The following is a 110853-nucleotide window of genomic DNA, read 5'->3' on the forward strand; positions in this document are numbered from 1 at the left end:
AAAGGGGAGGTCAGGGAGCCTACGATTAAGTCTTAGTCTCCCCCGACTCCAGTCGTTTTCATCATGGTTCACGGTAAATGTAGATAAGAAGGGGGAAAAAAAACAACATAATTAAGATTGTAATTCCACTGCTTAATGTCCAAGGCTAAGGGATCCCTAAACTTTCTGCAGGAATAAAACAATTTTTATTTCTCCAAAATCGTATGACCACGGATGGATTTATTTGGACTGAAAAGTTAGCCCTAGGGTCTTATGAAAGGACAAGTTATCGATGGGGAATGACGTAACTGCCATCCACAGTGCCCTTTAAGAAATTAATTCCAGTTACATGGACCCCAATTCAACAACACACGTTTACTATGCATCTGCTTTGTGCTAGGCCCTAGATCAGGTTCTGATGGTACAGAAAAGGTAAAGAGGACTGCCATGGGCAGTTGTTCACGTTGTACACTGACAACCCTAGGGGGCGTCATGTAAATCATAGTATAGATTTGTGGATCCATGAAGTCCTATTCCTGCAGATGGCAGGATGGTGACTCAAAGAAGATGGGCTCTATATTTAGTCTAACTGTGGTATCAGACATAGTCTCTGCCCTCAAGGGGCTCACTGTCCAGTAGACAGTAGGGGTCTAGGACCACCAGGAAATCGTAGGCTAGAAGCTGGGAGAGGTTTTCTCTTTCTGTTTTAAGAACAGGCTATGTAGGGTCAGATAATGATGGAAAACAAATCAGGGGCACTCTGGTCTTCTTGCTAATGTTGCTGGTTAATATCAGAAAATTCCCTTCTTTTGTTACTACTTCCTATCAACTCCCAGGATCCAAGAATCTTCTTCCACCAAGAGAGCATCTTCCCTTGGCCTTAGGCTCAATGGCTCCCCATCAGGACAAGGCTGTTTGTACTCATTATTCTTAGGAGGAAGAAAACAAAAACAAAAACAAAAAACCAAGCAGACTCTGAAAGACAATGTTTCTTCCCAATCTCAGGGTGGGGTGGGGGGGGTGCCCTGAGGCAAAGCAGGCTGTGCCCAGTAGACTCAGGGTGCCTGACCCTGGGCTTTACTATTTCAGGACCCCAGCCCCATTCCCCACCCAACAGCTTTCCTCGCCCGGCTGAGAACACTTCCCCACAGCACAATAACACACCCCATGCTCCAAGCAGTGCCAACATCATATATATTATTTTATTATTCGCTCGTTTGGGTTCCATGGCAAGTGAAAAAATAATTTAAACCAATTATATGTACAGAGGCTTGGTTCGTTTTTCCAAGAACTTCCAGAAAGATCCCCAGCCCCTCAGATGGCAAAGAAGGGCTTCCTTTAACATCTGCACAAAACTCCACCTATAAAAATCGCACATGTAGAAAGGTTTCTTTATTGTAAGCATCACATTTTTGGAACAGGAAGGGGTCGGGGTGGGAGGCAGAGGGACGTGTGCAGGGTGGGGGTCCACACACACCTGCCCAGGGGCGGTCCGGGGGGGGGGGCGGCTGCGCTGGGGGCATTCAGGTGATCTGCAGCGGGGTCTCCAGCATCTCCATGAGGAAGGTGTCGATGGGCGTGTCCCCGATGAGCTTGAAGAAGAACAGGTGCTCCAGGCACTTCAGGCCTATGGAGCGCAGGGCTGGGAGGCGCAGCAGCAGCTTGGCGAACCTGCGGGGAGGCGAGCGGGCGTCAGGGGCCAGACCGGCGGCTCCCGGGCAGCTGTCCCCCCGGCAGCTCGTTCGCTCTCCAGCCTGGGGTAGGACAGGGGGCCTGGAAGAGCACGGAGCACGCGGGACGAGCTCCAATCCTAGGAAGCTTCATCTCTCCCCTTCCCGGCGGACTGTGCAGGCCTCATGCCACACCTCCCGCCCCGGCCCACGGGCGCCTCAGTCACCAGCGCCGTGACCCACTGCACTAGCTGTTACCGCCATGCCGGCTCGGCTTCTCGGGCTTTCCGTTGGAGGAGGGGGCGATCCGATATGGGCGTCTCTGCCCCTGAGGGGCCTGGTCTGGGTGGGAGACAATACACACACACGTGTGCACGCACACTCACATACTTCCACATGTGTGTGCATGCGACAGAACCCACCACTGTCTCTCTCACACACACACGCCCATATGCACACCCACACGTGCCTGACACTCGTCAACACATACGCACACGTGTACAGTCACACGTACACACCCACACACATTCTCACACGGGTGTGTGTACACGCGCACACACAGCCCCACCACTGTCACACATACACACACACCTGCCTCACACGTGTCACACATACATACACACCTGCCTCACACGTGTCATACATACACACCCACAGACTCACAGAAACACACATGTGCACTCACAGTCTCACATGCACACCCTTATACACACCCATACACACCTGCCTCACGCATGTCACACATGCACATGGGCACAGTCACACACACTCACATTCTCATGGGTGCACACATACTCTTACACACCCTCACATACATCGCTTGTGCACACACGTACATACCTATATACACTCACACATTCTCCTGTGCTCTCAGCACCCTTATGCGTGTGCACACTCTCACACATGCACGTGTGCACACTCACACATGGCTCGCCCGCACCCCTCCACACTCCTGCTTAGTTAGGGACCTTGGCTGTGAGGTTCACCATGGGGAGGGAGGCCAGCGTGTGAAGAATTCATCTCACATCTGCTCAGGAGACCCCTCCATCGGCCATGTTTTCCATCCTGCTTCAGGGGTCCTTCGTCTCTCAAAATCCTTTTTGCCAAGGAAGCTTATTTTTTAATGTTATTAACAACAACTGGAAGTCAGTAAGTCATAACTTCCAATCAAAGGACAAGGACCAAAAGCACGTTCACCACGCTGGCCTTAAATCAGAGACTCTGGTCAGGATGGCTCCTTGCTGGGCATCACAACATTATTCCATGAGTGCATTTCAAGTTGGAATTTTAAGACTTCTTGAAAATGTGTATATTTCTATATTCGCACCCCATGAAGGCTTAAGGGACCGGGACAATATAAGATAAAATGGCACCATCTAAAAAAGGAGGCATTACTTCTTCACATGGAAAAATGAACGGTCTACACCAAGGCCCGCACAACCCTTCAGAGAGTGTCCATGATAAGCCTCTGAGCGCATTTGCAGGACGTCGCCGAGCAGGAAGAGGCAGGCAGATAGAAACGCTGAGCTCCTGGTCCTGCCTCGGCCACGAAAGAGTTTCATGGGATTAGGGGAAGGGAATGGCTTGTCTGCAAAGTCCAAAGTTAGGCTGAGCTGTAACTCTGAAAATGTATTTTATTTCCTCTAAAAATGCCAAAGTTTTAGAATACGTAAGATGCTAAATACACGAGGATACTGCTGTCTTTGCTGACGGCCCTTGATTTAGGAATCGAGACCAGAACCGTGGAAATAAGGACACCCATGAAGAGCCACAGCCCAGGGAGGGTGCCGCGTTCCGCGTGCACGCTGGCGGCCAGAGCTCCCCCGCCCCAGTGCGAGACAATGTGCACCCAGGCTCCCCGTCCTCCTCCTCCTCCTCCAGTTTGATCTCTGCTTTCAGGCTACAAAAGTGTAGCCCCGCAAAGTGTACTTCGGAAGAGTCTCCATGGAGTGGCAGCACTCCACCACTGAGCACTCTCCAGGACCCGGTGCCAGGCTCCCCTTCCACCGCGTTCTGCAAAGTGGAGGTGACCAGCTGTCTGCACACTCACCTACGTGGCTGAGCCACATGACACCCCCGACCCACCTGCTCAGCCTCGGGGTGAGCACCGTCTGTCCAGCTTGCACTGGGTGCGCCCAAGGAACATGCAGCGGGCCCAGCCTCTCCACCCCCTCCCCGCACCCCCAGGTTCTGCCATCGTCCAGCCAACCAGCAGGTAGGCCAGGCCCCTGGCTGGCCCGTTCCTAGGAGAACGGGAAAGTTCCAAAGTTTTGACAGTAATATTTGGTAGAAACAACCTTAATGTTCCACAGGACAACAGCCAAATACACGAGGATACAACCACTCAGTGAAATACTGACAAAATCACAGAAAAGGGTAATTTTCAGTATCTGATAAAGTACCTAAAACAGCTAAGAGAGGAAAACAATACACCAAGCTGTATGATTTCCTCTCTGTAAATACACACTTCTAGGTACACATGCATTGATATACACAGATACTGGAAAAAATGTACCCCCCAAAATTTATGATTCATTTATTACCTACTTTATTTCTTAAACACTTCCCTTATTCCTACAAAAGCATGCTCTGCTTTTATAATAAGGAAAAAGATTGGTTTAGGTTTTTTGGTTTTTTTTTTAAAGATTTTATTTATTTATTTGTCAGAGAGAGAGAGAGTGTGTGCACAAGTAGGGGGAGCAGCAGGCAGAGGGAGAAGGAGACTCCCCACAGAGCAAGGAGACTGATGTGGGGCTTGATCCCAGGACTCCGAGATCACGACCTGAGCCGAAGGCAGATGCTTTACCAACTGAGCCACCCAGGTGTCCCTAGGTTTTTTTTTTTAAGAGATAAATAATAGGACCTAGAGCCAATTTGAAGAAAAGGATGAGTATGAGCCTTCTTATTCCTAATGCCCTGCGTGCAATATGTGCTCAAAAAAAACATGCTTAGTACTACCTTCAAGCCAGGAGATTCAGTAGAAATCATCCAATACCGGGTTTTCAGGTCGCTCCCAACGGCCAGGGCTGGGCTACAGCTGGCAGCCAGCCCTGTCTGTTGGGTAGAGGTCTGTAACCTCACATCTTACAAGTATAGGGGAGACGGCCAGGTGTCCACCCAAATCCACTCTCCCCTTCTTCGCTGGCATACAGCTGCATCCATTCTCCAGACCCCTTGGTGACTCGCTGGGCCATGCAACTGAGTTTCAGCCAATGGCAGAGAGTGAAGAGATGGGGCCTCTCCAAGGCCAGGTCTGCCCAGATAGCCTCACCTCTGTGTCTCTCCCCCTCTTTCCCCTTCCATCATCTGGTTGCAGAGCGGGATGTGGCTCAGGGACACGGTGGAGCCCCAAGAAGGAAAGAGGAGATCCCTGAGTCGTGATGCAGAAGAGAGCCAGCTCTCCGAACGGACTGCCCCCCCCAGGACTGACATGGGAGCAAAACATACATTTCTATCGTGTTCAACTACTGACATTTGGGAGGTCTGTTACCCCAGCTTCGGCTCCCGACCCCTCAAGGTCTGCCTATACATGGTACAAAGGCCTCAAACCCACCCACTTGGAGTTAAATAAAAAACTCCAATAAGAACTGGAGCTCGACTTCTTCTGGACAATTGATACATACCGGCTTAGGATCAAGAAAAAACCGCTTAAACGGAAATTAGACTTCACAGAGGAATGAAAATGATGAGTGAGAATTCAGAGCATGTAATATTAATCCTAAAAACAGAACTATTGTCTTTAAGGCAGCTTTGTCAGTTTCTTTTTCCGGTTTCTGTGAGATTTGAGGATTGCATTCTCTCTACTTACCTAGAGTTAGCAGGGGAGGAAACCTTTGTTCAGCTGTGCTTTGGGGGAAACATTTGAGAAAAGCTTTTTTTTTTTTTAACGACTCAGGAACATCTAAATGGGGAGATGACCTCGGAGACCCTCTGACCAATGCTCTTTAGACAAGGAGCCCAGAGCCGGAGCACCACCTTGCCAGATGCCACACAGATGGCCCTGGGGGACAGTGGTCCTGTGTCCTGGCTGCCACGGTCTCTCTGGACCTTCTCACACAGGGGCTTCCAGAGGGCAGAGCAGAAAGCAAGGCAGTCAACCTGGAAAGCCCACGCTCTTTGAAATCGGACAGACGTGAGTTCACATCCCAGCCCCACTGCCCACCAGCCCCGTGATCTCGGCAAGGGCCTTACCCTTTCTGAGCCTCGGTGCCTCGTTAGAGACTAGAGATAATGACACCCACATTCATTTGTTCATTTGCTAGTTCACTCAGCCTTTAAAGCTGTATACTGGGGCACCTGGGTGGCTCAGTCGGTTGGGCTTCAGCTCAGGTCATGGTCTCAGGGTCCTGGGATCAAGCCCGCGTCTGGCTCCCTGCTCACCAGGGAGCCTACTTCTCCCTCTCCTCCCTGCTTGTGCTGTTACTATCGCTCTCTCTCAAATAAACAAATAAAATCTTTAAAACAAACAAACAAATAAATAAAGCTGTCTACTACGGACCAGGGATGGCTTCAGGCTCTGATCCCGGAGTGGGGAACGGCGAACAAGAGGAGACCTCTGGTTTCATGGAGCCAATGTTTTAGCAGCTTTCAGCTTGTCATAAAGATTACGTAACACGTGAAAAGTCTAGACAGTGCCCGCTGCGCGTCTCCGTGTATCCAGGGCAAGAAAGAACCATCGCTGCTGCCATAACCGTTGCAGCACTCCCTCACCTGCCGGGTTGTTCCGGATACTTCTGCTTCGTGTAGGCCTCAAGGGTAGCATAAACCTTCTCTCGCAGAGTCTCTACCTCCGAGGGGTTGGACAGCCCCTTGGCATCTGGAAAAGATGACTGATTTAGCCTCAGGTGACACAGGTCGGGTGGACCCCCATCCACTCAGGCCTCTGCCCCAAGAGTTACTACAGACACACTGGACGGGGAACAACAGTGAAAGAAAGAAAGAAAGTCTACCCAATAGACTCTTGGAACAAAGGTTTAAAAATCCCGTTTATAGCCAAAGGCACCCACTACTGACTCCAAGGAGGAGTTTTATTTTATCCGGTCATTCTAGAAATATGACATTCGCACATTTACTGAGTGCCTACTATGTGCTAAGCACGGACTGAATGACGAGATGGGGTACAAAAACCAGTTCCACTCACGTGTCGCCTCAAATCACTACCCGCCTAGTTCACGAGTGGAGGCATGGGCATGAATCACCATGTCATTCTGAGCAGTCACCTTTCTTGACCCACAGCAGTATCGAAGCTGATCACTTCCACCTTCTCGAAAAACATTTCTTCCCTGGGCCTCCAGGACACCCTCTTCTGCTTCTCTCCCTGCCTCTCCCTGCCCTGTCTCAGGCTCCCCTGATGGCTCTTCCTTTGCTCCCCAAACCCTACATAAGGGCACGCCCTAGTGCCCAGCCCCCAGCCCCCTTCTCTGCCCAACCTGTACTGACCCCCATGTGAGCTCACACCTGCTCAGAGCGCCCGAGTGCCAGGTAGAGGCTGACAGCTCTCAAACACACGTCTCCGGTCCTGACTTCTCCTCTGAACCCGAGACTCATAAACAAGACCTTCCAGGCCAGCTACTCTTGGATGTCTACTATCCACCTGAGATAGGAATGCACAAGACAAAGTCCTAAGTCTTAGGACCCCCATCTCAGCAAATAAAACTCCGTCTTTCCAATTACTCAGGAAAACGGCACAAAACACCCTGCGAATTACACTTAATACTTCTCTTTCACACACTATCTCTAATCCATCAGCAAATCCCACTGCCTTTGCCTCAACCTATATGCAGAATCTGACCGCTTTTTACCATCTCCTTCACCATGACCGTGGATGCTTCTCTCCTCTCTCGTCTCCCCCACCCGCCCCCAAACATGCACATTCCACGCCCATTCGAGACGCTTTCAAGATGGCACTAGGAGTAGAAATCACAAAGAATCGGCTCCCCGCCCTCGCCAAGGACAGGATCCTCAGCCCTGCCTTGTCTGTCTCAGCTGAGCCAAAGGACCGGGGAACGTGAGAGCCCGGAGGCCGAGCACAGAGGAGAGGGAAGCACTGCACAGTCACCTGGGTTAAACAGCACGATGGCTCGCAGGCACCCCAGCTCCGACTTGTCCATCTGCATGTCTTTCATTTTGGAGACCAGCTCAGTCAGGACCCTGTTCACAGGAAACAACAAGAGGCGATGAGAAAACCATGAGTCCCAGGCCAAGGGTTGAAACAATGAATGCAACCAAGACTTCTTACTACCCACCCCACTTCTCAGACGATGCGTCAGGTACTAGGGGCACAGAGATCAAAAGGCTGCAGTCCCTGATCTCCAAGAGCTCACAGTTTCAGAGAAGAAACAGACACGGAAACAACAGGTAGCAACATAAAGCCGACAACTGCCAGGGGCCAAGACCAAGGGAACACCCGGGGGGAAGCAGGGGGAGCACCAGACACTCTGCCGGGGAGGGCTGGGAAGGCAGCCTAGAGGACTTAGAAATGCAATAGGCAAAGCAGGGCAAGCGTGCGGCGTGTCTGGAGGAAGACGGCAGAGGGCAGACTCCAGAGACAGGGCGGAAATCTCCAGGGACCAGGAAGAGGGCTGAGTCAGCCAAAACCACATTGGTCTCTGTGTGGAATGTGCAGCGGGAAAGGGCAGAGAGGGAGTAGAGACATATTGCGTGGACATGCACGTGGCCTGGAAGATCATTTTTCATGGAAGTGGAAAGGGGCCATGGGGCCCTGGCGCTAGACAGAGAGGCTATTTTCAGCCCTAGCCTCCTCTTTACCAGCTCTCCATCCCTTCGTCCCAAGTCATTCACCCCTACTCTTTTCATTCATCTCTTTTAATCACATGCCTTCATTTTCCCTTCACACCGCTTAAGGCAGAGAATGACAGACAGAGGCTGCTGTTGTCTGACCCAGGTGGGTCTGCTGCTGCTGCAGACCTTCCCCAGAGCTCCTGCTACAGAGTCCAGCAAAAACCTCAGCTCATCTCTCCTGCCTGCTAAAGTCAGATCCCGGCTGCTTGTCTCCATCGAGGTCCCCCAGGATAAGCAGTTCAACCTCCCCACCCCGAACCTCCTAGGTAATGTGCGTGATCCAGTGTCTCCTTTGGAGACCTTCAGAGATAACAGGTTCTCCCTTCTGCCCAGCAGCTCTGCTGGTCCCTGACGGGCTCCATCGCGTCGTTTCAAACGTTCTTGTAATCCACCTGTCATTCCCCAGGGATCTGTTCTTGTGTGTGTCATGGTCTCTGCTTCTTGCCCTATGCGGCTGTTTGGGTGGTCCATCTTGCATCCCAGCACTACCCCCAGGCCCCACACTCACATGCACGCGTGCGCGCGCGCGCGCGCGCACACACACACACACACACACACACACACACGAGCACCAGAAGCAGAATAGAGCCACCTGTCGAAGATGGAGCCGACCCCGGCACTGTGGGCACTGCTCCGGTGGACGTGTAAGCCCGTGGCCAGGAGAATGCCATCCTGCACGGAGACGGAGCGGTGGGAGAAGGAGGCAATCAGCAGCTCATTCCACCCTGCAGGGAGAAGGAGGAGGCCGTGAGGGAAAACTGACCACATTCTTGCTTCACTGATGGTCATCCAAGGCATGTATTGTGACCCACAAGGAACAAAAGCAGAATCAGAAATGCAGGGAGTTTAAAAACCATCTCCCGACAACACAGCTGATTAGTGAAGAAACAGGGTAAGACAGGGGTCCCCTGACTCATGGCCCTGCACATCCCCCACCGTCTCCCTAGTACAGCTCAGAATGGCAGCTTGAAGATAAGGACTCTTTCCCTCCAGTCGACACCTATGGACTGAACATGTGACAGGTCACAGTCAACATGTTAGCTGCCATGGTGGATAAAGGGAAGGAGTATACCTTGCAGCCTCCGCCCCCAGGACCTGACAACCCAGCTTTATCTCTTTGGTGTTGTCTGGCAGCCCCCAGCGCAGCGCAGGGCTTTCAGTCAACACTCAGGGACTGCTCACTATCTAGTGGGGATGAAATGAGGGTCTGGCTCCCAACGCTTAGCCAGTCTTCACGAAATCTCCCTGCTGGTCTGGTGACTGAGAGGGGCTGTGGCACATGTCACCTGCACAATGTCCCAGAAATGGAAGCCAAGACAGAATACAGCACACAGAACCCTAGCGTAGGAAGGGACCCTGAAATGAACCTGAGCAAACAATCTTTGGAGGCGCCTGGGTGGCACAGCGGTTAAGCGCCTGCCTTCGGCTCAGGGCGTGATCCCGGCGTTATGGGATCGAGCCCCACATCAGACTCCTCTGCTATGAGCCTGCTTCTTCCTCTCCCACTCCCCCTGCTTGTGTCCCCTCTCTCGCTGGCTGTCTCTATCTCTGTCAAATAAATAAAATCTTAAAAAAAAAAAAAACAATCTTTGGCTTCTCTTATCTCATCTGTGAAATGGGCATCCCCCTATTTCCCAATAGCCTAATAATAAGGAGGCATTGCTTTAGACTGTCCTCCATCAAATTGACCTGTCTTTGAAAATTAAACACAAATTATAAAACCATGGTAAAATTTGCATGGAAAAAGAGTCTTGCCCTCCAATAACAATGTTTCATTTGGGAATAAAAGTTGTGGGAGGGGGCGCCTGGGTGGCAGAGCGGTTGGGCGTCTGCCTTCGGCTCAGGGCGTGATCCCAGCATTCTGGGATCGAGCCCCACATCAGGCTCCTCCGCTGGGAGCCTGCTTCTTCCTCTCCCACTACCCCTGCCTGTGTTCCTTCTCTCGCTGGCTGTCTCCATCTCTGTCGAATAAATAAAAAATTAAAAATTAAAAAAAAAAAAAGTGGGAGAGGACCACCCAAATGAAAGAGCCTGTAATTAATGTAAAAAGAATAACCCTGAATAGGGTTATCCTGTCATCACCGTGGCACACAGCTTAGATGGGTCACACTTGGCTGACTTGACTTAGGCTCCCAAGGGTAATTTCAAAATGGCAGCCCAAGTGATTGTCCCAAGAAAAAACAAACCCCGATATCCTTTACCTGCCCGGAGGAGAATGACCTGGTCCTCCAAGGTGAGGTCAGAGAAGTGGGGGATGCGCTTGGCCCATTCAACAAGAGTGAAAAGCTGCTTGTCAGCAGCATGGCATATGTTGGTGACAGGGTCATTCGTCTAAAAAAAAGGAACCAAATCACTGTGAGCAGCAGATTCCAGGACTCTAGTATGCCCCTTTCCCATCTTCAGCCCCGCCAAGAAGTGGGAGGTGGATGGAGGTCTAAGACCACATACCGAGTTCTCCATGTTCATATCACCATAGGATTCTGTCTTTGGTTCAACAGCAAGTTCAGCTTCTAGAATCCGCTCCACAGGCATATCTTCATGGCCGCTACTGGCGCATTCTGCCTCGCTCTCGGCCCGCTCCCGGCTCCTCTGCCTTTCTTCCTGCACAGCTGGTACACAGGAAGACGAGCGGATGTCACCACATGCCCAGGACAACTGTGGGAAAGCGAGTTACCTACCGGAGCTTGTGACACTTCATCTGTAAAATGGGCATCCTCACGGTCCTGGATCAGAGATGTCGTGATGTTGACCGACGAAACAAAGCGAGCAAAGTGATTTGGGTACGCACGCGTACAACTGTGGGTTCTTTAGTCCGCATCCTTCCCCGTTCATTGTGGTGACCAGTCTAAGAGGTTTCACTTCAAATTTTGATAACCTCCGATCCTGCCCTCTCTTTTAATGAGCACTTTCTCCTTGGTCTCTCCAGGGGGCTGTCCTGCGCTTTACCTCTAGCTTCTCCCTCTAATGGACTGTGGGCACGCGATGGTTAACAGCAAGCGCTTTACTTCGAGAACTCCCTCTGTCAGATCCTATGCATCACGCTTGGCATTCACGTCCCATTAGGTCTGCCCCGAGTGCACCAGCCTGAACACAACATCACCTGATCCGACTTGTCAGGGAAGATCTTCAGGGAGCCATGAGGGTATTTAGTAAGTGAAGAGGTGGAGGAATGTCACCTAGGTGACATTTCAGAGTCAGCGGCTGATTTTGGGGGTGGGGAAGGGTACCCAGGCAGAGGTGTGGGCTGGCATGATCGTTGCCTCCCCACACGTACGGTTTTCACCAAAGTTCATTCTAACCCTCAGAACCCTAAGGGTCTGTGCACAAGGATGTCAGGCAGACCCCCTTCCCAATTCTGTCCTCTCTGTTGACAAACATTCTCTGTTGGGTTAGTTTCCATCATCTAGAAAGCTGTGGTTTCCATCTTCTCATTCCCAGCATTGAGGAGCAAAATTCAATATTGGTGTATATATATATATATATATATATATATATAATATTTTAAATATATTTTATATATATAATATATATGCCTCCTTTATATATATAATATACATGGTATATAATATATAATATAATATATAATATACATAATATATAATATACATAATATATAATATATATATATATTAATCCCAAGAATCAAGAAAATGATCCTCTAAAGCAAGTGGCAAATCTGGAACTTGAGGGGATAACGAGGCACAAAGGCTGCCGAATGAACTGGAACCAGAGGCTGGGCATCCAGTTTGTCACACAGGTGATGTCAGTGACCTGTCAAGGTAGGTCAGAGAAGGGTATGCCTGCAAAAACACGACTCACATGCCAAGGTCTCCAGTAGAGACATCCGAAGACACCTCAAGATGAGAATGATACTCAGTGGTTGGGACGGAGGGAGAGAGGGTAGGAAGGAAGGAGTAGAAGGAGACGGGGAATAAAGAGAATAAAGCAGGGCAGTGACACAAAGAAGAAACAGAAGGGAGAGAGAATAGAGGAATTAGGGAAGAGGAGAGCAAAAGTCATGCACTTTGCAGTCCAAGAAGTCTTTTTCAAAATGGGCTCTACCACTTCCTAGCTAAAGGACATCGGACATATGACTCAGCCCGCTCAGCCTCAGTTTCCCTAATGTAAAGTGGGGATTACCACACTCGAGTGAGGTTGTTTGGGGAGGAGTAAGTGAAATAATTATGAAAAGTTCCCCAAAGGTAGTTTTCCCTTCCCTTTGTCTCTGTGCTCCTGGACTTCTGCCTGGTCCTCTCTCCATCCCCCCTTTGGACCTCTTCCTCCCTCTCCTTGTTTCTCTTCTTCCCTCATCCTTCCTTCCTGTCCACACTGTTAGTCTTCACCCCCTGACAGCATACAGACACTGCCATATGTATTTTTATTATCAGCTGGATTGACTGGTTAAAGTTGAGCGCTTCTTGTATTAATTGTTTTAACGTAGGTTAATAGGCTTCTATTTGTCTTGATTTTAAAAGATGGGAAAAAGCAAACCAAGTTAAGTTTCCTTTATGGTCCTCAATCGATTTCTTCTACAGATTTGTAACATGGAGGGAGAATAACCTTCAAGCTTCAAAGAAAATAACCTTGGCTTCTGGGAGTTAGTTTCTAATTCCAATCTTGCCATTAATCGAGTGATCCTTTGCTATTCCCCTCTCCTTTTTGTGCCATAAATCTTATTGCCATAGAAGAGGTGTCATATATCTGTTGCTGGGAGAAATCTTCTTTGTGGCAGACATTATCCAGGGGACCCTGGCTGATCTAAATTAGTACCAAACTCGGGGCCCCTGGGTGGCTCAATCAGTTAAGCGTCTGCCTTCGGCTCAAGTCATGATCTCTGGGTCCTGGGCTTGGGTCATGATCTCTGGGTCCTGGGATTGAGCCCCGTGTCGGACTCCCTGCTCAGCGGGGAGTCTGCTTCTTCCTCTCCTGTGCTCTCTCTCTTAAATAAATAAATAAATAAATAAATAAATAAATAAATAAATAAAATCATACCAAACTCCTGCCTTCTAACAGGATTTTATCCATTATCCCAACATACATTTATTGCACGTGCACTATAATAGCCAAAATTTATGGAGTGTTTTTTCTCTGTGTCAGGAATTATACTCAACACTTTACATAGATTGTACTTCGTTGACTCCCCACAATAACCCTCTCAAGTACTATGAGCCACAGAGTAGTTACGTAACCTGCCAGAGGTCACAGAGCTAAGAAAAAATGGAGCCAACATGTAGACCCAGGCTGACAGTCTTCTAAACCCACCCCTCAGCCCTCTGGACCGCCTTCCAGGTTCTGGGCTGGTCGTGCTAATAAAGGCCACACAGGGCTCAAGAGGGATGTCAAACACTTCCCGTGAATTACCTCAAAAATAGTCCAGTATCTAAATACCCAAACCTAGAAATCATGGAAATAGACTTCCCCAAGACCCCAGAGGGTTATTTGGTAGCCTGGAAGCCAGAAGGTCTCGGTCCTATATGAGCTCTGCCCTTAGCTTGCTAGGTAAGCTTAGTCAAGTCCCTAGGCTCTCAGGACCTTTGTTTCTTCGTTTAGGAAACGAATGTGTCACATCAGAGAACAGCAAATGTCCATTCCAGCTTCACCACTATGAAGGGTCCTGGCCCCTGGCTCCCGGCAGATACATTCTGAGCCCATCCCCACGTCCCCCCTTTTCTATCTGTTCAACTCTTCCAGAAATGTCAATTGAATAGTTTCTCTCAGTTAACTGTTCCCAAATTTTGTTATTCTTGTCCTCAAGGCAGTGTCCAACCTGAGCTCCCGATTCTGTAAATCGAGGTCAGAAATGAGAGCAGTGAAGGAAAGGCCGCCGAGCAGCCTTCTAAAAGTGGCCCTTCCTATAGTGAGACCGGGGCCCTATTTGTCCCTTTGCCTTCTCTTCGTCAGGGTAGATAGTACCAATTCCTTTCAAAATTTCTCTAAGAGGCCCTTTCCCTTCTGAATTTTTACTACTCAAATTTTCATCACTCCCATTTCTCCACATTCTTTTCAAAAAGGCAGAAGCCAAAACTAGACACTTCTCCATCAAAGAATCAGAACAGGGGCGCCTGGGTGGCTCAGTTGGTTAAGCGTCTGCCTTCGGCTCAGGTCCTGACCCCGGGGTCCTGGGATCGAGCCCTGCATCGGGCTCCCTGCTCAACGGGGAGTCTGCTTCTCTCTCTCCCTCTGCTGCTTCCCCTGCTTCTCTCTCCCTCTCCCCCTGCTCGTGCTCTCTCTCTCTCAAGCTCTCACTCTCTCTCAAATAAATACATAAAATCTTTAAAAAAAAAAAAAAGAATCAGAACAATGCCAACTTTCAAGGAAGGACTGCCCAGGCCCTTAGAATTCACATGCCTCTGCCTTTTTCTTTCACAAAAGAGCCACACTTCCCTCCCTTTCACTATACACCAACCACTCGGACTGTAACAGAGCTGAGGGCTGCTGGGCCTGAGTTTCAAGAGACAGATTGTGAGCAGCAAACATGGCCGCTTCTCTGACAGAAGCCTTTCACCTGCCTTTAGTTCAATCTCACCTGCAGAAGGAAAATGATTATTTTTCCATGTCATCCTGAAACTTATCTCATCTGTCCTGAGACACAAAGATGACCCCTACAGCCATCATGCTCTTGCTGATGGGAGACATTCTTTGGGGTCATTAATTTTACGTTTGACCATCATGGTGGCAGAAGCTCTACGGAGTACCAGCTCTATCTTGGAGAAGAGAAGACAGTCCCCACCAGCTGATTTTTCACATTACGTGTTCTGATCGATAAGGTCATTGATTCCTTGACAGCGAGAACGACATGAGCACGAAGCAGGCACTCCGTTACTACCTGCTGCATGAGGGAATGAGTCCTTCTAGGAGCTCCTGCGTGACTAAAGCTTTTGATTTCAATATTCAGTCTAAACCACTCACCCATTCACTTAGCAATTATGTATTAAATGTCTACTCTGTGCTAGTCACTGGTGATATAAGGGGGAAAGCAGAAAAAATCCTTGCCTTGGTGGAGACCAATAGTAAACAAAATCAGTAAGTATGTTAGCTATAGTGATACACCTTGTGGAAAAGAGACTAGGAAGTACCCGGGGTGGCTGATGCAATCCTAGATGGTGTAGACAAGCAAGGCTTTACCTAGAAGTTGACAACTGAGTAAAGGTCCGAAGGAAGAGAAGAAAGGAGGCATGCAGGCACCTGGGAAGAGGGCACTCCAAGCACAGAGACAGGAAGCGCAAAGCTCCTGGGGAAGGACCACCCCTGGTGGCCCAGCAGAGATAGGCAAGGCTGGACCAGAGACGTGGGACAGTCAGACCATGTGCAACCCTGAAGTCATAACCAGGGTTTTGCCTTTTCTCTAAGACGGGAAGGCGCTGGAGCATTCTGGTGCAGGAAGGGCTCGACCTGACCCACTTGTTCAAAGCCTCCCTGATTGCTCTGGCGAGTGTAGGAAGACAAACATGGAAGCAGGGGGAGTTCTTGGGAGCCTGTGTGGACTATACAGAAGGTAGCAGTGGCTTATGCTGGTAGCATGAAAGTCATGAGACATGGAAGAATTCTGGACATACTCTGAGGGAGAGAGAGGATTTCCTCACCCACTGGATGGTGTATATGAAAGAAAGAGGAGCCCAGTGGTTTTTCATCTGAGCGACTGAAAAAAGTGGCTATTTCCTAAAATGGGGAAGACGGGAAGACCACGTGATGAACAGCTCGGAGGGCGAATCATCAGGAGCCCGGGTTTGGATCCGCCAACTTGAGATTCCTGTCAGATAACAGAGGGAGGGCCATCCTTGTTCCAGAGCGCCTCCGCACCCTGGCAGGAGGGGAGGCTCCAGATGGGCTCTGATCTGGAAGGAAGAAGACCCACTCTCGGCTCACCACCTACCTGGGAAACTCACCTCACCAATCCACACAGGTTTCCTCCGCTGTAGAACAAGGAGTGCTATTAAATTATTCTGAAGGGCCACCTCCATCTACCTCAGACATGCTAAGAATGTCCATGTTTTCCTTCCTGGTAGCATCCCCTCCTAGGAGGGGCTCCAAGAACCTTTTTTTCATTGATCCTTTTAGTCAGCCTCCACTCTCCTCAGAGAAAAGGAAATCTTGAGAATGAGGAGTCCCCTGGGGCCGACTACACGCCTCGATTTCCTGGAGAGAGGCGGGACTTCCTCACTCTGACATCTAGTAAGACGCGCGATTTACGCTCTGTCCTTGCTTGAGTTCCCGAGTTAATTAACTGCCCGATTCGATTTCTTTGTGGTATTTAACAGAAAGACTTTTCGATTTTCTAAATGAACAGAAAGCACGTTCAGATTCTGTTTTCGCTCTACAACAAGCCATCGAAGCCCCACAGTAAACTAAAAGACGTAACGTTTTAAAAATGTACAGCGATGGTCTCTCTGAATGAGAAGGCCACGTCTGATGACTGGTAAAGCCAATAATCTTCCTCGCCCCCCACCCCAAAGACCACAGGACACACCAATCTCAGAAGATGGGTAGCAGCCCCGGGTGACAGAAGTCCAGAGAGATGACTCAAACCAGCAGGCTCCCCAGTGAGGACTAGAGGCGAGGGGTCTGCTCCGCCCAGAGAGGCAGTCGAATGATCCGCACGATCCCTTTGTGGGGTGGTACCCCAGGGCCCCGCCACCAGCTCTGAGACTTGCTGCCTGGCTCTCGGAAGAGCCAGGGAGAGGGTCCACTGTGCGGAGCATGACCCGAGCTCCAGGAGAGGATGGGGGAGCGGGGAGGAGGAAGGCGCTCCTGCTCGCTTCGCTCTGGGGTACCCGCTGCCTGGGGCCGGGGCACTCAACTACAGTCCTCGAGAGATCCTGAGGATTTCTACCATGATTTCTAGCAGTCTCCCCCGAGGGGGCGGGGCCTCACCTTCCCTCTTCATGCCCATCACCAGGCACTTCTGGTAACGGCAGTACTGACAGCGGTTCCTCTGGCGCTTGTCAATGAGGCAGTCCTTATTATCGCGACACGTGTACATGAGGTCTTTCCTTATGGTTCTCTTGAAGAACCCTTTGCAGCCTTCACAACTGTATACACCGTAGTGCTTTCCTGTTCACAAGAAGAAAAGTTAACACTGCAGAGACCGTCCTCGGGTTTATTCGGATCTTTCATTCACAAGAGCCCCTTGGCTCTCCCCCAGGGACCCCGGCACAACACCCGGGCACCGGGATGGGCAGCAAAGAGCAAGCAGCGGAGAAGGCAGGCTTGATCACAGGAACCAAACAAAGGCAGAGTAAATATGCCCTTCCTCGTGTCTCCCCTCTGGGAGCACCAGTTCCAGAGAGCATTACTAGAAAGGTCCTGACCCAAGATTTTGTTTACATTTATTTTATTAAGGCAACTCTTGTGTTTAGTTAAGCAGAATGTTCTGTCTCCATTCAAGACATTAGTATACATAATAAATAAAAATATTTATGCTTGTTATGTAGTATCTAGCAGGGGAAAAAAAACCCCTCAGCTTCACTAATATTGCCCCATAATTGAGGCCCAAGGACATGGGAGCCCCACTGAAAAGTATTCTCTTTCACCACAGACTAGGAACAGGAACCTGAATTACGGATTTTCTAGATGCTCTTGCCTGTTGGAGAAATAAGCTGGCATATGATCTTTAGAGCATAAAAGGACGTGCAGTCTTAGGACATAAAGATCTGATGGAAGGTGGTTTTGCTTGATCTAGAATACTCTGTTACATGCTTCATTGTCTTTATTATGTGTTCCACACGGTTTTCAATGACCCCAGCCAGGGATGGCTAGTTTATGTCAGGAGAGCCACCACACTCACCCAACACGGGCACCAAGAATCAATCACAACTTCCTTCTGAGCAGCCCTTCTCGAATCTACGCACCAGGCAGCTGTGCTCAACGGATTCGAATGTGGGACTTGGAAAATAGAAGGAGGCAGATCACCTAAAGTATATCTACCTCTAACTCGCAGTGTCATACGCGATGTTGCTTAGCTGTAGACCTGACGTTACTTTCTACTTCGGTTACATTTAGGCTGATATAAAAGTGAATGTGAAGAAGTCCTTGCGAACTAGTCAACATGCCTATTTGCATCCCAGGAGCTGACATGTCAGAGGAAGCCGCCCCGACATAAAATGAGGACTCGAGGTAGCCTGCCTGACGAAGCCAGTCTGGGCTTAATCAGTTGACCACACCAATCCACTGAAGGCAGAGCAATAATAAATACGGAATTTTACCTCGGGCTGAAAAATCCTAATGCTCTCGGCTCTGATGTATTTGTCTTTGAGAAACATGGTACTTCTGTGTCATTCCCATGACTCTCCCATATTTGAGTGAAACTCCCAGACTGTCAAACGAGTCATAGCAGAGGAAACTCTGCCGGGGTGTGGATGGCCTTCTGTCGCTATGGCAATGGCCAAGTCCGCACGATTTGGCAACCACTTTGTGAGAGCAAGCAAACATCGGCCACATAGCAAAGTCAGTTCCAGGCACCAGGAACTTTCGATGGAGTGAATTTTGCAGTGGCTTTGGTGACAACAGGAAGATGAGGAATCCTCTGTCCACCACCATGGACAGCCACAGAAAAGAACCTTTCCCATGTCTTCTCATTCATCCAAACAGAGATTCTCATGCCCTCAAAACTGGTGGGATCAGGGGTGGGGGAGAGGAAGGACAAGTCAGAAAAGAAATCATCTGGGCAAAAATGGAAGAGGATCAGAGGAGATGAAATCTGGGAAAACACATTTATTTCTATCCATGAAAACACGTTAAAAACCTAGAATGCTGTAGAAAGAAATATACTAAAATAGTAAAGTCTTTACCTTTGTCGGGAACATTAAAGATAATGTTTTTAGTTTTCTTTTATGCTTTTCTAGTTGTTCCTACAATGGGACATTTCCTACACTGGGACAGTATTTTTAGAATTATAAAAAAATTCTTTTTTAAAAAAATTAAAGAGATCCTTGCTAATTACGACAGCTTCACTATCCCACATACACCATGTGCAACACAGTAACTCCAAAAAGGTGTTTCTGAAATGCTTCCTATAAATCTAATCCTTAAAAATGAACTCGTACTTTAAATTCACCCAGATTTCAGACTATGAATCCAGTGACAGAAATTTACAACCTGGGCCCCATGCTGGACCGTCCTAAAAGGCCCTTTCTCTTCCACTGGGTACAAGCGGCCAGGTGAGCGATGGAACAGGCACCACCTCTGGGACCCTCCCTGGACGGGACCCCTGAGAGTAGCCTCTGCTTCTACACGTACCTGAGGACCTGTCCCCACAGATGGCACAGATGTGTTTCACCAGCGAACTGGGGCTGGTTGATGGATAGTTCATGTTTCCAATCCCAGGAAGCCCTGGTAAGGGCTTGATGTCCTCTGAAATGCTGACACTGTTGACCACATTTAGCTGCAAGGGAAAAAAATACAATCAAACATGGACCCAGAGTAGACCCAACAGCTGAGACGGAAAGCAATAAGGGTATCCTCGTAGAAAAAAACAAGTTCTATTTCAAGTAGTTTCTAAGTACAGAGTACCCAAAACTGCCTGTTGGGGGGATATGAATTTAAGGGAGGAAAAGAAAGTAGCAGAGAGGAACGAAATCATTTCTAGATATCAAAGCCTAAACTGAGCACCACAACACATTACCAGAATTATTATTTACTCATGTGTTTCATTAGAGCTGGAAATCCACCCGGACACGCTTAAGACCCACTTGGGACAAGTTAGCCGCGTGTTTTTAGATTTTGTAATAATGACTGATTGTCTATTCAGCAGAAGAGCTACGGCTCTTAGGCAAAAGACTTAGCCTACAAGAGAACCAAGCAAAAAGATGCAAATCCATTCATCGAGTCAATCAACACTCACTGAGTGCTCACCCCGCAGGCACTGTACCAGGCTCTGGGGGACGAACGTGAGGTCTAAAAATGCACATTCTTAAGGAGTTCACAGCAAAATGGAAGAGACGGTATGTGTCATGGTCGTCTCAACGAGCCCCCAGAGGGTGCTAAACCAGATGCCCAAATCATTGCAGTAGCACCAAAGTGGGGCAGAAACCCCAGATCATGGTTTTGAACTTGACTGTAAGGAATAGGCCATCTTCCTGTGAAGCTGGAAAGTCCGTACAGCCAGGGACGGTCTGCTTTGTCTTCCCCGCGTCCGACGTGGTCCCAGCACGCTGTGGGGAGTTGGTGTGCCCGAATGGCTAAAGAAATCAACGCGTGCATTCCTGTCCTCAGCTCTGTCACAAGTTCACGTTGGCTTCTCACCGCCACCACCTCCAGGTCTCCCAGCGCTTGGGGAGATTACCGAGAGTCACTGCTGAGTGCTCTGTATTCATCAAAGAAATCGTCGCGACATATGACTAAGTCGTCCAATTAGCAGAAATTGTGAGTGCCCAAGGGCACAGCTCCACCTTCTAGGCACTGCGAAGGGAGACAGGAAACCTAGATGATCTCTCCTTCCTCAAAAATTCACACTCTCATTGAAGAGTGGGGACGTGCACAAACATTAAGAACACTGACAAGGAAACTCACAGGTGGTACAGAGCACGCGTGAGTTTAAGTGTCCAGCAGAGGCACCTGGTAACTCTGGGGGCTTACGAGACGTTCCACGGACTTCTTTTTTTTTTTTTTTTTTTTTTTTATGATTTTTTATTATATTATGTTAGTCACCATACAGTACATCCCCGGTTTCCGATGTAAGGCTCGATGATTCATTAGTTGTGTATAACACCCAGTGCACCGTGCAATACGTGCCCTCCTTACTACCCATCACCAGTCTATCCCATTCCCCCACCCCCCTCCCCTCTGAAGTCCTCAGTTTGTTTCTCATAGTCCATAGTCTCTCATGTTTCATTCCCCCTTCTGATTACCCCCCCTTTCTTTATCCCTTTCTTCCCCTACTGATCATCCTAGTTCTTATGTTCCATAGATGAGAGAAATCATATGATAGTTGTCTTTCTCTGCTTGACTTATTTCACTTAGCATTATCTCCTCCAGTGCTGTCCATGTTGTAGCAAATGTTGAGAACTCGTTCTTTCTGATAGCTGAGTAATATTCCATTGTATATATGGACCACAACTTCTTAATCCAGTCATCTGTTGAAGGGCATCTCGGCTCCTTCCATGATTTAGCTATTGTGGACATTGCTGCTATGAACATTGGGGTGCATATGGCCCTTCTCTTCACTACGTCTGTATCTTTGGGGTAAATACCCAGTAGTGCAATGGCGTTCCACGGACTTCTGTATGGTCTGTGCGAATTTTCAATCATACTGTCTCCCCAAGGTGACTGCAATTCTCAACCTAAACCAAAGGTAGGATTTGTTTCTCTATTCAAGCCCTTTGGGACAGAAGCAATGATCAATAAAACATAAAACACAACACAGCCTGAGTTAGGTTCCTTCTAAATTTACCAGCTTTTCCATTCACTAAGCAAATGTGTATTGAGCACAGGAGGTGGGCAGAGGCTCGGGTCAAGGGCAATAAGGGTTGCAGAAAAGACAAGACAGCCTGCAGCTCCTTGCTTTGAAGTCAAGGTCATCAGGAATTTTTAAAAATTAATTTGTATGAAGGATAAAAACGCACACGGGATGGGAGAACTCTCTCTCCCTCTTCTTCTCCCCCACTTTTTATACAAGGCTAAGACAAGATATCTAGAACTTATACCCAGTACTTTGCTTTGTTTTGGGGTCACAGCATGGTTCTCAGCCCTGGATGTACATCTGGGAACTTTGGAGAAAAAAAAACAAACAAAAAACAGATGCCAGGGCTTCACACCCAGAAATTTTGAGTCAATGGGTCTGAGGGCCATTGGTCCTGCTATTTCTCTAGGTTTACCAGGGAACGCTAACATGCAGCCAGGGCTAAGATTCACCGGTTTGGCAGGAAAAACATCGCTTTGGAGTTGGGACCGACTCCCCGTCTGCCCTCACCAGAGGCATGACTTCAAAGAAGTTACTTGTCTTCATCCACCCTCAGTTTCTTTATCTGTAAAATGAGCCCAGTAAGACCTAGTTTACAGAGTCACTGGGAGGATTAGATGACATCATGCTGGAAAATCCCCATCACAGTGCCCCGCACACAGGAGGGGTTCCATAAATTCCGGCTCTTACCATTCCAATAAAATCTGGCTAATCAAGACAAGAATTCTGAGTGTTTCTTATCAGCCAACATTCTACTCTGTGCTAGGAATTCTGCAGTAAACGAGCCCACGTTCACCAAAGGGGTTAAATAAGATTCCATCTCTTGGGGGGGGGGTCAGAAAACTAACGTTGTCATAATACTAGGTCATCATTACTCCAGACGTGGGACATATTTAGACATGTACTGATTTTTAAGAAATAGGTTGAGGGGGTTTCTGTCGGTGTAAATTCTGGGTGAAAACCGTTCTCGCGTGCCTCAGTGAAACAGATGTCCCACTTAGATCCACCCATGAAATGGAAACATTTTAGGTCAGATGACCCCAGAGAAAGAACCCTCTGGCTGACCAAATCTGGCTCTGTCCCCAAATCCTCAGATGGACAAGAAAGGGTACAGGAATAAGGAGGCCACCACCACCTGAGGCTCAAGAGGCCATGTGGATGGCAAGGACTGTTAACGCTACTGTTAGCACTTCCCTCGACAGAACGCTTGCTTGGCGCTCCTAACAGCCCTATGAGGTCATTCCAGTTTCCAGATGAGGAAACTGCGCCCTCGAGCGGTTTATTCGTGTGTGGATTCAGAAATACATGCAGACGCAGAAAGGAGGAAGAGGGCAGCTATTGCCTCAAAGGGACTGGCCATCGATGAGATTAAAAGCCAGCCGGGATGGTTGAGGAAGGAAAGGCCCCAAACAACTGACATTAGGGAAGACTTCCTGAAGGAGGTGGCATCTGAGGGAGGACCTCACAGCCTTCAAAAGTGGGTAAGACTCAGAAGGGCCGGAAGGGCTGGTGACGCGCTAAAGGCTCTGAGAGCAAAGGACCCTGAGGGAAGCCCGGAAGGAGAAGGGCCTCGTGTGGGGTGTGGATGGGTGGGAGGCCAGGCTGGGGGGTGGGCTGTGACTGAGCCCAAGGCTTGATTGCCTGGCTAAGGAGAGTGGATTGAATCTCGAGAAGCAATTAAGAGCAGCCACTGGAGGTTTGGAGCTGAGGACTACAGCCCCTGAAACTCTGCCTCAGGGAAGGAGAAGAGGCAGCAGCTCGAGGAAAGCCTGGAGGAAGGAGACCTGGAGGCTGTCCATGTGCCCAGTGCCAGGTTAGGTGCCCTCCCAGGCTAACAGGCTGGGGCTAGAACACTGGGCTCCCAGCTCATCCCCCCTTTACCCCAAGTCCTGTCTTACTTGGCAGGAGACTCTCAGACCCCCTGCCCTAGCAGCTTCCTGGCCCACGTCCGTGGTGAGGAGCCCGCTGTCTCCCAGGTGGGAGCCAGCAGCCCCCCTCCACCCCTTCCCCTCGTGGGTCAGGGGCAGCAGCAGGACGGAGGGGCTCGGGCAGAACGCTTGGTACTCCCTTCTCTGTTGGCCTCTTGGCTGGCTTGGGGTTTGCGTGGGCTCCCTACAAAGGTAGATGGGATAGGAGGCAGCCACCAGAGCGCAAACCCATTAGCTGCGTGGCCCGGAGTCCCCCCGGCGGGCTGTCTTGTTCCATTAGCAGCAGCTCTGCAGAAGTGAGCACTTGCAGAGCGGGGATTCACCAGGCGGCTGGCCACTCCCTGAGAACAGGGTGAAAACACACTTGACCGGCCTGGCTTCCATTTGCAGCCTCTCAGCCAGGGACCAAATGCTTCTTGGATGCCCTGGAGCCATCATGGAACATCAGGTCCCGCATTTCTGAGCTGCTTTCTGCCAAAATCATTCCACTAAACGCAGATATGTGGCCAGCCTGCCAGGCCACAGGCAGGCACTCCTCTTCCAGGGAGTAGGCTCTGTGGAGTGGCGCTCCTTTAATCCAGTGAGCGTCCTTGTTGTGAGGAGTAAGGAGCCTGGACCTCCCAACCAGGGAGGAGAGAAGCCCCGGGTTCTGGTGGACACCTGCCGCTTCCTCACCGTGGGATCTTGACCAGGTCACTGTATTAGAGACCCCGCTTCCTCGTCTACCGACTTGATCAGTGGTTTTCCCAACTCAGAGTGTGCGTGTGGCTGGGCAGCGGGGAGGGCGAGCAAGAAGCCTTCGGATCTCCTGCCCCAAGTTCACCCAGACTTGTTTGTATCTGCCACACACATCAGCCTTCCAAACATGCTTGCTCTGGGAGGAAAGACTTTATGGCTTAAGCTTTTTAAGTCACTAAACAAGAGGATCTTTAAGGTCTGTTCCAGCTCTAACACTCATAATTTTTATTACTTAAGTATTCTCTATAAAAATCTGTAAGGATAGTAATTCGGTTATCTGTTACTAGCTGAGCAGGAATTATCAGGGACAGAACCCAGGTCGGGCAGCTGGGTTCAGGAGGGGAGAGAGAGGTGGGGGCAGTCCAAGGACATGCAGGGCTTGCTTCCAGAAGTCCAGACAACAGGCATCTCACACACACACACACACACACACACACACACACACACACACAGTCAGGAAAATGGGGCCTTGATCCTTTTGTCTGAAAGCCCCATAAATATCTTCCCAATTATATATTTGGTGTTTCTGGAAATTGCTCCCTCCACTGAGATACTCCCCAGAGCAGAGACTGATTCTTATACTTTTTTTTTTTTTTTTAATCTCTAGTGCCTGGTTCAATGAACGCTTATTGAAATGAACTTCTCTCAAACCTCTCAGCAAGAGTGCCCCAGAATCAACAATCGCATTGGGGTAGGGTATAAATCAACGACGTGTGTAATATCACTCAGGTGTAATAATAATAATATCACTGCCTTACTGCCGTGGAGTGCTTAAGAAGTGATTTTTCAAATCCAGAGCTCCTTTAAGATTCATAAATATCACTGTAGGGTAACCAGGGAAATGCATATTACCCCAAAATAGAGAACAAGGAACTGAGATACGCAGAAACCTCAGTGGTTTGCAAAAGGTTACACAGTCCCCGCCTCCATAGTATTGGGCTCAGTTCTCTTTACTCCTCGAGAATGAAAATCCAACAAGAGCAAAAAAGAGACACGCTCCAACACCAGCACGACAGAGCAGGGAATGGGAGTCACAGCCTGCTGCTGCCACAGCTCCCCCCCCTTCCCCCCACCCTGAAACTGTACTTACCCTAGACCCGGCTCACAGGAGGCGCCTGTTTCCCGCGCGAGTGCCCTTCGGACCCATCCCGGGTGAGGAAGACAGGATGCACAGAGACCTCGTATCCAGACGGGTTAGAGACCAGCTCACCGCAGCTAACACCCAGGGTACTAGATGCCCTGTGTCATCCGGTTAATCGGGCAAAATGTTTCTGCCGGGTGTTTCCAGAGCCCGAGCCCACAACACTGCTCCGTGTCCGGGGCTGCTGAGCTTCCCCAGAGCTTGGCAAGCTTAATATAGCTCCCAGAGTGAAACTTGGCCTCGGCCTCTGCACACAGCCCAGTTGGCCAGGACCAGGGCTTTCAGCTGACCTTTCAACCCCAATCCCTCTGTACAGACATATGGTCCAGGAATAGCGGCCCTGCCACTCGCACAGCTAGGAAACTGAATTTATTGGCTAGGTTTGGCTCGATCAGACCGGAGCATGGTTGCTAAAAGCAGCCTTGAAGGATGGTGCCTTGCCCACTCCCCACCCACAAGCCCTGTCACTGTCTCTCACCTCACCCCGTCTTATTGCCTCACAGATAGAATGATTGCTGTTCCAAACCATCTTGTCCCCTCCTTTGCTGTTCGTCCGTCTTGCCTGCGACAGTGTCGCTGCCATGAAAGTAAAGACTTCAGCCACCTTATTCAGTGCGTATCCCCAGAACCTCGGACAGCAGCAAGTACCCCCATTACATAGTAGGTCCTCCTAAACAGTTATATGAGGGAACGGGAGCACCCTGCAAGAGTTTACTTTCAGCCCAGAACGTCGACGTTTCCTTCTGTCCCTAGCCCGCTGGCTATGACCGGCCTTCCTGGAGTCCGTTCACACGAAAGAACGTGGAAAAACAAAAACCTCTCCAGGGTCTCACACTCTGAGGGGTACATGTCACCAGCCATGCTGATTACAGTAGGTGAGAGTGGCATAAACACGTGGCCGTCCCCACGGCCGTCTGGTCCCCACCGCTCTGAGCGGTCACACACTCTCGCGGAACACGCAGGTGGGACGCTCAGAGGTCCCTGTTCTCTGCTCCCTTCGGTTCTGCCCTCGTGCCCACCCAGCCCCCACCCGCGGCCTTGCCATTGACCTGCACGACATGCCAAGGCCCCCGCCAGACTCCCGAGGAGCACTGACTAGTCATGTTTTAATCCTTGGCAGCCAGCGGGAGAGCTTGGGGTCACGGACCGAGTCAGCATGCACCACGGCGGCATCACCAACAGGGTGGGGGTCAGGACGCCTGGGCTCAGACCCTGGCCCTGCAGCGACTGGCTGTGTGCGGTGGGACACGTCACCTGAGCTCACTGAGCCCTGCTACTTCATCCGTGGGATGAGAACAATGTGGACAGAACTAGTGGTTCTCCAGTGGGCTTTGACCAGCTCCACAAGGGCCAACACAAGGGTGGGGGAGAAATGTATGCTCTGGAGAAGATCCTACGGGTGAAACCATCAGACTACAAACTGGGGTTAACAGGGCCGGCCAAATGTGACCCGTGTGCTTGGCCTGCGCGTGCCCCAAATCTTTACATCTGAATGGCTTCAAGGGAAGGGGGCAGCTCCCTGCTCCCCACCAGCACTGCTGGTATATGTCCGCCTCACTCCCCCATCTCTGCTGCCCGCCTGGTCCCAGCTCCCGCCATCCCACACTTGATGACCCCCCTGCCAAGGTCGTCTCCAGATTCTCCGATCCCTCGACCCATAGATTTCTGAATCCCTTACTGGCTCTAAAGTTCTGTGACTCCACACGGCTTTGCTTTCAGAACCTGTGCGCGTGAAGCCTCTTGAAAGGGATGGTCTAGGGATGGTCTCAGAAGTTCTCCCTGTAGTAGGAAGAAATATTGGCACAATGGGAGTCCTGGCTCTTCTCTAAAACTGTAAATTCCCAGGAAGCTTCAGAACCTACTCATTCCGCCTCCAGATGTGCTGGTGGTTGGGGCAGGATGGCGCCGGCCCAAAAGTGAGGCGCCCGTGAGAGAGGAGAACGTGGTAGATGGGGTTCTTGTTCCTAATTCCTCACATGCTCTGCCCTAGGTCTCCGCAGTGCTTCCCGCTAAAACGGGCCCCGCCAATCCCTGCCCTGCCAGTGCTGGGGTGAGCCACGCAGCTCGCTTAGGCCAATGGGATACTGGTGGGCATGCCGTGAGCGGGGCCTCCACCGTACCCAACTGAGTTGGTTTTGATTTTGCTCTCCTGTGAGACACCCCGAGAAAGCTGCCCTGAGCAGCTGTGGCTCCTTCAGTGTGGGACCCAAGGAGCTGACCTGCACCCCGCCTGCAGCCTCGCCCAGCTCCCCTGCCATCTGAAGCAGAGCCATCCCAGCCAACAGAAATTTTTGAGTGAGGGGGGAAAAGGTGTGTTTTTGTAAACCATGACAACTGTTACGCAGCATCACGACAGCAAGGGCTGGCCACCACGGGAAAGGAAGGCGGACGGCCTCACTGCAGCGTTGCTTGAAGGAAGTGGCAAGCGGCCCCCTAGGGTCCCCCGGAGCAGCAGCGCAGTGTGCCCCCCCCCCCTGCACACACACCTCCTCCCCTCTGCTGCAGCAGAAGCACTAGGAATTAGGGAAGGTTTGAGGTTTCCTTCCTGAGTTTCCAGTCTCGCCCTCTATCTCAGAGACAATGGGCCATGTTCTAGATCTATCAATGCGCCATCCCTGCGCATTTCCGCTCTCAGCCATAAGCTCCCGCAGGGCGGAGACCGAGTTCTGATCGTTCCGATCGCGTCCGTCTCGCCCTCAGCTCGCGGTGGAGCAGCAGGCACGTCACTGACTTAATACCCCCGATTGTTGAACTGAGAGGAACAGAGGGGGTCTGTCCCCAGGATGACAAACAGCCCGAGAAGCACTGCGCTCACTGCCAGGGCCGAACCGCAGGGGTGGCCTCTGGGCCCCCGTGCCCTGGCCCACGAGGCGTGGTCAGTCCTCTGGGGCTGCCGGGCTGCGGACACACGTCGTTTAGGCCCTGCAGGAGGCGCGTGCCGTCAGCGAGAACACGTGAAGCCCCTGCGGGTGCTGGCTCGGCCCCAGGAGCAGCCTGGGAGAACCTGCGAGGTGGCCAGGAAGCCGCGCGACAGGAAGGGCACCTACCTGGGAGCTGGGCGGGGCGACCAGATTGAGTCCTGGAGGCGCAGCCAGCGCTCCCGAGGGTGGGCCCATGGCAGACGTGATGACTCGGTATGGAGAACCCAGGGCATTGAGGGGGGGCCCCACCGCACTCAGGGTCCGGGGGGCACTCACTGGGGTGTCCGTGTAGCTGGGGTGGCTGTCCATTGGCTTCCCTGTGGACAAGGCTGCCGATGGGCTCATGGACGTGGAGCCGGAGTGGCCGGGGGAGCCTGTAAAGAGAAGAGCATAGATGAGGGGAGACTGGGGGGGCACGGAGATGGCCTCTGTGAGGACAGAGGCCCCCCCGCTTGTGTCCTGCACCCCTCCCTTGGTGCTCACGCCCCACACCGAGCTGGCTGAGTAAAGGCAAGTGCAGAACAGACAGGGAGAGGGCGTGCCCTCGGACAGAACACGCACCGATGTTTCAGCTGTGTGCCGGCGCTGGGTCACGTCAACAGCCAGGGCCACGAGGGGCACAGCCCATGAGCCCCCGGGCCTAGGGGACTGTGGCCCGGGCCAGCCAGCCGGGGAGGGGAGTCGAGTCCAAACCCACATGTGCAGGTGAAGTGAGCAGCTGCCTGGGTTCCTTTCACTCGCAAGCAACGAACACTTCCTAAGACGCAGGTACGACTCCAGGTGCTGGGGCTTCGGAGCCCAAGAGAACACAGTTCCTGCTGTCAGGGATCACGTTCCGCCATGACGAGAGGGAGAGTGCGGGCAGAGGCTGCTGTCCTACCCATGGCTGCCCATACCTGTTGCACCTTTGTGCCCATTAAGGTCTTTGCCCTGCCTGTCTCCACGGCGTGCGGTTTTATCAGCACTCAGGGAAGAAGACTCAGGGTGGCTGGGCCTGGCTTACTGGCCACAGACGGCCAGGAGGCAAGCACAGACAGGCCTGCCCAGGCCGTTCCTACCTCCAGGCACAGGGAGCTGTGGTCACAAGTGTCCACAGAATGGGCTCTGGGCACATGATTGTCTGGTACCATTTCGCCCAGGTAAGCGGACTCCAAGTTCCCTCATGCTAAGCCGCAGCTCAAGACGACAGAGGAGGGTGCCCCACTGTCCCGTCAGGAGCCCAGCATGGAACATTCGCTCCAGAAGAGAGAAGCCATAACCCTCAGGAGCTGGGGCAGCAAAGCAGAGACTGGAAAAGCAACAGGGCAGCCCACCCTGAATCCCAGCGCTGCTTCCCCGCGTGGTTCCCTGTTCATTCCAGGAGCAGTTCCGTGCTGGGTGCTGTCCGAACCCTTGGGAGACCCCAGGGGTCACTAAGTGCGGCGCTAGGAGCAGGATACAGGGAGGGATGTGTTCCCACTGAATGCTGGGAGGGGCACAGCCCATCGGAAGTATAACTGTGGAGCTATTCTCTTTTTATTACTGAGATAATAATGGACACCCAACATTATATTAAGTTTTAAGTGTGCGACATACTGATTCACTATTTGTACATACTGCAAAACGATCACCACAAACAGGACCAGTTAACACCCGTCACCACGCAGTTAGAAATGTCTTTTCTTGCGATGAGAACTTTTAAGATCTACTCCCAGCAAACACAAGACAGTGTTATTAACTACAGTCACCATGCTGTAATTACATTCCCTGATTTACTTATTTACTTTATGACTAAGGTTTGTAACTTTTGACTCCCTTCACACATTTCTCCCACCCTGATCCCTGCCTCTGGCAACCCCCAATCTGTTCTCTGGATCTATGAGCTCAAGGTATTATTATTATTATTATTATTAGATTCCACATAAGTGAGATCACTTATTTGTCTTTCCCGTCTGACTTAGTTCACTTAGCACAATCCCCGGGGCCCATCCACGTGGTCACAAATGACAAGATTCCATTCTTTCTTATGGCAGAATAGCATTCCATCTCAAAATATCTGTTATCCATCCACTGATGGACACTTAGCTGCTTGCACAGTATGGCTATTGTAAATAACACCACAGTGAACATGGGGGTGCAGATATTTTTTCGAGTTAGTATTTTCTCTATGCAACTACTCTTTTTTAAAAGATTTATTTATGGGGCGCCTAGGTGGTTCCGTCTATGAAGCAACTGCTTTCGGCTCAGGTCATGATCCGGGGGTCCTGGGATTAAGTCCCACATCAGGCTCCCTGCTCAGCAGGGAGTCTGCTTCTCCCTCTGCCCCTCCCCCCTCTCAGGCTCTCTCTCGCCCTCTCTCTCTCTCTCTTGCTCATTCTCTCTCTCTGAAGTAAACTTGAGAGAGAGAGAGCATAGCAAGGGGAGGGGCAGAGGGAGAGAGAGAATCTAAGCAGACTCCCTGCTGAGTGTGGAGCCCAACGTGGGGCTCGATCTCACGACCCTGAGATCATGACCTGAGCAAAATCAAGAGTCGGATGCTTAACCGACTCAGCCACCCAGGCAGCCCTCACTGTGCAACTACCGTTAAACATAAATATTCCACTGGAAAAATGTCAAGTTTTTGAGAAACCAAGTTTCTCTCGAGCTTTGCTAACATGGTTAAGGTCTCGCTGTGGAGAGAACAGTCACTGCCACAGTCAAGGAAACTCTGACCCTCCATCACTCTACCCAGGGAGTTTTCATCTATCAGGGACAATTGTCTTATAAACAGATAAATTCCAATCACCTGTTCTAAGTAGCACAACTGAGAAGGAACCACATTCTGTGGGTCCACAGAGGCGTCCCCAAGGGGCTCAAATGAACAGCTTATCACATACCCTGAAGACCATTAGGCAAATTCTGTACATTAACTCATTTCATCCTGACAATAGCTGTGAGAATCATTTTAGCTTTTTACAGATGAGAAAACTTAGGCTCAGCCTCACCCCCATGCGACTCCCTGTTCCAGGATGATTTATGCTCCCCTCCATTTCTAGCAAGTTCACATTCATCCTTCAAGGTCTAACTCAAGTGTCTCCTCCTCCAGGAAGCCTTCCCTGGTGTTCCTGGTCTGGTTTGATGCCCTTGTTCCGTTTTCTAATAACACCCTGTGCTTACTCATATCTTAGCACTTATTATACTCTGTCACCATATTTATTTATTTATTTCCCTGTCTTTTCCATTAAACTGGGAGAGGGAGATAAGTGTCCATTTTTGCTTCCCCACCCCCTGCGGGTCCCTGGTGCTGCCCGGGTGTTCAGTGACAGGGCTTAGATTCCAACTGTCAATGTGAAGCCCACGCTCTCCCCTGTGTGTGCTGTCAAGGACAGCAAGGATGATTTGGAGAGCCATCACCTCACAAAATACAAGATGACTCAATTATGAAGGGATCTCAAGCTGAAAGTTTATCTGAAGGAGAGAGAAAAGGGCAGCTTCCAGGAACTCGAGCCAGAAAAACCAAAAATCTCCCCAGATGGCCACTGATTGGAAAGAACAATTTTAGACTCTTCTGAGGCCCTGGAAGGCTGTGACATTTAAAGAGTCCAGTGTATATCTTGAGTCTGTTCCTAAGATAACATGTGACAGGTGAGCTGGGAGCCGTGCTCTCTCCGCTGGGACGGCAGCCGTCCTGCCCCCACAGCCTGGCCACTTGAAGGAAATCGCTGTTCCCTTCGGGGTTCAGCTTTCCAGAAACAAACCCTGCTACTCTCCTTTTTATTCTGAGTTACGTGGATCTCTGAGAGCCCATATGCCTTTCACTTGCGTACCCTGACAGCAGGCCCAGAGCTGTGGGACAGACAGGGACGTCACTTCACACGTTCACCAACCCCCGAGTTCCCAAGGTGTGGAGCCTGTAACCCAGTGGTAAGGGACATCTGAGGTGGTATTTTAAGTGGCAAACTCTTAAAAAAATATTAATAGTTCTGTAATTATTTTTACTGTTTCCTTCTATTTATAGTAAGTGACTGGGCTTCTATTTTTACATAAGATTACCTTTCTAAAAATAGCTATTTAAGTTTTCAAAAGAGAGTAGGGGCGCCCGGGTGGCTTAGTCAATTGAGCATCTGACTCTTGGTTTCGGCTCAGGTCATGATCTCCGGGTCATGAGATCGAGCCCTGCGCTGGGTTCCATGCTAGGGGCATCTGCTTGAGATTCTCTCTCTCCCTCTGCCCCTCCCCCTGCTCACACTCTCACTCTCTCTCTAAAATAAATAAGTAAATAAACCTTAAAAAAAAAAAAAAGAGCAAAGTGACCTAGGACAAAGCCTAAGTACAAGGCTACTCCATATGCAGAACACATGGGAATAGTGTGTAAGGGGTGACACGGAGGAGAAACACTGACCTGCACAGAAACATAGGAACGTGGGCTTTGGGGAACTCACGAGTTGTTCCAAGAATAAAATAAGGTGATGTGAGGGTGACTGAAATGAAAAATACTTTGTTTTTATTAATAATAATAATAATAATAATAATAATAATAATAATAATGAGGATAATCAGGCCATGCCCCGGCTGCTCAGGGAGGAGCACGGCATGGCTGAGACAGACTGAAGCCCCGTTAAAGCTTGGGTGGCAATGGCCTTAAAATGTGGTTTGCTTCTGCTGAGTCAGTGATCCAGAAGAGGTGGGCTACTTTATAACCGCATTTTAAAAATAAGAAAATTCAAAAAGACAGATATATCTTACACGATTGCAGGTTGGTTCAGCGCCTCTCCCATGACCCACGGGTGCTTAGACATGAATGCTTTGCTTTTAGAAAAGGTGGGGAGCAGTGTTTCTAAGGACAGTCGTGTTTCTCAAAGGGAAATTAACCCGTCCCCACAGACAGCACGGCGTAGCTGTCCACGGCACTTCGATCGGCCTCCCTCCCTCTCTCCCCTCTCAAGCCACATGGGAGCCACAGCCAGGATCAAAAGGCACCACTCGTTTTTCCAGAAAACCAATTTCTAGCCCAGATCCAAAGGGAAGGTTTCACTAATGCTTCCCTCTTGTCCCTTCGGCCCCATCCTCCCTGGCCCCCGCAGCCCAGCCGCCTTGCTCTCTCCCTGACCCTACACCCTCTAATCCTCTTTAGCCGGGCTGTGCCAACTGCCAGACGCCCGGGAAACACACAAGCCTCTACTCCGCGGAGCTGATTCTCTTTGCTCGGAAAACGATTTGTTTAAATAAAAACTAACTCATCTGATGGGAAAGGGCTAGCGGGCTTTCTCAGGAGCTTCTTCTCTTCTCTCCTGGCAACATACTTAAGGAAAGTCTTTCCTATTTCTGGGCCTCATTCCGCCCGGGGGTCTCCAAGACCCCTCGCACTGCGGCTCCATGAACACGGAGTAGGATACGGCCCAGCAGCACCTGAAAGCGGCAGCGTGGGTCGCAGCGTCTGGCACGGTCTGAGTCTGGACCACTTTCCGAGGGGCCCCTGTCATCGGCAACTGGGCCAGTGTAGACCTTCGGGCTCTTTGGGATTCCAAAGTGCAGTTTGCGAGGCTGAGTGTCACCAGCAACCACAGCTGCTCGGGAACCCGCAGCGCGCACATGCCGCCGTGATTCCCAAAGCCTGCGTGTGCGTCGTGGCGCTGCGCGTCCCAGCGGAAGACGAGACGCCGAAGCCACGACGGCTTAGGTTGGATTCGAGGCTCCGCCTCCTTCCAGTCACATAAACTTGAGCGATCAACTTGACCTCTCTGAACGGCAGTTCCCCACCCAAAGCGGAGACACACACTCTTACCTCGTGGGCTGCTTAGAGCGCCTGAGAGCATGGGCCCTGCGGTAGCAGGTGCACTAATGTACTATCCTGTAAATGCTGTGAGGGAGGAACTGCGTCTGGGTTGAACGCCATTGTGGAAGATCATGGACATCAAGGGCTGAGCCCAAGCCGGCCCGTGGTAAATGCGCTAAAAAGGATCATCATTGCCACACACTGGCACGGACAGCCAGTTGTTCATAATATTGAATTTTCTGAATCGACTGGTAGACCACTCCACCCTTCCCCTAGGATCGCCCAGATCTCCCCATAATCCAGCCTGGCACAAAGAGGTCCTCCATGTAACTTCCAGTCTGACGGTCTGCTGTCCTACTGGTTGTCACATACTTTTAATTTCTATCCCTCGCTGTTAACGATTCCCATTATGGTACCCAGCACTGAGCCTGGAACATAGCAGATTGCTCAGAAAGATGCTTGACAGTGGGACAGGAGCAATGATGGGATCATTTTTTGTTAATTAATGTGTATAATTATAGAGTTCTCAGTAGAAATTACTCACATCAGAGATCTCTGTCCCTGGTATTTACCAAAACGAAAATCTCTGAGTAACGAATTGCATGTGTGTGTGTGTGTGTGTGTGTGTGTGTGTGTGTGTGTGTGTGGAGGGGGGGCCTTGTTGAGAAAGAGAAGCCAGGGTACTCAGAACTCCAGAATTCTTACCAAAGTGAGGAAGTTGCCTAGCAACCTCGTCCTCAGCCAATGAAAGGAAAATGTCAAGCATGAGTCTTTCTGACTGGCCAGACAAGGGAGCAAATGGCTTGGTGTTTCCACCCCTTTGCTGCTGGGCCAGGGTATTTGCTGGCCCGCTACCACGCCTCTCCTGCAGAGTGGAAACTTGTAATGGATCTTGATACTGGCTAACACGCACCCGCAGGGAAGGGGACAGAGGTAAAGACGTGCTATTCCTGAGTTGGGAGCAGCACACGGCCCAGTCCCATTCAACTCTCTCCCACTGGGGCACAACTGCACACCCAAGCCTGTCTCCTTATCTCCAGTGGGGGGACGTGGTGCATGAGCCCCAGAATCATAGAGTAGTCGGACACCTGGCTTGTTCTTCCTTAAAAAAAAAAAAAAAAAGATTTATTTTTTATTATTTATTATTTGAGAGAGACAGCATGGGGGGAGGGGCAGAGGCAGAGGGAGAGAATTTCCAGCGGACTCCCTGCTGAGCACGGAGCCCTATCCCAGGACCCTGAGATCATGACCTGAGCCAAAATCAAGAGTTGGTCACTTAACCAACTGAGCCACCCAGGCGCCCCTGGCTTGTTCTTCCTAGTCTAAGGCAAACTTAGTCACCCATCCTTTCCCCCTCCTTGGCTGCTTGGCTCAGAACACACAGGCAGGCCGCAGAGCGAGGTAGGCAGAGGAAGGCACTTTAACTGACACTAATCGTCACCTCCTTCGATGACTGACAACAACAACAAAAAAAGATAACATTTATTGGGCAATTGCCATGAGCCAGACATGGTTCTCAACACTTTACATATATTGACATATTTCATACCTAAAAGCCCCGTTAAGGTTGGTACACTTATCTCTACTGTACAAATGCAGAAGCTGGGGGATGGAGAAATTAAATACATTGCCCAAGGGAGCATGACTAGTAAATTACACAAGTGGCGTCTGAATGGAGGGAGGCAGGCAGCGGATCTGGGTTTTAACCCGAGCCTCACCAAGAGCTACACTGCTCTTTGACCCCTCCCAGCAGCTGCCCAGGATAGCTCGCCCTGCCTTCCTCAATCCAACCTGCAGCCTCCCTCTGGACTTTGACCTGGGCACTTTCCTTGTTTTTGTTTTTGTTTTTAAAGATTTTGTTTTTTTAAGTAACCTCTGCACCCAGCGTAGGACTCAAACTCACAACCCCAAGATCAGGAGTCCCACACTCTAGGGCCTGAGCCAGCCAGATGCCCCTGACCCTGGCACTTTCTGACTAGGACACTCCCCATCCTGACTCTGGCCCCTCCCAGTTCCAAGCTGGCTGGGGCTCCATTCACCGGAGTCCTAGCTCAGCCTGACCTTTCCCTCTCCCTTCTCTGGCAGAAGGGGCACTCGGATGCCAGGGGTCTGCTAGTCCACGTTTCTTATATTTGAGTCACGATCGGCATGTTCAAAAGCACCTGCACAGAAGCCTCAGCGCTCCACGGCTCCCTGCCGTGGACAGCAGGGTGTCCCACAGGCACCGAGCTCCATGGTCGAACAGGTGCCAACCCCGGGGTGGATGGCGCCGAACTCCCGGGGAGCGAGGAGCAGAAGTAGAAGCCACCTTTTTTGATAAGAAGACTTCTCTGCTCCCAAAGCGTTTTCTGGCATTCTCAATGGGGAGAATAAAGGAACGTGACAGAAGTGGAGAGTGTGGGAGAAGGGGCTCAGTGCCCACGGCCCCTCGGCAGCAAGGGAGTTCACAAAGATTAGCAGCTGACCGGGGGCTTGCAGCTGGCCAGCCTTTCAGAGCCTCACAGGGCAGCTCTCCGGCTTCCTGCAGGCCCCCCCAAGGAGGGCTCGGGGCTGTTCAGGGTGGGGGATGGGGTTGCTACTCCCGGTGCTTGGGGGAGGGGGAGAGCACAGTGGCATCCCTTCTTCCTTCCCCCTCCCCGCCCCTCCCTGCTCCCATCCCCCCAGCCCCTTCCACCCCACTTCCCCTAAAATCTGCAATGATGGAGGTAGTGAAAAGCAGGCAAAGATTGATAATCAGCCTCATTATTACCAGCATTATATGTAATTATAGCAAAACCTTACTCATTTCGATCAATTGAGAGAAAAAATCAGTCTAAATTCGTGACAAGTTGGCAGATTACTTTTAAATTACAATTTTATTACTTCTAAGTAACACACGTGAAGAGTTTGTATTCCGAGTACCACAAGCTAATGGTTATTAAGTGGAGATTTTATAAAATCTGCTTTAAAAGACTCTTTTGTAATTAACACCCCGTTAATATGCTAATGATGCTCCTACTAGGCTTTTTAAATTGCTTCAAAACAGATGTAACTTAAATAGGGCAACACTTCTACAATCTTATTTGCTTGACAAACCCTTTTTCGGTCTTTTTTTTTTTTTTTTTTGTGAAGGAGCAAATACAAACTAGTTCATACCATGACCAATTTAATCACCTTTTCAAATCACTTAGGTCATAAATTAATAAGGCCATATTGCTTGGGGTTAGAAACCGGACTTTCAGGACTTGAAGAATTACCTCGTTTTAGAGAAAAGAAAATAATCCCAGAGAGTATGCATGCCTTGCTGAAGGCTACGCGGTCAGGACAAAAACGCTGGGTCTTCTGGCTCCCAGGTTCAAGGTCATTCCACGGTCTACACGCTGTCTCACACTCACAAAACTCTTCATAACGCTATGGTATTTATTTCCATTTCAGTTATTGGTTCAATCAGTCAAAAGATATTTGTTGAGTGGCTACTATGTGCCAGACCCCAGGCTAGGCACTACGGACAGAGCGGTCCCACCTGCCAGTGCCTCATTCCTGGAAGCTTCAAACTGACTCAGAAATTATCCCCATCAGATCAATTTAGAAAAACAGGTTCAGAATGATAAAGTGACCTTTTTAAGCACTTGCTGTTAACTATTATAGACCTAGAATCTGAGTTGAGTCTAGCACAATTTCTGGTAACCTTTCAGCACGCAATTAATGGCATTCTGCTCGTATACCATCTTTCCTACCCAGGACCAAATTAATGGTACAGGTGGATGTCATGCTGTGTCTAACTCATAAGAGGTACGCCAGGATCCTCGAGTAGGGGCTCCTCCAACAAGGAACGCGGTCTGTCCCTTCAAGCCAGCTCCGTATACTGGCAGACCATGTACCCGTTGGTCCACCAACACAATGCCGATGAGTGCTTCAGGCATTGGCTGAGGGTGCCCCCAACTCACCCCTTGTTCCTAAAGTCCTTGAACATCCATTTTGTCCACAGCCAGCTCTTGAACCCATGACCTCGATCTCTTTTTCTATCTCTCTAGACTTCTTGTCCAGATATGCTCTCCCTGACCTCTAAACATGGACAGTCTTCTGAAGACTGCAATCATCTTAATACAGAGAACAACATCCCCAGTGCAATGTTAGCATGAGGTAATGCACACAGGATCCTTTGTTCTCGGGTTCTAAATACCTAGATTCCTAGGACCCATTTACTTAACCCCAGTCCCGAGAAACATTTCTAGAAATAACTCATCTTCAAATGTTATGCAGATGCAGACTGCAGAGCTTATAACGAGTCTATCATTCCTTCAGGACAGGGGATGGGTCCTAGGTCTCCTGCACAACTCGTGCACAAGCCAGATACTTAGCCGAGGTGTGCTGAACAACCGACTGGCATTCCCAGAACGGTCTAGAATATTCTCTCTCTGCTGATGATCTCTAACCTTTGCTCTGCTCCCTTCATCGCTGGAGCTGAGGAATCACAGGGACCATGAGCCCCCAGCTCTCCAAGAGACGCTTCCCCATGACAATAGTGACCAGCAAAGGAGTCGAAGGAGATGTTGAGTCACAGCCTTGAAAACCGGCCTAGAAGAAACATCCCAACACATGTGTTAAGCACTTTCTTGGCCGCTCCTCTGACTTCTTGTAAATGCTTTCTGAATTAAAGATCACAAGCTTTTCCATTTTTTAAGTTCAGATGTTGGATCCTGAAATCCCATCAGGAATTTGAGCTTGATTTCGAACCTAGAAACTTCCTGTCGCTCCCCCTTTCTCCATCACAGTATTTAATAAAGGCAGCAGGGGGCTCCAGGTTGTTCAGTGACTCATCAAAGTTCCTGCCCCCCGCCGCCCCACCCCGGGGAGCCAGGGTCTCCTGAAGATTGGAGGGGTTGGAGGTCCCAGGTCCCAGCTCTCTTTCTGCCAGATCTCAGGAGTGCCTGCTCTAGAATGATGTGTTAAAACAGAACTTCCTGTAATAGGCCCAGAATCCCCGGCTCACTCTGCTTTGTCAGCACCTCCTGGTGTGCCGTCTGATGCTTTAAGAACAGTCATACCTCCCCTAAGAAAAATCTAGGCACAAAGTTCTAGCTGAATTTAGAACTATAGTCTCCAAATTTTCTGAAATGGGAAAGGAGATCTTTGACCGTGTGTTTACAATGGTGCAGGATTGATTTTATTTAATCCCTACCCTGGAGAAGGTTAACACTGACCCTGTGTGGTGTGTAGTACTGAGTTATTTTACCATAGGTTGGGGAGAGGGCTCTCTGAGGCCTCCCCGCCCCCCTCAATCTTTCCCTCCTGCCACCCCAGGTGGCCCCTCAGGGGGCATCGGGGGAACCCAGTCTGAAGACCACAAGCCGTTGCAGGTCCTGGGTGAGCCATACCTGCTTCCCCACATGTCCTCACCTGTAACGAAGGGGTCACCCCCATGACCCGCAGCCCCTCAGTCTAGTGCCAAACACTCAGCTCTGTGCCAGGGAAGCTGGGGAAGAGGCTGTTCAGAGCTAGGGACAGGAACCACAGCAAACTGGAGAACACCTAGAAACTTCTCCAGAATGACCCCCTAGGGGTCCGCAAACATACACGGCGGGGGGGGGGGGAGGCATGGGGGGACACGCAGCGCGTCCCTGGGCCTTAGTTTCTGCTACTTTCGTTACGGCTTCTCTCACCCCATGATAGGATTCGGACTCGAGCAGTTGCAATGGGAAACCCTAGAACCAGCAAAGACTCCAAGGTTTACTCTCTGGTTCTTCAGAGGACAAGTTTGCCAATTCCCACCCTAGAACGTAAAATCGGGCTCTGTGTATTAAACTAAAGTGGGGTCCATCTGGAGAATTTTTTTATTTTTGTTTTCTCAGTACCTTCACGGGCCCGGTGCCCTGCCCCACCCCCAGTCCCTCTATTCATTTGCTGCGATTACACATGTCCAAAAAATGCAGTATGATCCCTAAGAAAGTGGTGACGAGCCCGGAGACTATGTTAGCTGTTGTTCTTACACGTAATTCAGCCACTTGTGGCAGATCTGGGACTCCACCCCCTGCACCCCCCCCTCTCTACTCTACCCCCCAGCCCGAGGCAGGGGCAGCAAAGGGCTTCGACACAGCCGCCCTGGCAGCCGCCTGGATTTGGATCCTGGGTCTGCTCTCTACCAGCTGGGTGCTTTTGCGCAGGTTACTGACCCTCCCCGTGGCTCTACGTTCCCATCCGTAAAATGGGGATCGTGACAATCGTAGCGCCTGCCTTCCTTCCTTCCAGCGGCCCTTGAGAATATTAAATGAGATGGGGCTTGCAATGCCCGTGGAAGAGGGTGTGGCATACAGTAGGTGCCTAATACCCAGGAGCTACTATTTTCACTCTTTCATGACGATGGCTGAGCCAGAACTCGGATCAACCCCAGGAGAGCCACCCAAAGCCAGGCATTCTAGAAAATAAACGTTTACATTCCCTGGGCCTCTGGGTCTTCCACTTTCAAATAAGAGAAAATCACAGCTTCCTCTGGGAGCCCCTGGCATCCCAGGCACCCAAGTCTGGTGGCGACGTTCTCTGCAGACACAGAAGCAACATAATGAGGGGAAGGAAGAGGTGGGGAATTTAGATTAGTCTTTGCACAATTTCTTCCCCCAGTTCCTATTCAGCTCCCTGTCTCCTGGTAAGATTGTAAATGTTTCAGAAAATAGTTTACACTAAATATGTTCCTTCCTAAATCTCATAAACAGTTACTCCTTCCTACATAAACCCTAACCACTTACGTCCATGGTAGGTCCCAATTAGCCACCCACACATTTGCGGAGGGGAAAATATGTTCTGGCGCACGCATCTGTGTACACAAACACACAGACACACAGACACACACAGACACACAGACACACACACAGACACACACACAGACACACATAGACACACAGGCATACACAGACACACATAGACATACATAGACACACACAGACACACATAGACACACAGGCATACACAGACACACACACATACACACACAGACACACACACAGACATACACACACAGACACACAGGCATACACAGACACAAACAGACACACAGAGACACACACACAGACACACACAGACACACAGACACACACACAGACACACACAGGCATACACACACACAGACACACACAGACACACAGGCATACACAGACACACATAGACACACACAGACACACACACACAGACACACACACACAGGCATACACAGACACACACAGAGGCACACACAGACACACACACACAGACACACAGACACACAGTCATAGACACACACAGACACACAGAGGCACACACACAGGCACACACAGACACACACACAGACACACATTCATACACACACACATAGGCATACACAGACACACACAGACACACAGAGGCACACACAGACACACACACAGACACACACACAGAGACACACACACAGACACACACACACAGACACGCACACTGACACATACACACACACACGGGGACACACACACACACACACACACACACACCCTGCTCCCACATCCACACACATCCTCATATTGCCCCCCCACATACGCACACGCGGGTGTGCACACGTACCTCTAACCCACCCCTCCTCGAAGGCTGCTCTTCGGTGAAAAGCAGAGTGTCCCACACAAATGTCAGGGTCAGCCGGGCAGGACTCTTGCGAGTCAGGAGGCCTCCAGGAGAAGCACCAATTAAGGCTTCAGAGCCCCTTAGCAGAGTGACTGCTGAGCTCTCCCGTGTTCTACTCCTCAGTGGCCAGGCCACATGTCTGCAACCCCTGGGCCGTGCCTGGTGGGATTAGGGCTCCTCGCCCCAGCCAGGGGTGTGCTGCTCCCCGAGCAAGCGCCTGGCCCGCGAAGTCCTGAGAAGCAGCTCAGCCGAGCAGGGATTCTGGAACCAGACTGCCCGGGTTCAAATCCCGGCCAGCGCCACCTTCGAGCCATGAGACCTTCAGCACGTTCCTTCCCCGCGCGGTGCCTCAGCTTCCTCGTCCCTAAAGGCAGCAGGATCGGCCTGGCGCCCCCTCGGAGGGCTGGCACGAGCGCACAGTGCCAAGTGCTCACAGGGGAGCGGACCCCGAGTCAGTGCGGTCGAGCCTGGTTAGCTGAAATGCGAGCCCCCCTCTCCTGATCTCTCCTCACCCTGAGGATTACCGCACAGTTGGATGTGGGCATTACAGGCTTCGTCTTGCCATCTTCTTACAGGCAGCCACTGTCTCCTCCAGGCAAAGAAATCTCTCACCGAGCAGCTGGCAAAGCCAGGACTTGGCGGAGAAGGAGAGAAGGGTTCTCTGCTCATCACAAGCGGGGCCGGGAGCTGGGAGACGGGGCACCTCTGCGAGACCCCTGCAACCCAGGTAGTGAGCACCCCTTGGCCAGTCTAGCCCGTCCCTCGTTCACTGATGGGACGATGATCTCACATCTGGGAAGCACAGCCCCAGACACATCCCCAGGGGTTATTTCCCAAGGGTGACTTTGTGTCCCTAGAGGTCCTCACAGCATATCCCAGGAGCCTCCTGTGGTTCCATTTGCTGCTATATAAAAAGGCCGGGGGGGGCATGCCCCACATCATCGCATAAATGTGGTTCCACTCTGTGCCCAGGCTGCAGGTGACAGCCACTCCAGTCCTCAGATGTTCTCTGTGCCTGGGGTGGGGGGGTCCTCCCTCACTTCCAAGTTCTCAGACAGACCTCCCTGCAATTGTGGGGGGGGGGGAGGCGTGTCCTCTGGCTCAGTGTTTTAGCAGCCTCTTAACTGGCGCACGCAAACAAAATGGAAAACATCAACAGAGCTAAACAAAATAATTGTCCTCCTCCCTAGGGAACAAGGAAAAGTCGCATCAGAGGGAGACATTTAAACAACCTGATGGCCCTTTTCCCTCCCGCTGCCCACGTTACATCATCGTATTTACCATGGCTGCCCTCGTGCGTCTCCTTGTATTTGAAACCTAATCCCACCAAATACCGGGACCCCCACAATTGTGAGACTCTAAACCAGCAAAGTGTGTGCGCTCTTGTAGATTTCACTTTTCCCCCAGATTCCTAATTCATTATTCTCCAGTAATGCTTGATTTTAAATTAATCTGCCTGTTAATGTTTGAGCAAAATGGAAGGGATGAAAATACTTACTTTTATTAAGTACCAAATACATGGACAACAGTAAAATAGCTGCTTTTTCAAATGTTCACACATTTAATTCTCAAAACAATACTGTGAGGATGGGATTATCAACTCCATTTTAGAGATGAAGGCACTGAGGTTCAGAGAGGTTCAATACCTTGCCTAAAGTCACACAGCTAGTACGTGAACCCAACTCAGTTCTCTCGCAAGATCTCTCTCTCTTTCATGCTCCCTTCACTGTATCAGATTGAAGGAGTACTGTTGTAAGTTTGAGTCAGGGGCTTTTCTGGAAGGTCTCTCCCATTCAACCCCACATAACCTTAGATTGGTCCCTGCCTCGTTGAGGTCTCCGTTTCCACTTATAAAATGAGAGGTCTAAGATGCTCTTTGAGGTCCCTGAGGAGACTAATATTCCGAGAATCCAGCAGGCAGCCCCGGTTGAATTTGGGGCTAGACCTTCTTTATCCAGCCTTTCTCTTAGCTCTCTCCCTAGATCCTTCCACCTTCAACCCAGTTATTCACTCCCCAAGTGTCTCCGAGGGTCTCCATGGCATTCATGAAGCCATGATCTCCCAGACCTTGGGGGCCCCAAGAATCTCGAGGACAAGCACTTTCCTCAGATCTCAGACAACTGAATTCAGAGGGAAAAGGAAAATGTGTGTCGGCTCTGAATGGGACCAAGATGGGAGCTGAGAAGGCTTTTCACACCCAGGACCCAACTATAAACGAGATCAGATGTCCCGGTCACAGCTTTGGCCACCACTCTTACTGGGTCATATCATGAGACTGGCCCCAATAACTTCAACATCCCCTCTTTCAGGAACACATCCGTGGCCCCCCCAACTCTTGTGTCCCAACAAACAGCTTCCTCCCACATCCCAAAGAGCACACAGCACGAAATATTACAATGTGTCTGTGTGATAAGCCGACTCTGTCCAAGTGGCAGAGACCGTGTCTCATTCACATCTGTCTTCCCAGAACCTAACACCATGCTTGGCTCACAGAAACTCCCCCAGGCACCCTGAATGAACGAGCAAGCCCCCTGGCTCAACACCTCCCAGGCAGGGACCTCATCCACCTTGCAATGTCCCTCCACACCTCACAGAGGGCTCTGCCCGGCAAAGCGGGCAAGCTGTACCCCACTAGCCCTCGGATGAATTGCCTATCTGTCCACTCAGGAGGTCGGGAGAGCAGGGACTTTTCAGTTCTCAAGACCTAGCAAGAATTTCCGCTTTGTCCTGTCTGCCAACATCCACAGGGCAAAAGCTCCTCTTTGGCTCCCAAGAACACGAGCTACATGCCACCAGCTGACAAGTGATCGGCCAGTCGGTCAGCTGTTGGTTCCATTTATTCAAAGCTGGACGGCTGATCTGCTTCTGCCACTGAATCGAGGGAGCCTCGGGACGCACGTAAGGCAGCCCCTGGGAAGTGAGCCGGGGCTGCCCTCCCTGGCTTGGCGACTTGGACCTTCAGCCCCGGGTTCTAGGAGCGCAGACTTCCGCCCCCAGATCCGACCCTCCACCCTCAGAGTAGAACTGCTGACTGAGACCCTGGCGATGGAAATCAGGAGGGAGGGGGCGCGAGGCTATTAGCAAATCAAAAGGGAAGACAACAGAGGCAGGAAAACACGGTGGCAAATTCAAGTGCTCCGTTTCTTTTTAAAAATCCAATTATAGGGAGATCTGCTTTTAAATAAAACAAGCATGCCCTTGTTACCGAGTATCTCAGGGACTCTTCATAGAGAGGCAAAACCTTTTTCATCACATTTTTCTCATTACAAGTTGGATAATAGGTACGTCTTAGTGATTCCCTTTGACTCTTCCACTTTGCACACCCACACAAACACACAGGGTTCTAACAATGCTCTTGTTCTGTCTGGGTCTCAGATACAGTCTCAGGCAGGTGGGTTTGAACGCTCCTTGGAATATTTGCATGCCCTCTCTTCTGCTCACTCATGCTGATATGCACAGATCCTCACCTCCGACCATCCCCTCTCCCTCCCTCTCTCCTGCACGCACAGACACACTCCCGCAGAAACACACTCCGAGTGCATATAAACATACATGCCCTCTTCCTAATTCACGGGCATCCGGCTGTCCCCATTTCCCGATCCCCTCTGGCCCCTCCAGACAGGTCCCCCGGGGCAGCCCCAGCGCCGGACTCACCGCCAAAGCCTGTGGGAAACTTCATGAAGTGAGAATAATTCCCATACATGTTTACTCTTCAGTTCATGTTCCTCTCGCGCGCGTCTTCCGGAGATCACGGCCTCCCGGGCTCCCGAGCGCAGCCGGGCTGCCTTCAACTTGGGCTAACAGGAGTGGTCATCGCTTCCTCGCAGCCCGGGCAGCTCCGGCTGGGCCAGCCCTCCGGGATTAGTCTGGAATCTGCCCCTCGCTCGGAGCGGCCACATAGCGCGTCCGGGCGGCGCGGCAGCTGGTGCCTGTCAGTAACCACGCACAGCGCCGCCGCCGCCGCGCCCCGCCGCGCACGGGCTCCTGTTGCTGCTTTGATTCACTCGGGGCTGGGCCGCCGCGTGCGCTCCGCCGGCTCCGCGCCTCCCCGGGGCGCTGCCGGCCACGGGCCCAGCGTCGGCGAGCCCAGATCTCTGCGTGGCCGCCTCCCCCCCACCCCCCGTAGGTCAGGAGCCGAGGGCGGAGGAGGGGGGGAGGTGGCAGGGGCCCTGAGACTCCGGAGGGGCCTCCTCCTTGACGTGCACCCACAGACGCCCGTGGGGTTTTAGTAAAATGCATTTTCGCACTTGGGCTCCCGTCCGTCTAATGCACTTGGTGTTTGATCTGTGGCAGGGGGCAGGGGTGAGGGCCAGGAGAGAAGAGAGCCCCTTCGTAAGCGCAGGTTTGGAGAAGTGTGAGATTCCATCCCCAGCCATGGAAAACTAAGCTAAAGCTTCCCTTGGGTGCAGGGTGGGCCTCCCCTGCTCTGCTGACCAGAAGTGCTTGTCTGCCCTCTAACAGAAGCCTGACAGGTGCAGGTGGGAGCCAGAGCTCATTCACAGGGAAAACGTGTGAGCAGGGAGGCCGCGTTGGCTCCAGGTGGTGGTGGCCATTCACCGGAGGGACGCATTCACCCTGGAGACCACTGTGGTCCAGCCGCTGTTCAAAAGGCACCACTGAGTCTTCGCTGAACCAGAGACTCTGTTGGGTGGAACCCAGCCACAAATCAAAGTCTACGTATCCCTTTGATGTCGGGATCTGTCATACAGCTTTCCTGACAAGCCACTGCTGGGCCTATACTTGGACACCTCCAATAATGGGAGGCTCACTACTATCCCATTCCATTTCCGGGTAGCTCTTACCATAAGAAAGTTTTTAATTGAACTGACATCTACCTCTTCTCTGTAGCTTCTGCCAACAGGCTCTAGGGTACTCCCTGTGGCCACACAAGAGGAGCTTGTGGGGATCTTCTGCAAATTCACAGATAAATACCCCATGCCCATAATCTACTTCTCCAGGCATTCTTGCCTCATTCAGCCATCCCATGTATCACCAAGCATTCGAGTTTATATACAACCTATTCTTTTTCTAGGAATATACTTCAATTTCTGGAGACCCTCAGGAAGGGAAAGGGGGTTGGCCGGACCTGAATACAGTACTTCAGCTATGATGCGGATCTCCTCCCCCTGGTGTTTGGGTTGGCAGGGCGAGGAGGTGCTGTCAGCATACGCACCAGGGTCGTGGACTGAGCCCTGAGAGGCTGAGACAGGATGAGAGGTTGCCCTTGATGCGGGATGGCACACGGACGGAGACTCAAGACTCAAGTGCTAAGAGAACCCAGAACAAAAACTAAGAATAAAGGCCCAGGGACAGGAACAGAGTCCGGACGATGAGGGAGGAGGAGGCCAGATGGGGATCAGAGCCAAAGGTGATGACCAGGAAGGAGGAGGAAAGATGCAGGCTGTCACTGGGGACGCGTGGCATGGCCGGGACTTCCTTGGCGGGGGGGCTAGCCTCAGAGGCTTGGTTGAGAACTGGCACAGATGCGGGCCGTGCAGAATACAGGGGGACTGTGCCTCCCTGCGTGGGCTCCTGGGCAGCCCCACGTGTGGATTCGCGTAAAACTAACTTGACAAATGACCCACCCACCCAGCTGTATTCTCTATTATACGCGTTTTTCATCCTCTTCTTGGGCGATTGGCTTTGGGGACAGCGTGCAATATCATCCTATAGGCCTCTGAAATGCAACGTTTGGGTTCACGCGTCACGCCGGATCTTCTGGGGTTCCTGCTTCTTTCATCCAGTGTATGTTATTCCTCTCCCCAAATTCTTGACTTCCGAAGATCTGACGCACTGCTCCCCATATTTTAGCTAACTTAGGGACAAAAATACTGAAAAAGACATAGCAAGGACGGCTTACAGCAGACCAGCGTACCATCGGTTTACGAAGACCATGGACACGTGGCTCATACAACATTCCTTGTGTGGCCGGAAGAGTCCGTGTCTGCAGAGAAAGCAAGTCAGAAGCCAGCCTTGCTGGGTACAAATCCCAGTTCCACTGCTTACAGCCTCACGATATCGGCAAGGTACTGACTCTCCCTGGGCCTCCGTGACCGCGCAGGCTTGTGATGAGGATTGAGTCTGCACTTGTTAATCACTTGAAAGATCCCAGATACTAATGCTCAATCTGTACAAGCTCTTTTGATGATGATGGTGATGTGACTGGAGCGAGTCCCTTCACCCCTTGTTTCTTTTTACTCATTGGTAAAATGGTGGGACAGGGCTAAATGAGTTCCCAAATCCCCTGCAGCTTAAAAATTAAATGCAAATGGATCCACCCCCCAATTCCATAACTGCCCATTTCCTCCACAGAAGTGTCTGAAGCAAGTATCTAGAAGCATAAACGACCATTTGGTACACCTGTCCGAGAAAGAAATGAGTTATTCCAGCACAACTGGCTTTTTGGTGAACCGGTGCTGGCCAGGGTTCTTCCACGTACTCAAAAACCATCCTTAAAAAGCTCTCCTTAGAGCCTTATTCAAGGTCAATGTCAAGATGATCTGTCAGCACTTTGTGGTAGACTCTACTCTCTCCCCCTTTCTCTAATTTAGCTGTACCTTGACCACGTTTGCTCACCGAGTAAAGACCAAAAGCCTTAGCCTGGCATGGAAAGGCCCCACCGTCTTGTCTCAACCTACCTTTTAAGCTCTATCGGGAGGAAAATGCTCTGGGATAGAAATCATAAGGCCCTGTGCCTCCAGCCCCACTGCTCTCCAGCAGTGTGACCTTGAGTAAGCTCATTTACTCTGGGGGGGAGGGGACACTCACACCACTCACCTCACTAAGGTTTCTGGGTTTTGTTTTTGTTTCATAATCAAATGGGATGAGAGGAGCGCATGTGTTTTGGTTTGGTTTTGGGATTTTGTTTGTTTTACACACCAAAGTTCTATACAAATACAAGGCAGTGATATCTCCTTGTTTGTCTGTTTGTTTTCTTCCCTTTCTCCAGTGGTCCCTTCTGGTCTGGCCATTTTGCTCACTGTGGGAACATAGTATGTTCACCCCAACTTATGGTTCATTGTTCATGTTCATTTACCTTCCCCGACCTGCTTCCCCACATAAATTGTTTTCCTACGTAAATGCTAGAACACAGTAGGTGCTCAATACATATTTTTGCATTAAAAAAATGCTTGATATGCTTATACCAAAATATCTTAGCGTTCTTTCCTTGTGATACCTTCCATATGATTTAACATCCCATAACAAGCCATAAACTTTGTCGTAGGTACAAGAAATACAAACGTGGCTTTTCTCTCTGATCCACATTTTTGGCTGGTACCACGGTGTCTTGTCTAAGACCATTATTGATACAACGACATTGGCCTGACCTAAGCCCTTCCCAGACAACCCCACTGACTTCAGTCACTCCACTGCTTCCAGCTGTTACTGGATTCTCATTAGGACGTCAAATGAAAAACCAAGTGCTCGCTGTCCATAGTGGGAATTAGCTAATTCATTCATAAGAATTCTGAGCTCACTTCTTGTCAAGGCTAATTATCTATTCCTCTTAAGTGATACGTTCTGCTTTTATTAAAGCCATTAGTGCCTTTGAGTAAATGAAAAGGGCATCTGTTTTCACTAGTATGTTTGACACAGACTCGGCATATCTTATGTTCACCCTGGTAATAAAAGGATATAGCTTTACCACTGGTCTCTTTGTGTGTGTGTGTGTGTGTGTGTGTGTGTGCGCGCGCGCGCACACGCACACACGCATGCTTTTGAACAACGGCAATCGAAGATAATATTTTGCGGTAAACACAAATAAAAAACCGAAGTCATTTATTAGGTATAAAATGTAGAGGCAAATACCTCTACACTGATGACATCGATTCATATTTTTATATTTGGGGGCGCCTGGGTGGCACAGCGGTTAAGCGTCTGCCTGCAGCTCAGGGCGTGATCCCGGCGTTATGGGATCGAGCCCCACATCAGGCTCCTCCGCTAGGAGCCTGCTTCTTCCTCTCCCACTCCCCCTGCTTGTGTTCCCTCTCTTGCTGGCTGTCTCTATCTCCGTCAAATAAATAAATAAAATCTTTAAAAAAAATATTTTTATATTTGTGTAGTACTTCACCTGCCTAATAGTATATAAAGTTCCGATGTGTTTTCCCAAATATTAGAATTAGACAGACCATACCGTATTACCCTATTTTATAAATGAAGAATTTGAGTCCAAGGTTGTGAAGTCAGAGAAGGAAAGAGAGCCACTCCAACCAGTCAGATTTCAGATGTGGTCTCACAACTTGGAAGTGACAGAAATGGATATAAAACCAGGCCCCCAACTCCGGCTCCCAGTCAATGATCCTTCACCAGACCTTGACCCTTCTCTTATTCATGATGTCTTTCTATTATGCGTGTTATGCGGCGGGAGGTTCTTACATATTGCTTTTTTCTCTTCGCTGTCACGCATTCATTCACTTATCACTCAGCCAACACTTACTGAGAGCTTTTTGCCTGTCGGTCACTGGGGATGCACTAAGAGACAATAAGATCAAGTCCCTGACCTCATGGAGCTTATGTAGTCTGATGGAAGAGCTGGAGAACAAATAGTCACAGACATAAATATATCATTAGAAGCCATGATAAGTGCTATGAAGGAAAATAATTGGATGAGATGAGAGACTATAGCAGGGAAATCTAATTTAAATTGAAAGGTCAGGGAGACTTCTTTGAGGAAATGACAGTAATACTCAGATTTAAAGAAAGAAGAAGATTCAGTTGGGGGAAAAGGAAGAGGAGAGGGGAGGAAGGACCAGGCAGAGGGAACAGTCAGTCTAACAGCCCCAAGGAGGGAATGAGCTCAGTGTATTCGAGAAGCTGGAGAGTACAATGTTCGGGTCTCCCCTTCAGATGACCTGGCTTCCAAGAGTTCCACGGGTGCACTGTCTCGCCCCTGATTCTGTGTTCGACGTGCCGTGTCAGCTGTGTACTGCTGGAACCCTCCCTTCCTGGCTTTGTCTCCCCTTCACAGGCTGGTCAGATTCAGATAACTCACTGTTTTCCAGGGCTGCCACCCCACTAATCCGTCTTTGTGTGTGTGTTCCTTCTGCCCCTCCGCTCACAAGAGCCTTCCCCTCTTTCTGTTCTCTGTCCAAATACCGCCATTCCCCAAGGCCGTTCTCATGGGTGCTTTTCGATGGCCCTCTGTTGGAACCACTCTCTCCTGGATTCCCACAGCCTGTGGTTGGGACCATTCCTGTGTCACTCATCACCTTCCTTCTTGTATGATTATCTCGAACGCATCTGAAAAGCCCTCTAACTAGGCAGGAAACCCTAAGTAACTAGAAACTGGGTCTGAGTCATTTTTTTGGCCCCAACAGCCTTTATGATGGTGTCTAACACATAATAGAAATCCAATAATGCACGATGAATGAATGAACGAACTTTTGTTGACTATGTTAACTGCTCCTGAGGTCAGCCCCAGGGAACTAGACACGAGGAGGTGAGTGTTCCTAGGCTCCAACAGTTTTTACAACCCAAATTTTATTTTCATGGGCTCCTTCTCATGGAACCATACACTCCCGTGTGGACAGGCTTGATACTGGCATGAGTCCGTCTTGGTGACTGAGAGCCTCTGAGGACAGATATGAGGTGCCTGACTCAGAAAGAGCACTGATTAGCTTTAAGTGGACACTGTCTCAGCTGTCACCAAAAACTGGGCCATTTCCATAAGGCCTAAAAGGTGTTCAAAGACACATGCTTCATCTGCAAAGTGTCATCCATGGCTTAGGAACCAGTCCTATATTTATCGTAGCCAATGGCTCCAGTCGCTAGTGAAACAAGCCATGTCAAACTTCCCCTAAGGGAGTGGTTCCCAAACTTGGCATTACAATTAGCTGGGAAGCTTAAAAAATTTGCAGAAGCCTTTATCCACCTCTAGAGATTATGTAATTGGTTTGGGGTTGTGTTCTGGGTTTGGGAACTGCGGAAAGAACCCCGGGTGATTATGGCACAGCTAGATGAGTTTGGGAACTACTGATTTAAAGAAAGAGAAGCTTCCTTTAACAGGAAGCTAAGAAGGAGCCATCAGCAAAAAATGAGTAATCACTTTCAGGGATAATTCCAAGGATCCAGGAAGATCCACTTTGCCCATTTGCTAGGACATGAGGTTGGAACTTATGAACCCAAGAAACTCTTGCTTAGCAGGAGGCGTGGTGGCTGAGGCCATCTGCTGTGTGGACTTAGTGTATACTGACTTGAGGTGTGCTGGGACTGTGTGTGACACAGTCACATCGCAGCCCGTCTCCCATCAGAATCTTGTTCATTAAAGGCACTCCCTAAAGGCTGTCTCCTCCGTCAGTCTTCCCTTACATAGGGTTAGTACTCCCACTGTTCTCCAAAACACTTGCTTCAATATTTATTACGGCACCAGTTTAATTTCCCTTCGTATCATAATTACTTGTTACACTAGGACCGTCTTCTTGAATACAGGGACAACTTCTTATTCATCTTTATAATATCAAAGAATCTAGCATTTTGCTTTGTACACAGTGAGTGCTTAATAAATGCTTATTGCATGGACGCAAAGATGACAGCTATCAACCAGACGGACTCTACCCCTGCTCTCATGGCACTATAAGCTACAAGTTGAAGGGTAACTTTCAACCACCCTTAACTCCAAACTAAATAACGTTGCTATAACGTTTTCAAGGTGGAAAGAACAGTTACAGAGATGCCTCCATTTCTTGGTTCCCAGTCAAGTGATGGTCATAAAACCCTCCTGGTCATAAACAACTCGACCACAGCTGCAAAGCACATGGGGGCTCTCGGGATACAGAACAACTGTGATCACACTGAGCTGCGACCAGAGGGAAACATCTGGTCCCTTCTAGAGAGAGGCCAGCAGTTCAAATATGGGACACTCTAATCCAGGCTGGGTCCAGATCCAAGGAGTCACAGCCAAAGAGGTGAATGTCAGCACCAGACCTCAGGAAGGCCTGTTCACGTCCCGAGAGGGAAGAAGAAATCCTGGAGTAGAGCCCAGCCCCCAAGACCAGGCCGCTGGCGCTTATATTCGGTTGAACAGACGTGCATCGCGCTGGCGACTGGCTACATATATTCAGGTGTAGATTTCGAGGCTGCAACCCAATCGCACACAGGCCAAGCGATCTATTTTCAGATCCAGCTCACTCTTGGGGAAGAGGCTCTAAATATACCCTCCAGTGACTGCAGGAGGCAGATTATCATTGCTGGCAGCTGAGCAGGGTGGGGCAGACAGGGACGTCAGGAGCCTCACCATTACCCTCAGCACAGCGCAAAGGCCCCACCACTTGTAGAGCTAAATTTACATAAGGGCAAGTGTCTGTTATATTTGATGGGGTTTCCATGTATAAGCGCCTGGCCATGGGCTCTGTATGGCAACCAAACCGCTATTTTGTCCCGTCGGAAGAGCCACTGAGCGTGTAGATGCCACAAAGGAGGACGTAGGCAAAACTGACCTTGTTCTGTTCTCAGGCATCCACATCAGAGGGAGGTCTTGCAATTACATAAGCAATGGTAACGAAATTTCCCCCTGTGCATAATACCCGATCGTCTACAGCATGCTTTTATAGCTTATTTATAAGCAGGTATGAAATATTATTAAAAGTCAATCCAAGGGGGCTGCAGTCAGAAAGGATGTTGGATGTTAGGACATGAGAATTTATCTTGCTGTAATGATTTTCTCTGTAACGGGGAAGGCCTTTGAGTTAGTGTTCAGCCAAGACATAGTTCTCTTACTGCCAAAAGCCGAACACTGTATAACTAACTCTATTTCCAGGCAGCTAATCCCGAAAGGCCAGAAAGCATTGTTCCAGAAGGCATGGAGCGAGAGCTGCATTAACCACCAGCATTCAGGTGAGTGCCGAATAGCAAACACGAACAGAAGTAGGTAAAGGCAGGGGGATAGTTGATCAGGGCAGGGGTGTGGCATGTGGAAGCTCTTAAAGTCGATGTTTAGCAACATCAGAGCGAGTTTGAGAAATCTCGGTACTCAGTGTATTAGAGGAGCCTCGGAAGAGATGCTCAGCCCAATTTAGCTGGTACCAACCATGGGACACCAAAGAGAATGAGCGGAGGAAGTCGGGACCTGAGACATTTGCCCCTGCAGTAGGGCTGCTCAAAGGGTCCATAGACCACCTGCACGAGACTCATCTGGGAGGCCTGTCAAACCCAGAGACTTCTGGGCTCTGCCTGGACCCTCTGAATTAGAATCTTTGGGGCTAGAGAGGGCCTGGGCGTGGGGGGGGGGGGTCTTTAACAAGCCCCACAGGTGATTCCCATAGGCAGCAGAATTTAAGAATCACAGCTTTACGGAATGGTATCTAGAGAAAGCCAAACCTTAACCGGGAATGCAGGCCACGTTGCGTGTTAGAGATTACTCATTGGCGCCTCCTGGTTACTCTGTAAAGCCAACGTTAATGTCTTTTCACAGCCTGAGCTCCTAAAGTCATGGTTATTACAAGTAGTGGAGTCAAGCTCGGGAAATTCTTTTGACTCTAAATAACGTGTTCTCTCTACCACCCTTCACCTTGAAGGTGCAATCCTTGAACTGTCCGAACCTCTGTCCCTGGCAAGCAGGAGGCTGAGGCTCTGGTCAGATGAAGGTTCTGGAAAAATGGGCTGAGGTCGGGGGTGAGGGAGGAGTGAGGGAGGAGTGAGGTGGTGTCTGCCTGCAGCTACAAGTTTTGGGAAGACTTAGCCGGGAGAAAGTAGGCCCAAGAGACGAGAAATAGTTCGAAGCATTCGGGATACAGAGGGCTGGCTGAAGAGGAACGGTCTGGCAAAAGGAGCCCCAGAGGATGCCCAGTTAGAGCCGAGCCGGGGCTACAGGAGCTGGAGGACGGCGGGGGAGGGGCGGATCTAGAAGCGGTTCCCGGGTGCAAAGGCCACGGGGAGAGGAAGGCTTTTCTGGCTGCCTGTGACGTCACCTTGGGCAGCTGTTAGTGTGAAGCGTTATTTCTGGAATTGCCCAAACATCACTGACTCTTAAGGGGGAATTTCAGACACATCAGCAGGCTGGGCACAGATATTTAAGGACTGGAGCCTTTGTGCCTCCTCATCAAAGCCTATGTCTGAGACTGATGCCGCCCCCTCCCGCCTCGGTCCTGCACAGATGCGGCTGGTCCAGATCCTTCATGGGCTGCAGCCAGCCAAGACTGGGAGGGCTCTGAAGTCAAAGGTGGAGAAGGCAGGGGCAGCAGAGAGGACTTCCCCTTGACATCCTGGCAGATGAAAACAGCTCCCAAGTGACTTCAGGCCACCAAAAACTAAAGCAGGAAGGGAGAAAAGTTGGTTAATCCTCTCCATAGTTCCTGAACATCCATTACTTCCCCACCTGTTTGCAGGGCAGGGCTACACCCTTTCTATCCTTCAGGGAAGGACCAGTCATGCCAGGCAATTGAAAAAAGCAACGATGATTAAGGCTAAAAATTCATCACCCCTTTTCCATTGGAAAGTAGGCAGAGGACTGTGTTAAAACTTCCATTTATTGATCAGTTTGCCCCTGATAGGCCAGGAGGACAGTGAGAGTGAGGTGGAAGGGCCCTCCCTCCGCATCCATCCTGTGCACTCCCGACAGATTAATCCTCCTAATGCATAGCTCTGATGGGAGCAGATACTCTTCATGGCCCCCCCTCTGCCCACAGAGGTTATCTACACTGGGTCCCCTTCCACTTCTCCAAACCTTCAGCCCTCTCCTTGGCTGAGCACACGCTAGTCCAGAAAAGTGCACGGCGTGCTCTTCCCCAAACACACCTAGCACACTCCTTCTCCTTTGTTCTCTGCTTTCACTCAAGCTGCTTTATCCTTCCAGAACATCGTCTGCCCCACTATTCATCCCCATTAGCTGAATTCCAGCTGGTCCTTCTCTGGGCACCTACATGTCACCTCTTCCTGATCCTCCCAGGTAGGTTTCTCTCTCTCTCTCTCTCTCTCTCTCTCTCTCTCTCTCTCTCTCGTCTCCCCCTCTCCCTCTTCTCTGTGTGGCTGTCTGTATCTCCTTGTCTCTCCCTGCTCTTGAAACTCCCACCCCCGCCTCCCAGCATTGAGTACCTCCCTGTTGTGATCCACAACTAGCTTAGCCTTGTGACCTTTGGGATTTCTCAACGTGAAGCATATCCACAGACTAATATCATTGAACTTGCTGCTACTATAACCCATCCTTCATGCCCTTTGAAATTCATGCTCTTTTCTCAATGTCCACTGAAGGCTTGGCCTAATTGTGATGAGGCAGGGACCTCAGTTTCCTTGGGGACTGGGGGGGGGGCAGTGAGACACATCACCCCACCTCTGTGGATCGAAGTCTTTTCCTTAGGAAGCTTTCCGTGCCACGTCCCCCATCCCTGCCCCCCAGCAAAGGTCGGGACCTTTGCTTCTATGCTCTGGTTGTACATCCACTCTCCCTTGCCAGCACACACCCCAAGTACAATTACACAGTTGTATAACTCTTTAACACCTGTCTCCTTCCACAGGCAGAAAGTTCCATGAGAGCAAGGCCCATTTCTCCTTTATTCATCAACGAATCCTGGGACACGGCTGGTAGGCAATGACTCGTTGGTGAATGGAGGACTGGCTTTTATCACACTCTGTGCTGGAAGATAGCTTTGTGTGCGCAGTGCGTGTTTTCCCCATCCTTCGCCGTCGAAGAATGCAGGGGATAGAGGACACTATTTGTACTCCCCAGCACTTCCATCGTGCCTTGTTCCGAGCAGGTGCTCAAAAGAAAAGAAAAGAAACAAACAAAAAGAAGTTGTTGAATCTAATCCTCTCCTGGGAAAGTAGTCCAAAGCCAGTGACGGTGAGTCAGTAACATCGCATTGATTCAGAAGCAGACACATTTAGTCCAATAAATCAACAAATGATTATTGAGCCCCCAAAAGGCATAGAATGTTTTGTCTGTCTCTCTGTGCGCCTGTCCATCTGTCTGTCGATAATAAGAAGGGTGGCTGTAGAGACCGCAGAGGGGCTGGTTTGAGTCCCAGCTCTGCCATTGGTACTGAGTGTCTGTATGACCTTGAAAGGTCAGATTCCCTGAACGTCAGCTTCCAGTTTCTTCAGCCTTTAAAATGAGCACAAAATTCTTAGTTCACAGGGACACGGTGAGGATTGAAAGCAGGGACGTATTTGAAAGCCTTTTGTAAAACGTGAAGTGTAATAACGTGTATAATTATTACGAGTGCGTGATGAAAAGAAAAGACAACGAAAGGAGACAGGGCTGTGAGTCCCAGTCACCCTCTAAGCAGTGAGGCACGATCCACGAGTGGGGCGTGAGGTCCACGCTCCCTGAGCCTGTCTGTCCTGACCCCTGACAGTCCCTAAGCTTCCCAAGACACAGGTTCATCATCTTGTCAAATGGGCTCCGAGGCGCCTGGCATCCTGGGAGGAGCGGGCTTACTAATAAAGAGATTGTCTTAATAACGTGAAGCACCGGGTGCCATGGTAACGGGCATTACATGATCTGGAGAAGAGCAGCTTTTGATAAGAATAGGGAGCCTGCAGATGGGAAAAGGGGGGTGGGGATGCACACGGGATGGGGGTGGAGGAAATGCAAACACGGATAGATGCAGAGTAAGCACCGAAGGGAACGAACAAACAGTATTGGGGGTGCTGGCCGCTCCGGGTAGCCTCTCCCATCTGTGCCCTGCTAGCTGGCTTGTATCTTGAGCACCTCCAGATTTTCTGCTGCTACTGCAATTGAGGATCCCCCTGGGTACTTCACCTGGTAGCCCCCGGTGTTTTTTTAAAGATAAAAGCAGGTGCAAAAATGTGGGTAAAAGCAGCTTGTGAATCTACCAAAAAACTAGAAACACGGGTTTTATTTGCACTCACTGATGAACGACTTCAGCGAGTACTTCCGCAACTCGGTTTGGCGTGGCCTCTGGCTTGACGATGTTCTCCAGGAGTCCTACCGATGTGGAGAACCAGGGTCTGTATGCCGTGACTGGAAGGTCAATGCCAATGCTGATTTCCGTACCATCAAACTTCATGACTCTTAAAATATCGTCTGTCCATCCGAGGACACGCCGCACAGCCCAGGAGGCTGCCAGGGCAAGGAAAAAGTCATTAGATGGAGCAAAGAAGGGGACTCATGCCTGATAAGTCCTTACGTGCCCCAGATGCTGGATCGGGTGCTTCATCCACATTACCTTCTGCCAGGGAGTCTTACTATCTTGGGTTCTGGGCCCAGCTGACCCCAGCCAGCTGTGAGATCTTTGGCTTTTTTTTAAAGACAAGAACATCTGTTCACAGACGTTTTTATGGTTCTGTTATTAGAAGAGCTTCCGCTTCCAGTGGTCCCTAAGTGTCTCCTCCGTAACCCTTGTTTCCTTTTTCTTCCCTCCTGCTAGTTCATCAGTTATAAGTGAGGTCCTGAGACAATCATCATGGTGAAGAGAGCCTGTTTCCTTCTGGGCTTTAGCTCATCTTTTGGCTTGGTCTCCTTCTATAAAATAGTAGTTGCCTCCAGGGCAAATTGAGTGGCTGTTTTTGTGTTTATTGACTTCATAGATGTTTCTACCATTGCCAGGACTAGAAGAGGTGGGTCGAACGAAGAGGAGGATTTATATTTGGAACGGAGAGATTTCCCTGCTACCAGGATGTGGGGTCCACTGGAATGTCATAGCATGAATGGCTAAGAATATTCCTTTTCTGGGGATTTTTAAGGAAAACTAGACTCTTCTCTTCCTCTGTTCATGTAAGATCAACATGATTGCCTGCAGGAAAAAGGAGGGACTGTCTCTTATTCCTTTAAATATTTTATGTGAATTCAAAGGAGCTTTGGATTTTTTCAAAAATATTCTTTAGACCAGAATACGGCAAAATTCAAACAGCGATTGACTCTAGGTCATGGAATTTTCTTCTGCAAAACTCTCAATATTTTATGAGTTCCCTATTACCTTTTCCTATTACCAATTATGTTTACATTGAGAAAAATAATGAAAATATTTTTAAAATTTTAAACAAAATATTCTCTATTCCTCTGAACGTCTTTGTTTTCTGCCATTGGTGCATCAGCCGTCACAGCCCCTTCCCTTCATACATTTTATTTCATAAGGCACAGAGTTGAGGAACAGCAAATCAAGCAAACAAAAAAGCCTGGAATCCTCACCTCCCTGAAAAAGCCATAAGGTTAGAGCCAAAAACAGAGGTTTTACGAGCATCCCCTTGGCGCAGTCGCTCAGGGGCCCACCCACCTGAATCTCATCCCATTAATGAATCAATCTCTTCAGCTATCCTTCCCCTCCCCTCTCCTCCACGTCCTCCCACCCCTGATCATTTAATTACCATCTGCTTTTCACGTCCCTCGAAAGTCACTGAAAAGATGAGCTATCAAGATTCTTAGACCGTGAGAGCCCATCTTGCTCCTCTTCTATCCTGCTGATTCTCCATATGCCTTTCTGGAGTAATGTGTGTGTCCTGTGAAATCAGAAGACCTGGGTTCAAATCCTGACTCTATTTATAGCACATTAGGAAATACACTTACCTTCTCTGTGCTTTCATGCTCTCATTTGTGAAATGTGAATGACAGTTGGGAATATGAGAAATTTGTGAAAAGATGAGAAAACATGTGAAAACACAGGGTTTCTAGTAGGTACTCACTAATTGTAAGAAAACACCTGTTTTGACCTCAAGAGGACTGTTCAATTCTCCAACCAGCGCCTGGGGTTTACCAGCAGGCCCACTGGAGCTTTTGCTCCTTCTCAAGTAGAACCTTCAGCAGCTTAACCCCAAGAGGTCAGGCTGACAATGGCAAGTCACACAGGTCACAACTGTTGCCAGACAGTCTGTGATTATTTGGACCTGTGATGGAACTCAGCAACAGCACTGCAGGCCAGGTGTTGAGCCAGCTCTACCTGCCATGGAACATTAGAACAGTTCTCTTTCCAAGGCTTTGTATATTCCAGGAGATTCTGTAAACGTGGTTTGATCATCTCCCATATTCCAGACACTGTGCTGGCCTAGGGGACAGAATGAAGTATAGGAAATGTCTCCTGCCCTTCTCAAGTTCATAATCTAGTGAATAATTTTGATGTGGAAATCTGTGTTATGCTACACTTCCCTTTAGCTGCTGCTCTCTCCTCCCCTTCCTGAAAGTGTTGTCTGAGCACCTACCACATCCCCACCCCCACCCACCTTCCACTTGCTTCTCAGTCCACACAGTCTGGCCTCCACGGCCACCAGTCTAATAAGACCACTCTTTCCAAGGCCATCAAAAACCTCTTTGCTTCAGATTTGAATTATTACGTTTTAGCTACTGTTTATTTGACAATGGGACAGCATTCAACACTACTGACTGCTCTCTTCCCTTCTTAAAGCATGATCCTTTGGCCTCCTTGGCACAATCCTCTCCAGATCCAAGTATTCACAAGCCCTCTAGACATCTATACTTGGATGTCTCTGAACCATCTCACACCTGCCATAACCTAACTAAACTCAGGATCCCCTCTAAATCTGCTTTTCATCCAGGGTCTTCCACCCCCAGATGACATCTCTAGCCACCATGTTGCTCCAGCCAGAAATATAGGTCATCCATGAAACCACTTTCCCCCTTGCTCCTTTTATTTCATCCACCATCCACCAATTTTGTCAGTTCTTCTCTTCATCGTTAATGTACCCAGCTTGGTCTCCATCTTCTTCTGCCTGGATTACTACAAAAACCTCCTTTTCCCCCCACTTCCACTGTTACCCTCTCCATTCCATTAACCACACAATAGCCAATTTTTAAAAAAAATGTGGACTTGCTCATATTAGTCCTATGCTTGAAATCCTTTAATGATTTATAGTTGAACTGAAAAGTAACCTCCTTTACCATAACTTGATCTTTACAATCCCCATGACCTGGCCCCTGGCTACTTCTTTACCCTAAACTCGTATACTCCTGCCCTCCATCAATGCGTCATAGATGCCCAGTTGTCCTTTCAGTGCCGACAACATGCCACACCCTTTCCTGCCCCAGGGCCTTTAAACATGTTAACCTTGCTGTTTGGAAGGCTCTTACACCAACGCTAGCATACAACTCCAACCCATTTTCCAGGGCCCAGTATAAATGCCACCTCCTCAGCAAAGCCCTTCCTAAAACTCCAATCTAAATTGGAGATCTCCTCACTACGCTCCTTCATAAGCCCTGCTATTTCTCGCCAAATCTTATCAAAATTTTACATTTATCGATCCCATAATATATATGATGTTTGCGTCTCTAAGACTTTAACTAGCATGAGTGTAGACATTTGGTCTATGACCTTAATCATCTTCCACTGAGGAAAGAGACCTGGTAAACAAACAGGCCTCTACATCCACAAAGGAAACTCACGCTAGCTTCAGAGATTAAGAAACTTTCTCCTTCATTCAAAAAAACAGAAGTGGCATTCCAAGGACTAGTAGGTATTTGAGAAAAATCAGCATCAGAGAAGAATCTAGATGAACAAATAAAACACTCACCCCTGAGAAAACAAAACAGAAGAGAGCTTTTAAATGATTCTAATTTCCATGCTCAGAAAGATTCAGGGAGATAGTACATTCATAAAACAAAAAGAGTTGCTATAGAAATAAAACATTCAGAGAGCAAGAGATTGGAAATGACAGACACAGTGGCTAAAGAGAAAAGGTTGATAGAGCAACTGGAAGGCAAATGGAAAAACACCTCCAGACCGTATAGACCGTAAAGACAAAGAGATGGGAAATTTCAGACAAAAAGTTAAGAGACTTAGAGGATCAACCCAGTAAGTGGACCACCTGTCTAATGAGTATTCGAGCAGGTGAAAACAGAGACAATGATAAAACAAAGAAAGGAGGATAAATGCCTGGAGCTTACAAAAAACACAGATTAGGCCCACCACTCAAATATATCCCAGTAAGAGCTTAGAAATGCCAAAGATACATAAAAACCTAAACATCTAGAAAAAATAAAGGTGGTTATCTATAAAGCAATGTGTATCAGACTATATGCTAAAGGTCAGAAATTTGACATCCACTGCAACCTTTTTATAATGATCATTTGAAAGTATACTCCAGCCAAACAAAGAGAAATCTGAGAGAGGAGAACATGGGGCTTAGAAAGAGTAAAAGTAACACGGAAGTGAAATGCATTGAAATCCTATTGTGACAGTTCTCTAGGGGACCTAGAAAATAAGCAAGCATGTTAGGAAAGGAGGACAGAGCCCTTCGAGAAGAATATCTTCAAGAATCAAGGGTCCTCCTTCAGAATTCATGGCTCTGAAGGTGGTTGCTCTCGATACTTAATGGAATAAATGCTCACAGGATCATTGGCATGTATTGGTTGTGGAAAGGGAGCGGAGAAATTCTTTCACAGAAACAACAGAACACAGCTGAGGAGAGTGTGGATTTTGGAGGCAGGCCACCTGGGTTCAAGCCTTGCCTCTGAGACTCACCACCTTGAGAAATTGCTTAGTCTTGCTAAATCTCAGTCCCTTGTGTCTGAAATTGCAATGATGATTGGCCCTAGCTCGTGGAGTATCTTGGAGATGGACCAAGTATGTACAGTGTATATCCAGTGCTTAGAATGCTGTCTTAGCACTTCATACACGCTCGATTAATCGATAGCCATCATTGATCTATGGAGGCCGATCCTGAGGTGCAGAGAAACTAAGCGCTGTGTGCAAATAAGAACATGAAGCCCAGGGGTGCCTGGGTGGCACAGCGGTTAAGCGTCTGCCTTCGGCTCAGGGCGTGATCCCAGCGTTATGGGATCGAGCCCCACATCAGGCTCCTCCGCTATGAGCCTGCTTCTTCCTCTCCCACTCCCCCTGCTTGTGTTCCCTCTCTCGCTGGCTGTCTCTATCTCTGTCAAATAAATAAATAAAATCTTTAAAAAAAAAAAAAAAGAACATGAAGCCCAGATCCAGTTCCTTCTCCAAGAGGCCACGTGGAATTTCATGGTTCTAGGATTTGGGAAACCTGGAACAACTTTGGCTGGCTTCCTGGATGTCTTCACCTAGGTTATGTGTTCATAACTTTCATGTTCGGTTATGTTTTGACTCCTGTCCAGTGCTGAAAAAAATTAAATTATTTTTTTTTAATCAAGGAAATTTCTTGTAACAAGAAATTGGAATGAGAAGCTGGATAATCTAAAAAGAATAGTATTGGGGCGTCTGGGTGGCTTGATCAGTTAAGCATCTGCCTTCAGCTCAGGTCATGATCTCAGGTCCTGGGATTGAGCCCTGCATCAGGCTCCCTGCTCAGTGGGGAGTCTGCTTCTCCCTCTGCCCCTCAACCCATTCGTGCTCTCTCTCTCTCTCAAATAAACAAATAAAAATAAAATCTTTAAAAAAAGAGAGAATTACATCTTTCTATTGGTCTAATCACACTGCTTGGTTTTGAGGAGGATAATTAAATAATCATAACATAAATACTCATTGATTTTTAATCTATAAAATCAGCATCTACACCAAACACAGAGGACCTAATGATAGTTATGAAACAGAGTGTAAATATTTCAAACGAGCGATGGAAAAGTAAGAGAACAGCTGATCGACATCTGAACATGGAGGGAGGTGAATTCCTCACTTTGCAGTGCAAAATCAGAAAGTACTGTCTGAAGTTGAGATATCAAGAAAGATAATCTTTTGAAAATATAAATTTAAATATATTATTTAAAATTACGCAGGTGAAGAATGACAAAAAAAAAGCAAAATTAGGGGCACCTGGGTGGCTCAGTCGTTAAGCATCTGCCTTCGACTCAGGGCGTGATCCCGGGATCCTGGGATCAAGCCCCACATCAGGCTCCTACGCTGGGAGGCTGCTTCTTCCTCTCCCACTCCCTCTGCTTGTGTTCCCTCTCTTGCTGGCTGTCTCTCTCTCTCTCTGTCAAATAAATAAATAAATAAAATCTTAAAAAAAAAAAAGCAAAATTAGAAGGAGGGTTGCAGTTACTGCAAATGAGTTATATCCTTCCTCTCTTACGGTGAGAAATCAATAAACACTATTTAAAATTGAAAAACCAAGAGAAAGGCATAAAAGCATTTAGATGGTTCAAGTCTGGAAATCACCTCCAGGAGAACTAGAGGCTAGGCACAGGGGAGGGAAGAGAAGGGACATCTCTACTTTTCATTTTTTGTTGTTCTTTATTGCTCGAGGATTTCTTATTCTGTGCCTATATTACTTTCATTAATTAGTGAGTAAAGAACATAACTTTAATTAATTAGTGAGTAAAGAACATGCAAAGCTAATAAACAGAACTTCTGGGTGAAGGGAGTCCACCGCAGAGCTCCGAGGGGAGACATGTTGGAACCGAGCAGTCTTACGAGTAACCAGTGACCTCTAGAGCCATTCCAGAGTTCTCCTGACGTGAGCACGCCCCAGCTGTGCCCTCCTTACATCTGAAATACACATGTCCTGCAAATCTGAGCTGATGGCTGGCATTACAGGAGAATAAGGCCTAAGCAGTTCCATTGGCCACAGCTGAAGAGAGACCCATTGCTGAAAGTGGCCGTAAGCTAGAGATTCTAAAGCAATGGTGGGCTGGGTGGAAGCCATGACATAGCGGTCAACATAGTAGGCTCTGGAAGAAATGGCCTTATCTGGACTGTCACTTACTAGCTATGTGACTTAAGACAAGCGATGAAAATAATTAGACCCATTCCCTGGGGTTTTGCGGGGCTTAAGTGAGCTCGTTTGCTTTCAGATGAGCGTTTGCTGTTGTTATTATAAAGCCATGCAGATTCTAGCCTCAGGGAGAACCTAATGTCGATGATGAATGTTTTGGAGATTCCTCTAGGTGATGATTCCCTATAGCTTTTCCCTGCCCTAGAGAAGTAACTTGATTTTAGCCTTGGGAAATAGAATGCCAATTTGGGGAACAAGAAACTATCAAGACTAATGCTACTGATAAAAGTTAATGTTTATCTGGTGGTCCCTGGGTGGCTCAGTGGGTTAAATGTCAAACTCTTGGTTTCAGCTCAGGTCTTGATCTCAGGGTTGTGAGTTCAAGTGCCGTGTTGGGCTCAATGCCAGGAGCCTACTTTTAAAAAAGAAATAAGTTAACATTTATTGAGCTGCGTGTTTACCATGAGCCGGCAACTGTGCAAAGTTACACACTTCTTAGCCCATCTTCACCATGAGGTGAGACAGACTTTATTATGTCTATTTTTTTTTTTTTTAAGATTTATGTATTTGTCAGAGAGAGAGAGAGCGCGCACACACACGCAGGGGAAGCGGCAGGCAGAAGGAGAAGCAGGTCCCCACCAAGCAAGGAGCCCCATGCAGGACTTGATCCCAGGATCCTGGGATTATGACCTGAGCCAAAGGCAGACACTTAACTGACTGAGCCCCCCAAACATCCCTATTATCTCTGTTTTTTTAATGGTGGTAAAACATAACAAAACTTAGCACATTAACTATTTGTTTTTAAGTGCAGAGTCCAGTAGTGTTGAGTACTGTTAAAAACAAGATGACAGGCTCAAAATGGAGTTGCTTATGCTAAACCCCACGTCACCAAACTCAGTCAACTCAATACAGTTTGTGCTCTACCAGAGATGGAATTGTAAACCAGCCAATCAGGAATCTCCTGACCAGCATTGGATCGGTGATCTGCCTTACAAAACCCCTGCCATCCCCTAAAGGGAAAGTAACCTTCTAATCACCTAGTGTAACTCCTTGTTCCTGGTCACTTCCAACTACAAAAGTCTTTCATTTCATAGCGCCTTCCTAGCTGCTGGATTGGGTGACGCCTGATTCATCCATCACTAAAAAACCAAGATCTTTAAAATCCACTCAGTTAAATTTTCACATTGTACATTCACATTGCCGTGCAACCAATCTCCAAGAACTCTTTTCATCTTGCAAAACTGAAACTCTCTACCCATTAAACTACAACACCTTTCTGATCTCCATTTTGCAGAAAAGGAAACTTGGAGGAATTACTATGTCAAGCCATGTGAAAATGCTGTTATCCAATCACCTTTAACTTATGAACAAATGGCAATTCGGAATAATTCCATTTAAGAGCCCAAGCCGTTTTTAGAAGAGCGAGGTTTCATGCCTGACTGCAAAATCCCAATATAGTCCACAGCGATAAGACCACTCCAGCAGGAACGCCGGGGACGGCACCCAAACCAAGGATCTAAGCCATATGCGAGAGGAGAACATACAGGAGACAATGGAAAGTGACTTGGACTTACTCATGTCATAAGGAAGAGGCCTTCCAATCATTCTAAATTATTCTAAGGCAGAGCTATAGGGTGAATCCAGGTTTGTAATACCTGACACTGATTCACTTTGGGGGATCACTTTTTTTAAATATATAAATATATAAAATACATAAAAATAGAGTATTTTCCATTTCTTCTCTTCTCCAGATTCATCTCTTCCTATGGCTTTACAGATCCTTAGCTGCCGTGGATGCTGTCCTCAGAAACTGCAAGGCTGTAGTGGGCTTTGCAGGTGGGTCTTCATGAGCATGAAATGCATCAGGAGGCAGGAGAGTGGGGGAGTGAGCTGCGTACCTATCACAGTGATGGGGAGCATTCACGCATCACCCTGAGGCAGAGACGGGGGGGAGGGGGTTCACCCGGAGGCCGCTGTCCTCCCTCGGCTCAGGCATTCGTCTCAGTGGGAACTCTATGGTTTTAATATTCACATGCACCGCCCTTGGAGGCTCCACACCTTCTGGAAGGTCCCTTTACCCATCAGTGTGTTTGATCAGTGGTTTTTCCCCTAACCCCTTCTTACCTGCCTGGCCTCATGTTCTCTGTGCCCTCTCTCTCTCTCATCACCTCTCAATACATCTCTGCTCCCTGAACACTTCAGCACAGACTCAGGCTTCCTCTTCTTATTACTTTCAGAAAATTCCGTAGGTGGAAAGAAATTTAATCGGTAATAATAAGGCTTTCTATTTTTAGAGCTCCTGCCTTCTGAGCAACCTGGAGGATGCCACAGTTATAACAGAATCAGTTAAAGGGTTGAAAGGGTCTTCCAAAGGTCTTCTCAGGAAGTCCCCTGCCGAAAGGCAAAACTTTCCCGAAACCCACCTTGGACAGGTGTTAGCCTCCTTTAGTCTGACCCTGAGGGTCAAACTCAGTCCCATGTCTGGGAGTCTCAGCCTCAGCACCTGCACCCACCCCCAGCCAAGAACCCTTCTTTCCATCCCCTGCCCTGGTTCCCTTCCCCCAGAATGATCGCAACGGACTCCACATGTTCTCCCGGCCCTTAGCATCTCATCCGGCCAATGTCTACACCACCGATACAGTGATCTTTCTAGAATACAGCTCCGATCATACTTGGAGCACAAGGTCAGGTGTGCGGTGTTAGGGGAAGACAGTGGGGATGAGGATTAGGTGCAATGGCACGAGTTGGGACTCGGAAGATCGTAGGAGGTCACCAAAAAGAGTGAGGAGATGAAGACGTGTCGGGCAAAGGGCACAGCCAACGCAGAGGCTGGTGGTCAGAAGTACAGGGAGGTCTGAGGCACAGCAAGTGAGGCAGAGTGGCCTGAGGGGGGAGGGGAGCAGAGAAGAGCTATCAGAATGGGAGCCGGGACTCTTTCCAGGCGGCGGTGGGTTGCTGGGTTGGTGGGTCACGGGGGAGGTCTTGGGCAGAGTTAAGTTGAAAGGCCCTGAACCCAAGAAGAGAGGAGACAAGTATCAGGGAGGATGACATTAAGGAAAGTACAGCATGGCATCATCTTACCCCCTTACCAGGGCTCCAAATTCCTTAAACCGACCACCCCAGCCCCCATGCATACACATGTATCAGCACACGTCTTCCCTTCTAGAGTGCAAATAATCCTAGCCACCTGTTGTCATTTCTAAGCCTCAGGGGAGTAGAGAGGGTCTCAGATTGGAGTCAGAGCTGGTTTCAAGTCTACCACCTGTTTGCCCTCGCCGTGGAGACTCACCTTGTTTAGCGCTAAAATGCAACAGAGACACTTCCTTCCAAGAGAGCATGGGAAATGATGAATGTGGAACACTTCGGACACGTGGACAAGTGCTCAGTCAACGCAGTTTTACTGTAAACGTTGCTGTTTTCTATGTGATTCTCTCCCTATTGCCCCACAGCATCCAGGAGCTCTGTGTCCCCACGTGTGGACAGGTGCGTGCAGGCTCCAGCTAACGGCCCTTCTCCCTCTCCAGCGGGGCTTCCCTGGGTTCTCTGGCCTGAGTCGGATGAGGCTGACTCTCTCAGAGCGGATTAACGGGGACAGTGGGGTGTGTGTGCGTGTGTGTGCGTGTGTATACAGGTACATCTGTGTCTGTCAGGTCTGCAGAGGGTAAAGGGGGAGACAGAGAGATCAAAAAGGCAAATGAACGCAAGGCATGGAACCAAACGCAGCAAGAATGGGGTTAAAGCAGATAAGCAGCAGGAGGTCTAAGGGGAGGGGTCCGGGTCCCCCTGGCTCAGTCCTCACTGACTGCGATGGGTGCCATGGAGGGTGGACATGGCAGGCTGCCACACCTTCTTGGCTCACAGTCTCACTCAAAGCACTCAGGCCGGGGTGGAGTCCTTCCCCTGCTGTGCTACCTGGAAGCTGGGGGAACCTAAGAGATTCTCCAGGGCTCGGGGCTGGGGTTTAGATGGCAGGGAGCAGGGAACTCCGCCAGCGTGCAGGGATCCACCGACGGTTTCCAGTGCTTCTTCTGAGGACAGGCTCTGTGACCACATGCTTTTCCATGACATCACTGTCAGTGACCTTTGGGGGCCAGCAGGGTGGAGTCCGAGGGGACGGGTACAGGCCATGATTCTTTGGTGGTCACAAAGGTTGGGATTGTGAGCCGCCCAGAGCTCGAGAGCAGCCTCAATGGGCACAATGTTTCTTCCTGGACTGGGAATGGCTTCCCTGCCCTGGGATATTGCAGGACTATAGTGGACCTGTTGTCTTTGCTCCTTCCCTATATTAAAAAGCACATTGTTGAGCACAGAGGCTGTGTGTGTGCGCACACACACACACACACACACACACACACAGAGAAGTGTAAAGAGTCGCAGAAAATTGCATTTTGCTTTTAGAACGAATGATGATGATGTGAAGTGGAAAACTTGCAGCCCAGCCAGCAGAGAGAATTGTGTTTTTGCTTTTCAGAAGCCTCGGGAAGAAGAGGAGGAAGGAGGAGGAGGGGTGGGGGTGAGACCTCGCTGATGTTTCCAGAACACCAGCTAGCGCTGGAAGAGATCAATATGCCCAATGAGCCCAAAGCTGATTACAGCAAACACAGCCAACTGCCCTGTGTTCACTTAAAGTAATAGCCTTAAACACTCGACGGAGATAACTCGATGACCTTATTGATTTGGGATTTCAGCCCCCTCCCCCCAACATACAACACACATGAACACTATTACGGACCCGGACGTAGTATATTTTTGTTGTTTGCTTTGCTTCTTTTCAAATATAATCGGCATGACCTGCTCCACCGGCTTGGAAAATCGTCCTGTTTTTTATATGTATGTTCATCACTAGCACCCGGCCCCCCGGACCAAACTGAAGGGCGGCCAGTAGCATCTCTCCTGGGACCTCCTCCCTGCAAAACCAGAGAGCCCCAGGTGCTGGCTCAGCCCAAACCGGTTCGTGTAAAGAAATATTTGAGAAACCCGATCAGCTCACCAGCAACCCCTCCCCACCCCGCCAATTTCCTGCTGTTGTCACTTCTACACATCCCACATGTGTTGCTGAAATCATGTCTCCCCTCGCAGACTGATGTCACCGTGCAGTGCCCCGCTCCCCCAGACCCAACTCAGGCAGCAGGGTTTCCCGAGGGTGGACAAGCCTGTACGCACCCACTCGCATGCCTCCCCACGGTCCCAAAGCCATGCCTCTGAAGCGGGATTGGCGAGAGGCTTCCAGGGGAGCCAGAAGCATCGCTGCGTGACGATGGTCCCCCTGGAGACCTCTGATGCTGTCTTCTGCAATCCGCCAGGGCCACTAAACCCATCACGAGCAACCTCAGACTGTTGACTCGCCACAGCTCCACAGCGGCTGGAAAGTACCTCAGACGTCATCCAACCCTCTCTTCTTTTACGTCTGAGGAATATGAGGCCTGGTAAGATTAGGTGGGCTTCCAGCGTCACGTGGCTGCCCAGGGAACGTGCTTTTGTGGGGGTGGAGGTGAGGTGAGGTCGATCCCCGGAAGGCCTCAGAAGGCATATAACCGTGTACCCTGTCACCTGTCCTCCCTCTCCGCCAAAGTCACACCGGTGCCCATGCCTGGCCAGCTCGGCTGGGCCAGGGCGTCCCACTGGACATCCATGGAGAATTCCCTGCGTCCCTCTTCCCACCTCCTGGGAAGCCCCTTAGTCCGGGGCAAACTGGGGAGATGGGCACCCTAGACTCTGTCCAGTGATTAGCCCTTCCTCAGCCCGCGTTCCTGCATTTTCAAACTCTCCCTGTCAACTGGCTCCTTCCCGCCAATTCAAACCTTTCTAAGATTAAAGAAAAAAGTCCTTTGTTCCAACATTTCTCTCTCTACCCTCTTCACCTTCCCTCCCTCCTCCCCACTGCTTTTCCCTGTCCCTTGTGTTCTTTCATTTCTCTTCTCTCAAAAGAAGTTTAAGCGAACACTCCCCCTCCCGCTACACACACTCATGGCCACCTTCCCGGCGCACTTGTGAGGTGAGAAAGGTCACAGCTTCCATAGTGTCCTCAGCGGCCCTGGGGCAGTGTACCGCCACATGCGGGAAATGTCCGGTGCTCGTCAAGCACTGGGAGGTAGGGTGGGTGCCGTCCCCAGAAATGCCCTTGGCCCTGCAGCTCTCCAGGTGGTCAGGTGGGAGAGGCCTACATGATTCCCGTGGCCTGGAGGATTCTGGGGGTCTGGCTGCTGAGGCCGAGGACACCCCCCAACCAGTTCATTAGATAGACATGGGGCATCCACTCTGCTGCTTCAGATTAAGAGGTCCCCAGCACCTGTCCCTCCCTGTCCTCCACTGGTCCGTCTCCTCCTGGAGTCTCTTCGATGTGCGCATGCTTGGACCTTTGCTGTCCTTGCAGGAGCCGGTCTAGAAGCTGCTGGTAAACCTGGTCTTCCTGATACTGAGACTGACCACACGCCATTTACTGCGGAAGGGAAGGAAAGGGAACCAAAATATACTGAGCACCTACTGAGTGCCAGGCATTATTCTAGAAGTCAGAGATACGGGCGCCTGGTGGCACAGCGGTTAAGCGTCTGCCTTCGGCTCAGGGCGTGATCCCGGCGTTATGGGATCGAGCCCCACATCAGGCTCCTCTGCTATGAGCCTGCTGCTTCCTCTCCCACTCCCCCTGCTTGTGTTCCCTCTCTCACTGGCTGTCTCTCTCTCTGTCGAATGAATAAATAAAATCTTTAAAAAAAAAAAAAAAGAAGTCAGAGATACAACCGTAAGACTGACGTGTTCCCTGCCGTCACAGGGCTTACATTCTAGCAGGGAAACAACACGCATGGACACGAATATAATAACTACCGATTGTAAGAAGCGTTGGGAAGGATTAACAGGGCGCTACATTCATGACAACGCCAGGGACTTCCTTAGGGTGGGGGGATGTCTCTCTTAGAAGGTGACACCTAAGCTGAGCCCTGAACACGGGGCTTGCACGCAGAATCCGAGATGCAGTGTAAAGCCACGCTTGCAACAACACTGTGATGGCTGTGTCGCTGTCATCCACAATTTCTACACCAGGACGCTGAGGCCCTGAGAGACAGAGTCACATGCCCAGTAGCAGGGCGCAAACCAATGTGACGGACACCAAAGCCACACTTTCTCTGTTCTGTCCCCTCCCTTGGGGTACACATACCTTCATTCCCAATCATACGAAGCCCCTGGTCAGCTTTGGAGTCTGGGTCTGCAGATTTTCCCTGAGCCTCGTCGCGATCGAGGTCCAGTCCTGGTGCAGTGTGAGTGCGGAGCACCTACCATGTGCTCTCTTTTCTCGAGGTTCTTGGAAGACAAGCCAGGGCATCGCCCCAGGCCAGGCATGGCACGTGCAAGGAGCGCAGAGTAGGGAGAGGGCTCGGGTCAGAGTTCTTACACAGGGAGCTCTGCTGTGAGCTGGCTCCACCCGGACAGAGTGGTCTGGCCAGGCAGACAGGAGGGGGCAGGCTCAAGCCAGGCGCCGTGTGAGCTCAGGCAGGAAGCTGCCTCTTCCGGAAGAGACCGAGGGGTGCAGGAGCCTGCCTGGAAAAGCTGCCAGAACTCTCCATGACCCGCCACAGCATGAGAAAGTGGAAACATGGGTGCAAGGCTCTGAATCAGTCCATCGGTTGCCATTGCTGAGTGTTTCACTTACGAGTCCTGCGTACTGGGTGAGGCACGGTGAGGACATTGAAAGAGCACAGAACCATGACCTCAACCTGCAGGACTCGGAACCCTCCCTGCAGAGACGTACTCAAGTGTGTGGAACAACTAGAGAGCTTGCACCCAGCCACCAGGCAGCACACGGGAAGCCCCATGGCACAGACCAGTAAGGCTGTGAGGGAGGGCTTCCGGGAGGAGGGAGACCATACGTGTGTCAGGTTTGAGAGGTGGGGAGAGCGCCATGTTGGCAGAGAGGTGGTAACAGACGTGCCATTTACCAGAATACAGAGGAAGGCTAGGTGGAGGACAGTCCGTGAGAGCACAGGCATGGAACTTGGGAGGCCAGACTCCATCAGGTCAGGGAAGAGTGACTCATGGAAGGTTCTTGAGCAAGGCAGTCACAGGATAAAAGCAACACTTTCAAAATTATAATAGTCATTCCTCACTTGCATGCAACATGTTGCAATATTCAGATCGCTCCACATACATTATTTCACGGGACGCTCACAAACAGCCAATGAGGGACAGAGTGAGCCCTGCCTTCCGGAGCGGAGGAAAGGGGTGAGAGACGTGTAAATGACTGCCTGTCATTTCTGAGGGAAGGAGCCCAAACTGGAGCCCTATCCCCTGACCCGTGGAAGCCAGGAGCACAGTACCATGGTGAGGGTATGGCTTTTGCCTCCAGACAGACCTGAGTGCAATGCCAGTTCTGCCAGCTACCAGTAAGCTGTGTGGCCCAGGACAGATTATTAACCTTGCTGAGCCTCAGTTTTCTCATTTTTAAAATAAGAATAATCATACCTTAGAGAGACGCAGGTGTGTTGTGAGGTGTATGGGAATGACGGCCCCAGCGCAGCACAGATGTCCTACAGATACGAGTGTTCCTCCTCTTTCTTTACTGCTCCCCACTCAGGTCCTGAACAAACCGAGTTATTAACCCTACTCCCCTCCATCCCTGAGGGATGCTTGTGAAGCTCGAAGCAGGTGCTTCCATCCCCATGACCAAGCATCGTGGGTCCCCTTTCCATGAGGCCACAGCCCCATCCCAAGCCAAGGAGGGGGTCCCCTCAGCTGGAGGGTCCCCAGACAAGCAGCGCATGCACATCTAAGAATGAGCCACCATGGGGGCAATGGCTAGACTCCAGATTGGAGAAACCGTCTAGCACACTGCTGCTCTTCCTTGAGTAAGGCAGGCTTGAACTCGTTTTCTATTTTTTTTTTAAACAAACAGGATTTGAAATAACAGCCCACACAAATGACTTCTTAGAGATCTCACCCTTGACTTATCATTTGGAATAAAAGCAATTTTTTATCCTGGCAAAGCTCTTTATTCTTTTTGGAACATTTTCATATACATTATTTCACTTGATCCTCAGAACGCCGAAAGGGAGACAGGCAGGCTTTACTGTTCCCTTTGAACAGATGAAAAATCTGTGGCTTAGAGGTGGGGGTTGGGGGGGCCAGAGCTCCCAAATCCCTGCCCGCAGCACCCTCCCCTCACTCTGTGCTCAAGAGTCCACATCCACCCATTGATAAGCTCCGCTCTGACGCCTGAAATCCTCCCCCATCCCATTCAGCTTCTGAATCATCGGAGATGCTCACGTGAGGCTCTTACAACTGGAGGGCATGATGGAACAGTTTTGAAAAGAGACAGCTGCCTTGGACGCATCCCGCGAGTGGGCTAAACTTTCCACCATACAATCGGGGGTCGCTACCCCACCACCCTGCCCTAGAACCCTTCCTTACAGCTCCAATCACGCCCTCCAGCCCTCTCTCAACCTGGGACCCTCAGAAAAGCAGAAGGCTCCTTTGGAGTCAGCTCACCTGAGGGTTGAGCCTCCAACTTTAGCTGGAGAATTTCCGTAAGTCAGTCCCCTCCTGGAGCCTAACTTGGCAATCCTAAGGAGAAGCTAGGGCTGCCAACCCAGGCTGCCGATTGGCTCCTATGTGCAGGAGACCTTCCCCCCAGCGGCAGAGAGCCGCTAAGGATGAGAACAACAGAGGAATACTTCCCACGAACCAGTGTGCGTTCTAGGCACATAGGGTACCTCGTGGAATGCAACTGACGACGTCCCCTGCCTTCACCTGAGGGGAGACAGACAAGCAAAAATGAGCATCATCAATCAGTAAATGAAGAGGCAGGCTAGGTGCCATGTGCTCTTGAGAAAACAGTATCATAGGGTAACGTGGATGGAGCATGCTGGGGAAAGACAGGGAGGCGTGCAGGTTACTATTTTAAATAAGATTGTCATAGGCTTTGTTGAGAAGTTGACATTTAAGCAAAGATCCAAAGGAATAGGGGAGTTGGCATGTGGATATCTGGAGAAAAGGCTTTCCATGCAGAGGGGACAGCCAGAGCAAAGGCCCTCGGGAACAGGGAGGAGGCCAGCGTAGCTGGAGCAGAGGACTCGAGGGGGAGAATTGTAGGAGATGAAGTCACAGAGGGAATGGGGCCAGGTCCTATGGTCACAAAGGGTTTGATAGGACATTGTAAGGATTCTAACTTTTACTCGGAGTAAAATGGGGCATCTGGAGACTCTTAAGCAGAGGACTGAAATGACCTAACTTTTAGCAGCATTACAGGGGCTGCTCTACTGGGGACAGAAGGTATGGGAGGGGCCGAGGGAGACAGCTGGGAGACCAGTTAGGAGGCTGCTGCAGAAATCTAGGTGAGAGATAACAGAGTTTCAAACCGGGGGCAGCAATGGAGGTGGTAAGAAGTGGTCAGCAGCAGCCATGTTGGAAAGGTAGAGCCAGCAGGACTTGTGGAGACGTAAGGTGGAGGGATAGGGCAATGAGAAGAAGACGAGGTAAGGCAACTCGCAGGGTCTGGGCCTGAACACCTGGAAGAATGGAAACGCCATTGACGGAGAGGGGCAGGACCACAGGGGAGCAGGCAGGTGTGGGGATGAGGGGTTCAGGTTTGGCTGTCCACTGGACGTCCAATGGAGATACAGAGGCTAGCTACCGTATCCTCGCTGATGACTGACCAGGCTCAGAACCAGTATTGACATCTACGGCCCAGTCCCCAGAGTCGATGGCCCATGAGGAGGGCTTACCCACAAGCCTCGTGCTGTCATCACTTTCCAGGCCTTGCCCCCGTGGACCACTCTCTAACCACAGGACAGCTCTGAAGGCTCTGAGGCTCATGGCACAGAAAGCAGCCTCAGGGAAGCATTTACAGACCAAAGCTAATGGTGTCTGGGAAATCAGCCTGCTTTCCTCTCTGTCTAGAACAGCTCTGTCCAATAGAACTTTCTACAGTGATGGAAATGTTCTGTATCTTCCCAGTCCAATGTGATAGCCACTCGCCAGCTGTGGCTTTTGAGCACTTGAAATGTGGCCACAACTGAGAAACTAAGTTTTTTTATTTTGTTTAATTTTAAGTAATATACATCCAAACAGCCACATGTGGCTAGTGGCTACCATATTGGATACCATAGTACTAGGCGGTCCTTACCACTCCACACCATCTAGTAAAACTGTGCTTGTCTTCAGGGCCTTGTTCTGAGGTCCCTAACCTTCCTTCTGTTCATGCGAAGAGAAACACCCCTCTTCGGTACTCCCATAGTGTTTCATACCTATTTCTAGTAGCGTGGTATACAGGAACGATTGGGTAGCACTTCTACTCCCCAGTAGACTGTGAGCTTCTTGCAGGCAGGGACTGTGACTTTCTCATCTCTGTAGCACCTGGACCTGGCAGAACATCTGGCACAAGTAATTGTTGAATAAATAGATGAATGACCAAGTAGAGGTTTCACACTTGTGCCCAGTCCTTGTTTCTTATTTCTACTAAGTGGAGGTGAGGTCAGAGATGGGAGATCAAAAGTCATTCATTCAATGTCCTCAGTAACCCCTCTACCACCCCTGGCGGAGTGAGGGACGGAAATCAGATTGGACCAGGTTCAGAGGCCGCTGCCCCCATCTTACTAGAATAAGCACCTATGAGGGAATTTGTAACTCAGAAGCCAAAAGAGGGGAAGATAATTTTTTTTAAGCAGATAAACGTGACAAAATTGTTTTCCATTAATAAGGGGATGCATTTTATCCAGGCATTTATGTCTACGAAAACAAAATGATTCTCTGCCTTCTATTTTACTGTCAAAAGTCATATTTGTTGCTTGTTCTTTAAGTAAACAATCCAGTGGTATCGATGGCCAAGCCCCGTGGTTCAAGCTGTGTCACCGGGCGTGAGGAAACCCCACGCTGGTAGCTCCCTGCAACTCCAGGTCTGGGTCCCTGAGGGGCTTACAGAGTTTCCTTAGCGCTAACTGCAGACCTGAGCTTCTCGGAGTGTATGATTATTCTTGAAAGTCCCACTGCTTTCTTCAAATAGTGTTTTTGAGTATTTCTGTGCGGAGGGCATTGCACTGGGGGTCGTGGAGGGTACAATATGGCCCCTGTTCGTGAGAAGTTAGTACTCTATGTAAGAATTATGAGAAAACTGATTGTGCTTAAGGAAGAAACAGGGCTTAAGGGCTTTGATATAACTGTAAGTTTGGGAAATACTAATTTTTTCATAGATCAGACATTGGCTGGCCGAGACCCAATGTCTCCAGATAACCTAATTAAGCCTTGAAAGGGATAAGAATGGAAAGGGGGAGGGCAGGGAGAGGAACTTGGAAAAGGAGCAATAAAATGGAGACAGACAGAGGGAGAGGGGAGAGGGGAGAGGAGAGAGGGAGGAGGAGACAGGGTGTGAGTTTGGGCCCAAGACGCCTCTGGCTGTGTTGTTTCTTCTGTTCCAAACAGCTGGCTGGGTGTATGGAGTTTTGGATGACTCACCATGTAGGAGGGGTGCTGAGGGAAGAAAAGAGGAAGGCACAGGAGATGGGAACCCCCTTCAGTCCCCTCGGGGTGTGGCTCTGGCGTTCTGTCTGTTCTGTCTCATGGCCTCACACGGGCCAGCCAAGAGCACAGCCTTCAGGACTCAGAAGCCATTTTATGGGGTGGTTATAAGAGTCCGCCTAGATGCCCAGGGTCTACCCCAGAACCCAGTGACTTCAGTGTCCTTGTTCATAAACCTGAGCAACCACAGGTCAAGAATCTCTTAAAAAGGGGCGCCTGGGTGGCGCAGTCGTTAAGCGTCTGCCTTCGGCTCAGGGCGTGATCTCGGCGTTCTGGGATCGAGTCCCACATCGGGCTCCTCCGCTGGGAGCCTGCTTCTTCCTCTCCCACTCCCCCCTGCTGTGTTCCCTCTCTCGCTGGCTGTCTCTCTGTCAAATAAATAAATAAAATCTTTAAAAAAAAAAAAAAGAATCTCTTAAAAAGGAGTGGTATTCATGTGTCAAAATGGAGGTGTGAGCTTGAGTCTTCCTCAGAAGAGGAAGGAAGGGGGAGGGGCAGGAAGGATTGACTCTGAGCATCGACTTTCAGATGGGAGCTGGATTGCAAAGCCCTCCATAGCCCTGAGGTTTTCGTGCCACACACAGGCTCAGTGAGTACCTGGGCCTTGGGGCCTGAATTCCGACTCCCTCCCTGCAAGTTCCTATATTGAAGTCCTAACCCTAGTACCTCAGAATGCGACTGTGCAGATGCGGCCTTTAAAGAAATGATGACGTTGACATGAGAGTGGTAGGGGGGCCAGAATCCAATCTGACCCATGTCCTTATAAGAGGAGGAGAGTAGGACACGCGGAGAGACCCCTGGGTGTGCACAGAGGGATGGCCACAAGTAGAGGCAGCAAGGGGGCAGCCATCTGCGAGCCCAGCAGAGTCCTCCGAGGAAACCAACCCTGTCAGCACCTCGATCTTAGACTCCAGACTCCAGGACCGAGAGAAAATCGATTCCTGCTGTTTGAATCACCCAGTCTGTGGTATTCTGTCATGGCAGCCCTTGCAAACCATAGTGAGGAGAGGAGCCCATCACGTGGCCTGAGGGGGTCCTGGGAGCTTCTCGGCTGTGGCATATGTCCATCTGCCATTGCACTGTGGTCCCTCCAGCAGGCCTGACCCCAGACGGTCACCGCGAGAAACTAGTGCTCGAGTTTTCCCACGTGTCAGATACTATGCTAGGTTTCTTCTTACCTATTACCTCACGTAACTGTTACCATATACCTGGGGCTTAAAGGAGTGAACGGGTTTCCCTAAGGTCACGCAACTAGGACCCGCTGGACCCCGGGTAGAAGCCCAGGCCCTCTGATTCCGGGGGCATCGTTCCCTCGGCCATTCCTACAAGGGGCTCCCTGGAGCTTTTAAAGACCAGGGATGTCAGGGACTGCGTGCCACTCTCTCTTTCCAAAGTCCCGGAACCCTTCACTGGGGTTTCTGTGCAAGTCCTGTGACATAGAGAAGAGAAATATTTATTAAGTCCTAATTCTATTTTTACTGAACTTTCTAAACCAAACCCTTCTCTGACCACCCTGCACGATTTAGTAGCTAATTAAGAGCCATCTACAAGCCCAAAGATATTACCAAGGAATCATTCACTAAAACATTACAGTGGACCCTGTTCCGTGTAGGGGTGAGGGGAGCTGACCACCCCCTTGCCCCGCACAGTTTGAAAATCCACATAGAAGTTTTGATCCCCCAGAAATTCAACCACTAACAGCCTACTAGTGACTGGAAGTCTTACCAATCACATAAACAGTCAACTAATACATATTTCGTATTTTTATGTACTCTATGCTGTATTCTTACAATAAAGTTAGAAAAAAGAAAACGTAATTAAGACAATCATAAGTGGAAATACATTTATAGTCCTGTGCTGTATCTATCAAAACAAATCCACATGTTTAGTGGACACACGCAGTTCAAACCCATGTTATTCAACAGTCAAATGTGTTGCTTTCTGGACACTCGGCTACTTTTTTCTCCTCGGCCAAGTCTGCCAATCCCAACACAGTCTGGAGCTGCTTGTCAATATCTATTTTTAATGGGATATATTTATAATTGGATGTATTTATAACCTCTTCTTCACGGGCACTTGTTTTCCTTGCGGAATCACAGAGGCGTTTTAATAGATTGGGTTTGACAGCCAAGAAGGGACTAGAAGCAGGTCCCGCCTGCTCCTGGGCCAGGTGCTTGCTGCACGCGGTGAACAAAGGCGTCTCACCACCGCACGCCCGTGCCTACTTCCACAAGGGACAGGTCACTCCTGGGAGGGCCAAGGGCATCGGCTGAAAGGTTTAGTCCGTGCGGAAAGGACCCTCCGGTGGCCATCCCTAGGATGGGACCCTGCTTGACAAATCCTCACTGGGTCTCTATTGCATGCCAAGCACGGATTCGCTGTTCAGATACCACGTTCTTAGCAAAATCACACACTCATCAAACCTGGAAGAAATCTTAGAGATGGTGTGATGGATTCCCTCCCCTCAGAGAGGAGGGATGTGATGCCCGGACAGGGAAAGCGACCTGTCCCAGGTCAAGGACTAGGCTCTTCCAGAGTCCCGTGTAGCCATCAGACCTCTGAGAGCACCACGTCCGAGTGGGTCCACCACATTGCGAAAACCACGTGCACATCTGGAAAGGATCCACAAAAAAATAGCCCACATTGACAAGGGACGGAAAATCGATGTGTAAATTGAGTAGCAAAGATTCCAGCTGGACATAAGGAAACACTTGTTTAGCTGCCAGGGTGATAAAATATCAACATGAGCCAATCAAAGGAGAGCACGCTGAGAAGTCCTCGGACGGACAGGAGATAAGCATCTGTCTTCGATCGCTGACAGGTCACCTGCCCCCAAACGGGGAGCTGCAGCAAAGACTCTCTCCATCCCCGCCAGCGCTATTAGAATCCACTTAGGATTCCGAGCGCCTTCTGGAAGACTCTGGCCAAGCAAACTGCTGTTGCTGAGTTCTGCATCACTGATCCTATAATTTGTTTGAAATTTCCTCTTAAGACCACTTCTTTGCCCTCTTGTTTTTTTAATTTCAAAAAGCCTCTCTATTAAATGCTTTTGTGAGGGGCCAGAGCAGAATCTAGAATGTCTGAATCTTAGGCTTTGGGATTTTTTTTTTCTTCTCCAGAAGGGACATGCTGAGGGATTAGAGTCTTGGCAGTAACTACAGGTCCAGGCGAGCAAAAGGTCAAGTGCAGGGCGAAGTTGGTTGACAGACACCATAGATCTCGACAGACAGGGTCCTAGAGATCAAAGCGGCATTATCAAGCACAGCTGAACTCTGACCTTAGCGCAAAAAGGCCATTCACTTTCTATCCTTTTTACATAATCTAAATATAGGTCACCTGCAGTTCAGGATACACATCAGAAGTGAATGAGGTCAGAGGCTTGACAACAGCAGGGTGGGTGATACTAGCATGACCTTGCAGGGGGTGGCCACTCTTCCTCTCCCCTTGCCTATGGGACCACATTAACACCCCAAAGGCACCCTGGGTACATCCAGAAAGTTTGTGTCACTCAAGTGGCATCCACCCACAATAATGAGATACCCTTGTGTCTTCGGGAACTGAGAAAATGCCAAAACCCCAGGTTATAAAGGGATCCATCCTTACTCCTTTCCTATCTCTTCAAAAGGCACCTCTGTGACGTCCCTAAATAAATCTCAGCAACACGTCAGTCCTCTCCCATGCTGCTCCTGGGACCCAGCCCAGTCTTGGGCTCTCATTGAGGTTGAACGATGATAAGATACCCCTACTGGTGTACTTGTCTCCCTTGGCCAATACTAGCATTGGCCAACCAGCCTGCTCCTTGAAACTCTAACGGTTGCTCCGTTCCGGACGAATCTCCATAGCTTCAAATGTAAGAGTGACAGACCCTAAAGGTCACTTGCTCAAGGTCAGGACCAAAAGCAGGCACGTTATGACAGGGACACAGAGGAGCACAATAACCTCATGGCCTTCCGCATGTTCTGACACTTGCCTCCTTCTGGGCTTTGCTTTCACTTCTGGTGGTCAAAGATTTTGGCAAAAGTCCCAGATATTAGCAAAGCAAGGCCAACCTAACAGGAAACCCTCAACTGCAAGTCCATTTGTTGGAAGGCACAACCCTGCCCCCACCAGAGATGTTGGGGGACTCACAGGAAAGCAGGTCCCTGTTCTAAGGAATCATGAAGTGGAGCCATTTTACTGGACCCTAGGACTTGTCCTGAAATCCCAACATCCTGCTGATGTCACCTCGTTTTGAGTCAAAAGAGAACAAATCGTGTAGACCTGAATTCTCCCACCTTTGCAGCCTGTGCTGGGTTTCCCTCCCTCCTTCCCCACCTCACCCCAGTAGAGAATTCTTTCTACATGAAGATTGTGTGAGCAGGCAAGTACACGTGCTCGCACGTGCGCACACACACACAGCACGCAGGTCACAAATACTCAGCTAGAATTTGGCAGGTGGTCAAATGCTTCTTTTTAAAATGACTGAGCCATTTTCAAGAGATTCCTCAAAGACAACCCCACAAAACTGCAGGTAAACAATGTTATGCCCACTTGAATTGCCATGAAACCACGGGCTCCTTCAAGGCAAGGGTTCTGTCATGATCTGGGGATCCCTGCCACCCGGCCCTGTGTCCACACATGATAGTCCTCCAAAAAAATGTGCTTGTGAATGAATTAAAATCACTCCCTATTCTGGAGACCATCTCTAGCTATGAGGAAAGGCCTCCTTCGTCTCCTAAATTTCTCTAGTGGCATTTCCCACCCCCCACACCACCCCCAGGGCCCAAGTCACATCCCTACATCTAGGAAAATGAAAACAGCAATTTCCAAAACAACAGTGGAACGCTATGTGGCTAGTTAACGTCAAAGCCAACTTCTCATTCAGCACTGCTATTCCACACCAAGTCGCTTTTCTCTATTGTGGTTTTACCACGAATTAAAAGCAGACTACAGGGACACCTGGGTGGTTCAGTTGGTCAAGCGTCTGCCTTTGGCTCAGGCCATGGTCCCAGGGTCCTGGAGTCGAGCCCCTCGTTGAGCTCCCTGCTCAACAGAGAGTCTGCTTCTCCCTCTCTCTCTGACCCTCCTCCCCAATTGTTCCCCCTCAAAATTTAAAATTTTTTTTAAAAAACACAATGCAAAATATAAGTTTACAAACACCTTTAAGAAATGGATTTTATTTTAAGGCAAGCGGTGATCTAATCACCACCACACCCATGCTTTTCTACGTGATCCTCTGACAGGTGTGAACAGCCACTGTTTGGGGCCAGCTGACCCGAACACAGGCTCCATGGCTGCTTCTCCATTGCAGCTCTAGGCCCTGTTGCAAGAAGCCACATGCGGTGTCCTAGAAGAGTGCCTGGTACGTGGTAGCCATTCACTTAAGTGTTTCTCAATTGTAAGAGAACGAGTAAATGTACAAATGAATGAACGACGTGCTGAGATCGTCTCTGCTGCTGCTAGCAGAGTCCCACGAGACCAGGCTGTGGTTATTAAAGCACTGGAACACCAGCCCCTAGGATCAGTTGGCTGCATGCAACCAGAACTCAGCTGGAATTTTCTTATACAGAAAGGGTCCCCGTGTGATGCTGTATCCTTCTCAAGAAGTTCACGGTTTCTGTCAGGCGCCCCCCCCCACACAGCTAGTCTGCCAGGCCCCCAGCCCAGGGATGCTCGCGGCTCCCCGTGTTACTAGCCAGTCCCTACAAGCCGCACCTTTCCCGGTTGGTTTCCTAAATGCTGCCTGAATCATGAGAAACAACCCCTTTATGAAATCCTGCGCCCAGTGTGGGCAGCGTGCCATCTCGTTCCTGCAGGAATCCGGACCCATATATCCACACTGGTCTCCTTTCTGACCCAAAGTAAACCAGCAAAAAGTCCCCAGGAGGTGTTTCTAACCACGGTTTCCTTGCATATCGTAGTTGTTCAATAAATATATATTAGATTAAATCATAAAACCGTATCAATAATATAACTAACTTTCATCTTTTCCAATGACAAGTACCTAGATAATTTCCCCTCAAAGTTAGGGTGAGAATATGCAAGATTTTAATAAAGAAGAATCTCATTGTAAGTTGGTAAGCTACCCATTTCTTGCTAGACCCATCACTCTCCACCTTGGCTGCATAACAAAAAAGTATTATGCGTGGAGTACTGTTATAATAATCCCTGGGCCCATCCCCCAATTCTGATTTAATTAGTCTGGAGTGGATCCCAGACACCAGCAATTTTTTAAAGCTTCCCAAGTGGTTCTAAAGGGCATCTAGGGTTGCAAATTACCTTTCTTGGCAGTACCCACCTTCTCCTTCCCAGGGGTGATAAATCTCTGCTTTAGCCATAATGAGGTTGCAAAGGTGAAGAAAAAACTATATGGATGACTGGAGGAAAAGATACCGAGGAAAGTATTTCAAAAATATTTTCCCTCTTAAACATAAATATGTTGAATAAATAAAATGAATGAAATTGCCGTAGCACTAAGCTCACAGTGAAAAACCCAGAGCTCGGAGCCCTGTTTTAGGGTCCACCCAGGCTGCCCACGAGAGTCAGTAAGGAGATTCAGAAGTGTTCATGCTCTTGCCCCATTCCAGACCAATTGTATCAGAATCTCTGAGGTGGGGCCCAGGTGACAGTATTTTTTTTTTTAAATCCCCCAGGTGAGTCTAATGTGGCTTGAGTGAAAGACCATTAGGCTAATGCCTAAAAAATTACATCATAGATTTGTCCATTCTTTTTTTTTTTTTTTAAGATTTTATTCATTTATTTAGAGAAAGAGAGCACACAAGCAGGGGGTGGGGGAGAGGAAGAGAAAGAATCTCAAGCAGACTCCATGCTGAGTGTGGAGCCCAACGCGGGGCTCCATCTCACGACCCTGAGATCATGACCTGAGCCAAAATCAAGAGTCAGACGCTCAACAGCCACCCAAGCGCCCCAACTTGTTCATTCTTATAACACAAAAAGAAATTCAGATTTTTTTCAGAGACCAGAACACCATGGAATCCTGTTTAAATGTGTGTAAGTGATGTTTTTGGTAAGTCCAGCTAAGAATTTTAGGTGCAATGTGGCCAATACAGTGTGCTCTGCACAAAAAACAGGAAGTCTACCCGGCCGGCTGTCATTTCGTTGGTAACCAGATGTCCATAGGGTAATGCTGGCACAGGTGTCTGGATGTGCCTTTGCCAAAAAACCACAGCTCTCCTAGACACGTGGTCCCCAGATGAAGTGAGTTCTGTGAAAAACGTGTCTCTGGTAGATCTATGTACCAACAGCTAGAGGTTCGTGGAGAGTGTTTTCCATCAACAACGTGAATCAAAGGAGCGTGCGAGGTTTCTGGAGGAGAAACAGAGGGCCCGCCTGCCGGGCTCGCAATGGAGAAGACGCAAAGGAGCCCATGCTGGACACTGCTGGCCCCAGACACAAATTCACACCCGTCAGAGGCTCACGTGGAAATGCATCAGCGCAGTGGTTACTAAATCACCGTTTGCCTTAAAAGGAAATCCATTTCTTAAAGGTACTTGGTAAACCTACATCTTGAAGTGTGCTTTTAATTTATGGCAAAACTACAAAAAAAAAAAAAGAGAGAGAGAGAGAGAGAAGCTATTTAATGTGGCAGAAGAGGGGCTAAGTGAGAGTCTGGACACTTAATTTCCTCCTATGTCAGATTCGACTAGTGTGGTGCTTCTTGGCCTTGGCTGTACAGCAGAATGCCTGGGGAGGGTGTTAAGACACATGATGGGGGGGCAGACATTCTGCTTTGATTTGCCCAGAATGCAGCCCAGGCATCAGTATTTCTATAAGATCCCCAGGGGATTCCAGTGTGGGACCATGGCAATGGATGTTCCTGGCCCTCCCTCTTCAGCCCCAGCCTCCCCCCCCCCCGCCCCACGCCGGGAGGGAGGAGGTCTAGCTTCCAGAAGTATGTGAGCGATAAGAAGATGTAAGTAATCAATGATTGATACATCCCAGAAGCCCACTCAAAGCTAGCTACTTTGCTTCATAAGAAGGCTACCATTCTTTTTTTAAGTAATGTATTTATCAACCAAGCAAAAAAATCTACAACATCTTTGAAATAGTTTCCTCCATATGCCCTGCCTCTGCCATTTCTCACGGGTCTGAGAAGACGTTCAGTGGTCCTTCCCATAGCCCGACCTCAGCGCACATAAAGAAATAAAGCACTGCCAGGATGGATAAGTGGTATCTTCTGTGCGCCACTGAAAGTGTTCTAGGTCCCACTTCCACCCTTCCCAGCATCCTTCAGGCATTTGGGCTGGGGCCCCATGTACATTTTCACAGTTGGCCTTCAAGGACTGATTCCCACTTCAATTTGAATCTGTTGCCAGTTGGCCCCACCCAAGTCTGATTTCCCATGTGCTGGCTGAACCACCAGCATGGAAAAATATAAAATTCCAGAGCCGGAGTTCCTCCAGCCAATGTCATGTCAAGAGAACAAAGTCTATGTCAGCCTCCCAGGGTCACAGTGCTCCCACAGCCAGGGCACCATCCTGGAAGCCCATGGTAGGTGGCTCTCCAACACTTCATTTCACACTATCTACTCCCTGAGTCCAACTGTGGAGAACAAACCAAAAAAAAAAAAAAAAAAAAAATCCAAGGAGGCACTCATTCAAGGCCAGATTCCAAAAAGCAAGTAGCTAAGTAGAAGTTCTGAACCAAACCAAACTTCTGGACACTGGTAAACTACACAGTTAAAATCAGGATAGACATAGTTCTGTCCAGACACCGGCCAGTAAATCTCCAGGTTTCTAGACTGAATTGTCCAGTTCATTGCTTTGACTGACCCCTCTTTTTGGCTATGGAGACAGAGCTCCTGTATATTAAAACTTCTAAACAATTACTTTCCCACCTGAAAGCAGAAACAACATCTGGCAGAAATTTTCATCTTTGGCTCAAGAGATGAGATTGGGTTCTGTGGGGTGAATTTTGTAGCCTGGAGAACTATTTTCAAGTTGCTCTAGGCTTATAAAATTGCAGTTTCCATCAAAATTGTCTCAGTGTGGGAAAGAATGAGGAGGGCCACCCAGGTCTTTATTTGGGAGTTGCCTGGAGTTTCTATTTGCCCATAGAACTCCCCATTTTCAAGATAAAAATCCTACTTAATAAGGACATGTCTTGGGTTTTGTCATTACTCACCATTAAATTCGTCCAGATCCTTCACACCAGAAGTAGAGACAAGATGGAGGCAGAATGCCTGGGGAAAGGTCAGGGACAGATTTAAACATGTCTCACTAAGCAAATCGGCCCATGTCCCTGCTATCAAGCTACGAGGCCAGCTGTCACCCACTATATCCTTACCCTGGCCCCACCCGTCCTCTGTCCAGGGAAGATGTCCAAAGGAATCTCCAACCGTACAGATCAGTGAGCAAGTATTACTTCCAGAATAGGCCACCCAGGTGACCCAGGATGTGGAATGCCACCTAGAGCTTTTGAGGCCAGGAATGGGCACGTGGTCCCATTTGGGGAACACAGGCTGGTGACAGTCACACCCCAGATTGGAATGTTGGGTGCCTGCAGACACCATGGTCTTGGCACCGTCCGACTGTGTAGCTCACTGGTGAAAAGGGTGGGGTTTGGTGTCAGACTAACCTTGGTCCGGTTCCCAAGGCCTCTGTTCTCTCGAGGGAGACCTTGAGCAAGTTATATGACTTTCTGATCCTCGGTATCTTCCTTTATAAAATGAAGAAAGTCCACTTACTTGATAGGACGATTGTGAGGACTGAGGCAGTGTGAATGCTTAAACACAAAAGGCAGTCAAAAAATTAGAGTTATTTTTATTAACCTTTATGGGTGCCTAGAGTAATGCAGCTGTAATCAAACCTGTCCCCTAACAGAAATGATTGTGTACTGACTTGATTTTTTTTTCACTGAGCGATTTTTGCACCTCAAGTTATACACCAAAGTGGGTGTGTGGGACAAAGATGGGGCATGAGCTAAAGCTAACTTGGAAATTGCCCGGAAAACAAGTGAGAGACGCAGCCTCCAATGGCACAGAAGCCTGATTCCTACCAGCAAGGGCAAGGCCAACGTGGCTCTAGAAAACATCCTCACTAAGGATATTTTAAAAGAAAACCAGTCTTATAACTTCCAGATAGAAATTAAAAGTGACATTGGTTAAGGAAATGGCATATAATCGTCTTTCAGAGGTTGTGTTAAGAGTTACATTGAACTTGTGATTAGCGCATGAATTCTTAACACATGAGGGCTGGGGCGCCTGGGTGGCTCAGTTGGTTAAGCGTCTGCCTTTGGCTCAGGTCATGATCCCAGGGTCTTGGGATCCGGCTCCGCGTCAGGTTCTGTGCTCAGCAGGGAGTCTGCTTCTCCCTTTCTCTCCCTCTTCCTTTGTCCCACCCCTCTAACCTGTTCTTGCTCTCTCGCAAATAAATAAATAAAATCTTAAAAAAAAACAAAACAAAACCTGAGGGCTTCCAGCATGTTAGAATGGGTTGAGAAAGGTACACAGTATTTTAAAGCTTTTAAAAAACACTCTGTTGGGGGCGCCTGGGTGGCACAGCGGTTAAGCGTCTGCCTTCGGCTCAGGGCATGATCCCGGCGTTATGGGATCGAGCCCCACATCAGGCTCCTCCACTATGAGCCTGCTTCTTCCTCTCCCACTGCCCCTGCTTTTGCTCCCTCTCTTGCTGGCTGTCTCTATCTCTGTCAAATAAATAAATAAAATCTTTAAAAAAAAAAAAGAAAACACTCTGTTGATGATATATCTACACCTCTGAAGTTCTTTACCTAAATGGAATAAAGATGTACTCCAGCTACTGACCCGATCAACAGTCACCTTCACGTGAAGTGGGGATAGTGCCTCCACCTTCCTCCAAGGACTGAGCTGGCGCCTGCAATGCATTTAGCAGAGCACCTCGGGACCCCGTGAGTGCTCCTGGTCAAGGTTAACTGCTGCTGTCGTGGCTGCCTCTTTGGTGCTGCTTTTATTTTCTCAATGACTGGACCACATCTGTGCTAGACACGGGGTGGGGGCCTTCCGAGAAGAACACTCCACAACTCCAGTCCCTCAACACACTCAAAGACTCCAGGGAGAGATGGACATGTAAACACGTTCTCATACAAAGTGGCAACTTCTCTAACTGAGATCTGGACAAAATGCTACGGGGACCCGGAGGGGAGCTAAGGAAGGCTTCACAGAGGATGTTTTATATGAGTTTTAAGAAATGAAGAGGAATTGGTCTGGCAAAGGGAAACGGTATGCAAGACAGAGCAAACAGCATATTTGGAAGCCTGAGTTAATCAAAAGGTGTTAGGACTGAGTTGTGTTCCCCACCGCTGCCCCCTGATTCATATGTTGAAGCCGTATCTACCGTGCGATAGTATTTGGAGGCGGGACCTTTGGGAGACGATGAGGATCAGATGAGGTCTGGATGTGGGTGGAGCCCTCCTGATGGGATTAGTGCCCTTTTAAGAAAGGAATAGACGCCAGTGCTCGCTTTCTCTGCCATGTGAGGGGACATAGCTTGAGAAGGCAGCCATCATGGGCCAAGAAGAGAGCCCTCACCTGAAACCAAACTGGCTGGCACCTTGACCTTGGACTTCTGGCCTCCAGAAGTATGAGAAATAAATGTTGCTTAAGCCACCCTGTCTATGGTATTTTGTTCCAGCAGTCTGAGCAGACTAATCCACAAGGCATGGTGGTCTTTGAGCAATGGTGGTGACCTCTGGATTATGAAAGGAGAAATCAGCCAAGGCATATCAGGAGAAGGGTTTGGAGAGATTGCTGGAGGCCAGACTGTGACAGAACCAAAGAGCAAGCCAAGGATTTGGCACAGATGCTGTGGGTCTCCAGAACCAACAGATCTGGGCTGGGAAATGATGTGAATTGATTTCTTTCCTATGAAGATAAGTCTGGTGCCAATAGGGGAAGATAGAGACTGCAATTTAGAAACCCGGGAGGAGACGCCTCAGGAGTGCAGCGGGGGAAAACTGCTCATTATTTGGTGGGAAGCAGAACCCCCACCCACTCCACTGCAAACAGCCTTCCAATGAAATGGCTGTGCTCAGAGCTGGTCAGGTGCCACCAGGATCCTGTGGCCCCCGTGGTCCATCTGGAGAGAAGGCCTGGGGAATGAGGAAGGGGACCTCAGTTTGCTCTTCAGTGAAGAGACTTGGCTGGAAAGAGCTGTCATGTTTAAGGACAGAGCCAGAAATCAGAAGCCATTCTTACCCCCCCCCCGTAAGAAACAGGCCTTCATCTGTCCCAGAAATTCCCAGAACATGGGCATTTTGATGAATAAGAACAGGAGATCGCATATGAGGTCTCCCAGATTATGTTCCCAATGTGCTATGAAAGCCCATCACCTTGACTTATGCCTTTTTTTTTTTTTTGCCTCTGAAATGTGCCTGGGGAATTATGTGTGGAAGCTGAGCTTCAGCAGAAGAGCTCAAGATACTCAAGATAAAGGACAGGATGACCAACGGTCCTGGTTGGCCCAAGACTATCTTAGTTTTAACACGAAAATTCCCCCATCTTGGAAAGCCCCTCAGACCCGGGCAAATCAGGACAGCTGGTCACCCTAAAGAGCTATTATAAAATGCTGCAAAAAGACTGTGATTCAGATTTATCAAGTTTATAGGAGGCTCAGATAATACTTGGTGAAAATGAGGAGACGATTCTTCCTCCATGTAAGTTTAGGGGGCCATACACAAGGATTCATAGTGCACATTTCCTCGAATAAAGCCCAACATGTTGACCATGAAAGCCAGGAAGCAGGAAACATAAATAATAATAACAGCACTAACACACATACTGGGCACTCACCATATGCTAGGCACGGTTCGAAAGCTTTACATAAATTAAATCATTGAATCCTCAACAGCTGTATGATAATCATCTGCATTGTACAGAGGAAAAAAAATGGAGACACAGACATCATATACATAAGAAATGTATATGATGGAACTGGAGTTTGAAACCAGGCAGCCTGGGGCCAAACGTCTATGCTTTCAAACAGTTCTTATATATAATACATAACCACTCATGTTTACTGAGCTCCTACTATGAGCCAATCATGGTGTTAAGGATGTTCTCCGTAAAGGATCTCCTATAACCCTCCCAATAGTCTGTCTGGGTCTAGAGAGGTTATCCATTCTTTCAAGTAATATCTGCTGAGCTGATGCTTGTTCAAGAATTATAATATTATATTTTTACAGGTGAAGGAGGATGAGGGTTTGGGCCAAACGAATAGCAGCGAACCTGGAAGATGGAAGTGAGAGGCAGGACTGGAGAAAAATGTCCGAAGTGAAAACATCAGAACATGGGGAATGCGGGAGAAAAGTCAAGGATGATTCCAAGATCTTTTTTACTCCAGGGACTGGGTGGTTGGTAATCCATCCACCAAAAGTAAGACCAGAACAAGTTTTGCTTGAGGGGGAAGATAATGAGTTCAGATTGGGACGTGTTAAGTTTTGGCTCCTACGGGGCATTGTGAGTAGATGTGGCCAGAAAGTCCTGGAAACATGTCCGGAGCTTAGTCTCGAGGATTGGGAGCCAGTAGCCTAGACTTAGTGATTAAGGTCACAGGTGTAAATAAGATTAGTCAGAAGAGAACATGATAGATGACAGAGCCCTAAGAAATGTCAACATTTCAGGGGGGTCGCAGAGGAGAGCGTGCCAAGGAGGTCGCGAAGATTCAAGAGGGTTTGGGAGAGAACCAGGAGACAATGGTTGCCTGGAAACCAAGGGATAGGTGATGACCAGAAGGACCAGTGCTACAGAGGACAAATGGGAGGAAGGCTAGTGCAGCTCATTGGGCCCAGGGCCCAGGTTGGGACTGAAGACACAGGCCAGAACGTGATCAGATAGCCTCAAGAGAAACTGGGTTCCAACTCGGCCCACCTCTGAACTTGGTCTCCTTAACGATCCTCAGCCAGGAATAAAATCAAACCCAAAGCTTAGGGTTAACACTAGGTCTGGGGAGTGGGGGACTCCAGCTGCTGAGTCCGAAACATAAAGGAGCGGGGTGGGGAGGGGCAGGCCATTGAGACTGACACATTTATTCTCAGCTGCTTTTGCAAGCCAGAAGATTAGCTCTAAAAAGCCACAAACACAAAACAACACAAAAGCAAACAGTTTTTTTCAAAAATCCTTTCTTTCCATAGCAAAAGAGGAAGAAAGAAAGAGAAAGTAGTTCCGCCCTCCTGAACAAAATTCCCTGGGCCAGGTTTATGGCTGCCTGACCCCTGACCCCTGACCCCTGACCCCAGGCTGAGAATGCCGGAGCCTTACTAACATCAGCAAAGTATGCGTGAAGAGATGAGCTTTCCAAGGGTCTCATTCCATTGCCAAACCCGAAGAGCTCACCACTGACCTTGGAGCTATGGAAGATATTTCTCCCTTCAGGATGACAGAGAAAAGACAAAGCCGGGACAGGGTTCCGAATGGAAACCATCGCCTTCACGTGAGGCAGCTCTGTTTTTAATACACCCTGGGGAGAAAAATCTGGAAGTTAAGAGCTGAGTTAAGGAGAGATGGGGATGTAGCTCTGACCCTTGTTCAGCTCTAGGCGACTCGGCTCAGGAAAAAACACATGTTATTTGAAGTCTGATGTTCGACCTTTTTTATGGGAGTTGCCCATTATATTTATCTCCACACCCTTTAGCTGGTGTTGCCTGGGTATTTCTTAGGCTCTGAAGCCAGCCTCTGTATCTAAGTCTGTGTGATCATCCAAGCTTTACGAGGTCTCCCCACTAGCCCACCACACTTCATTTTTCATGTAGCAAAAGGATCAAGCAGAACATTCCTGCGGGGAGAGACACCGCCCAGGCCTGCCCACGCTGCCTCTCTCCCGGGCTGATAAACCCCCATCGTAAATTCTGCCACAACGTGAGGCTTCGACTTGCTATCGGTATGCTTTTCTCTTGGCAACACACCAGCTCTGTCCCATGAGATAAATCCATTATTTTCAGAGTCCTAGAGGCTTCCCGGGGGGCAGGAGGAGTCAGAGGAGCCTCTCCAGCCCGGGGTAAATCATCCTCCATTGCTGTTCGCAATCCTCAGGCTAACATCTCATTCTGGCTCCTTCCTGGGTCTCATCAGCGGTTCTGCCACAGAGCGATGTGGTACCTTCCAGACTTCCACTTCACCATCCCCCACCCCTTCCCAGCTGTTGTCAAAGCAACAGCCTCATTCACTGGGAAGTTTGAGGAGGAGAGATGGTGAGGTGGGAGGGATGGGCTAGGAGAAAAATGTACTGAGATAAGAGAAGCACTTGGTCCTCGTAGAACACATTACCAGAATACCGGGCTATGCCTCGGTGGACCTGGGACTGAACTTTAGAAATCGTGCCCTTTGGCTCCAACAGGTCCTCAGGTCTGGAACAGGAGAAAGAGAGAGAGGTGCGAGAATCTCCAGGATGCTTGTTTGCACATTGTGGACTACCCGTGCACCTTCATCCAAAGCCCTTGACCCAAGCTGGTCTGTGTCCTCTCCTCCTACTTAGTGACGCCACCGGAAAGAGACAAAGAGGCTGCCTGAGCCCTTCAGCTGCTTCGGCAGAACACGGAACCTCTGAGCGCCTGCGTTTAATCCCAGCTCTTTCCAATTCCAACCATTTTTCCCAAACAGATCACTTTTTTCTGGTCATGTCAGCAACTACTTTTGCATGATTGAGTGAATCCGCCATACAGATGAGCCAGTGTGGCTGTGGGGGCTGCCAAGAGAGAAACCCCAATTGATCTGGTGTTTTTCATCTTATTGACAAGAACTTAATTCAGTCAAGCTGCACTTCATCTTGGCAAAGCTTCAAACCTCAGGAGAAGGGGAATCACAATGCCACCTATCGCAACTGGAAAGTGGGTCCTGAGGCCATGTGGATGAGTGTGTCCGTAGCAACTTTTGAAAATAACTCATTTAAACATTTGCAACAGTAATCCTCAGTCTTTGGAGAGAGGTAATAACATCAAATAGCCATTTGGTTCTTTCTGGACTCTCTCCCCTCCCCCCCACCACCCAATGCATAGTTTCAGAAAATCTGGAGAAGTTAGAATTTCTTTTAAAATATTTAAAGTTAATTTCAGGGGGCACCTGGGTAGCTCCATCAGTTAAGCGTCTACCTGTGGCTCAGGTCATGATCTCAGGGTCCTGGGATCGAGCCCTGTGTCAGGCTCGCAGGGAGCCTGCTTGTCCCTCTGCCCCTCCCCCTGCTCATGCTCTCTCTTTTCAAAGAAATACATAAAAATCTTTAAAAAATAAAAATAAAGTTAATTTTAAGTGATTTTACTTTCAGATTTTTGGGGCAAATTTTGCAATACCTTTGTGTTCCCTCAGACACTTAGGATTTCTCCCAAAAAACCAATCAAGGAATCGTTTCTCTGTCCCACAGCCCAAAAACTGATCTTACCGATGCTGAGGGGGGTATGGAGTTTTTCATAATTCAGGGCTATCGCTACGGCAACATACATGCTAGGTGTAGACAGTGCTTTGAACACATCCTGTATTCTTCTCTCTCGCCGCAACTCCAGCCTCTAGCTGCTCTTCAGAGAAAACTGCACGAGAGAACTTCATGGGTTCTTATGGAAAGAGGGGCCAGAGAGAGAAATTCTCCCATTCTTCCATGACAAAATGTCTTCTGAGAATACCAGCTAACATTTATTGAGCTCTTATTATGTGCCAGGTACTACTTTAAGTATATTCACAAATTTAATCCTCTAACAACTTTCTGAAGGTGGTGCCATAATTCTCTCCAGAAACTTACAGATGGAAAAACTAAAGCACAGAGAGATCAAGCAATTTTCCCAGACTCACACAGCGAACATGTGGTTGTGCCAGGATTCTAGCAAAGGAAGTGAGAGTCCAGAGTTCCTGCTCTTAACTTCTTTTTTTTTTTTTTAAGATTTTATTTATTTGACAGAGAGACACAGTGAGAGAGGGAACACAAGCACGGGGAGTGGGAGGGGGAGAAGCAGGCTTCCCACTGAGCAGGAAGCCTGATGTGGGGCTCAGTCCCAGGACCCTGGGATCATGACCTGAGCTGAAGGCAGACACTCAACGACTGAGCCCCCCAGGCGCCCCATTAACTTCTATCTCCCAGCAGCTCTCACACCTGAGCGTGAACAATCAACTGGAGGGCTTATGAAAATACAGATTTCTAGGCCACACACCCAGAGTTTCTGATTCAGTAGCTCTGCGTGAGGCCTGAAGACTTACATTTCCAGCACATTCTCCAGTAATGGTGATGATGCTGGACCACACATCAAGAACCACTGGTTATGCTTTTGGCCCCTGGAGAAAACTCTTGCTAGAACCCTCTCTTCATCCCCATGTACTCCTCCAATCCAGAGGGGAAAAAAAAAAAAAAAAGCTCAATGAAAGCATTAGCTATACTAAGTTATCTCATGAGATCAATCCACCAGCCAGTGATTTGGGTGGCCTTGACAATTTCTCAGACTGCACCGTTCTAAGTCAAACTTGGGGGGATGCCAGAAGCAAAATCACAGCCTTCTCAGTAGAGCTTCTCTGGACGACTGCTGGGACGTGCAGCCTGCAGAAGAGGACTGGACAGCCTGTACTCTCTTCTCTCTCTCTACTCACTCCTTTGTTGATAACACATTGTTTCTGAGCCATGAGTATTACCAAACTGAAACGAATCTCACCCGTTTGTTAAAACTTCCTCCGTAGATGTTTGGAAAGTGATCTCTCTCCAAGTCAATGCAGAAGTACGTCCACATTCGGAATCACTGCAGAGCATACAGGACAACGGAATACACATGCATAGGGGAGGAGAGCAGAGCAAAGAGAAAATAAACACCGAGCAATTCTCTGAGAGAAAGCTGGGGCAAAGCTAGTGCACAGAAACACGACCTACAAGACAAACTCAAAGAAGGAAACCCAGTAGGTTCTGAGACTTGGGGTGTTTGAGAAGCTCTTGCACACGCTGAGATCCAAAAGATCTCCCCATCCTTAGGAAGGAACACAGCATCGGGTGGCCCGCCATGTCCTCCCAACACCCCACGCAAAATACGGAAACGTTTCACAGAGCATTTATTAGAATAGCCCTCAAAGGATACTTGGGGTTATAATATTCCACAAACCACAGACCCCACAGTTCTCCCATGTCAAGGTCAATGCCTTATCCATAGCAGCTTTGCAATCAATACTTGAAAATTAAAAACACTTTGAGTAGTTTGGCTCTTCGCCATCTATACTGAAGTATATTTGTGAAGAACTACAACTGCATTTCTTTCCAAATACCCCATAATTCTGATACTTTTGCCACCGCCCTTCTAACTTTTAGTTGTGTGTGTGTTTAAGTAGGCTCCACACCCAACATGGGGCTTGAACTCACAGCCCTCAGATCAAGAGTCTCATGCTCTACAGACTGAGCCAGCCAGGTGCTCCTTGCCACTGCCCTTCTATCCAATTTAACTAAGTCTAATTTAATTTTCTAATGCTTGAAGACAATTACTACATTGTAAGGGTGAAAGTTATTGCACATTTTCTTCAAAAAAAATAAAGTCCAGTTTCCTTAAAAGATCATTCTTAAAAGATTCATCGTTAAGCACTCCCATCAAATAATCCACTAATTAATCTTAGTCTATGACACTTTCCATCCTGACATTTTTCAGTACCATTTATAGCATTATGAAAATCACTGAGACCGAGTGTCAGAAGGCTGAGATTCTAATCCTGTCCCTGTAACTTAGTGGCTGTGTGGCTTACCTTCCTTTGATCTTGGTTTTCTCAGGTGCAAAATGGAAGGAAAAACAACTCACCCCAAAATATTCTCATGTATTAAGACAGGAATAAAAAAGCCTTAAGGAACACATATCTGAATTTTAATTGAATTATAATAAGTGAAAATTTATTCGGTGGGGGCGCCTGGGTGGCACAGTGGTTGGGCGTCTGCCTTCGGCTCGGGGCGTGATCCCGGGGTTACGGGATCGAGCCCCACATCAGGCTCCTCCGCTATGAGCCTGCTTCTTCCTCTCCCACTCCCCCTGCTTGTGTTCCCTCTCTCGCTGGCTGTCTGTCTCTGTCGAATGGATAAATAAAATCTTAAAAAAAAAAAAAAAGAAAATTCATTTGGTGGATTATAATTATGATAACGATCCTAACTAACGGTCACTGACTTTTTTCCCCCAGAGGTAGTGATGCATTTCCGTGGAAGAACAGGTGTGTGCTCCCCACCCGTGGCCACTGGGGCTGTAGGGGGACAGAGACAGACTCACGCCAAGGGCTAGTGAGAGGGGAGGAGCGCTTCAGCACAGCTCAGCAAAGGTTGCTCCGATCCAGAGAGTGAATTCAACAAACACATCTACACCGGCCCTTGGAGCCCGGAGAGCTGGTAGATACCAAAGCCAAGGTACAAAGAAAACAGGGTTGGAGAATAAGGGACATAAAGACAAAAACAAAGAGTTGATGTGGGAAGACAGGAGACAGTCTGAAAACACCCCGGCGGTAGCAAGCCGATGTCCACAGCTCTGCTTTCCATACCTCTCAGTCCATTTGCTGGGGGCAGCCAAGTCTGTTGAAATGGACAGGAGGCCGTCACATAGATCCTCTCACTCCACTTACCTTACAATCAGCGGCAGATGCTTGCGAGCTACCAGGAAATACAGAAGTACTAACAGGCCAGCCCACATTTCAGATTTGAACACACCACACCACTGTCCTTACTGAGGCCCTCTATCTCAGGCTGAAGACACTAATGTCTTGAAAGAGATTTGTTACTATTGATAGTTAATGCACGAATGGTTGCAAATGTCTTTCTTATTTATACACGTGCTTCTCTTAAATAAATTAGAACAGGGTGGAGTTGATCCCTAAGATAACCCCTCTAACATTCACTGATATTCTAATGTGTTTCTTGAATTAGAAAGGAAAAAATGGGGTAACACCTAGTGGTCTGGGAAATGCACGGAATCTGAGGGTTGCCCATGAGAGAGTTCCATCTCCTCACTACAGGGAGAAATGGCTGGAAACCCCCACTGGGTCCGAGCAAGCGGGGCAGCATCCTGGAGAGGGCAGAAGACCTGGCGTCAGTCACAGCTGATGGCCTGTTACGTAGTTCAGAGAATCTGGGTAGGGTACCAACACTTAAGGGCTCTATGCTCACAATGGCAAAGACCAGAATCCAGCTAATTACACCTAGTCTCTCATAACCCTGAGCTAATGAGCCATCTCGACGCTGATCATAAATCTCTCATCCTAAAAGAGCTCAAATTCATAATTTGGCTTCACTCATTTGGAATTTTTTTTTTTTTATAACAGCAGTAGTCAGATGCTGATTGACAGAGTAGAAAAGTATTTAATCCAGGGGCACCTGGGTGGCTCAGCCATTAAGCGTCTGCCTTTGGCTCAGGGCGTGATCCTGGAGTTCTGGGATCGAGCCCCACGTCGGGCTCTTCCGCGGGGAGCCTGCTTCTTCCTCTCCTACTCCCCCTGCTTGTGTTCCCTCTCTCGCTGGCTGTCTCTCTCTCTGTCAAATGAATAAATAAAATCTTTTAAAAAAATGCCTTAAAAAAAAAGAAAAGTATTTAATACAATTTTTTTTGTGAATGACTCATTTCCAATTTATGTACTAATAACTTGCGGTGGTCAGCCTCCAAGACGATACCAAGTGATCCCCATCTCCTGGTATGCACACCCTTGTGCAGTCTTTCCCACACGGTGTCAGGGTTTCTTGGTGTGGTCAATAAAATATGGCATAAGTGATGATGTGTGACCTATGCTAGGTCATGAAAGACATTGCTGTTTCTGCCTTGCCCCCTCAGGTCTTACTCTGGGAGAAGCTAGCTGTCATGCTGTAAGGATACTCAAACAGCCTTATAGCAAGTTTCACTAGAAAGGGGAGTGAGGTACCAGTCTTCTAGGTGGGTGCGCCATCTTGGAATCAGGTCCTCCAGCCCCAGGCTGGCCTTCAAATGACTGCAGACTCAGCTGACAGCTTGCCTGCAGTCTTGTGACAGTCCCTGCACCAGAAGCACTCAGCTAATCCATTTCCAGAAACTACCTGAGATAATAAATATTTATGGTTATGTTAAGCCATTAAGTTTTGGGATGATTTGTTAGGTAGCAATAGATAACAAAAATACAACTGATATGCTAATTACAAATTACTTTCTATCATTCATTTGAACCAGATACTCAAGGATTTCTTTTCCAAAACTTTTAAAAAATTTTAATAAAGACTTAATGCTAATTCTCTACATGTAGCCCAAATGGGTTTCAGGTTTTATTGTGCATATATGATCTGTTTCTTACTTTGACCAATTGGTAATATTATTTATTTGGAATTAGAGTTTGTTCTCCATTGGTGACCACTCAGAAGTCATCGAAAATCTGGCCCATTGTATGTTTGTGTATATTCTATGACAATGTCTAGTGTGCTACATGGGACATGAATAACTAAGTTATTTGTGCTTATTTAAAAAGCCACAGAGACTCATCAAAAGAATTTTATCATATCGAAAGAATTGCCTTTCCTCCCTTGCATTTGGCGGAAAGGTTTTATGGTACCAAGAAAGAATGGGCAGCATGGGTCATCTCTGGGGATTTTTGTCCCTCTAAAATAGAACAAAAGATTTCAGAATTCTTCTTCCTCTTTAGCAAAAATCAGGAGGGAGGAAGCCTGAAACCCAAACAATTAACTCTCACCACAGGAAAGGTGTGAACCACAGGCATTGTCTAGAGAACATCTTTCTGCTTAGGCCAACGCGTCGTCCTTGATAGACTCCATTTCCTAGAGCGTCGTGCTGTAGGTGGGTCTGTGTGTTCTGAGAACATCTGACACAGCAACATCTGGGAACCAACAGAAAAAAACATCTTCCAAAGTCCATATAAGCCCTGTTTACATTGTTGCCATCCTGAATTATATGTTCTCCTTTAATTAGCGCAAATAATCAAAAGCTAGCAATATTTACAAAAGTCTTAGTTACGATTTATTTTCCTCGGGAAAGAATTATACCCACCCATTGCAGATTGGGAAATGAAAGAAATCAGACTCTAATCAAGATTGTGGCCTAAAGGCTAAAAAAAAAAAAAAAGAAAAGAAAAGAAAAAAAGGCCATCCAGAGGGTATTTCCTAAATGTTCCAGCATGGGTTTCTCCCCCTCAAATACTTCTAGCTACCCTTATTTTCTGATGAGAATTTCTTTACTTTTCATCTCTCCACCTCCAGGAAGCCTTCCTGATACCTAGATTATGTGAAGGGCCCTTCTTCTAAGAGCCCCCTCCATACAATAAACATTTTAAAGGCTCTGTTCCTGTTTAACTAGTTTTAAGACCCTAGTGCCTAGCACAGAGCCTGACATATAGTAAAAACAAATAACATGTACTGACTAAAGTGTACATTGGACCCATGACTTTTTTAAAAGATTTATTTACTTATTTTAGAGAGAGAGAGCACAAGTGTGGGTGCATGTGAGTAGGGAGAGGGGCAGAGGGAGAGAATTTTCCATGCTGAGCACAGACCCCACTGCAGGGCTCCATCCCACAGTGGAGCCCTACATGGGGCTCGATTTCAGGACCCCGAGATCATGACCTGGGCCAAACCAAGAGTTGGACGCTCAACTGACTGAGCCACCCAGATGCCCCCTGGACCCATGGTTTTCATATAACACTTTGCTCTTCCTCATATTGTGTTTATTAGACAATTCCTTTTTATTCACTTTTTTCTCTGCCAACCCCCCTTCATAGCTCTCATTCTGAAAGTCTATGTCTTGCTAAGTCTCAACCAGCTGAAGGCAAAAAACAGGACCAAAATCTCCACATTTTCACCCAGAGTGTGAGAATATTACCACCCAAAAAATGACCATGTAACTTCACACCCACTATGATGGCTATAAGCAAAAACAGAAAAAAACAAATACTAGTAAAGATGCAGAGAAATTAGGAGCCTCATATATTGCCAGTGGGAATATAAAATGGCTCAGTCAATGTAGGAAATCAATTTGGTGATTCCTCAAAAAATTAAACATGAAAGTACCACATGACCCAACAATTCCACTCCTACTTACATGCACCAAAGCACCAAAAACAGGTTGTTCAAGCAAAACCTTGTACCCAAGTGTTCATAGTCGCACTGTTCACAGTCGCCAAACGGTGGGAACAATCCAAATGTCTATTAACTAATGAAGGAATTGATAAAGAACACATGGCATCTCCATGCAATGGAATGTTGTTTGGCCGTAAAAGGGAATGAAGTTGTGATCCATGCCACAGCACGGAGAAGCCTTGAAAACGGTAATGCTAAGAGACGGAAGCGACAAAAGACCACCTACTACACAATTCGATTTATATGAAATGTCCAGAACACGTAAATCTATAGAGAAAGAAAGTAGATGAGTGGAGGGGCGCCTGGGTGGCTCAGTCAGTTGAGCATCTGACTCTTGATTTTGGCTTAGGTCATGATCTTGGGGTCCTGAAATCTAGCCCCATGTCGGGCTCCACGTTCAGTACAGAGTCTGCTTGTCCTCTCCCTCTGCTCCTCACTCCTGCCCAAAATAAATAAATAAAGTATTTGAAAAAACAAAGAAAGTAGATTAGCGGTTGCTTCGGACTGGGCGAGGATGGAAGGATCGTTGGATGGCTAATGGGTAAGAGGCTTCTCTCCGCATTGATGAAAATGTTGTAAAATTGACTACTGATGGTTGTACATTATCTGTGAATATATTAAAAGCCATTAAATTGCACACTTTAAATGGGTAGAATATATGGCATGTGATTATAACTCAATAAAGTAATTTTTTAAGATTTTATTTATTTACTTGTCAGAGAGAGCGCGAGCACAAGCAGGGGGAGCAGCAGGCAGAGGGAGAGGGAGAAGCTGGCTCCCCAGTGAGCAACGAGCCCGATGTGGAATGTGATCCCAGGACTGTGAGATCATGACCTGAGCCGAAGGCAGATGCTTAACTGACTGAGCCCCCCAGGCACCCCTCAATAAAGTTATTTTTTAAAAGAATACCAGGTAGCATAAGGAAATTCATTGAGGTGTTGGAATCGTTCTGTGTTCTGTTTGCGGCAGTTGTTGTGAGACTTGGTGCCTGTGTTAAAATCTACAGAACTTTACACTCCAAAACAGTGAACTGCACTGCCTTATAAATTTAAACCCAATATGCGCTTCGTTGGAACTATGAGCTGAGATCCATGGTCAACTTCAGTTGAGACTGGTTTATCTACTTAAAAAGTCCTGTGTGTCTGCAAAGAGAACACTCAGATTCAAAGAGCTACGCCCAAACCTAGCTCGTGAGGCTGCATTCCGCAGCTGAAATCCAGACCATACGAAATCACTTCAGAGAGATCATCACCCATGTAGTCTTGTCTACGCTTCATGCTTTGAGCAGACTTGTTGATTCAGTGGTCCAAGGTTTCCTTCTAGGTCCCAGAAACCGCTGGTGATTGTTCGAATTCTCTATTTCACATGTACCAGATAATGAACTTGGGCCCCAAATGGAGAAGGGCAGGTGGTGAAGTAGGAACTAAACCGGGTCACCACTACCATCTTGTGACCCTCTTGTGGGTACTTGGGAAGCCTGCTTTCCTCACCATTGAGACACCTGCTGAGCCCTTGCAGTCGGTCCCCTTGCAGTCAGCGGCAGTCCTCGGAGACCCTGACTGAAGAGCAGCACAGTCTATAGCGGGGACCATGTGCATGCGCTGAATGTGCCGGACTACGCAGCACCCACAGGCATGAAGCTCCTTGAGAGCAGGGACCACCTGAATCAGCTGGGATTAGATCCGATCGCACATACTGGAAAGCCCAAAACAAGGGAGGCCTAAACACAAAGAAGTTACTCTGCCACGTAAAAGAGGTCTTCAGAGAGGCAATCTATGATCGACATGAAATCAAACAGGAACTAAGATTCCTGCTCCCTTTCTGCTCCATCAACCTCAGTGCATGGCTTCCACATTTATGACCCAGGATGGCTGCTGAAGTTCCAGATATCACATTTCAATCCCAGGCAGCAGGAAGGAGAAAGAGAAGAAATAACACGGGCACACTTCCTGATTGAATCAGCAGTCTTTAAAGAGCCTTCCTGGAGATCCAGGGGAAGGTTACATTTGGATTTCAAGGACCAGAACATGGTCACAAGGCTACAGGTAGGAGAAAGGGAAGCTAAAAAAAAAAAAAAAAAAAAAAATGTAGCTTTTTAACTGGGCACCTTGCTGTCCTCAATGATGCAGGAGTTCTGTTGGTCGGGAATAAGAGGGAACGAATGCTGGGTAGACAACATGCAGTGTCAGCCCAGCCAGCCCCGTGTCTTCTGGCGTACCCTGCACTGGCCCTGGGAGGAGCCCATTAAATGCTGTTGATTTGATCTGATCAGCAGCAGCCCGGCCGGCTGATCTAGAAGCAACTTTGCTTTCTGCTTGCATAAACAGGCAATTCTCTAGTCTGGCCCATGGCACAGGGGCTAAGCAAATAGGGCATGGTTTGTCCAGTCTTTGTGAATTAGGAATAGGTCAAAAACATTGATATTTTCTCCTGGGAACCACAGCTCTATGTGAAAATGAAAGGAAGTTATTTCAATTTTCTAAACCACCCAGGCTTCTCCGTTAGGTTAGAGAAGAAAACTGTGTTATTCTGTCCTCGAATTCACCCCCTGATTCTCCCACCCACAGATCCACACAGAGCGATGGAAAGTAGTCACATCTGAAGGAGTATGGACTCGAGGCTAGGTACCTGGTGTGCACCCACGGGCCGCTGAGAATGTGCCCCTTCTCTCTACGGGGAGTCCCTGCATACATATCCCCTCAGGAGAAGACAGACTCACGGACCAGCTCTTGTCCAACCCTCGTATTTGTAAAAACCCTTGCCTATAGGGAAGGGAAAGAAGATGCAAAGTGAGTAAGTAACTTGCCTCATTCTGAAGGCGGAGCTTTCAATTTGGGTCCCAGCTCTCGGTCCACTGCTCAAATCAATACAACCCAAAATAATATTGAAAAAGAAAAAAAAAAGATTTACCATTGAGAACCAAATATTTGAGATTTGGAAACATTTTACATTGCTGTCTACACAGATTTAACTATCCAGATCAGAATTTGATTCTTGATTTTATCTTGCGTTGCCTTGTTCTCTACGAAGTCATCAGTTCAATCCAATCATTATTTATTGAAAGCTTACTCAGTGATCAGCACTATGTTATGAGGGGGATATAGAAGGACCACAAGATATGGCCTTATGTTACTGTATTGTTAAGATAGAGGACCATGAGTGGTGCCTGGGTGGCTCAGTGGGTAAAATGTCTGCCTTTGGCTCAACGTCATGATCCCAGGGTCCCAGGATCGAGCCCTACATGGGGCTCCCTGCTCAGTGGGGAGCCTGCTTCTCCCTCTCCCTCCGTTGTTCCCCCTCCTTCTGCTCTCTCTCTCCCTCGCCCACCCTCTGTCAAATAAATAAATAAAATCTTTAAAAAAAATAAAGAGTTGTTTAAAAACAAAAAGACAGAGGACCATGAAATAATGAGGTTAATTTTTAAACAAATACACCAAAGACTATATATACACCCCTGTGAGAAGTTAGGAAGGACATAGTGCAACAAAAGTGTCATTGCTCAAAGTCTTTTTAGAATTCACATTTGGGAATTCTTTTCAATAGATGAACCAAATTACATTGGGTGCCTATAATAGCCACTGGGTCTTCTTGCTTGGAGAATGGAATTCCTCTTTCGAGGCAAGCCAAAGTCATTCAGCACCAGGTCTGGTAAAACAGGTGGATATGAGTTTAGGTTCCTGGTGACATTCTATCAGCCCAGGGTGGTCTTCCCCCAGACCTCTTTTTCCATAATAGAATCATCTTTGTGTGTTTAGGCCGGTGGTTCTCAAACTTTAACATACATCAGAACCACATGGAGGGCTTGTTAGAACATAGATGGCTGGGTCCAAGTTCTGATTCTTCAGGTATGAATGAGGCCTGAGAGTTTGCATTTCTTTTTTTTTTATATAAGATTTTATTTATTTATTTGACAGAGAGAGACAGCGAGAGAGGGAACACAAGCAGGGCGAGTGGGAGAGGAAGAAGCAGGCTTCCCTCTGAGCAGGGAGCTGACCTGAGCTGAAGGCAGACACTTAATGGCTGAGCCACCCAGGCGCCCCAAGAGCTTGCATTTCTAATAAGCTCTCACGTGATGCTGGTGTTGCTGGCCCAGGAACCACACTTTGAGAATCACTGCTTTAAGACAGTTATTTTAGGTTTTCCTTTAGATAGAGCTGCACTTAATCTTACCTGGTATACATCATCCTTGCTCTCAGTGAACGTCGCTACTACCTCTCATACTTAGTTCTGGACACTTCATAGCCTTGCACGTTCCAGGTATGCAACCGGTCATGTGCCTGTGGTCCCTACCAAGAATGTATCACTTTTCACCCAGAGCCACAGAGGATGGAGCTAACATCTGTGATGGAAAGGGCTCACAGGCATTTCTGTGATGAGAATTTGAATGCTGCCTAGCACCCAGGCAAGTCACAGGTTAGGGATAGAGCATTCCTGGAAGGGATGTTAATTATCATCTAGTCTAACTATCCCCACTCCTCTCATTTGAGAGCTGAGGAAACCAGGTTACCCAATAAGTTCACCCAATTGAACCCAAGTTCAAGGTCTCCCAATAAGTTACAGGACAGTTACATAGGATCCATGAGAAAGTATCAAAGTCACCTTCTGTCTACAGAGAACAGGATCGTGAACTCAGCAATCAGTACCGAACGCAACATGAGGTAGGTCTAATATGGTGTGCATCCCCCCCAACGACAAACAGCGCACATCAGACTGCATCCTTCTACCCCTCCGTCCTATAGTAACTTTGATGGGAAACATCACTATTTACCCCCCTGCGGTGAAATATTCCTCCTGCTTAAGACATAACCGTTGGCCCCATCTCCAATGATAAACCCTCATTTCTAGGAGATGACAGGGGAGGTGAAGTGAAGGTCAGCTAGCATGCACATCCTCCCACTTCTTTGGCGTAAACATTCACTATTCGTAGTGAATGTCCACATGTCAGCAGAGAAACGGTCAAGAAACCACAAAGAGTTGGCTTGGCTGACCCCCAGTAATGTTCTAAGCTTCAGTGCAGTGTCAACATCTGTTCTCAAGCTCTTCTCAATCTGGTACCAATTGATGGGATGGCACTGATGCTTTCGAAGCCACATGCAAGGAAGAGGCTGCTGGGGAGGAGTGGGGTGTGGGGGAGTCTTCACGGTGGGAAGAAAGGCTGGAAAGTTGAGGGAGGACAGAACCTGGGGAGGCCTGATTTCTTTTACTGTCTGCCCACTCTGGAGCTGGCTGTTTAGGATGATGGATCAGGCCTGCAAACCACAGCCATATGGCCTGCGGTACCCTGTTCCATTTGCTCAGCATCACAGTACCCGTCCCCCTCTCTGCCCCTATCACAACACACAGCCCCTAGAGAAGAACTACTAACATCCCCTCCTTTTTTTACCACCATGAGTTTTGTCCCTTTCTGCCTCCCCCCTGAAACCTGCTGGAAACTCAACTTCTCTAGAAAACCATCTCTGACTCAACTATCTACCTGCCGCCCCTCCAGGAAACTTTCAGGCGTAATTCCTTACAGTGGGTTGAGTGCCTTCTCTACCGTGAGCATTTTATCTTCTGTTTTTGGTGATTGAAAGCAGGTGCTTTATTTCCTTGGCGAGCTTTTGCTCATGTTGTTCTCATCACTTCCCCAGTTCTTCCAGCTCCTCCCATTCCCTGTGGGGCCCTGTCTAAGGTACCAGGAAAAGACAGGTCAGTACTCCTCTTGTTACGGCTGAGCAGCTCTCAGAATGCTGCTAACAGTTTGGGGAAGCTTGAAAAGCTAGGTCTGGGAAAGGTCTGGAGAGACATCCTCAAGAACCCACAAGGGCAGGTGTGCCTGGTTGCTATGGTTACCAGGACTTGGTGGTCTAGCCACCTCCTCCTTACAAGACAATCCTCTTGAAGCACAAAGACGCTCAGGTGCTCAAATCCAATTCGGCCCCCGAGTAGGGAGGGCAATGCTGGCTATATCTTTCAGCCAGCTTGTCACCATGTCACCGCATAGTTAGAGGTCACCAGGGCTGTGAGGGGAACACACGGGGAAAGCCACCTTATGAATACTTGTTAAGATTCGAATGAAACTGAACAGTGAAGTCAAAGCCAAACGTTCCCTGCGCTCTCTGAGTTTCACTCTGTTTTGCTTTCTTTCTGTTTTCTCTTGAACCAGAACTAACATCAAATCTGTCCGTGTGGTTCCTGGGCACCTGGTGGCCAAGCCTTTGGATGCAAACAGGGCTGGGGCAGTGGGGAAATAAGTGAGCTAGGACTCCAATCAGGACAGTCTCCTCTTTCTACCTGAGCCTCAAACTATGGTTTTCCAGGCTCCAGATGGCGATCATGATTGTTAAAAAGCAAGCATTATCCCTGTTAATGAGGATAATAAAACTGAACAATTCATGAGCACCAGCAACATATGGAGCACCCAACAAAACACAGATTTACCCCGCATTATCAGGAAATGAAGTTTTCCACATCAGTGAACTTTCTGGAAAATTAGGGCTTACCTCTTTAGCTGCCATATTTTTTCTGAAGATATTAACTGTTCGGGATGGAAATCGGTGTCCAAGATGTAGGACCCTTTCCTATCTTGCTAAACAGTTTGTCAAATATCACATACACCATTTTCTTTTTCTGGATGTCTCATTATGAACATGCAACGATGCCCAGGGGGAGAGGGGTGTCTCCATTTGTAACGGATTTGGGTCTTTACTGGGACAGCCCACTTCATCTTGGCTTAAAATCAGCTGTATGAGGGCTCGCTGCTGTTGATGCACCTTAAGTGAGAACCAGGGCTTTCTGTCTTTAACCAGGTATCCCCTACAGCCTTGCCACTCAAAAGGGGGTCCCCGGAATAGCAAATCAGCACCTGGGAGGTGATTAGAAATGCAGACTCTCTGGCCCCATCCCTGACCTGCTGAATGAATTAGATTCTGAATTTGAACAAGATCTTCAGATGATTCACATGCACATTAAAAGTAGAGAACGATTACCCTCCAGCTGTGCTTGCCAGCTTGTCCCCGGCCAGTGACATCACCATCACCTGAGAAGGCCTGCTAGCATCCAGGACACGGGCCCTGTGTAGACCCCAAAACCAGAATTTCCTGGAAGAGAAACCCAGAAATCTATTTGTATCATACTCTAGAGGTCACTCTGGTGTGCACCAACACCGAATATCCCGTTCTAGATTTTGCTCTCCAGAGGTACTCAAATTGTTTTCTATGTTAATGCCAATTCTTCATTTCAACTTTTACTAATAAACCAAACCCACAAACTTTTGCAAAGCAGGGAGAGTTTTGACCAAACCTCCTGACGAAGGCATCTCTGCAGCTCCTTCCACCATTTCTTGAGGGTCTGAGAACTTGACTTTGCGTGGGGGTGGGGGTGGGGGTGGGGGTGGGGGTGGGAGGGGCGCTACTCCATCCCAGCCCCGAGCTGCGCACGGCTGCCGGGCTTCCCAGGGTCGCGGACTTGGGGTTTCTGCAGACACGTCTGCGGGGACAAAACTCAAAAGCCCGTCGCCTCCTCATCCCCCGCGGGCTTACCCTGCTGCTCCGGTGTCTGGGGCCCTGAGGGGGGAGGCGGGGTGGTGGGTGCAGCCGGAACCGGACACCCAGACCACAACCTAGATACCCCGCTCCCCACGCCAAACCGCTCCCTTGGGGCACACACGTGGTTTTTATTAGTCTTCATTAAATTGAATGGAATTCTTGTCTTTGTGTTTCCTGGGTATCCTGTCTCCTCCTGACTAGCAAGCTGACAGGTGTAAGTCCTTTTTGTCTAAGCAGATACAATCCCATTTCTAATTTTCTGACATAGTGGTTAAGATCTCTGGCTTTACTAAATGAAAGAAGCCAGATGCAAAAGGCCCCATATTGTATGATTGCATTGACATGAAATGTCCCGCAAAGACAAATCCATAGAGACAGAAAGTAAATTATGTTGCAGGGAGCTGGAGGGAGTGGGGAATGGGCAGTGACTGCTAGCAGGTACCAAGTTTCTTTTTGCAGGGGTGGGGTGATGAAAATAAAATGTGGAATTAGATAGTGGTGATGACTGTATAATCTTGTGATTATAATAAAAACCACTGATTGTACACTTTAAAAGATGGAGATGTGAGTTATATCTCAATTTTTAAAAAGATCTTGGGCTTGGGATTCAGAACATCTGAGTTCAAATCTGGCCCCTGCCACATCCCAGCTGTGTTACCTTGGACAAGCAAATTAATCTCTTTGATTCCCAGCTGCATAGTCTATAAAGATGATAAAAGTACTTATATCATAGGTTTTTTGTGAGATTTAAAGAAGATAATCTTTGTAGCATGCCTTGCACATTATAAGTGCCAATAAATGTTCATGACTAACTTTGAATTCAACAATTCTCAATTTTCAAAATGTGTGAGAATCACCTGGGAAGCTTGGTAAAATGAATGCCCCTTAGATTTTCAAATTTATAAGCCTGGAATTGGCTTCAGAATCAGCATTTTTAATAAGCTTACCATTCTGATACAGATGGTCTGGAAATGACACTATAATCAATACTGTCCTACACTTTTGTAAAATGGAAAAATTGATAAGCAAATGTTTTAAGAATGATGTGTTAGTTTCCCACTTAGGATGTAGAAAACTGGAAAGAACATCACTCCTACCCTTACAGCCAAAAAAAGATGGACAATCTGCAAATTCAAAAAACTTTTTTTGAGCCCATCAGAGAGCTGGGACTGAAGGAACCAGCTAATGCTAAATCCAAGGGAACTACAGGTACCTCGAGAGAGATAAATATAAGCACTTGATTATTTGGGGCCAATGTCACCAGACCCAGATAAGAATAATTCACAAATTGCTAAAGGCTGAGCCTAGGCCAGTAAAAGACTATAGAACCCCTGGGGACATAGACAAAGGCAAATTCACAGCCTCTTGCTGGTTTTCCTCCACAGACCTCATTAAGTCTACACCAAAAAGATGGGGAACAGGACATGAGTCTTCAGGCAGCATCCTACGTGCTGTAGGCCTGGGAAAAAGAAGCAGCAGCCACTGTGGGAAATGCATGAAATTCCACCTGGATTCTTATCCCCTGTGAAATTTAGCCTTGAAATGTTGGTGGAATGGCAACAACCCTGTCACTCTTAGGGCACTGGTGAAAAAGCTACTGCAGCTGGGGGGGGGGGCGGGGGAAGGAGCTGGGAGTGGAGGGGCAAACTCTACAGCCTTGGGAAGAAGCAGGAATATGTTCTGGACCCAGACCTATAGCGAAAGATAAAGGACAACCACTGTGAAAGCACTGTTCCCAAGATCCAGAGACACAAGGCCTGACTACAAGTGAGACTTAAATCAGAACCTCAGAGAATGCTTCCCCACCACCAGGCTAACAAGCATCTAGTAACTAGTGACAGTACTCTACTGCTGAGAGAGGTGCAAAAGCATGGTGAGAGACCCCATGGAAGCACAGTACAAAGGGAAAATCTACACCCAAGGGTAGAGCAGACATTGGGGGGGAAATACCCAGCAAACCAGCCACAACCCTGAACACCTGAGGAATTTTCAAACTGTGTTCTATTGAAAGTAACCATAGCAACAACAAGTCCCACACTGGTGCAACTCCTAAGTAGACAGATTCAGTCCCCCCAACTAAGTGCTAAGAATTGGAAAGACATGCCCACTTCCGGGTGTAAACAACTATTTAACTCGATCCCTGATACCCTATACAAGATGTCTGGCTTTCATCAAAAAAATTACACGTTATATGAGGAAATAAGAACAACAAAAACAGTCAAGAGGCAAAGCAATCAACAGAACCAGACTCAGAGATGACACAGATGTTAGAACTATCAAACCGGGAATTTTATTTTATTTTTATTTTTTTAAAGATCTTATTTGAGAGAGAGAGAGAGAGCACAGAGGGAGAGTGAGAGGGAGGAGCAGAGAGCCTGAACTGGGATTTGATCCCAGGACCTTGAGATCATGACCTGAGTTGAAGGCAGATGCTCAACTGACTCAGCCACCCAGATACCCCTCAAACAGGGAATTTTAAATAAATATGATTACTCTGTTAAAAGGCTCTAGTGGAAAAGATAGGAAACATACATGGTGACTTCCATCAAGAGAGGGAAACTGTAAAGAAAGAATCAAGTGGAAATGTTAGAAATGAAAACCATAACCACAGAGATAAAGAATGCTTGCAATGGGCACATCAGTAGACTTGAAATAGCCAGGGAAAGAATAAGTAAATTTAAAGATAGGTCAATAGAAATTACCCAAACTGAAACCCAAAGGAGAAAAGAGTTAAAAAAAAAAAAATAGGGTGCCCAAGAACTGTGGGACAATATTGAACAGGCTAATATGCATGTATTTGGAATCCCAGAAGGAGAAAACAAAGCAAAAAAATATTTTAAGAAATAATGCATTTAAACTTATCCTCATTTATTCCATTTTCAGTGCTCTTCATTTCTTTGTGTAGATCCAAGAGTCTGTCTGATACCATTTTCATTTGCCTGAAGAACTTCCTTTAACATTTCTTGTACTCCTAAGTCTGCTGGAAGTAAAATCTTTCAGTTTTTGTTTGTCTGATAAGATTTTATTTCTCTCTCATTTTCAAAAGGTGTTTTTGCTGGGTATGGAATTCTGGGTTGACATTTTTTTCTTTCAGCAATTTAAGAATGCGACTCCACTGTCATCTGACTTGTATAGTTTCTTTTTTTTTTTTTTTAATGATTTTTTATTATATTATGTTAGTCACCATACAGTACATCCCCGGTTTCCGATGTAAGGCTCGATGATTCATTAGTTGTGTATAACACCCAGTGCACCATGCAATACGTGCCCTCCTTACTACCCATCACCGGTCTATCCCATTCCCCCACTCCCCTCCCCTCTGAAGTCCTCAGTTTGTTTCTCATTGACTTGTATAGTTTCTAACGAGAAGTCCACTG

General features: G+C 48.6%; 1 protein-coding gene and 2 long non-coding RNA genes across 6 annotated transcripts; 1 reads left to right on the forward strand and 2 right to left on the reverse strand.

The window, feature by feature from the left end:
• Nucleotides 1-1156: 1156 nt before the first annotated feature.
• Nucleotides 1157-45900, reverse strand: RXRG (retinoid X receptor gamma). Of its 3 annotated transcripts, XM_045809679.2 has the most exons (11): nt 45568-45900; nt 28701-28948; nt 19686-19830; nt 17322-17501; nt 10899-11059; nt 10652-10781; nt 9043-9175; nt 7708-7799; nt 6360-6465; nt 1457-1650; nt 1157-1340 (listed from the first exon to the last, which is right to left on the reverse strand). In XM_045809679.2, exons 1-10 carry the CDS (start codon nt 45614-45616, stop codon nt 1503-1505), a joined length of 1392 nt encoding a protein of 463 aa, XP_045665635.1. In that variant the 5' UTR covers nt 45617-45900; the 3' UTR covers nt 1157-1340; nt 1457-1502. The 3 variants fall into 3 exon arrangements, with proteins under 3 accessions (XP_045665635.1, XP_045665637.1, XP_045665638.1); XM_045809681.2 differs by having other exon boundaries at nt 1157-1650; nt 28851-28948; nt 45568-45899; XM_045809682.2 differs by lacking the exons at nt 28701-28948; nt 45568-45900 and adding an exon at nt 25603-25858 and having other exon boundaries at nt 1157-1650.
• Nucleotides 45901-49926: 4026 nt separating this feature from the next.
• LOC148110624 (uncharacterized) lies at nt 49927-86186 on the reverse strand. Of its 2 annotated transcripts, XR_015721803.1 has the most exons (6): nt 86074-86117; nt 63549-63708; nt 59173-59304; nt 57718-57928; nt 56345-56947; nt 49927-55157 (listed from the first exon to the last, which is right to left on the reverse strand). It is a non-coding gene; the product is annotated as an uncharacterized LOC148110624 (long non-coding RNA). The 2 variants fall into 2 exon arrangements; XR_015721802.1 differs by lacking the exon at nt 63549-63708 and having other exon boundaries at nt 49928-55157; nt 86074-86186.
• On the forward strand, nt 53588-56468 carry LOC148110625 (uncharacterized). Its single transcript, XR_015721804.1, has 3 exons — nt 53588-53745; nt 55703-55795; nt 56361-56468. It is a non-coding gene; the product is annotated as an uncharacterized LOC148110625 (long non-coding RNA).
• Nucleotides 86187-110853: the final 24667 nt, after the last annotated feature.

This window comes from Ursus americanus, chromosome 2, assembly GCF_024610735.1.
Source record: "Ursus americanus isolate L20-20 chromosome 2, mUrsAme1.1.p, whole genome shotgun sequence".
In the NCBI taxonomy this organism is placed as follows: domain Eukaryota; kingdom Metazoa; phylum Chordata; class Mammalia; order Carnivora; family Ursidae; genus Ursus; species Ursus americanus.

Coding starts and splice junctions, on each gene's coding strand:
- RXRG (XM_045809679.2), bottom strand. CDS start 45,616: ATGTATGGGAATTATTCTCACTTCATGAAGTTTCCCACAGGCTTTGGC. Junction 17,502..19,685: donor CTGTGGGGACAGGTCCTCAG/GTACGTGTAGAA, acceptor TCTTGTGAACAG/GAAAGCACTACGGTGTATAC. Junction 6,466..7,707: donor CATCGTGCTGTTTAACCCAG/GTGACTGTGCAG, acceptor CATCTTTTCCAG/ATGCCAAGGGGCTGTCCAAC.